The sequence below is a fragment of the Octopus sinensis genome, linkage group LG7 (assembly GCF_006345805.1).
Source record: "Octopus sinensis linkage group LG7, ASM634580v1, whole genome shotgun sequence".
NCBI classification, from domain to species: domain Eukaryota; kingdom Metazoa; phylum Mollusca; class Cephalopoda; order Octopoda; family Octopodidae; genus Octopus; species Octopus sinensis.
Window position 1 is genome coordinate 53,259,719 of NC_043003.1, and position 130,000 is coordinate 53,389,718.

At 36.5% G+C, this 130,000-nt stretch overlaps 2 protein-coding genes across 2 annotated transcripts; one reads left to right on the forward strand and one right to left on the reverse strand.

Moving 5' to 3' along the window:
- Positions 1–3,392: 3,392 nt before the first annotated feature.
- Positions 3,393–19,145, forward strand: LOC115214412 (pancreas/duodenum homeobox protein 1-like). The gene is made up of 3 exons (XM_036504403.1): positions 3,393–3,565; positions 5,171–5,223; positions 18,221–19,145. Exons 1-3 carry the CDS (start codon positions 3,393–3,395, stop codon positions 18,715–18,717), a joined length of 723 nt encoding a protein of 240 aa, XP_036360296.1. The 3' UTR covers positions 18,718–19,145.
- Positions 19,146–29,577: 10,432 nt separating this feature from the next.
- Positions 29,578–109,762, reverse strand: LOC115214240 (inverted formin-2-like). Its single transcript, XM_029783364.2, has 14 exons — positions 108,830–109,762; positions 63,907–64,022; positions 56,638–56,797; positions 53,054–53,235; positions 50,886–50,965; positions 49,509–50,389; positions 48,202–48,347; positions 45,651–45,815; positions 44,955–45,212; positions 42,873–43,054; positions 42,028–42,148; positions 39,092–39,256; positions 35,697–35,778; positions 29,578–33,841 (listed from the first exon to the last, which is right to left on the reverse strand). Exons 1-14 carry the CDS (start codon positions 109,323–109,325, stop codon positions 33,705–33,707), a joined length of 3,171 nt encoding a protein of 1,056 aa, XP_029639224.1. The 5' UTR covers positions 109,326–109,762; the 3' UTR covers positions 29,578–33,704.
- Positions 109,763–130,000: the final 20,238 nt, after the last annotated feature.

Below are 130,000 nucleotides of genomic sequence, written 5' to 3' on the forward strand. Positions count from 1 at the left end.
AAAACGGCACCGTATAAAAAAACATTGGCACCGAAAGCATATATATATATAAAGTGAGAAACCAAAGCAAGTAGCACTCGGCATATTTTGTTAGAGTTACATGTATGTATTTAATAGTTGTTTCAATTTAGTTCCTCATAAAGTTTTGTAGTTAAGATACAACCATTTTGTCAGAGGTTTTGAGGTTCAGACTCTGTCTCTCCCAAGATCAGATGAGGTTGTTGTCAGTAAATATTTCCTTTTAAATCTATTAGGCTTGTTAGTTCTTGTTCATTGAACTTCCTTTCTCTTATTGTGTTACTCTGATTGATCAATATCGTACGCTTTTCTAAAACATGTGGCCAGGCCTGAACATCACAAGACTTGCCTACTCTGCAATAAATCTGAAACTTTATGTCTACCTAATAAGTTAATAATTGAGGATGCGTTTGAAAAGGTGAATAAATTTATACGAGATCCAAAAGTATTTCTGATTTAGACACAAGGTTTGCTATTTTGAAGCAATGTAGATTATTTGGTTACAATGTTCCTAGTATTTGACTAGTATGCTATTTTTATCGGCGTCGGAAGGATGAAAGACAGTGTTGAGTACAGCGTGACTTAAATTCAGAACGTGAGGAGCCGGAACAATCTATCAGGTCACACAAACATATAGAGACTCTATCATTGACTAATAATCTCAGTAATTTTCTTCTATATCTAACCATTATCACAATAGTTATTGTACGAACTAACGTGTAAAGTAACAAGTAAAGTATCTTCTACAGTGTCACTTAACCAGCTACAAATACCAAGCAAATCTTTAGTTCAAGACAAAAGGAACAGCATTAGATGATGTAATCCTAGATATTCTAGAATATATAGACAGGATGGTGGCTATTAGAACAACTAAAACAATGAGAGTAATTGTATCAGCATATTACAATTTTTTCGAAATTGCAAGTGTGTTATCAAACCTCAGTTAAACACACAATGAATCTAATTTTATTGAAAAAAATTTTTTCTTTAAGAAATATACGAATTTCACGAAACAAAATAATCTGAACAAATTGGATAAAGGTCAAGGAAACTTGTCTCAGAAAATCTGACACAATCCTTTCCGTTTTCATCCAGGTGACAGGTGAAAACCGCTAGAATCCAAACTATTCTCAAACGAGGCAAAGGAACTTCTGATAAACTACTGTGCTGAGAAAAAGAACGGATTGGCCAACGTAGTCCAAGTTATACAATGCCTTAAAAGATGCAATGGTTACAGCTAGAATGTCTCCGGCTATATGTCTGTTCGGGGATGTTCCAGTAGCGTAGTTAGAGTGTACGCCACTCGAAGCAGCCTTTGAGCTTGTCGCAACCGCCCCCTATACAGTCCTACAAACGTGACGCCCCCATACAAGCGTCGCCCGGGGCGAACCGCACCCCTCGCCCTTTCCTCTTTTAGCTACACTACTGAGCACAGCTGACTCTGGGCTAAAGAACAAAAACAACTGATTCTCATTTCTTTTTTCAAGGATTCGTTCTTTAGAGGATATTATTAAATTATTTCTTTCTAATTTTGGCTCAAGGTCAGCAATTTTAGAGGAAAAGCAAAGTCAACCTCGGCGGCATTTGAGCTCAAAACGTAGAGAGCCAGGAAAAATTTTGTCCGGCGCTCTAAAGATTCCTGCCAGCTCGCTACCTTATGACTATTAATAAATCAATAAACCGAAGTAAATAGTATTCCTTCGATGAGATTTAGTTATGTCCCTTGGCGTTCTGAGTTGAAATTCCACGGAGATTTACTTTGCTAACATCAAAAAATATAAAATAGAAGTGAATTAATGTGGTTGATACGGCACTAACCTGAAAAATATGTGACACTGCCCCTATGTTAGAAATAATTGCTATATTGAGGTACTGACGTTTTTTCTTCTAATGAAAATTTTCGATTCGTGTATTAAATTTATGTAATATATTATTTCTGTAATATTTCGCTACACATAGAAAGTATTAAGTCAATTGTATTCTAATGTCATCAGAAAGAATTTATAGTAGTTAGCTTTTTCTATCTCAATAAGATTTTGCAAGTGAAAAAGATTGATTGTAACAACATCACACTACCTCCTCTGTCCACAAGAGCGAGAGAGAAATCGAACTGCTTGTAAGATGGTTCGATCACCACGCGCACCGCAGTACATTTGTACTGCACAGAGAAATAAGTGTCACATCTGTGAACGTTCCTACAGAACGAAAGCTGAACTGAAAGGTCACCTGCGTGCACATGATCGTGCAATATTCAATGAAGAGATAACACTCATCTCACAGGAAATAGCAATCAGCATACATGTGTGTGTGTGTGTGTGTGTGTGTGTGTGTGTGTGTGTGTGTGTGTGTGTGTGTGTGTGTTAGGAAGCAACGTTTTTCCCACAAAGACAAAATCCCGCAACGAATGCTTTTCACGTTCTACAGTATGGGAGCACATTAAAAATAAATGTATACGTCATTAATCCCCACTGCTTCGTGTTCGTATACGAAACATATTCCAGTTTGGCAAGCCTCAATACATGCCAACAAATGCAGCATTTGCTGTTTTCCGTATATAGGAACAAAGTATCTTGCATCGCATGAAATTACCGAAGTAGTGTCTGCACTGAAGAGGCTAAGCCACGCTGAACTATCGATTCTGATCGTTTGCTGCGGTCTAAATGCAAACCCATGTCTACTTTGCATTTCATCATTTTGGTGGCAGTAAATAGATTACTAGTCCATAATAGTGGGTTGGAGGAATTACTAGAACATTGCGCAGAATACCTTGCAGTGTCTCAGCTTTCGCGATGGTTCATGTTCCAAAGTGGATATCTTGTCCTCTCCCAGAACATGGATGATGTCAAAAGGTCTCCTTGCACACATGAAAAACTAATGATCTTCCATTTGTAGGCCTACATACATACAAACATACACATATACACACATACGCACATACACACATATATACATACATACACACACACACATAGATACACACATACACACACACACACACACACACACACACACATATATATATATATATATATATATATATATATATATATATACACGTACGTTTGTATTACATATAAACAAATACATTCATATATTGTGGCACTCCGTCGGTTACGACGACGTGGGTTACAGGTGATCCGATCAACGGAACAACATGCTCGTGAAATTAACGTGCAAGCGTAGTTCTCGGGGAGATTCAGCGTGACACAGGGTGTCACAAGGCTGGCTCTTTGAAATACAGGTACAACAGAAACAGGAAGAAAGAGTGACTTCTCTATACTTCTCTATACTTTTTTTAATATCTCAATTTACCGCTCAATGTTCACGGTACACCACGTTCAAGAAAAACAGGGGGTGGGGAAAGATCAAGAAGAATGACGCCCTTGTCAGCCTCCAAAACAATTATGATGAATTTCTGTTCTGATCACTGCCACATGTACTTCTTAGGCCTTGGGGAAGAGTCTGACACTATTCAATGGAATGAGCCTTCATTTTTGGATCATAAAGATACGTCCATTCTTCAAACGCTTCCAGCAAATCAGAGCAGGTTTCCCTCCTTTTCTCCTTCAAATCGATTGTCAGGTGCTTGGTTACCCACTTTGCACACACTTTCCAAAACTCAAAATCTTTCACCAATCTGCTGCATTGCATTTTGACCGCGGCGCAGTTGTGCAGCAAGCCCTTGGATTGTGATCTTCTGTCCGCCTGAATCAGTTTCTCCACTCGCTGACGATTCGTGTCAGAGGTCGTAGTCAATGTTCTTCCACTGAGTGATTTGTTTTCAATGCTAGTTCTCTCTTCTTTAAACTTCTTCATCATATCAATAGTTTTTATCTCCGTAAAGAGCCTGTAGCTTTCTGTCGATGTTGGAGAGCCTGCATGAATTCAATGGCTGAACGTTGCTGCTGCTCGGAACCCATTGCTTACCTGAAATGAAAAAGAACAAGAAGAAGATTTACTAAAGTGGAAGAGTTATTCTGATAAAATATGCAATTCGAAAGACCTATGTCAGTTAATAAAAAGTTATGCCCTCTTTTGCATTACTTTCGGTAAAATCATTACGTGTATGTATGTATGTATGTATGTATGTATGTATGTATGTATGTATGTATGTATGTATGTATGTATGTATGTATGTATGTATGTACGCATGTATGTATGTATGTACGTATCTGTATATTTATGTATGCATGTATGTACATATGTATGTGTATGTATGTGTGTATGTATATATATAAATATATATATATATATATATATATATATACTCACACACAACGCGCGCGTATTTATATACAGGCAGAGTTAGGTATAAGAGAGACAGACAGACGAACAGACAGACAGATCCGTGCATATCATATTATGTTTAAGTATATACATATGTGTGTGCGTGTGTGTGTATGTGTGTCTGTGTGTGTGTGTGTGTGTGTGTGTGTGTGTATCTGTGTACTCGCATGTTTACAGTTTTTGTACAAGCACAAACACACACGTGTGTTTTGTGCGTTTTTCTGGGTGTGCGAGTGTATATGCGTTGTGTATGTGTGTATGTGTATATGTGTGTGTGTGTGTGTGAGAGAGAGAGAGAGAGAAAGAGAGGGAGATTGAGAGTTTATGCACTTATACACATACTCGCAGAGATAGATAAAGCAAAATTTTTCAAAACGAAGAACAGAAAGTGCAGAGGGAAAAAAACAAAAGAAAACAAAATCAAAGAAAGTTTGAGCTAGAGACACATTAACAATACCATGGATTCGTAAACAGACACTCGTACACAGTCATGAATATATAATGCGTATTCATAAAAAGCGCTTTGTCACATAATCCAACGTTTAGTTTTATCTTTTGATCAGTTCGTTCAAATCTCACCCTGACTGGGATTAGTTGAGTAAACTGATCTAGATCGTGTTGCTACTGTTCATGTGAGTTGCCCAGCAACCGTAACTCTTCACTCCATCTTCAAAGACAGAAGTCTGAATTTAACCGATTAATTTGCTGCCAGGACATCTAATATGACAAGAGAAAGGTATACAGACATCTAACTCTGGACATTATTTGTTTCAAGTACATTGTCTCCGGCCGCTTCTATCAGTTCGATTTTTTTATTTTTCCTTTTTGTTTTATGAGTGTAACATCGGATTCAATCTACCTTAAGCAAATCTAAGTGCAGGTTGAACCGTACGAAAATAATTTGGTGTATTCATATCGGTAGGTTCAATATACAAACATAACAATTCACTATTAGGTAGCATTTATATACATGTGGAACCTTTATATAAGGCGTGGCTGTGTTGTGAGAAGCTTGCTTTCCAACCACCTGGTTCTGGGTTCAGTCCCACTGCGTGGTACCTTGGTCATTAAAGCCTTGTGAGATGGAAACTGAAAGAAACCCTTCGTATATTTTTCTCTCTGTGTGCTCGTGTGTGAGTGCCTTTGTGTCTCTGTTTGTTACCCACCGTGCTTGACAACATGTATTGGTGTTTAAGTCCCCGTAACTTAGCGATTCGATAACAGAAATCGATACAATAAATACCAGACTTTAAAAAAAATTATGAACTGGGGTCGATTCATTCGACTAAAGAATTCTCAAGGTGGTGCCCCAGCATGGCCGCAGTCTGTTGGCTGAAACAAGTAAAAGATCAGAGGTATTTATGCGTATGTTTGTGTGTGTGTGTGTGTGCATACGTGTGCTTGTGTGTGTATGTGTGTATGTGTGTGTGAAAGAGAGAGAGAGAGAGAGAATGTGTGTGTGTGTGTTTGGATTTCCTTATTTGTAACACTGGATTCAATCTATAGTAAACAAAATTAAGTGCAGATTGAGCTTTATTAAAATATTTTAATTAAAATCATTGATAGTCTCAAAACCCTCTGAGGCCTGGGCTCCTGTGTCTAACTTTATGCTCCACCTGAGCTCCCGAGTAAAAAAATAAATTGTAACATATACAGCTCAAGAGTAACGACTGAAGGCAAACTAATGGACAGACCTGGCTGCATCTTCGTTTTCTACGCATGTTGTTCTTTATCGCTTCACCGAGAATTCTGCAGAGATGACATTTAAGCTATTCCCGCCATAGCAGGAAAATGGTGTGACAAGGTTAGATGCAAATTCCCCTTCTTTTCCATAAATAACGAAACCGCAGACAATAAGTAGCATAAGTTTTAGGAGATATTATTCAGAAGTGAATATGGTGACATAGTAAAAACAATTGAGCACTGCATTATATCCACGTCTTTATTTTCTGGGTTCAAATCCTACTTCGGTAACTTGTCCACGAGTCAAATACATTCATAATTATCCATTTGTTTCCAGCAGTTCAACTGATGTTCTTAACTGAACATCAATCAATAATTGGACAAATGTTCACTGGAAGAGGCTTCTTGTAACTATTACGCATTTATTGTAAGGTGGTGAATGGCAGAGCAACAGATCATATGATTTGCGAGATTTCCATACTTAGATATTGCATTGAAACTATATTTACAAGGTTAACCAAAAGTCACCCAACAGTAAAACAAAATTCCATAAATACTATCTGTAATTCTGTATTGACTCGAATGAAAAAATGTGTCGCTCAAGGACTTCAGTTTGAACAATTTTCATGATTTTTCATACTTAGATGCTTTTATAAAATTCATTCAGTCATTAAACATAAATAAATCTTAGAATTAAATGGTTTTGATTTACTATCAGGTGACTTTTGGCCAGCCCTGTATTTTTGTAAACACAACCAATGTTAGTGGTTTGTCATAAGGCGGCGAGCTGGCAAAACCGTTAGTATATCACGCAAAATGCATAATAGCATTTCTTCCGTCCCTCTACGTTCTGAGTTCAAAATCCGCCGTGGTGGATTTTGCCTTTCATCGTTTCGGCATCGATAAAATAGGTACCAGTTGAGTACTGGTACGGGTCAATGTAATCGACTATCTTTCTACCTTGTGGCCTTGTGTCAAAATCTGAAAACATTACATGCACAAACATGTGTATTGTGCATATCTATTGCTCATAGACACAAACGTAGTTGTGTGGTAAAAAGTTTGCTTCCCAACGATACGGTTCCGGATTCAGTCTAATTGCGTTGAAACTTGGGCAAGTGTCTTCTGCTATAGACCTGAGCCGACCAAAACCTTGCGTGTGGGTTTCGTTGACGGAAACTGAAAGAAGCTCGTCGATCATATATATGTGTGCGTACGTTTGTGTCCCATCACCGCTTGGCAAACGGTATGGTTTGTTTACACACCTATAATTTAGCGGTTCGAAGAAGAGACCGATAGAATACGGACCAGGCGTTAAAAATGAGTACTGGGGTTGATTTGTTCAGCAAAAATTTCCAAAGGCGGTGCCACAGCATGAATGCAATCCAATAACTGAAACAAGTAAGTGATACATTTAACCTTACTTATCACTGATCTTGATAACACGGTGCTCTCAACTGTGTTACATTTTTCAAGAATTGATTTGTTATAACACGGGCCAGCGATCAGACAAAGATTCTGCTTTGACCGCAAAAGCGTGCCTCAGCAACAACCACAATGCTCAGGGCAACCCGAGGTTTCGGAACGAAACATATTTTCCCATTTGGTAGAACAAACCAGAAATTTTAATAAACAGTTCACCGTATATTCTCTCTTGTATTGATAAACGATAATTACTCGATGATATTTTTGATGGATTATGAGATTTTCAGTTTAATATACTCTTAGTATTGTTTCTTATCAAAAGAGATCAATATTTTCTTACCTGTTAGTAATAATATTTTCTTTAGTTGACATACATCACCACAAGTATGTTAATATTTGATATTATTCAATAGATGGTACTTATCATTCACTGCGTCATTAATATCCTTGATAAAATACTTGTTGACAGTAATGTGGTAGGTAGACTAAAACAGTTTATTGCCAGCCTAAAGGACTCTTGTTGATAAAAAGATGTAGATTATAAAATATTTCAGTTTCGTGTGTTCAAAATCACGTCGTTCTCTCTTTCTCTCTCCTTCTCCCTCCCCCCTCTCTCTCCCTCTCTCTCTATACATACATATATATATATATATATATATATATATATATCCTCGTGTTAAGGAAACGTTCTGCTCCGGAACAACCTTGCAGTAACGTGGATTTCTGTAACGCAGAACGCATTTCTTATTCACTTCCATGCAGTATAGAGGTCAATGAAGAATAGTTTTCTCATAACGGCACGATTTTCCTGAACGTAAGTCTTCTTTAGCACATAGGTACTTCTGTGTGTGTGTGTGTGTGTGTGTGTGTGTGTGTGGTGTGTGTGTGTGTGTGTGTGTGTGTGTGTGTGTTTTGTGTGCCTGTGTTTGTCTCCCCCCAGCATCGCTTGACAACCGATGCGGGTGTGTTTATGTCCCTGTAACTTAGCGATTCGGCAAAAGAGACCGATAGAATAAGTACTAGGCTTACAAAGAGCAAGTCCTGGGGTCGATTTGATTCTTCTAAAGACGGTGCTCCACCATGGTCACAGTCAAATGACAGTAACAAGTAAAAAGATTAAAAAAATAAGATGCTTACATTTTGTTGCAAACTAAATATATATAGCCACATTAAATCTTAATCAACATTCATATTTCTGACACTCTTCTTTCATCTGTCTATCATATACTGGGATCTCGAGTATTGTTTCGTATTTCACTCGACATTATGCTTAACCTTATCCTGAATCTAATTCATCTCTTATATCCTCTATATGTACACTGTGCCAAATTCCTCCAATAACAATTCCAGTGTCTCGAAATCTATTCTATTTAACACCTTTAAATAATACACATTTCAATCGTATCTCTTCTGACCAAATTTATTAACATCATTTATTGTATCGACTTGGAACCAAATGCAACAGGATCTTTTGTTATAGAAATATGTAGTTCAGTTCCTAAAATCATGACCTTCGCCTCTCTAAACCCACTTATTATATAACTGCACCATCACTTCTGACTTCATAGAAACGATTATAAATTACCCACTTGAATTTAAGCTACTTTTATTCCCCGAAGCTGCTTCAGAAAGCACTAAAACCACTTGTCGAATGAAATTTTAGTATGATACAAAGTTTTTCTCTCAAGACTAATTGCCAAGTTTCTCACCTATAAAACATGACTGCATTTATTCACCATTTGGAAATTAATTTTGTTTCCTAATATCATCAGAAATTGGGCTTAGATAAAATTCAGAAAGTGTTACTATGTATCATTAATAACTTCTTAGCAATAAATTCAACGTTCACGATATGTACTGAACCTATTGAAAGTTGGAATGCTAGTTTATATCTTTGTATGAATCGAACCGAACATTCTGAAGATAGTGACATTATTGCCAAATATACCAAATAACAGTTTCTGATTCTGGAAGAAGACCAGCAATTTTGATGGGGGAGAGGATTAGTTCATACCCGCTCGACTCCTGTACATGAATGATACTTTATTTTATCGGCTGCGGAGCGATGTAACACGAAGCTGACCTCGGTGGAATTTGAACTCAGAATATAAGGAGACGAAACAAATGCCGCTAAGCATTTTTTCCGATGCTCAAAGGACTCTACCAGCTCAGCACCCTAATTCTGCCAAATAATAGCCATTTTTATGACCTCTTCTTTGCTAAATATGATTTCCAAACCATCATTTATAACAAAAATTTCCTTTTAACATTCTAATATTAAATTTATGATTCCATACCCATTAAACTGGTGCACCATTAATTAACGGTACTCTACTATATTAATCAACCATACCAGTCATTGCTTTCCCAGTGTTTTGTAAGTTCCTTGTAATTCCACATAAATTTCCACTTTGGGTGTCCGACTTCCAATGTCGGTCAAATCTATCCAACTCAACCATTTATTTTTTTTCATTATCATACTCTGTTTCTCTTGCATTTTCTTCAAACCCATCTAGTTACTTTTTCATAAACACTTATTACTCATTCTCTGGACGTGGCCACACCAATTTCATTCAATGATTTTGTAAATATGATTGTCATTAATACATTTTTTTTCTTTTCTGGATACATACATTTCATTATTTTATGGCTCTTCCGTGTTATTCCAACCATAACACATTCATGAACAGACTGAGCTTGTTTTTTTCTTTTCTTTTCTTTTCTTTTTTCTTGTCTGGTGCCATGTTTCTGTACCATAAGAAATTTTAGGGTTGATATAATTTGCTAATTGGCGTATTTTCCTTTACTTAGTTATTCTGTTATAAGTAAACCAAGGTAATGTAATTGATTAATGAAGTTGTTTTTTTTTTTTGCAACTTGAATCTTAGGAACTTAATCTATCATTTCAAAGAGTATTTTTTCATGCTCATTCTTATTCCTACGCCTTTACTTTCTGCTTTCAGTTGTTCTTAAAAAGTTTGAAGTATTATGTCGTCTACGAATCGGTGAATGAAAAAGTTATCATTAATTTTAATTCCATTTTTGTTTTCATCCCAGTTCAGTTCCCAAAATACTTCTATGCCGGCTGTGAATAATTTGAAAGGAATAGGATCTCCTTGTCTTACACGCTTTTGGATTTAAAAATCAGTTTGAACTATTGTGTTGTATAATTAAAGTTGCAGCATAATGGTAGCTATATTTTTATATATGACATCACTGCTTGTATCTCTGCCGAGTCGGACGCTCTATAGCGTTCAGATAATTCTATAAAAAGTTCGATAATATTGAGAATGCGCTTACTAAAGAATTATTCGTTTCTTCCTGGAATATCTAGAATAATCAATTCTTTTATTGTGAAAAATATAAAGTGACTATGATATAACTTTAAAAGTTTGAAGAAATTACCCTCATATCTTTCTTTTAACCATTCTCATTTAAAATGTGTTTATCTTAACCGAAATTTTAAAAAGGAAAACATTTCTTTATGATTGTCATCAACATATAGCACAATATTACTAATGTAGCTCTAACTTCATCTAAGTTATAACCCACTTGCATCACACTGCAAAAATAGATCAAGCTACAGAGAATTTTCGTATTGGAGAAGCTTTGCAAAAGACACGCTTAAGAAATAAAATAGCAAACTAGTGAAGATGGAGAACTTCTTGCAATGCGAGAAGGAAAAAGTTCAATAACCTTTATATATTTCTTGCACTAAGGACTTTTCTAAGCTTTTCTTTGAATAATGGCATAATCCGTATATTTATTTCAGGAAAACGAAGTGGGAACTTGTAAGGTTTATCAGTTTACCAAGACATTATCTGGGATCATATATTTCTCATTCTTTACTGATGATGATCATGTAGGCCTGTAAAAATATTGATTAAATAAAATTATTTGCTTCCTATATTGGCTAAATTGCAGAAAAAAAACTTCGGGATATATTCAAATGTTTCAAATGTTACCAAACCCTTTTAAGCATAAAATATTTTGGCACATTCCTTAAAAACAGGCACTCACCCAATTCAGTCCGCGATTAGTAGACGAAGCATAAACAAATAGAAGTTTTTCTCACAATCTACTTGCAGTACGGTAGTTGTATAACTTGAAGTGATGGGAATTCCGCCAAGAACTCTTCCGAAAATTGTCCAGTCATTAAAACCCTGTCATTCAGTCGATCTCTGTCTACAGAGAATTGTTTCTTCAAATGCATTGTTGAAAAAGTAGGACATAAAACTAAGAAATATATTATTGGATATGCGAAGAAAATGCATCGTTTCTTAGATTGTATTTTTCAACGCCAAATCTAGAAGGGAAAGACAAGAAATTTATCATGATTAATTAACACGGTTCCGCTTTAAATGATAAAACAAACGCTTAGTTTAAAGTGTTCTACATTTAGAGGGAACGTCACTAACTGCCTACTTTGTAATAATCAACGACTTGAAACAATGTATTCAATTCGAAGTATTAAACAACTGCAGAATAATCACTAATGAAAGTGTCAGGCAATAAATAATGTCGGTTAGATCGATCACTCGTCAAGGAATTAAAAACTTCTACGGCCATGTCTGGCAGAAATGTTTAAAACACATAGTATTTCTTCTGAAGAATTTAGTTCACAAGTAGATTATTTCTAAATAACTGTTTCAAATCTCAAATGTTTCTTGTGTAGATTCATTTCATATTGAATAAAATAAAACATATCAATACAAATTTTGCTTTTAAGAAGTTTATCAAGAAAAATTTATTTGATAATGTAATAAAATCGGCTCAGGCGATTTCATTTTTATGATAATACTAATTTAACAAAAGGCGGCGAGCTGGCAGAAACGTTAGCACGCCGGGCGAAATGCGTAGCCGTATTTCGTCTGCCGTTACGTTCTGAGTTAAAATTCCGCCGAGGTCGACTTTGCCTCTCATCCGTGCTAATGTTTCTACCAGTTTGCCGCCTTGTACTAGAATGTAATATCCTTACTACTATAGGCACAAGGCCTGAAATTTAAGGGGAGGGGACTAGTTGGTTACATTGATCCCAGTGATTCACTGGTACTTAATTTATCGACCCCGAAAGGATGAAAGGCTAAGTCGACCTCGATGGAACTTTAACTCAGAATGTAGAGACGAGTGAAATACTGCTAAGCCTTTCGTCGAGTGTGTTAACGATTCTGCCAGCTCGCCACCTTGTACTAGAATGTAATATCAACAGCTTGCATAACCAATTACTTTTAAAATCTCAAATTTTCGGCATTTCAAACAATAAGAATCTAACATGTATTTTTCCCATGTTAAGTTTGTAGCATGTGATACATTCATAATTCTTTCATAAAAGAATAATTACAGTCAATGTTGTTCTTTTACATGACTTTTCTTATTAAGATTCTAAGAGTCTGTCGTAATACAAGCTTCCTTTGAACAGCCCCCAAGGAGCTTTTCTTGAGACGGTATTAGTTTTATTTAACCTGAAAGGACGATGAACAGAGTTAATCCTGGTAGAATTTAAACTTAAATACTGAGACATGGAAGTAGAATCCGGTAAAGTTTAAAGTATCATGCCGACTCTCTCAATATTTCTGTTGAAAACAAAAACGGTTTCATAAAGCCACCCCACATATTTTAATTGGAATAACGTTCTAGCAAGCTCTCGGTAAAATTAGTCCACTACCTGGTTTCAAATTCTTCGTTCTTATTCCATTTCCTTAGAACATTGATACACTTTAAAAAAATAAAATGATAAAACAATTAGTTTTACTAACCAAAATTTTTTTAGATACATAAAGTGAGACTGAAATATTACTGGACCCAATCGTATAGCATTTTGAGGATATTTATGATGTATCAAATATTATCTTGTCTACAAAAATTAACAAATTTACAAATCTTTCCACTATTGTATTAAACAAAATAACAAAGATTTTATTTAACTTGACAACAAGAATGGAAGTAAAAAGTTGCAGTTTATATTTTTCAAGTACATAAGCGCCACTCGTTAAACGAAATGGCTTCAACCGAGAGTTGAAACCATATCGCTACCTCGGCTTTTCAGAGCTTTATCTTTTATTATACGGCTCTCACTAATATATCTAACAATATTCTATCTATATTACGGTGGCTTCTAAACAGAATTGAACAGTTCCAGAGAAAAAATGTTAACGGTTTTAGTTTCTTCCGTCTGCGATTTGAATTCAACTCCTATTGTGATCGATAAAATATGCATCAGTTATACTTAGGAATTGACTCAAACTTTTCAACAAAATTTTAGCCAACAAAAGAGCTGCGTATGGTTACTGGATGTGATAGCAGTAGCAGTCATATCTTCTCAATTTACATCCTACAGTCTTAAAAAAAATTTACATTCGACAATGCAGTCCATGATGCGCAATGCCTGAAAAGAGATTATGGCCGGAATGCTTTTGGATATAGATCTGATCGAACAGAGTAGATCCTTGGGTTAAATAACAACAATTAACCTTGCAGTGTATCAAGCGATGTTGCTTCTATGCGATCGGTTGTCTAATAACAATGAAATCTCCTCCAGATAACACCCTACCATTTAAAATAATACTAATATAGCCCTAGATACATAATGCCTGAAAAAGACGGGATGGTCACGATTAAAACTTTGACCATAGTCTTCTTCGTCAGAGATGACGGGAACTAAATGACAAAAGCGAAAACAAATACCCGATATCGAAGCAAGAAATCAATATCGTGTAGTCAATTTTTAAATCAATATCGTGTAATCAGTTTTTAAACGTAGACTATTCACAAAGGGGAAAAACAAAAACATGAGCTAACAGTAAAAAATCTCAACTACAAATACATCGAGTCTTAGAACTTTATAGAAAGCTTCACCACTTTAATTGAGGCTGGTATTTTATCTAGAAAAGGTGTTTGCTAGTTGTCAGTACGGTCAACTACATGCACCGGCCTCTCTGTTGTAAATGCGAGTTCGCTGACCCGATCAGCTTCCTCATAATCACCTTCGTTCGCACAATGCTTTCTGTTTCCTCACCATTACATATTGCCGATCTGTAAAGATGACTGGTGTCTTTCTCTGGCAGCTATGATGCTGAGTTAAGCGCATCATTAAACGGAAGATTTCAATTTCTTGTAGAGGATGTCAGTGTCATAACATTTTCTGCCTTTCTCAAAGTGAAGCCTTAAGTTTTGGTGAATATTATTCTCTAGAATGATCTTGCTTTTCTTGGCCTAAATTAAACAGCTATTTGATTGCCGTAAGGTTATAGAAGTGATGATTGACAGCAAATGTCAAGGAAAGAGGTTGCTATATGAAGGATGAGAGAAGTTTGTAAGATAGAGAAAAAAGAAAGAAAAATAAGAAAGAAATCAAACAAGGAAGAAAAAGCGAAAGAAGCAAACAAATAAACAAAAAGAGATAAAGGGAGAAAAACAAATGGCGAAACAAACAGTGAAAAGAAAACTGAAGGGAAGAAAAGAGCGAAGAAAAATACATAAAAATAAAAAGAGAAAGAAAGGCATTTATAAATGGGTGAAGGTCAAATAAAGACATTGGAAGAATCGTGTGAGAAAAGAACGAATGAGCGATATAGTAATAATGCAAGTGTGAGCTAGATGTTAGGAGAGAACGATTGTTAATAAAGTGTAAAGAGTGTAAGGGAATGAAGAGAAAAGAGGAAGGGGGAAAACGAAAGAAAAGAATTCGTTTTTCAGGGGTGATCCATCATTTTTGCTTTATTTCGCTTGTTTTACGTTCGGATAAGTTTAATACCGTTTTGGTTGTCTCTATGGAAACACGCCTGTTTGATGTTTCCAGCAGGTTTAATGTTAGAACGATTCCTTTTTGATGACTGCGTTGTTTTATAGCTGAATGAAAGACACTAACTGTCTTCTGCACAGCGGCTCATTGGTTTTCATTTCTTCTTACTAGTATTGTGCAAAATTAAAGGAATTATTAAAACTTTGCAGAACACTTTGCAATAAAATGAGGGCAATTATTTTGATAAAACGAAAACATTATTTTAATCTAAATGCCACAATGTACATGTGCCTATTTGTATCTACCTCTGTAGATGAACAATGAAGGGTCAATTTTAATTGTATATTATTTCTCCCCACGCGTTATCTCGATTCTAGTTCTTCATTGAAATATATTTACTTCACTTACGCCACTAAACCATAAATGTTTTACAATTGTGATTCCTTCCTTTATAAATCTGTGGCCTCGTAAAGAAACCTATTACGTTGCTTTTCATTAAGACATGAAATTCTTACATTGGCACAACACCACAAATTTATGTAGTAAAAATATAAACGAATGAATCGGATCAATACTTAATTAATTAATATGTATTTTATTGCTACCAGTGAGATGCCAACTTCAATGGTATTTCATCTCGGGACAAAACTAAATGCTGAACTGAAGAGAGTTACCGTTTCTGCTGTTCCCCTAAATTTCTCTCTTTTAATAGATGGCATGTAAATTCTTTTATACGATACAAACAAGAAGGTGATATTTTTCTGAACGTGACATGGCCGTTAGAACAGCAGAAATAATGAGTAGATTACCCTTACAAGGCGGAAAAAATTTTTTATAATTATGTTACATAAATTGTTAGGTTCTAAACTGCATTTAAATTCACGACTTAGTTTCAATTCTCTGTTAGAAGCAACTTCGCTTTATTTTTTCCTATACTCTTTTACTCTTTTACTTGTTTCAGTCCTTTGACTGCTGCCATGCTGGAGCACCGCCTTTTGTCGAGCAAATCGACTCCAGGATTTATTCTTCGGAAGCCTAGCACTTATTCTATCGGTCTCTTTTACCGAACCACTAAGTCACTATCGGTTGTCAAGCGATGTTGGGAGGGGGACAAACAAAGACACAAACATATACACACACATACATTATATATATATATATATTGATATACATATATACGACGGGCTTCTTTCAGTTTCCGTCTACCAAATCCACTCACAAAGCTTTGGTCTCCTCGATGCTATAGTAGGAGACACTTGCCCAAGGTGCCACGCAGTGGGAATGAACCCAGAACCACGTGGTTGGTAAGCAAATTCCTTACCACACAGCCACTCCTGCGCCTATTATAGAATAAACACCAACATTTTCTTGCTGAGTTTGGAGGAGGAAGCAGTGCTCATAATTACTGCGGGTCCTTCGAGGTCGGTGAGCCTGATCCCAATGATGTTCCATGTTAATTGTTGCAACACGGGTAACAAAGGTTGCAGAGATGCGATAACCGAAGTGGAGGAGGTGCTATACCAGCCAGCTCCATGGAACAGAGGCCATCATAGAAGAAATAAAAAAAAATATGACAGAGGGAGAAGGTGGCACACTTGTGGTCCAGAGGGGAGTTGCCATTCTCTGGATGTGATCCTGGATGTCTGGATGCATAACAGCAGCACCGTCACAGATGTAGAAGTAATATTCCATCGATGATCTCAATCAAGCTTTGTAGAGTGTTAAAATTGTTGGAGGCTGAAATAGTTTTCTGGTCCTGGATAGAAGATCCACTGTTTGAGATGTAGTCCTGACTATGCTAAGGATTTATTTTTACAAAGAGAGTTCCTCGGTGACATTGAGACCCAGCATTAGGAACAACTGTAAGGGCTCAAGTTGATTGCCACTCATTTTAGGCAATGTGGAGATGATGTTTTCTTGATATGAGTTGTGCATGAGATTTTTGCTCTTAAACAAGATTGGCATGGTCCCCCTAAAGGACACTCTTAAGGTGGTCGATCATGGAAAAAGTGCAGGTTTGGCGTGTAGTGTCAAGAACTTCTCGTGCAGTGTCGTGTAGTGCCAAAAACTACAGAACTTGACTATTACTTTATTACATCAACTCACGCAAGAGTGAAAAGCAAAGATGGCCTCAGTGGTATTTGAACTCAGAGTGTAAAGAGCTAGAACAAATACCATTACGCATTTTTCCGATGTTTTCACGAATTTGCCATTCAGATTAATGTGAACAATACCGTACACAATAGTCCCTTTTTGTTGCGTTGCAATATATGGGAAAAGCTATTGAAAATTATTTCTATTTTCACGATCTCAGAGGAAAATTTAACTACTTCCGGTTGAGTCACTCATGCTATTTCCCCATTGAGTCTTCTGCAAACATGAAGCCTGTCCCTACAGATATAGCATAAGGTTCTATATAAAAGGTGCTTCCTCTCTCGTATGTTTAGACACATTCCTCTATATTACTATAGATTCACAGAAATGTTTGTTTTCATTTGAGAAGAGACCAACAAATTCTCCTTATCGCAAGGTATTTTTAAGTTTGTGCACGTAATGAATTTAAAGAAACTATAAAATCAAAATGAAACAAACAAGCAATCTCGTTGTTGCCATAACACTATTTTTATTCCTCCATTTTTTCCTCTTTCTGTATATTTCTTTTTTTATTTTCTCAAGAAATTTTACGCTAAGCGTTTCCGTTTTGTTTTGCTCATTTTTTTTATCACAAGGACATAAATGTGGATAGGAAATTAAAGGAACTGAAAATGTCTAAAACAAAACAGAGAAATACAATTGGATATACTTAAAAGGCTAATGCAATTCTAATGTAATTATTTTCTACTTCTAACATATTTTCTCTACCTGAAAGAAACCTTATTTTCAGTCAGTTCATTGTTGTAAACGATTAAACTGTTTATAATTAAACTCCTTATGAAAGCATTTTCAAGTTGCATGCTAGATATTTGTGTCTTACGTAACAAAATAGTGTGTGGGTGAATTTTGCCATTTATCAAATAATGTCTTGTACAATTAACTAACGTTTCTTCTATCAATTTGATTTTATAGGAGCCCAGTTTTCAGTTGAAGATGAAAATAAAAGAACGAGAACAGCATATACAAGAGGTCAGTTGCTTGAACTGGAAAAAGAATTCCACTTCAACAAATATATTTCCAGACCACGTCGGATCGAACTAGCAGCGATGTTGAACTTAACTGAAAGACACATCAAAATTTGGTTCCAGAATCGTCGTATGAAGTGGAAAAAAGACGAAGCAAAGCGCCGACCGCGACCTTTGGCAATGTCACCTAGCAGTAACGTGTCACAGACTAATAGTGCAAGTAATGGCTCACCTCCAACGGGTAACAATTCAAGTACATTAAACAGCTGCGGTAGAAACAGCACATCGATATCCAACCGCAGCAGTAATAACTGTGATGGTAGTCTCTCACCCACTTTAGACAGTCCTCGCAGAATCAAAGGCATGACTGGTTGCAGAGACTCCTCAGATGAGAATGGTATACCGTCACCGCAAAGACATTCTGATGGTTACGACAGTACTTAATCACCTGAACACCTTCACAGATCTAAAAGAAAACTTCACATTAATATAACCTAAATTTTTATACCCTGTGCTTTTGCTTATCTGTATACTTTATGTATGTTCTGAGTAAAGCCAGGAAGCAATTTTAAAACTGGCAGTTTGTGAATTATACATAGATGCAAATAAAGGTATGATGAATAAATATTAGACAATATTAAATTATAAAAGCTATTGCTGTTTTAAAACATTATCGATCAGTCATTTGCTTATGCCCTAATGTTTCGACATTTATTCGATCAAGTTTTCATAATATATTTGTTATGAGGGTGGCAAAATACTAAGAAATCAACACAGCTAGAAACACATATCAACAAAATAATTTTTGTCTTTATCCTCGTCAACACATGTGACAGGGCATGCGGGTGTATTTTATGAATTTACTTTATTATCAAACATTAAAAAAAGTTTCAAATTATGTAAAACAATAAAGAATCTAATAGATATAATGAATTCAATATGTCTAGTTTGGTAGCATTTCTACAAAACCTGATTCATGATGCTCGGAATAATCATATATGAGTCAGATTTAAAATGTGTGTGTGTGTGTGTGTGTGTGTGTGTGTGTAAAGGTTGTAAAGATGTAATTTACTGAATGCAAAAATTATTTTATATATTGGGTACTGGATAGACATATATATCACATCGGAAATTTACAGTCTACTCTAAATTTGGTTCTTACCTGGAATGACCCCGTAAGTCGTGTGCAGGCCGGCTTGAGGCAACATTTAGTGGACACACAGATGGCGATCATATACATACATATATATATATATATATATATATATACATGCATACATATATACATACATGCGTACGTACTTACATACATATACATACATGTATGCATATATGTGTGTGTTTCTATATTTCTGTACACTTATACACACACAGGCACACACACACACACACATATATACATATATGTATATACATTTATTATATATATGTATGTATATATGGTATGTGCGTACCTGTGTGTGCGTCGACTGATAAACATATGAGCCTACAGTTTGATTCATAAATTATTGATGCGTTACTGGTGAGGTGTTTTTCTTTTTTTACAATGATGTAGCATACTACAGGATACATCAATAAATTTTAGTCAATAGTGTTTACATTGTGAGATGAAAACACCTTATCGTTATATGCAATATCTTGATACAAACAAAAAGATGGGTCAGATGGACTTCTTTCAAACATCTGCAGAAATATATAAAGAAAAAAAAACAACTACAACACAAAGAAAATATACTTAGAATGTACATCTATGGAAATCTGTCAAAATAACTGATTTTGTACTTGGCTTGCAAGACTTATGATGTGAAATCGTATGGTGAAACAGATTTTGTTGTGTCTCGGAAGGGTCATAATGCTAATCATAAACACACGCACTGGCTCTAGATCACTTATTATTATTAATGTTATTATTGTTAGTTAGTTAGTTAGTTAGTTAGTTAGTTAGTTAGTTATTTAGTTAACTAGTTAAGCGTTTAGCTAATTAACTAATTGATCGTTTGAGGAAGTCTGAACTAGAGAGAGGAGGTCATTGACGAGATCGCATTTGGCGATGAAAGGACTTTTAAAACCTAACTGGCTGATTGATTGAGCGACTAAACAAACGATTAATTAAGCAATCAATTAATTAATTGGTAAGTTGTTAACTAAATGACTATTAATACGAAGACTAATGATAATAATAAAAACAATAAAATAGAGCCAGTGCGTGTATTTGCATAACGACCTTCGTGAGATAAAACAAAATGCCAATTTACCGCTTTTCATGTTAACGCAACTTTTCTAGCTAACACCTTTTTGAAAAGAAAATTGGCTCTGCATATCAAAAAAGAAAACATATCAGCGTTACCTCCTTCAAAATCTTGAATGTTGAAGAAGGGCTTTGTTGGTGTCGTGGAAAAAAATAGAAATTGTATGATTTAAAGGTGTGAAAGAAGGATCGTTCCAGAGTCGGCTAAAATTGAACATGTTAATCCGTAAGTGTGTACGGAAGCACAATCCCACAGAAAATACAAATATGTGACTCAACTTTTCTATAGTTACTTTCACATTTGCAACATCAAGTTGGATTAGTATTCACACGCAATTTTTATCCACGTTTTTGCAAAATCTACATTAATAATTCGACGAATTCCAAAAAAATTTAGCATCAGAGCTTTCTCCCAAGTAACTTCCCCTCTTTTGATTCGTATACTGAGCCGGTCACATAAATATACAACGAAGTTTCATCAATGAGTCCAATGTTTTTGCTAATATGACTTGTCTTTTGAAGCCAAAATTGAAAGATTGTGTTTGCAGATTTCCTCTCGTCGTCTTTCCATCATTTCAGATAACAGTAGTCTTGCTACAAAATCGTGAAGAGCACAGTTCCATAATTCCACAACCCTTTAGAATATACTCGTAGTTTCTTGGCTGCTGTTGTGAAGCAAATAATTTCCCTTCATGTTACATTTAGAGCTGATGACTTCAGCTATCTTCGATGGTAATTCAATACCAATTTCACCAGGTCCTCCAAACCTATCACCATCTACCACGGTTGTTCTACCATTTCTATATACACTGTAGCAAATATTTATTATTACCTTGGAAGGATAGCCACTCTTTGCTCTTTCTCAGAAAAACCTCATTACTTTTCGATATTCTATGCTGATAAATGACTTTTTTGAGACTCGGTAAAATATAAAACATAAAACCAAATGATTCAGTAAAAACATTTTAAGCATATATTTTTTAATTTTTAACAACTAATTTACGTATTTGTAAAGCTTTGGGGGGAAATGTTTATTTCTGTGTAAATATCAAGGCACATTAGTCGTGTTTTTAATACACGATGTCCATAAAGCGATCTCTCCCGAGACGACCACTGCAGCCTCTTACATTTCAACGATATACATACGTTGACTATGTTATGTAGATAAAATATATACGTGTGTGTATGTGTGTGTGTGCATATGTTAAAAGATATTCACAAATAACAAGAGTAGTGTTAAAACATATCAAAACACTATTAAAACAAAGACAAAAATAGAAATTTTATATACACACATAGACATGATAGAAGTAAATAGGCACACTTATAATCGTTAAAATTCATCTAAATCTGAAATTATACATTCAAATAATTTATTAGTTATTATAATGTGAATATCTAATATTTAGTAGGCATGCCGTTTGCATTTTCTAATGCAAGAACCCTCTTAGGTATGCTACTGATCAGATGACGAATATTTTCCTGAGGAGTTTCTTACCAAGTTTCATGCAGTAATCTCAAGATCTGGCTTTGGGGACGCTGTCTTGTTCTTTTTACGAAGTGTTCTGTCCATTATGGCCCAGAAGTATTCAATAGGGTTCATATCTGGTGACTGGCTTGGCCTAGAAGCTTTTTAGTGCCTTTCTCTTCCAATCAATCTTAGATCTTTTTAAGCATGTGACAAGAATCCCCATCTTCCATACATAAAAAGTTTTCTTTAATCATTTCACCACCGGAGAAGACTGAATGGAGTCCTTTCTGCAATATGAACACATTTATTTGAGTTTATGTTTCTTTCACACTTCACCAGCTCTGATAGAACATTTATCTAAATTGTCCCCCAGACCAACACAGTATAGCCGGCGTGTTTCATTGTTGGATTCAATCATTTCATGTCAAATTCTTGATCCCTGAGTCTCCAGACCCACACTCGATCACCGTAAGAAAATACAGCAAATCTGGACTCATCAGAGAAGATGTAAGTGCCCTAAAATGCTAGTGGCCTCACCACCATCTCACTGGCTCGATCTTTTCTCCGCTTGATACTGACTGGTCGAAGAAGTGGCTTCCTTCTTGCTGCTCTGCCATAGTAGCCAAGTTTGTGGAGATACCTGACAGATGTTCTGGGACTGACAACAACTTTTTCTGCTGTCAGAGGACTTGCAATGAAAATTATCCTCCACACTTCTTTTGACAAAGAGAAGAGTCATGTCAGAGGGCCCTTGTCGACCTGGACGAAGTGATGGGACTCCTTCCACTCTCATTTTATTAACCGTAGAAAGCAGGATTCCAAGGTTTTCTGCGAATTTACGCTAAGTCCAACTTCAGGTTGACCTACAATACAGCCTCTTTGAAATTCGGACAGTTCCAATACTTCTTTTGTACGTGGCATGATTAAACAATCACATATAGAACCTGAAACATAAAAATGTCAACTAATAAAAAATATAAACCTCTTCAAGTTAAGGTAAATACAAAACGATGTTTTAAAAGATGTCTGTTTATATTGTCATATCTGTGTATCAGGCCATCCCATAAGTTCTGTCCGAATTTTGAATAAAAGAAACAAGTGATCAAATGTTATATTTAATTGAAATTTAATCCTGAATTTACTTTCCCTGGTTATCTATGACTTCCTTCCATCTATTTACAAGCTTTTAAATCCCATCAATGTAAAACTCTTTTGGTTTCAAAGCGAAGAACTCTGAAATATCAGTTTCGACCTCCTCCTGGCTTGCGAACGTTATGTCCTCCAAATGATTCTGTAAACTACGAAACATATCGTAGTCTGAAGGAGCAAGGTCAGGAGAATAAGGTGAATGAGAATTTTTTTTCCCAACCAAGCTCTTCGATCTTCTGTGAAGTAATCTTTGCAGTGTGGGGTCGCGCATTGTCCTGATGAAACATCACTCCTTTTTCGATCCACTGAAGCGGGTCTTTTTTCTTCAAAGCTTGGTTCAAACACTCTAATTGCTGACAGTAGACTTGAGCATTGATTTTTGCATTAGGTGATAACAATTCAAAGTAAATTACTCCTTTGCAATCCCACAAGATAGAGAGAAAAACCTTTTTACCACGAAGTTCCTTTCTCGGTTGTGGTTGAGCTTTTTCCCTTTTACCAAGCCACTGTTTACGACGTTTAACATTTCGATAGAAGATACATTTTTCGTCACCAGTCACAAGTCTATTCAAAAAGGGTGAAATGAGTTCGCGAGAATGGAGAGAAGAGCAGATGTCAACTCGGGATTTGCGGTTGCTTTCGGACAATTCATGAGGCACCCATTTCCAAGTTGTTGGAGATGACGATGAACAGTTGTATGGTTTGAACTAAACATTATTGCCAATTCTTCAACTGATAATGCAGGATTTTCTTCAAATAATGCCTCAAGGAGCTTATAACCAAACTCAACTGGACGTCGTGTTCGATCTTCATCTTCAGGGCTGAAATCTCCACTTCTGAATTTTGCAAACCATCTTCTGCAAGTTCTTTCATTCAAGCATTCTTTCCCACAAATTGAGTGTATATTTCGAGTCGCTTCTGCTGCAGAGTTTCCTTTTTCGTACTCATAAAGCATTATGTGCCTCAAATGCTCTTTGTATACTTCCATATTAGAAAGGGTTTTAATCAAAGAAATTTTAATTCTATTATTCTGTAAAATAATATTTAATTATTTTGAATGTAGACTAATGCATAAAAATAATTTTTAATTCCATTAGACATTCTAAAATACTATTAAAATTCATTCAATTTTAAAAAAGGTAAAACCGGACAGAACTTATGGGATGACCTGATATATTTAAATTCCAAGGGATCTCCAGTATCTGTATTACTTTTTGACACAGTTTTATTTGCTGAAAATGGAGGAAGGTATAGTTCCCATGACCTCTTAAAGGCTCTCCGATATTCAATTTAACTGTTGCTATTCAATGTCTGCAATAAAAAAAATTAATAAGGAGAGAGACTTCCAGAGAAGCAGCCTTCTAGGTAGGAAAACCCGTGTACTCTGGTTACTGTGTGGCCTGAGGTAAGACAAAAAAATGGGTGATAAAGAAAGGAGAAATGAGCAAGTAGGAAGTGTCTGAATAAAGGCACTACGAGTTGAACAACCTGTGAGAAGCAGAAACTATTACACTCGCGGTAGAAAAACCGGAGAAAGCCAGAAACTAGAACGTGTCTGTGAATGAGGTATACCAATCCATCAAGTGTCCTTACACTGTATTAAAGATATACAGCTATATATATATATATATATATATATATATATATATAATATATATAGAGCTCATTACAACTGTTTCATACGTAACCTTTTAGTAGATGCGAACATTACATCGTTATAAAAGAACGTAATCATCAGATGAGATGTAATTTTTACAAAGCAAAGAAATATCCCAAGATTAGAGCCAGGATGTGGCTAGAATCTGTCGAGGCCATTTCACAGTTGACCTCGACAGACTCTAGCCACATCCTGGCTGTATTCTTGACATAATCCTTTGCTTTGTAAAATTACTTCTCATCTGATTATTGCGGTCTTTTATAATGATGCAATGTTCTTATTTTTCTATTAAAAGATTATGTAAGAAACAGTCGTAATGAGCTGGCAATTATCCATCGTTTGTTGATATTCATTTGATTATAATACACCAAGCTAACTTTCGACTTGTCGGATACTCTAAAGTATACCAACAACGTACTTTTCAAAGTACTTTTTTTTTTTTGCTAAAATTTCCGTTGCTTCTTGCAACCTCTTCACTAGTCGTTGACTCTGTTTTTGGATCTGCGTTCTTTTTGTTTGTTTGTTTGTTTGTTTGTGTTCATGTGTGTTCGTTAGTGTGTATGTGTATACACATATGTATGTATGTACTATGTATGTATCTATCATTCGTCACTCTACTCCAATCCTAAGTGTTTATTAAGCACACACTCACACACACACATATACACGTATATTTATTCATAATCTGTGCTATATTGGTGATCTCGTTCTTAATACCCAGTCGCCTTCATATCATTGTTTAAATTAAGTTCTGCTACTCACAATTTTGTTTAAATCTTCCGGAAGTAACACTGTAGTTTTTAACTTGAGCAGCTTGAAAAGCAAAAGCAAGCGATTCTTGATGAGAGTTTAAAACAAGCCGAAACTACTCCGTTCAATCCTCATTTCAAATTTCTGAATCTTAAGCCGTTTCCTTGGTTTCTAGATTTTATGGCAAGTCGAGAAATGATTTTTCACCTTGATTTTTACCTTGAGATTCTCTCTTTCATCCTTTCTCTTTCATTCTCTTCTTTAATTATAATCAGTGAGTTTTCAGAGGAGTCTGATTTCTTACGTCATACAAAAGTGATCTGTCGCCTTTAAAAACCTTCAACTGCTCCTAAAATGAGAATCCCCACCAGAAGTTTTTCTCTATGGGGTTCCTTCTGTCACCTAAATCTCCGACAAACATGTTTTCAAATTTTATGTCCCCTAAGGTTTGTTTAAGATTTCTTCCTTTTTTTTTTGTTTTGTATATTCATGAACACTTCGCTGTTACATCTAGCAATTCCCATAATACTATAAATAATATATTTCCTTTCTCTCTTCCTTCTGTATATAGTTGACATTCATACGTAACCTAGACATCTCTCACCAAACTCGAATTCGGTAACGGATTTAGACTTAGTGAAACCTCTACGCTATATATCTTTAGACATCCTTTTTTTATAAAATTACACCCAAATATCTCACAAAAATTGAAAGCATATAACCTTTTAATTGTTTTAATGCCCCCACATATTGTAGGTCATAAACTTTTAGCTTAAACAGAGACCTTGATAACATTCTTCACTGGAATCAACTTAATCTCCTTTAACAGCACGAAGATATAATCACTAACATATCCAAGAAACAAAATGGTATTATATATGAATATATTGAACAAATCCCTTAAAATCGCTTCAAACTGCATTCCCCCCACTCACAATCTCTTATGATCTTTTCTGGTGTTCTCCCATACATAACATTGGCAGAACTGTAATTCAAACACTAATATTTTTTATAGAACCTGAAAATATTTCAGCCTCGATTATCTGCTGGGTCACAAAATTCAATAAAATATAATTTTTGAGATTTTGGTGTACTATTTCAAAATTTTGGAATGTGATTGTAGACACGAGGAAACGTCGTTGTGCACATTCAAAAGATGGTCTTCTTCGAAGTCATAAACATCATACATGAAAAAGCATAAATTAAACTTCGAAATATTGTAAGGTATATATATATATATATATATATATATATATATATATATATATATGAGAAGTATTAGCATCCAGAAGACCCAAGGTGGCAGGAGCGTAGTTAAACTCTCGGTTCGATAATAATATGAGTGAGGAGTCTAATGCGAGTCTTTTATATTGAACTCTACTATTTCCCTCTATTTAACTCTCTCATATCGTCTCTGATGAAGGGATATCCCTAATATCCCAGAAACAGCTGTAAGTCTAACTTTCTCTTTATAAATGTCCTGAAAATTCCACATAGCCTTGGCTTTGTTGTTTTACTTTATTTAACATTATATATATATATATATATATATATATATATATATATATATAATACATACATACATACATACATGTGTGTGTATGTATATAAATATATATGTGTGTGTGTGTGTGTGCGTGTAGTCGAATTTAAAGTTAAGGAATTAAGGTTTAGAAAGGCATTAAACACAGTAGCCAAACCTTGTTTCGGGGTAAGTCCCAGGTAGTGTGTCTGTGGAGCACCTTCACCACTTATGACTACCAGACGTCATCAAAGATAGTGTGCATTCATCGTTGGATTTACATCCAGAACTCCAGAGTGCACGTAGGAAATATTTTAAAGATTATGATTTCACAGAGTTACATTTCGATTTCGCATCAAGGTAAATGGTGGTATTGAGAGATTCTAGCAGTTCGGATATACCCTAAGCGAAATCGAAATGTAAATCTGTAAACTCATAAGCATATTATATCACCTGAGGAGGCTCTTTTGCACTGTGTGTTGCATCTGGTGTTATTACATCGTTGCACGCCCACTAGGGAGCAGTGCAACTTGAACCCGAAACGATTGTTTTTTGTTACACTCCGTCTTCTTTAATATATATATATATATATATATATATATATATATATACACATAAGAGGGATGACCACTAAGTGGACACCCATATGCTAGAAGTCGAGCCCCCTATGGTCTTACCACTAAGAAAGGAATGTTCTCAAGAAAATTTAGCAAACTCCAGAACGTAAGATACAAAATATACAGATAAATCACAAGCCAATGTCGTTGTTACCACTTACGTAATCACTTAGGTAGAATGTCCGCAACTCGTCAGTGTGATCGTCATAGCAAAATATAATTTGAAGAACTATACACGGGACGTCCGCATGAGATTGAACATGTATATAGTTCTACCAATTACATTTGGGGTTATATTTCAAAAATCTTCGGTTTGGCGCGCCAAACTACCGGAAATAATTCTGCAGAAAATAATTCTCTGCAGTGAATTTTGCCGGTTAGAGAACATGGTTATTTAAATTTAAACTTAAAATAATAAGAGTGAACAATTAAATATTAATTTGATTAATATCAATTTAAAACCAGTGGTCTAGCATATAGACCACTTTTTCTGAGCCCTGCATTTGTGGAGATGTACACTTTTGTCGGGTATTTCAGGCAATATCTTCGTATTTTCAAGTACATTTCTAATTATCTTAGCATCAGGTCCTTTTTCAATATGTTACGTATTTTCTTCGTTGTAAGTACCTGAGATATTGTAAGTACTAGAAATGTCTTCTCGGTAAGTTAATCTACATTTAATCAAACATTTAAATTTATATATATATATATATATATATATGATTGATTGATTGATTGATTCTAGTTTCAGCTTATGAGCTGTGGCCATGCTGGGGCACCGCCATTATATATATATAACAATTTAATAAATAAAACATATGCATACATACATACACATACCTACATCTATATGTATATACACAACGAGAAACGAAAGCATAAAAATAAAACATGGAAACGACCTTTTTTTAACAACGAAGAAACAGAGTACAAGACATACAACACAAGAAACATTCTCCTTCTTCAGATGCCCCTGTTTCGACTTATTGCGTGTTTCGAAGGTAAGGGCAGGACACGACTTCATGGAAACAATCCTTCCCGCAAAGCAAATTTTTTTGCGGAGTGGTAAAAAAGTGACAAGAACAGGACAGTAAAAGCAATACAAATAAAGATAAAAACAGTAGAAGACAGGACAAGGAGAAACAAACGATAAGGGCCTTTTTAAGCCTAAGCGGTAGAAAAAAAAAATAAATATATATATATATATACAGCGGGGTGTATTATTGTTGCAAAATACTTGTTTCACGATAGTACATCTCATAATTTGTAGTTGAATCGAATTCACTCTACAGTTGATATTATTTTGGTCAATCCACACGCGTATTTGAGACAAACTTGATCTCGGTGGAGATTGAATTCAATAACGCAGACAGCCGAAATTAGATACGTTTCCTTCTGCTGAAAAAGTTCCTGGTTTTGCGTAAAAGAAAATACAGTTAATTATGATTTTATTCAACATATTCCCTTCTCAGACCCACGCTTTTATTGCAACAGTTCTTCAGTTTTTCTAAGCCCTGTAAAAGAATTCGAAATTTTGGGCCTCTAACCAAGTCTTTCGCGATACTCTAATAGTTAGGGTCTTTTCAGCGCCCCCACGTATATCGATGACCCAGTTTCTGCGAAATGAACCACAATAACATTATAATAAAAGCAATAAAAACAACAATTTTTTTCGGAAAAATTAACATTTCTTTATAAAGTTTAAAGCAGACAAAAATATAATAATCTGTGTATATGCCCATACTGAACAAACGCGTTTTTTATTTATGCATGTATGCGTGAACATTTTTATTACTATGTATATGTGTGTGCTTGTGTAGAGAAAGAAATTTCTCTTTAAATGTAAAGATTTCTAGGAAAAGTGTAAAACTTTAAAAGCAACCCATTCTGTCAAGATTTTTAGAAATGACTTTAATTCTCAGAAATGCGAAGTTCGAGTAGTTTGCATATAACGTATAGAGGAAGATTACTGTCTACTAACAAAGATACATTTACACACACACATGCTCATGTACAAAATTACACGCATGCATACACACACACACACACATCGTTATACAGAACCTAGAAAATATGAAATTGCATATTTTTCTATAAATATATCAATAAATAATTTTAAAAATAAATATGAACATTTATTTTCGTTCGCACATACAAGAATATAATCATATAACATGGAAATGTATGACCAAATTGTTCGCTAATAAATTAATTACAAAAGTTACAAAATTATTTAAGCTTATAATCTTGGACATAGTAAAAGGAATTTTCACCCGAAGACTCCAAGAAAATGCCAAGCCAAATATCAATTTGGTAGGCGCTTTATGTGTTATATTAGAAACACGTCATTATTACTTGATTTGAGGACAGGAATTTTGATAAAGTTTGTTTGGGTTAAAATATTTTTACCAACATTGAGGAAGAATACTTATATTGGTTAAATAATGTTAATTTATTTTTGTTGTTTTTTCTTTAGTGTAAGAATACTGTTTACTTTGCGTAGGTATTTGGACGATGTTTTTCTTATTAAAGAGTCAGTATCATTGTACATTTTTGTCGGGTATTTCAGGCAATATCTTCGTATTTTCAAGTACATTTCTAATTATCTTAGTATCACGTTCTTTTTCAATATGTTTACGCATTATTCTTCGTTGTAAGTACCTGAGATATTGTAAGCACTAGAAATATCTTCTCGGTAAGTTAATCTACATTTAAGCTAACATTTTATCATGTATTTCGTAATTTTTGTTTATTTAGTTCGTAAATTCTATGGGATCATTTAAATTTTCATATAACAGATACAATAACGACTTGTAACTGTCAAAGTTTATGTTTAGAGTCATTTTCTTCGTTTTTATTATTTTTCAATAAATGTTATATCTTTACACACATTTCTTTCTTTTAACGTAATTGTTTGATTATAAATTATAATACCTTTTCATCTGTTCTATCTATAATCTTGGTTTATTTTACCACAGTAATTTTTGTAATTTTCGGTCCTTAAATATATCGATTTTTGTTCGTATTCTCTTTAAAATTCTTTAATCAAATATGTTTGAAGGGGTTATGATTTTACGAGCCTTTTTAAGTTACACTTCCTTACAGTTTTTATCTACAACGATATTCTCTTTTCACATAATGTCAAATTTGCTGACGAGATGTGTGGAAAGTTTGTGATGTACGTGATATGTTGCATGCAGAAATTACGTTACAAGAGTGAATGTCGATGGACTTTGGAGTTTATGAGAAGGGATCTAGGGATAGTTTGTGATTTGGAGTTACTGTAAATATACAGGTGTCGAGTTGTCAGGCGTTTGAACGCCGGACAAAATATTTTGTAACTGTAGCACCTTAAAATTCCGATTTAACTCTCGCCGAGTTCAACTTTTCGTTCTTCCCGGATCGATAAAATAAAATTCCAGTTAAGTACAGGTTTAGTTTAGTGACTGACCTGTTGTTATCCAAGCTCATTTAAGCAAGAGGCTAAGAATTCAGAACGAATCTTCTTAACGCTGCTTCTGCTTTAAAGGTGGAAGAGGATGGAGACTCCAAAGACTACAGGATTCATGTGAGGAACAACGATGCCCAAAATATTTATCTTTGAAACACATAATGATAGGAAAATGTCTCTATAATTATCGAGATTATGTGACACGTCGATCACCGTGACCGACGCATGTCAGAAGAAGAAGAAAATATATATGCGAAAGTTCGTTATGTGTTCAAGTCAGGGCCTATAAAAGTAGGAAAGATTCAGTCGATGCATTGGCCCATGAAGCCAGAGAGGCAAGAGAGACCTGTCACTATCTGCCGGCTCATTTCCTAAAAGAAAGAAAAGGAACTTCAGAGACCTCTTGAACTTTGAGAAGACATCTCCACAAATGCAGGGCTCGGAAACAATCTTGTTCTATCTTGCCAAATTTGTCTCTGAGGCCCTAGTTCAGGTGTAAGAACAAAACAACAAAACAATAGACTATGTTTTGTATTTCCTTATAGATTATTCAGTATGGTAAGGTAAGGCCCATGGCTTTTCTTACAGAGACTCTAAAACGACTGGAAGGGAAAAGGTGGGGGGAAAACTACAACTAGAAGGTTGCTAAGTACTTGACGTTTTCAGTAACAGTTATCACTTTCTGACCCTAACCATTTTATTATACTTAAGTTCCTGCCGGGGGGGGGGTTCGTTCGTTGTGCAAGAACTTAACTTCTCGTGGAAGTAGTGAGTTTAAAGCTTTCATAAACTTCAGCAGTAGGAATCATTATACTTTGTTAAGATGGCGAGCTGACAGAACCGCTAGCACGGGGGACAAAATGCTTAGAAACATTTCTTTCAGTTTTACGTTCTGAGCTCAAATGCCGCCGAGATCGACTTTGCCTTTCATCTTATCGGGTTCGATAAAATAAGCACCAGTTGAGCACTAGGGTTGATATAATCGACTGCCTCCTCCCTTCAACATTGCTAACCTTGTGCTAAAAAAATTAGAAAGAAGTATAAATCTTAATAGATTCTAAAAACCTTTAGAAGGTGCGGATTCTATATGTTTAGGGGATACAGTGAAGGCATCCAACGTGTACTTATTAGATAAGAATACTTTTTAAATAACGGCATTTTTTCCTACCAGCTTCCTATAATCAATATTGTTTAAAACGCCAGACGATTACTTATTTACAGGGTTTTTCACGTTAAAATGATTTTACTTTGCGTGTCCTTCATCTTAATGTAACCTAGAAGTGATTCTCTTCCCTTTGACGGTAAATTCACCAGAAGTAACCACTTGTTCAATTTTACTTTACTCGGATATTGTATGACATTCTATTATGTTGGTGGTAATGCTTAGTCTTGACCAAAGCCGTGCTATGATCAAAGAGGCGTTCCAACTCGTCTCGTTTATTTATCTATTTTTTTATATAGTATGTCTAGGATATTATCGAATTATAAACAAGATGTAAGGAGATGTGATTTGTGAGAAATTTAGTAAGCAGGTTAGGCGACCGTATAGAGGTTGTTCATGGTATTTTATGTTAAAGCATTTAAATGATAACTTCCTTATTTGAAGATTATGAATAAAGATACGGCCGATTTCTTTTTAATATGCTTATAACGTTATTAACTTCTGCTGTACATATATATTGAAAATATACTTAATATTATTTTAAGAATGATTATCTATATTTGTCTAATGGCGATAAATTTAAACATCTTTTTAACATAGGCAAGAGAACCCGTGTTTAGCGGGAGTGGTGGGGGTGGGCATATAGTCGATAATATTGAAGTCAGTTATTCAACCGTGCATATTTAATCGACCTAGACGAGATTCGAAATCAGCACGTTAAAAGACACAGCCAACTAAATACCGTAATAAAAACAGCATCAAATATATACTGAACATCAGTTTTAAAATAAAATTGTCTATACAGGTACAACACCGAATTTCCGGACACTGGCGATCCGAAACTGCTAATAATCCGCACTAATTTACTTACAGGAACTTCAAACACCCGTGGTCGCCAGACGAGATTACTGGGGCCTTGGACAGTACAGTATTAATAAACGTGTATAATTTATACGAATGTACAGGTACCTGCATTTTATTTACTTATTTAAGTATATTTAATATTTAATTTAGAGTGTGACGACCAAAGTGATTCCCCCCTCCTTGGCTCGGAAAAATCTGTAAACCGGAAAGGCTTTGGAACCAAATGTTCCGGAGATCGATTTCGTACCTGTATCTGAAACGGAATCGTTTTATCAGATAGAAAAAAATATATATAACAATCAGTAAAACACTCAATAAAACATAAAACAAGTTTTACAAAATATAAAGAACAGTTAAGAATTTGATTGCAGAAAATAACTTCGTGAAAATGTCCATTCAATTTCTCAAGACGTTCTTTTTGTTCTTAACAATATCCAAGGCTTTTCTTTCGAATTAGGTCTTAGATATTGCTATACTGATTATTTTAAGCGTAGTCCAGCAGTAGCATTAAATAGTTTATTGTATATGTATACCGAAGTGTCAGACTGAAATTTCATTTTTCGAAGAGTAAAGCTGGCTCTTATTTCTCATTGATAGACGACGTAACACCTTGCCACGGCGGATTTCACAGACCAAATTATCCACAATTTTACGATCTTCTTGCTTGGGAAGGAAGACTAAAATAGAAAACAAAGAAATGAGAAATTAGTAAGTTCTCAATAACAGTAAAATGTTGGGGTTTTTTTTTAAGAGATACAGAGGTTTTACGGGAATGAAAGATGTAATAACCGTTCGTTTTTTGTCCGTTTTTCCGTGGTAGCAAGCGTTAGATGAAAGTATTACCTGCTTTTCATTTAAGGGATGTCTTGCTCCACACGTCTTCGAAAGGCAGATGACGAATCGTACACAAGCGAAATTATACCCACTTGACCCACTGTAGCAGAGTAATGTTCGGAGAAGATACACCCACACACACAAACACGCACTCACACACTACAGGTTCTTTCAGTATCCATCTACTAACTCCACTCCCAAGATATTGGTCACCTTGAGGTTGCAGAGGAAGACACTTACCCAAAGTGTAATGCCTGGAACTGAATCCGAAACCGCCTGGTTAGGAAGTGAACTTCTTAACCAGATAGCTATGTCACCGTTTATCTCCCCCCCGCCACCACCACCTATGTTGAGCGTGTTTTGAATGCTTGTGACATATTGATGATATCATAAATTTCCCTTTTTGCTGGTTTCTGCTGCCTGCAGATTTCTCCCAGAAAAAGAATAATTACTTATTTCTATAGAGACTGACGGTTTTTCTGGGCTTTCTGTGAAGTTGGATGTTCCTTTACCTGAATGAATGCTCTTTATATATTATCAGTAATTGGCATCAAAAGATCATTTGTTTTTTTTCGAAACTTTGTTATCAAGTCTACTCGTCGATTTCTTTTGTATTGTTCTTTTCGTCTTACCTGTCACTATTTATCGGGTTCTCTAACTTCCGTTGTTTTTGTTTGGTACCTTTCTAATTTCACTTCATCCATCGAGATGGCTGAACCACTGGGGAATCGGAGAAACGCTTTCATGGTCGATAAAGTGAAGTAGCAAGCAAATACAGAGGTCCATGGTATCAACTAACCTCATTCCTTCAAAATTGTGGCCTTGTACCAAGATCAGAAGCAAGTATCATCATCATCGTTGTTGTTGTTAAAGTAGGCGAGCTGGCAGAAACGTTAGCACGCCGGGCGAAATGCTTAGCGGTATTTCGTCTGCCACTACGTTCTGAGTTCAAATTCCGCCGAGGTCGACTTTGCCTTTCATCCTTTCGGGGTCGATTAAGTAAGTACTAGTTACGCACTAGGGTCGATGTAATCGACTTAATCCGTTTGTCTGTACTTGTTTGTCCCCGCTATATTTAGCCCCTTGTGGGTAATAAAGAAACAGGTGTTTCGTCTGCCGCTACGTTCTGAGTTCAAATTCCGCCAAGGTCGACTTTGCCTTTCATCCTTTCGAGGTCGATTAAATAAGTACCAGTTACGCACTAGGGTCGATGTAATCGACTTAATCCGTTTGTCTGTCCTTGTTTGTCCTCTCTGTGTTTAGCCCCTTGTGGGTAGTAAAGAAATGGGTATTTCGTCTGCTGTTACGTTCCGAGTTCAAATTCCGCTGATGTCGTGCTCCAATTCTTCCTGTTTCAAATTTTAAGTATTTGTTTTTTTTCTCCTTTTTTTTTACGATCCTGGAAACAAATGGGCATGAGGAATCGATAAGTAAGCAACTTCGCTTTTCCTTATCTACAATCGTTATGTCTGGTCTATTATTTTCTTAATTTCTTGTCTGTTTGAATAGGAAAGTCCCACAAAATCTTACATTTCTCTTATTAAGCTGGCAGAATCATTAGCTGTTGGCATTTTTTCTGACTTCCTACGAGCTGAAAAGAATTACGGTTATTTTAACACATCAGCCATGGCCAGTAACATATCTACACCATGTACACCTACGTCTGTCATACATTCTATATTATTGTAAATACACTACCTTTTCTCCTCTCAGCCAACTGTGGTTGATTTTGAAGTCTTTGCTCCATCTTTTTGGCTTGCTCCACTCTGTTGACATTCTCCTATAAAAAGAAAAAAAGCTTCATCATTAAGTATTTGATTTATTTCAGAAATATTTCTTATCAAGAAATACTCCAAAGGTTTGTCTAACATTAGAGAATATTTTGGTGACATTAAGGAAATTTATTTAATACTGTATCTGATTTTCTTAATTCTCTGGTCAAGTATATGAATAGAAAAATGTCAGCTAACCAAAGAGTTTATAATTACTTTAATATCATTGATACATGCTATGTTCAAGTAATGGTCAATATTTCATTAGCTTAGGGCTTTGCGTTCTAAGTTCAAATTCCGCCACGGTTGACTTTATCTTTCATCCTTTTGGGGTCGATAAAATAAGCACCAGCTGAGCACTGGGGTCGATATAATCGACTTACCCCATCCCCTGAAATCGCTGGTTTTGTACCAAAATTTGAATGCAATATTTTGTTAGCTTGCGAGAACGACTGATCTCAAATCCTCTTATACCTTCAAGACAACCCTATATACACTACAAAAATATAAAATGTTCACTTTACTCTCCTGGTTAATGATCAACCACATCCTGAATATATATTTTTAATTAGTTATTTTTATTACGTGTTTAAGTCATAACAAATATACAACTTATGTCTCTATTCACAAAATTACAATAGTAAGAAACTTCAAAGCAATAATCATTATTATTATTACAAGATAATAATATTGTTTATAGATACAATATTAATATTTTAACATCACTTATTAGAACAGTAACTCAGCACCTTTGTCTTGTAGCTAATTTTTACAAAGGACATATGATGAACTATACAAAACCATGGTGCTAAGAAATATACTAATATTTGTGTAATTAAAACTTCATTTTTGATCATTTTAAAAATATCACGATATTCATAATATCTATGAGTGTATAAAAAACTACTAACAAAAAATTGAAAGCAAAGTTTTCAGCATAATTTTCAATGATACTAAAATAACTAAACATGAGAAACTTTCTTTAAAAACAGTTTCCTTCGTTAGATACAAAGTAAACTTTACTTGAATCATCTTAATATATTTCTGGTATATTATTAATATGTTCAATCTTTCGGACTATTAATCTTGTACATATAGTATATAGTATATGTATATATATATATATATATATATTATATATATATATATATATATAAACTGAAAATACGAGATTAACACTCCAAAAGATTTATGTATGAATGTATGTATATATCCATAAGTCAAAGAATATGCACTCATATATTTATTAATAGAGTGGCTGTATTAATCTAAGTGTACAATATTATATATCTATTACAGTCGATCTTACAATTCGGTTTCACGCTAGGGGTTCAACGGAATATTAGGTAACCGCCTAATTATGTAACCCTGCACTAGTTAGAAATGGCAGTTATGGAATGAAATATGGCAATTATTCCATAACTGCCATCTCTGAAGAGCGCAGGTTTACATAGTTGGGTTGTAACCTAATACTCTGTTGAACCTCTAGCGCAAAACCGATTTGTAAGATCGGCTGCAATGGATATATAAAACTGTACACTCCGATTAATGTGTGTGTGTGTGGTGTGTGTGTGTGTGTATTCAACTGATGCTTATTTTATCGACTCTGATAGAATGAAAGTTGAAGTCAACCTCGGGTGAATTTGAACTCAAAACCTAAACTCGGACTAAATGCCCTTAGGCATTTCTCCAGGCATTATATATATATATGCAGACGACATCAAGCTGTACCTTGAAATCAAGAGGACAGATCCTGATGTCTACAACTCTTTCCTGCAATCGGACCTAGACACAATGCAGCAATGGATCACAGACTGGCAACTGAAACTGGCTGTGGACAAGTGTACCACCATGCATTTTGGGAGAAAAAACCCTGCGTCCACATACTCCCTCCACAACACTGATATCAAGAAATCCTCTTGCGAGCGTGACCTAGGCATCACTGTCAGCAGTGATTTGCGTTGGACAAAGCATATCTCTAAAATTGTCAAGAAGGCCGAGGGTGTGTTGGCATCATTCAGCAAGACTTTTGTTAGCCGCTCTCCAGCCATCTATTTAAAACTGGATACAGCTATGGTACGACCACACTTGGAATTCGCATCATCAGTTTGGAACCCCTATCTTGCTCAGAACATTGACCTCGTGGAATCTGTCCAGAGACGTGCAACCAAACGCATACCCTCCATCAGACACCTACCATATTCTGAGCACCTTGTTTCCCTGGGCATGGATTCACTGAAGCTCCGGCGTCTGGCGACGGACTTGGTAAACACCCACAAAGTTATCAACCACCTCACCAACAACAACACTGAACACCTTTTTGATCTCCATGTGTCTAACACACGTGGACATGCCTACAAAGTCAGAAAACAACACAGCTCCCATGACTTTCGGAAACATTTTTTCACGCTCAGAGTTGCTGAAGCATGGAATAAACTGCCTGCGTCAGTTGTTGACTGCCATGACACTGCATCCTTTAAGGCCCTCATGCTTTCCGAAATCCGCCGAAACTACACCTGATTATATATACACTTTAGATGAGTTGTAGTGCACCTGAGCACTGTACACAATTATTATTATTATTATTATTATTATTATATATATATATATATATATATATTCTTTTTATTAAAGCTGCAAAATTATCACAAGAATGTTACTCAGAGTTTCACGTTCTCATTCGTTGGACAGTTGTTGTAAATACTGAATTAAAATCGTGATTTTAATTTTTAATTCAGTATCTACTACAACTCTCCGACGAACGGAACGTGAAACTCTGAGTAACAATCCTGTGATAATTTTGCAGCTTTAATAAAAAATATATTACTCTACCTTTGGTATTCGAGTACTATTTTCTCCAGCTTGCTTTGCACTTATGTGCTCAGCTTTGCGTGTGAGAGTGTGTAATACTTGCATGTATGTGTACATACATACACACACAAACACAAGATAACACACACACACACATAATGTGTTTCTTTCAGTGTCCATCTACCAAAGTCAACTCACAAAGCTTTTGTCACACTGGGACACTGGTAAAAGACATTTACCCATAGTGCCACACACCTGATACTGAACCTGAAACCATGTGGTTGCGAAGAAAACTTCTTTCAACAGAGCCACAGCCACGCCCACAAGCGTATTACTGAAAATAAACAAAGCACTACACACCTACAGCAAAATAATAAAGTACATTCTAGAATTGATTTTCTGATAGGTGCAACGAAGTTGCAGTTTTTCCACGTATTTTTATGAGAAGTTATCAAAAACTCTCATATGCACAATCACCCGAGATGTAAAAAAAAATGTATTTATAGATACCTGTTGACAATTTTTGACTTTGACACAAAATTCTCGAAACACTTCAAGAAATTCTGCCAAATTAAATGTTCTCTCATTTTCACAGAAGTGTCTTGCAACATACCGCGAACATTTATCCAGACGTTCAATAGATTTTTCCACTTCTTCTAAGTCACATTCAGCATCCTGCCAAACAGAAACAAAAGACATAAATATAACATTATTACACCTAACTAATTAATATATTATGAGGGCATGTGTTAATGAAACATTTTTCATAAATTTCAGATTACCAGTATATATATATATATATATATATATATATAGGTTATGAGAGATAATGGTATCAGTGAGACCCAAAGGTGTCAGGTAATGCTGAATAAGTGCTATGGATAGTCCATAGCTAAGTTCCAGATTCGGTGATTATGCGAATAAGGGGTCCAACGTTGGTCATATATCAATGTGTGTATATAAAAATTTTTGTCCGTAATGAGATAAAAAAAACAAGGCTGTGTAGATTATAGAACATTTATAAATAGGTCTTACAGCTGTTTCTAGGATATTTATTATATCCCTTCATTGGAGATCTCTATTTCGTATCTTATCTAAATTAACTATTGCTTAACCATCTTCTCCCACCGTCTCTGATGAAAGGATATAATAAATATCCTAGAGACAGCTGTAATACCTATTTATAAATGTTCTAAAATCTACACAGCCTTTGTTTTTTTTATCTCATTACGGAAAAATTATGTATATATATATATATATATATATATATATATATATATATATATATATCGTTACTATTATGCAAAACGTTCCATCTCCAGAAAGCGAAAAAATAATTTCATCATTCCATTGCAAAACTGTTGTACTACACTTTGACAATTTTTGACAAATTGGCATCTGAATCAGCTGGAGATGCGATAGTTTGACCAAAATAACCGGCTATTGCAAGCAAACATAAATAGGGAAAAAAACGCATTTGGCCAAATTTAAACATACGACAGTTTAACATAATAGCAGCGATATATATATATATATATATATATATATATATATATATATAATTTACAAGATAAGAGATTTCTATCGGTTTGTTTCGAGACGCATAAATTATAATGGTTATCGACAATTTTTGGTTTCAGCATATTTGGCATTAGAATTTTTCTTCTGCCCTTATCTTGTAAATTATGTATAAATTTTACCTTTAAAGGCATTTTTTGATATGCTGGCCATTGATATTTTTTTTTCCCGAAAAAAATTTTACCCTATATTAATTATATATATATATATATATATATATATATATATATATATATATATATATATATATATATATATATATATATAAGCATACCTCAGTTCGCTAGCTTTAAGTGTAAATAATCATCAACACAGGTTAGTTAGTGGAATGTCATGCCCAATCAATGTTAAACTTCTGATGGCCAATAGTCAGTGTTCTTAATTCCACGGATTAGGATGCTCGACAAACATCGTAGGTGTGTACAATGCAATGAAGTTTGTATATATGTATTATGTATAAGGTCTAAGATGTGAAACATGTAAGGGAGATAACTCTGATCTCATAATATACTTTTGGTGAATCTTGATATTCATAATCAACGTCACTATATTTCCTTCCAGCTCTCTCTCTCTCTCACTGTATATATGTATGTGCGTGTGTGTGTGTGTGTGTGTCGTGCTGTTGCCACATAAAAAGCACCCAGTCTACACTGTAAAGTGGTTGGTGTTAGGAAGCACATCCAGCCCATAAAAACCATGCCAAAACAGACAGTGTAGCCTGGTGCACTCCTCTGACTTGTCACCTCTGTGAAACTGTTCAACACATGCCAGTATGGAAGACAGACGTTAAATAATGATGATGGTGATGTATATATACACACACACACACACACACTGATCATTTGTAAGTTTTGTCAGTTGATAGAATAAGATTCACTGAAAATGTCTAATAAGACTGAAACATGTCAGATACTTTCTGTAGTTGGCTTTAAAGACCAGATCCAATCTCATCTGTATCAACTTCCTTTTCCCAAAATTTCAATTATCTGATATTATAAGATTTCAGAATGGATTAAAGGATCTATACATAATGATATCTACACATAATGATATCTATCTGTAATGTTAGCCTTCAATTAACTGAACAGTATTGTCTAGCTTACTCATATCTTTGTATTATCTGGACTGGCTCCTGTGCAGGTGGCCTGTAAAAAACACCACTTGAGCATGGCCATTGCCATTGCCACTGGACTGACTCCTGTGCGATAGCACATAAAAAAACACCAGTTGAGTGTGACCTTGCCAGTAACGCCTGACTGACCCTCATGCCAGTGGCACGTAAAAGCACCTACTGCACTCTCGGAGTGGTTGGCATTAGGAAGGGCATCCAGCTGTAGAAACTCTGCCAGATCAGATTGGAGCCTGGTGCAGCCATTTGGTTCACCAGTCCTCAGTCAAATCGTCCAACCTATGCTAGTATGGAAAGCAGACATTAAACGATGATGATGATGAATACTCATGTGTTTATTTATATGGATAAGATGATTGAGAGAATGAATGAGAATATAAATATTACACTACAGAGCATTTGTCTAGTGACCTAAGCTGTTATAAAGATTTTGTGTAACCAATGATCATTCTGGCTACATTTTTCAGTTCTCTGGTTATTTTTTATGTTATATGTATTATGTTTGAGGAAGCAGCTTCAAGTGGAAAAATAACATGATTACTTTTATACTTTAAGCTGCTATCTTACAAATCTTCTGAATCATTTATCAATACATAACCTTGTTAACCATCAAGCAATACATGGTACCTTCTGAAAAATCATCTCCATATTAAGTAATGCAAGATGTTGCAAAGATTTCAACATACAGATTAATATCAGGAATTCCTTAATCTTAACTTGTTTGACCTTTTCCACTCACCTCCACAAAGTCTTCAAACTGCTGTGATATTTCAGCTTCAGCTTTATTGAGCTGATTTCGGACACGTATCACATTATTCTTTAACTGTTTAAATTCTGACTTGATATTTTCTAAATTGAATCTAAAACAAAATGAAATAGTTTACTGAATCAAATTTGTCTTCTTCATAGCAAGAATAAGAATGGCAGTTTCATTAAAATACTTTTTTTTTTAATATTATTTTGAATTTCATAACCATTAACATTTTCTGTTAAAGTTTTTATGGTTGAGTCACTGGTTCACTATATTTATGATGACGAGAGACAAGGGAGTCTATTTGCAATTTAGATGGAACAAATACTATACAAGGAGTTGTTAGACATTTGTGACTCTGACTGCCCATTAATTTAGTTCTTACTCTCCTACAGTACCTTGGAAATTGTGTGAAGTAGGGGTCAGTCATAGATTTGATTAGCTGCAACACTGAAGGCACTCTGGGAGCCTCTTCATTGTCACTCAACCTGATAGATATAGCAGCTGAATTTTTCCCCAAATCACACCCTGCCATCTTCAAAATATAGAATAGTACATTGAACATTTTGACATGAACAAAAATCACATTCGTCACACTGGGAAAACATATATTGATTAGTAATCACATTGGATACCACCAAATGGAACTTTTATGCTACAGAAGATTGAGATAGGCAGAAGATGAAAATCAAGCAAACTTGGAAAATAACTGACCTAGGTCAAACGGGTGCTGGTAATGAATGAACATAGACTAAGCATAGCAAAAATTAATTTGTCAATCATAATTTAGTATTATTTTGTGGGTTGATTAACATTAGTTTTTGTTTACTTACCTAGTAGACTTTTGTAGTGGTTCTAAGAGATCATCAACAAATCTCAAAGTAGTTTTGTCCTCCTTTTCACATTCTTCAACGATATAATGCAGCAGAGAAATGCGAGCCACATTAGACCGTGTCATAACCAATTTGTTCAATGAACTAATACGGAAACCAACTGCATTACCGGAAGTTGTCCCCTATGAAAACCAAAACCAAACAAACCCTTTAGTTGCAGTTATAAGATTAGTTTCTGATTAAGGCACAAGACCAGCAATTTTAAGAGGAGGGGCAAATTAATAGCATCAAGTATCCAGTACTTGACTGGTATTTATTTTTAGCAACTAAGAAAGGATGAAACACAAAGTCGACCTTGGCAGAAGTTGAGTTTAGATAATGTAAAGAGCCATAACAAATACTGCAAAACATGTTTTCCAATGCACAAACGATTCTGTCTGTTCACCATCTTTGTTGCAGTTATAAGATTAAAATGAGCAAACTCTATCTTTGCAAAATTTACTTTTGCATAAAGAAAGATTATTATATATAACATATAGTTGTTACATGAGAAATGTGTTGTTCAAAGAACAGTGCATTTATTATCATCGGTGTAGCAAATAACACTCGAGTTTGACATGCTGGTGCAGTTGTGGACTCAGTGGACAAGGTTGTTTGGTGCTGTTGATATCTGAGCAGGAGGACAGAGATTTGGGTCTCTGGTCCTCCCTGTCCTGCTCTGCATTTGCAAGACTTGGACCCTGACCAGGGCCCTTAGGAGCCACCTGAACTCCTTTGGTACCACAACACTTCGCAGGATTATAGGATTACTGGGGTTTTTCATATCCAACCAACAGTTATACTCAGAGACTGGGATGCATCATGTTATTACTTATGATTTGGGAGCATCAGCTCAGAATGTTTGGTCTTATTGCTCGATTTTCTGTGTTGCACCCTATGTATTATGTTCTCTTCATTGAAGATCTGGCTGGGGTGATGGTTTGTGTTAGTTGACCACATGCCATAAGGTCACTGCAGATGAGAAAGTACCTTGCAGAGATGGGGTCTGACTGGAACACTGCTTGGAAGGCTGCTTGGGATAAACTGAACAAATACTGATAAAGGGTGGAAGCAGTGATGCACACATCCCCATACCTGGCCTAACAAATATGACCATCATATTGATAGTTATCGATTCCAGCTTTGCATTGATTAAAAAGACCTTTGATCAAAACTATTTCAGCCATGGTTATTCAGTTTTGTTTCTTTGTTTTTAGTTTGTTTGTTTTTATATTCAGAGCTACTTTGTCCAGTGTGTCCTTCCTATTTATCTCTTTCGTGATTATTTGTGCTGGCACAGCTGTGTGATCAAGGAGCTTGCCTTGCAACCATATGGGTTTTGAATTCAGTCCCACTACATGGCACTTTGAGCAAGTGTCTTCTACTATAACCCTGAACTTCACCTGTAGAATTAAACATAAAAACAACATAGTTGTGATGTTAATTTAATCCATGTCCACAGGAGTGGCTGTGTGGTAAGTAGCTTGCTTCCCAACCACATGGTTCCAGGTTCAGTCCCACTGCCTGGCATCTTGGGCAAGTGTCTTCTACTATAGCCTCAGGCCAACCAAAGCCTTGTGAGTGGATTTGGTAGACAGAAACTGAAATAATCCTGTCGTATATACGTATATATATATATATATATATATATATATATATATGTATGTGTGTGTATATGTTTGTGTATCTGTGTTTGTCCCCCCAACATCGCTTGACAACTGATGCTGGTGTGTTTACATCTCCGTAACTTAGCGGTTCAGTAAAAGAGACCAACAGAATAAGTACTAGGCTTACAAAGAATAAGTCCTTGGGATCGATGTGCTTGACTAAAGGCAGTGCTCCAGCATGACAGCAGTCAAATGACTGAAACAAGTAAAAGAGTAAAAGAGAGATTTCTACTTTGTGTAGGTAGTCTAAAATAGGTTAGAGATTTCACTGTTATTTCTAGCATCTCAAGTGTCAACATAGTATGTCCCTAGTTACAAGCATAACAATACTTTGAATTAATGGAAAATTAAAATCAAACATCAACAACAACAATACCTTGTTAAGAAAATTCCCAGCCTGGAGGACATAACGAAGAAATTTCTTCAATGCGACATTATTTGTAAGTTTTGTACAAATCTGAAGAAGCAGCTGAATATTTGGACGTATCAAAGCTAATTGAGAACTGAAATCACCAACCAAAAGCATAGCTTCAAGGCGACACCGAAAATCAGGAAGCTGTATCAAAAGTTGGAAGAATTTCTCGGCATTTCCAAGTTTGTCGACATTACCATCAAAATTTGAAATTAAATCAATCTGGAAGAGACAAGAATCGATTAAATTAGAATAATCAAACCAAAATGTAATACAGAAAAAGTTTTAGTTGAATTATATTTGTAGTATCTGAAGATTAAATAAAGAATTTGATAAAGAAAGAATTTTTTTAATATAAAGTATAATAACAGTGGACTAATGATTCTAGAGAATGGTGCTTACTAATAGATCTCTTAGCTTTCTGTTGTGTTTTTTGGACAAGTCAGGAATATATATTTTGAATGCATGAGAAGAGTGCCACAGACTTGCCAAAGAAGGCAGTTTTCTTTACTGAAAATGTTGTGACATATTACAATGGACTCTGATCATAATTCCTTTTCAAATATAATGTTACACACTTATCCTGTCACCAACCCTTATCTGTTTTCCAAGCAAGGTAATATTTCCCCCATTGCCACTCTAGTTATAATAAATCCTCACCTCATCCGGTTGTGGGAGCAACTTAATTAAACCTTTCAACTTCTCCACACCAAAGGTCCTAGAGTCAGCTTTTCTAATTAGATCCACAATTTCTTTGTTACTGCGACGAAATTGCTTCAGGAAAATATTCAAGTTCATACTCTTTTTGGGATCAATTAGGGTTATCTGTAAAAACATTAAATCAAAACATTATAATGAATGACAAAAAAAAATGAATGTGGTAAAAGCTAGTCTGGCTTTGATATGTAGGAAGATGTAGGTTTTTTTTTTCTTTTAATGGTTTCCATTTACCATTTTCTGTATGCTCTAAGTGTTTTATTACTTTGATGTGACCATCTCTTACTGTTTAATGTTTCTTATATTTTTATTGCCCACAAGGGGTCAATCATAGAGGAGACAAACAAGGACAGACAAAAGGATTAAGTTGATTACATCGACCCTAGTACATAACTGGTACTTAATTTATCAACCCCGAAAGGATGAAAGGCAAAGTCGACCTCAGCGGAATTTGAACTCAGACGAAACAACAGACAAAATACCTTTTTCTTTACTACCCACAAGGGGCTAAACACAGAGAGGACAATCAAGGACAGACAAACGGATTAAGTTGATTATATCGACCTCAGTGTGTTAATGGTACTTAATTTATCGACCCCGAAAGGATGAAAGGCAAAGTTGACCTTGGCAGAATTTGAATTCAGAACGTAAAGGCAGACGAAATATGGCTACGCATTTCGCCATTTGTGCTAACGTTTCTGCCAGCTCACCACCTTACACTTTTGATGTTTCTGTCTACTTTTTCTGAAAAATTTCACTATAATTTTCAAATGTCTTTTCATTTTTTCAATTATTATGATGATATTTGAGATTTTTCTTTGTTTCTTTGAGTTGAGTCCAAGCCTCATCCAGAGATCTCAAGAGACAGCAAGTTATAAGTTCAAGTGAGCATTATGACCAAGATGGTTCAAAAGCCATTCATTCTGCCAACTTCAACTTATAACTTGTAATCTCTTGAGGTCTCTCTGGGTGAGACTTGGACTCAACTTGTATAAACACAGAGCAAAATCCAAGCATAATTATAAATATTCTTTTCTACTCTAGGAACAAGACCCGAAATTTGGGGGGAGGGGGCCAGTCAATTAGATCAACACCCCAGTATGCAACTGGTACTTAATTTATCAAACCCAAAAGGATGAAAGGCAAAGTCAACCTCAGCAGAATTTGAACTCAGAACATAAAGACAGACGAAATACTGCTAAGCATTTCGCCTGGCATGCTAACATTTCTGCTAGCTCACCACCTTCATAATTATAAATATTGAAAACAAGAAGAGAGATTTGGAAATCATAGTAAGATTTTTCAGTAATTGTTGATGGAAACATTAAAAGTGTAAGAAATGGTCACAGAAAACAAAAATATTTTTAAAAGCGTCTAAAATATACAGAAAATAGTAGATGGAGGACATTTAAAAAAATAAACTGATTGTTAATTGTAATGAGAATATTTAATGGCTTTCAAGAGTTTTTCAGTCCTCCTATTCCAAGAATTCATTGATCCTTCTGTGTTTTTTAGCGCTATGCATCTATACATGATGCCTTCTTAAGACAAATACCACTGTATTCTTTTAATCTTTTATTTGTTTCAGTCATTTGACTGAGGCCATACCAGAGCACTGCCTTTGGTTGAACAATCTGACTCCAAGACTTATTCTTTATAAGCTTAGTATTTATTCTATTGGTTTCTTTTGCTGAATCGCTAAGTTACGGGGATGTAAACACACCAACATCGGTTGTAAGCGATGGTGGGAGGACAGACACAGACACACAAACATATGCATACATACACACACACACACATATATATACTATGGGCTTCTTTCAGTTTCCATCTACCAAATTCACTCACAAAACTTTGGTCAGCCTGAGACTACAGTAGAAGACACTTGCCTAAGATGCCATGTGGTGGGACTGAACTCGAAACCATGTGGTTGAGAAGCAAGCTTCTTACCACACAGCCACACCTGTTAAGTAAGGTATACAGATTGCTTTTCAGTAAATACTGTTTTATACTCTTTTACTTGTTTCAGTCATGTGGTTGTGGCCATGCTGGAGCACCACCTTTAGTTGAGCAAGTCGACCCCAGGACTTATTCTTTGTAAGCCTAGTACTTATTCTATCGGTCTCTTTTGCTGAACCGCTAAGTTACGGGGACATAAACACACCAGTATCAGTTGTCAAGCAATGTTGGAGGTACAAACACAGACACACAAACATATACACACACATAGATATATATATACATATATACAACAGGCTTCTTTCAGTTTCTGTCTACCAAATCCACTCACAAGGCTTTGGTCGGCCTGAGGCTATAGTAGAAGACACTTGCCCAAGATGTCAGGCTGTGGGACTGAACCCGGAACCATGTGGTTCGTAAGCAAGCCACACAGCCACTCCTGTGCCTATAAATGTTTACATTTAGAAAAATTCCAACCCTGTTCTAGGATTTAAAAAAAACATACACAAATGTAAATCTATAATATAATATTTACCTCTGATGTGACACTGCTGCGAATAGGACTTTTCTCCTTTTGTTGAGCCTGGGATCCTTCCTTTTGAGCAAATAACTCTTGTAAATACTGATATTTCATGTTCACAGGGTCATTCAGTCTTAAAACATCATTCCATACACTGGTGTCTGTAAAGAATAAAGAAAATTTATCATAGCAGAAAGAAATGACAACACACCAGTTCTCATTGTCTTTCTCTCGCTCTCACACACATTTTCCTGTTATCTCCCTCCCTCCCTCCCTCTCTCTAAATATTTCTCAGTCTGAAAGGGTTATCATCTTTCCTATTAGCATTACCTTGCATAAATATGTTATATTTTTGCTACAGAGTCACAAGATATTCTTTATATATGAATATCTTACTGTTATTAATCATTTTCTAGATTATTCTCCATGCACATTTGTTTCTTTCATTATATCATTTTTCCTGTTCCCTTCACAACTCATTTTACCTACTGCTTGATCTAGGGTTCTCATATTTTCTTGTTATTGTATACTAATACAAGGCATAGAACCTTTTGCTCTAAAAGCAGTACTCAAGTATGGGCTTCAGCTGTGATATAATAATAATGAAATTATCATGCATAGTGCTCAGGTGCACTACAACTCATCAAAGGTGCACAGTACATAGAATTATGTACAAAAGTCAGGAAAGTGAACAGTGTATGAGTCATGATGTTACAACACACTAAAGAAATGAAAATCAAGATAGTGTTAATGATACAATAAAAGTGAACAAAACCTTAATAACACAATGATGATGATGACTAGTTCTTCTGACCAGAGCAATCTAGAACAGATCACAATGCCATTATCTGAACAGCTATTGACTCCATAAGGAAGACTCCTTGCAGTCACTTGACCTTGTAGAAATAGCAGCTATATCTCTCTCAAATGTATTAGAAGAGAATGTTGCATTAGTTTCAAATCTTGACGCAAGGCCAGAAATTTGGGATTGAGCAGTTAAGTTGGTTACATCGACCCCAGTACTCAACTGGTACATATTTTATCGACCCTGGAAGGGTGAAATGCAAAGTCGACTTCAGCAGGATTTGAACTCAGAGTGTAAAGTTGGACCAAATGCTGCTAAGCATTTTGCCTGGTGAGCTAATGATTCTGCCAGCTTGCTGCCTTTGAAAAGAAAGACATTTGAAAAGCGAAAAGATAGAAGAGAGAGAGAAAAAACACGTCCACTCTCTTAAACGTCCGTGCAGGAAAAGAATGATGATTATTTATTATCTATTAAATGTTTTACAGGATACATTTCAGTTATAAAATAAAGTGTTTACCTGAAATATTTGTTGGTATAACTTTATTCCAAGAAAATGGTCGCAGTTTACAATCTGGTTCAGGAATTGCTATTTCAGGGAAAATTTGCTGTGGAGAATGAAGGATAGCTTGTCCAGGGTTAAAGCCACCGGGTGCCGGTGGTGGTGGTGGTGGTGGGGGTGGTGACATTGGAGGAGCAGCTACTGAAATTTTGATATCTGGCCTGACAAGGGCGTTTTGCAAATTTGCAATTCCTATTTTCAGACCTGGTGGTGGAGGCGGTGGTGGTGGCGCTGTAGGTGGTGGTGGGGGTATTGCTGGTGAACCCATTCCTCTCATTGGTGGTGGTGGGGGTACTGATGATGATGGTGGTAGTGGTGGTGGTGGTGGTGGGGGTACAGATGATGATGGTGGTAGTGGTGGTGGTGGAGGTACTGATGATGATGGTGGTAGTGGTGGTGGTGGTGGAGGTACTGATGATGATGGTGGTAGTGGTGGTGGTGGGGGTATTACTGAAGTTGTCAGTCTCAGTGACGGTGGTAATGGCGGTGGTGGCGGCGGCGGTGGTGGCGGCATGACTGGTCTGTCTTTACTCCCTTTTGTCAGAGTCGACGGTAAAGGGGTTTGAGATGGAGATTTATTTGGATCTGTAATCAGTGGAGATTTCTGTTCGGTGTTTTCACTGATTTGGTTGTCTCCCGCCCGATTTGTGGAGTTGTCACTAAATTCAGTTTGTACACCTTTTTCCTCTGAATGTGTTGTCATTGCAGATATCAATGATGAAGCAGTTGTCACTACGGAAATTGAACTGGAACGACGACTCGAGCAGAAACTGCTGGAGCTAGAACCCTCAGATGATATAAACCGTACTTCTCTTTCCAACATATTCCAAATGTTTTCACTAGAAAAAATAGAAAGAAAATAAGAGATATGAAAAAATCTGCAGATATTTTTCTTTTAAAAATGTTTATCAGGCATGGCTGTGTGGTTAACAAGCTCTCTTTGCAACCATGTAGTTTGGGGTTCTGTCCCACTGTACTGCTCCTTGAGCAAGTATCTTCTTCTATAGCCCTGGACCAACCAGGGTTATAGAAGTGTGTGTTTTGGTAGACAAAAACTGTATGGAAGGCGAGCTGGCAGAAACGTTTGCACGCCGGGCGAAATGCTTAGCGGTATTTCGTCTGCCGTTACGTTCTGAGTTCAAATTCCGCTGAGGTCGACTTTGCCTTTCATCCTTTCGGGGTCCATAAATTAAGTACCAGTTACGCACTGGGGTCGATGTAATCGACTTAATCCTTTTGTCTGTCTTTGTTTGTCCCCTCTATGTTTAGCCCCTTGTAGGCAACAAAGAAATATAAAAACTGTATGGAAGGCTGCATGTGTGTGTGTATTCATACCTTTGTGACATACTTGCATTTATTTGAAATAAACTCTGGAGAATGGAAACAAAAGCAGCAGATAATGGTGTTTCTCGAACCTAAAAAGAATTAAAATATATGTAAGTGTTAGCTGTACTTGTCAAAATGTAAACCAGACATCATATAATTTTCAAATGTAGATATTGAAGAACATTTCTTGAAATTTATTTATTCTAGCTATAACAGTGACTTGCTTGAAAAACAATCAGTAAATCTGTCTTGGCAATTTTTCTGACAATAGTTACAGTATCTTCAAGCAAACAATATATTTAGCATCATGAAAAATATTAAATGCAATAAAGAAATCATTCCTTATTGTTAAAAAATAAACATTTAACTGTTTTGGTATCAGCAAGCCCCAGACTGAATAAGGACATATTTACAAAGTCAGAAAACAGCACAGCTCCCATGACTTTCGGAAACATTTTTTCACACTAAGAGTTTCTGAAGTATGGAAAAAACTGCCGGCATCAGTTGTTAGTTGTCGGAGCACTGCATCCTTCAAAACTTCCATGCTTTCTGAGATTCGCCAACACTACACCTGATTTTCTCCCCTCCATACACATGCAAGCATGTATCTGACTCATACACTGTTCACTTTCCAGACATTTGTACATTACTGCATATACTTTATACGCACTTTCTGACAAGTTGTGGTGCACCTGAGCACTGTATAAAGTGATCGAGTTAAGCTAAAACCTTCCATCAAAATTTCATGTTAATTTACGTATGAAACACCAGCTAAATAATGACAATATTAGTTACTAAATTCTTTATTAATTTCTAAAATAATTGAAAGAAGCAGTGCATTTCAACAGAAATTTGTTAACGAAAGATTAAGATAACTTTTTTTTCATTTTTCTTTTAGTTGCAGTATAAACATTTTGAAAAACAAAAATATTCCGAGGTTTTTTCGATTGCCAAAGTGATCTTCTAAGAGCCAAATACACAGTAAAATCGTAAGAATATACTTAATACAAATATATTATTCACAAAAACCGTTAGATTCACTTCAACATTTAAATTTAATTTGTCAAAATATTTTCCTCGTTTTGAAACTGTGACCTGCTCACTGACAAAATTCCGTGCTGCATCTGAGAAAGCAACAGTTAGTTCATGATATATATATATCTATGTATGTACGCATGTTTGTACGCAGATACATACGTATGTACGTACATACACACACACATCATGAACAAACTATTACTTTCTCAGATGCAGCACGGAATTTTACCAGTGAACAGATCGCAGTTTCAAAACGAGGAAAATATTTTGACAAATTAAATTTAAATGTTGAAGTGAATCTAACGGTTTTTGTAGTTTTAAATGGCTTATAAACACCTTCCACGCTGCAATTGTTTTTTGTTTCAGCACACGATCTCAGATCAGGTCACTTGTTATGCAAGTACATCTCTGTAAAATATATTACTCGTTTTATAACACTACACCTGATTTTCTCCCCCCCATACACACACAAGCATGTATCTGACTCATACGTTGTTCGCTTTCCAGACATTTTTACATTACTGCATGTACTTTATATGCACTTTCTGACAAGTTGTGGTGCACCTGAGCACTGTATTCAATAATTTCATTATTATTATTTTTATTATTATTATTATTATTATTATTATATAGTAATATGGATTACAGACGTGAGATCAGACTATGGTAGAGGCCCTTTAATATTTTAATTCGCATCTTCTAAAGGGTCGAACAGTTTCTTTTCAGGTCTTTTTTTTTTTTTTTTTTCTAGATCTCGGTTACTGTTCCAAAACATTTATTAAAGAGTTTCACAAACTGTTATAGGTTTAAATATTATTTGCAGCTAAACCATCTAAACTTTCGGTGTAGGGGACGTAAGAACTATGATAAGGCTTTGATTATCTCCCTTTAATTTTCATTTTTGCTCTATTGATGGACAAAATGTTTGTTTACAGCAACAGGTTAGATCAGGTGTGAGGGGCATGCACCGTTGCAGCACGTCGCTGCATTTACCAATGCATCCGACCAATGATAACCTATAATCCAAACTGCGACAGATTATTGCTACTAACATTTTAAAAACAACCCACTTGGCTATTAGCGTGCTAATTACCTAAACTCTCTAAATCTAACAAGAGAACTCGCAATATAGTAATTACCCGGTTAAAAATAGCTGTGAACAGTTCTTGTGGGTTATTGACGTTGACATTTCCATCTTTCGTTTCCTCCAGGGCTTCTTGGTCAGCAGACATCTCATCCTTGAAAACATCCCATTGTATTTGAAAGTCAGGGTTGTCGATATTCTCACACACCGCGGCTATCGTTTCTTCTATATTCAATGCTTAAATAGATATTCAGTAAACTGATTTACATCATCTTGAAAGAAGAATCTTAAGAAGCAAAATAAAACAATGAAAACCCTGCAGAAACCAATATTCTCGATTATAATATTATGAAACAAGGAGTCTAGATCATTGATTAAATTCTTTGCAGAGTGTGGTTGTATGCCACTAAGTTCTATGTTCAATGAAGCTTGACTTTCATTACTCCAAGAATTACTATATGTTATAATTCTTTTTATTTGCCTTGAGTTCTAGGAGTAATATAAGACCAATTATTCATTTTCCATGGTGTATAACTGACTGAGATCATAACATTCTCCTTGGATGGAATGCTGATCCATTGGGGAGATAAACTGATAAGATGAACTCTGGTACATGACTGGTACTTTATTTTATTGACGCTAGTGGGATGAAAGGCAAAGATGACCCCAGCAGGATTTGAAACCAAAATATAAAAACTTGCAAGAAATACTGCTAAGAATTTTGCCTGATGTGCTAATGATCCTGCCAGCTCACCACCTTATATATATATTGCTATAAATACCAGTAACTACTGACTTTGATTCTCTCGTCTAATATCACTCTCTTACAAAAGTTAGCAAGAAACATTTATTAAGAAGTTAAGCTTGATTTCCTAACTCTTTTCCTTGTATATTTGAATTTCAAAAAGGATACAAAAACAGCCACTAGTTCTGTGTAAATTAAACCTGCTCTCATGTATCAGTAGGAAATAGAAATACCTCTGGTTTTATGCATTATACAATGATGGCCAAAAATAAAAGAAGGCCCAAAAAGTTAGTTCTGAGAAACTGGTCCTTGAGAATTACTACAAAAACCAAACCTTGTAAATTTCCAAGAATATATCAATATACAATGATATAGGTCCCTCCCACATTACCAGGAACAAAAACATATACACACACATACACATTAATGTTAGATATCACTTAATAGTCTTTTATGTTTGATCATGGTTAATCTTCTGTGATGCAAATGTGCAAAAGTATCTAAATATTCTGTATGTAGTTGAATTTCAGTAACATTTGTTCTAATTTCTGGCTAGAATTTAACTTTATTACTTGAAGTAATTTATAATAAATTTGTTGCAAAAGATTGGTAGGCGTGGTGTTTACCACATAGTCATTAATTTAATGATAAAAAAAGATTCTCTTGATCTTAATAAAAGCCTTTAGTAAGGTTCATGACAATACTGGCCAATGAGAATATTATTTTTGGTGGTAGATACATAGTTCTCATGGCATTTGTAGTTTAATGATAGCAACCATTAATAAGTTGACATTATTTTCTGTTCTCTAAAAGTAGCAAACTGGCAGAATCATTAGCATGCTGGATGAACTAGCGGTATTTCGTCTGTCTTCAGGTTCTGAGTTCAAATGCCACCGGGGTCAATAAATTAAGTACCAGCTATGCACTGGGGTCGATGTAATCGACTCATCCCCTCCACAAAAATTTTGGACCTTGTGCCTAGAGTAGAGAAGATTATTTTCTGTACTCAAGGTGGCCTGTTGGCAGAATTGTTAGCATGCTGGGCGAAATGCTTAACAGTATTTTGTCTGTCTTCATGTTCTGAGTTCAAATGCTGCTGGGGTCAACATTGCCTTTCATCCTTTCAGGGTCGATAAATTAAGTACCAGTTACATACTGGGGTTGATGTAATCGACTCATCCCCTCCCTAAACATTTCAGGCTTTGTAGAAAGTATTATTCTTCGTACTCTAAAAGTAGCAAGCTGGCAGAATCATTAGCACACCAAACAAAATGCTTAGTGGTATATAGTCTGTCTTCACATTCTAAGTTCAAATTCTGCCAAGGTCAACTTTGCTTTTCATCTTTTCAGGGTCAATAAAATAGGTACCAGTTGTGTACTGGGGTTGATGTAATCAACTACCCCTTCCCTTAAATTTCAGGCCTTGTGCCTATAGTAAAAAAGGATTATTTTCTGTACTCTAAAAGTAGTAAACTAGCAGAATCCTTCAGATTAAATGTTTCATTGCATTTCTTCCAACTCATTATGTTCTGAGCTCAAATTCCACCAAGATCAGCTTTACCTTATATCCTTTTGTGGGTGTCGATAAAATAAATACCAGCTGAGAACTGGGGTGTCAATGTAATTGACTAGCTCCCTTCCCCAAACTTTCAAGCCTTCTACCTATAATAGAAAAAATCATTACCAATACTCTCAATTCAAAATTGTGAAGTTATCCTGCGAATAACTTCAGAAATCGGTATTAGCAATGTTGGAAAATTTTTGATTTTTAGTGATCTTAGAGACAACAGATTTACCAAAAATGAGAAAGCACCAGACATCAGTGTTTAGTTTTGTCTTATATTTATAAGTTAAAATCCTGCAAATCGGATTATAATTTTTCTTCTTTGGGAAACGAAAATGGGTGAAAAATATATCCCAAGCTGTATTAGAATAATTTCAACTAACTGATCACTCTGCTCTTAATGTGGCCTTGTGTATCATCATCATGTCCACTTTTCCATACTTTTTAAATAATGGGAGAAGCCAAATCCCTTCACCATAGTGGCACATCTTCTTATTACCCTCTGCTATAAACTTTTTGTCATGTACCAGAGAAAATCAATTTTAAGAAATTGAAAAATTTCCCAGCAGCATCTTCAGCTTAAAGAACTTACAGTTAAATGTGAGTCACAATACTTAATGTGAAGGGCTAAAATAAATGTTTAACCATCTAAAATTATACCCATAGTAAGAAGAAAAATCATTAGTGTCAATGAAAATTACTCTGAAAAACAGCAAAGGAGAGAACTTTGTAGCTTGTCCAATATTAATCAAATAAAAAGTCATTTTTCAAAAATAATTTTATCAAATAGCTTATAATAAATTTTATAAAATTTCTATAATATGCAGGGTTTCTTCATGTTATACAGATATTCTTACTGTTTCAAAAACTCAGGGTTTTTTTAGTATTGTTGTTTAGCTGCTGGGTCAGACATGATCAAACACACTTATGTATTCAAGCCAGCTATGATCATCCTGTTTTTTTCCTACGTAGAATGCATCCAGGGCCACATTATACAATAAATCATTCAAGTGGATATGATTTGATGGTTTTGACTGTTATTTCTAGGAAGTAAAGTGACCATGTAATGGATCCATACTAGCTCAAATAGAAATTGTTTATAATACAGGTGAGCTTCCAGTAACTTTGTTGAAGAATGTTGGAAAATATGAATAAAACCAAAAGCATATTCAGATGCTATTTATAACAAAAGAATTGTTGTAGAGGAGGAGAATAATGAAAAACAAATAGAAATAACCTAAAATGAAAAAAAATAAATAAATATACAGTTTGTATTTTCATTAAAACTGAAAAGCAAGCAAAACACACACACACACAATAAATTCCTTACCAATAAATTCATTCCGAATTCTCATTCTATCCAGGATGTTCTCGTTGGCAAAAATTATGGAATTAACAAGTGCCATAATGCTAACTTGATATGTTGCCAAATCTGCATGACGTAGTTCATTTAATATCAGACTAAATCGATATTGTAATTTCTGCCAGGTCTGTAAAAGTAAAGAAGTGTCAAATTAGAAAAAAGAAAAAGTGTTTTCCGTCTGGAATTTTCAAAGCTAATTATTATACAACCATAATCATTATTACAAAATAGTTTGATTGAGAGGGACATTGCATAATAGCAATATATGCTGACACAACTTTCTCATTCTTTATTTTATTTTCATTATATCTATATCATTAGAGAGAGAAAGAGGAGAGAAGGTATGTGTGTGTATATATATATATATATATAGGGAGAGTTTACGAAAAAGACAAAAGACGAAGACAGGTGGTGTACAAAACAAACAGATGTATTAGTATAACGCTCAGGAATAGAAAAAGTCTTTTACGTTTCGAGCCTATGCTCTTCTACAGAAAAAGACGCAGAAAAAAACAAGGAGAGAAAAAATATATATATACAAGGTGGGGCATAACGACCTCCCGCGTTTGGAAGAGACATCGTGTGTGGAATTAAGTAGAAGTAGAGAAGCAGGATAGGTTTCATTTGGAAGGCTAAGATCTGCCATTTTTATATTCATCATCCATTGGTTAAAAAATTTATTTCTTTTTAGAACCTATCATGAATTGGGCCAGTAAACATTGTGGCTTTGTTGTTCAAGTGTATTACAAAAATGGCCGATCTGTAATAGCGATGCAGTGAGTGTCCTGTAGACAATTTGCACTCGGTTGAAATGCCAGAGCAGGAAACGATTTTGCTTAGGATTTCTAACCTTCGTGCAACTGGATCCACATTGAAAAGAAAATTTCGTGGCAGACCTAGGATTGTTAGAACTCCAGAAAATGTGGCATCAGTGACAGCATCTGTTCAGGAATCCCTGAAGCATTCTGCTCATAAACATAGCATAGCATTAGAAATATCTAACTGAAGTTTGAGGAGGATTCTGCATGCTGCTTTGAAACTGCATCCGTATAAAATGATGTTAGTTCAAGAATTAATGGTGACAGATCATAACAATCGTAAAGCCCTATGTGCAGATACTCTTGCAGAAGTTCCCACGGCAGCTGCTCTGAGTACCGTTGAGGTTCACTTCCAAATCAATGGAAACATAAACAAGCAGAATTTTCGGTACTGAACTGAACATAATCCTCATGAACTCCACAAAAGACCGTTTCATTTTCCTCGTGTAACTGTTTGGTGTGAAGTCACTGATTTTAGAGTCATCAGCCCATACTTTTTTAAAGAAGGTGTTGAAACAGTAACGGTTACCTCTGGCCAGTACATTGAAATGTTGGAGAACTTTTTGAATCCTAAACTGGACGGGTTGGATACCGAACATCTATTGTTTCAACAGGATGTATCCATGGCTCACACAGTACGACGTTCGGCTGGAGTGTTGAGAGAAATGAGAGACGTGAGGTGGCATCCTCGAACTCTTGAGGATTTGAAAGAAAGGATTCATGAGAAAATCAAAGCAATACCACCTGGGATGAAACAGTGGGTCATGGAGAACTTCTGGGAACGACTGCATCAATATATTGTCAACAACGGTCGCCATTTGCCTAATATAGTTTTTAAAACCCAGTAAGATAAAAGTTTCAGAAACATAATAAATTTTTTCCTGGATACTTGTGTTCTCTCTTTATCTTCATTCACAATGTGGGAGATCTTTATGACCCGCCCTGTATATAGTTTGCTGGCCATCAGCTGGAGATCACAACATTTGCAGCATCTAGCAAAATCGTTCTGATCACTAGTTGACACTTTCTTTCCCTCCAGCAGTAACAAGTAATATTATGCTACAGGGAATGATTAGATTATTTTGATGAACACAGTAGCATACTTTTTCATTTTTTACCTGTGAAGCCTCCACACCAAATCTGCTGCAGTTGTCCTCTTTGCCTTATTGACTGTATCTCATCCAATGCTTCAGCTTGTATTTCTCTAAATTTCTGACTGTTTAATGAATCTTTAAGCTTCTATGTATTTCTTTTCCAAACTTGTTTGCATCTCTGAGTCCTCCTAGCTTTAAGTTTGAGTTGTACATTCCTAAACAGAGGACTTCATATACACAAGCCTCTGCCTATACCTGTTTCTGTATGACTTGTGTGTCCACCAGATTCATAGGTGATTAGGTAGCTGAAGGATAGTTTCCTATTAGCATGGCAGATCAGCAAGCCATTTGCATCACAGAAATCCAGCAGTCCTGTTTCTACAACTAAAACCATAAAATCAATGCACACTATAAAATCTACTGTCATCACCAACCATGACACCAAAGTCATTGTCTTTCATCAGCGGCATAATCTGCAATGAGGACTCATAGAAACGATCCTTTTGTCCATCTACCAATCCAGCGAGTGGAGCATATGCAGATGTCACTGTGACATCATCTAAGACTAGTCTTAGCTTAACAATCCAATCACATACCCTGACAACTTCAATCACCTAATCAATCTATTACTCTGTCAAAAGCATAGCTACACTGCTCACACCATACTATTCTCCGCCCAGAAGAATTTCTATCTACATTTCTTTCCCATGCGCAGTCTGAGGCTCCCCTCCATTGTACCTCTTGTATATAGCACACATGAATTGGACCAGTGAACATTGTAGCTTTGTTGTTCAAGTGTATTACAAAATACCTCCATTCTAACATTCCTCCATTCTAACAATTTCATCAGACCTACGTTTCATTGTGCCAATATTAAGCGTGGCGGTTCTAAGATTGTGGAGTTGGAAAGAGTGATAGGATACTTGGGAGATTGTTTCCAGCATCTGTAGGTACTTGCTTGAAGGTTATGCGTCCTTGCACTTGTCTGAAAACTGGTATATTTTTCTCAATGAATTACAATTTTCCTCAAGCAAACAAAGCCTTCAGAGACAAGCATCTGCAATCAGATCGAGAAGAGGAAGGGGGATTTTTAGCCACCAAGCGGCCTCTAGTAATAGTGAGAGCATTATGAACGCCTTAATTGCATGTGTATGTATGTGTGTGTGTGAGACCATAAAAGCACATTTTACTGGATTACATGTTGCTAGTAGCACGGGTTTGTGACCAGACACATATTCAATGCATATATATGAGTAGTAATATACACACGTACACAAGTTACGGTTAGCAAAGACGTCACCCTTTTCAAGACTAGCCAGGCTCATGGGCCCGGTTTTCCGATTTCTGTGGCGTATGTGTTCACCCCAGCTGGACCGGACGCCAGTCCATCGCAGCGTTACTCAACAAACAGGAAGAAAGAGTGAGAGAAAGTTGGGCGAAATAGTACAACAGGGGTCGCCACCACCTACTGCGAAGCCTCGTGGAGCTTTTAGGTGTTTTCGCCCAATAAACACACAACACCCAGTCTGGGAATCGAAACCGCGAGTCTGCTGCCCTAACCACTGGGCCATTGCGCCTCCACAAATGATGAAAGGTAAAGTCGACCTCGGCGGAATTTGAACTCAGAACGTAGCGGCAAACGAAATACCAATTTCTTTACTGCCCACATGGGGCTAAACACAGAGGGGACAAACAAGGACAGACAAACGGATTAAGTCGATAACATCGACCCCACTGCGTAACTGGTACTTAATTTATCGACCCCGAAAGGATGAAAGGCAAAGTCGACCTCGGCGGAATTTGAACTCAGAACGTAGCGACAGACGAAATATCGCTAAGCATTTCGCCCGGCCTGCTAACGTTTCTGCCAGCTCAGCGCCTTTCGGTTAGCAAAGAGATGTGAATTAATTTGGATGTCGGAAAAAGTTGGTTCACAAGACGAGCAAAGTCGCATGCCCACACGTGCTTTAAGAGAAACAACTATGAAACAATAACATTTTCAGTCATATAAAAAGAAAATCGACAGGTCAAATACGAAGAAGTAGGGAAGATAGATGGAAGGTAAAAAGAAAAAAAAACGAAAATATCTTGGCTTCGATTGAAATTTTTTTCTTCTTAATGTCTGGCTTGAGTGTAGAACGTAAACATGGTGACTTATACATCTTACTTCTAGAAAAATTCGATTGGAGAATAGTGAAAGTTAATACGAAAATTATTAAATTAACAATTCTGAAAGAAATAAAGGAAAAGGAGAAAAAATACGGAAGGAAAAGAAAACTTAAAACACACACACATATCTTCATATATGTAAATATATCTACATATATGTAAAGAAATATATAAAATACACACACATACTTATATATGAATATGTATATTCCTTGTTTTACATTCATTTTTTTTTTATGCTAGCGTAAGTTGAACTGTTAATCATTTGAGGTGTTATTTTACAGTCGGATGCACTTCCTGTCGCCAATCTTTCCTGTATTACATGCGCGCGCACACACACACATACATACACAGACCTTGTGTAATTTTGATTAAACTAACCAAGTTCAGTAAAGACAAGTATACTGTACATGCAGAATGTATATTTTTTAATTCGAAATGTTATTAGAAGTTCGGTATGTAAAAATCTTGCTTTGACCAGAAATATAGCTTTTAACTCGTCTTATACATTCTAATATATTTCAGTCGTGTGAGAAAACGGTGAGATGAAACTCAAAGTAAAACGTTTTGAGTAAAAGAATATACACTCTGCATATACAATGTATTTTGTCCTTTATTGAACTGGGTGGTTTCATTAAGAATTACATCATGTGTGTGCGTGCACGCATATATGCGTGCGCACACTTGGTATTTTACCGTTTCCTTTTCTTTTTTATTTTCAGCCGTCTCTTCTCAATTTCCTTTATTTTTCTTTGAATTATTAATTTATTGATTTACATGATGTCTAACTTTTCTTTTCTTCACTCGAATTTTTCTGATATTTTCTTTCTTATTTTCTCCCGCCAACCCCATTTTTCTCTCTCCATATTTCCTTATTTTATAACAAATTGTCGATTTTTTTCTTTTTAATTTGGCCGAAAATGTAACTGTTTCAATTTTATTTAGCGACTCCAAAAAGATGAAAGGTAAATTTCACCTAAGTGAAATTTGAACTTTGAGCACAATAAGTTGAGACGATTACCACAAAGCAATCTATCCAGCGCTCTAACGAGTATGCTAATTGGCCATCTAGACACACACCGATACACTAAAGTATATACAATTGAGGTTGTTCCTTCTCAAGTACAATTGAAGCCAACTAATGAATAATAACTCGAGTAAAGTAAAACTTCAACTTCAAATGACTAAAATAACTCGGATGAAATGGATCGTACTTTACTTTAACTTTCTACCATATAAACTGTACTTTATTCGAAAGGACTTTAACCCCACATCTCAGGGCCAAATATTCTACTTGTTCTATACTCAAGCAGGTCAGATCTGGCCTCTTGCACCTGCGTTACAATATCATTCTAAAAAAATAAACAATAACATCTTTGAAATCTCGAAGCTACACGATAATTCATAATTGATTCAGAACAATGTGAATAAAGAAGTATAACATTTGACAGAATAATCTGAATGCTAAATGGTTAAACCATTTATGGAATACGAAATATTTCTCAAGTAATTTAAAGCTTCTATGCTGTGAACTGCGATGTGATGTGATGTACCGTGACGTGGCGTGATGTGATGTGACATATGATATGATATGATATGATATATTATATTATACAGTAACAACTCGCCATATCGCGATTCACTTATCGCACTCTCAGTACATTGCAGATTTTTCTGGCTAGTATATGTAAATTTACATCGCAGACTCCTCGTATATCGCGTGTTTCTATGGCCGATAGGTATTTATATTTTAGATTTTAATTATTTCTACGGTAAGATTTTCACTACTAAAAATTCATTAAAAAAATACAGTAAAGTGCTGCACTGTATAACACATTAAATAAAATATATGAAAAGAAAATAAGTAGTGTACCGCAAATGAGTAAACAAAGAATCGCACATACTGTATGGAAAACGAAACTCGGGAGGCGAGCGTGTGATGTTGTTTTGCATTTGTGTGTAAAATTGTGAATTTACAAGCCCTACGATGTCGTCCAAACGTTCAGCACCTTCTAAGGTTTCTGGCAGTGAACCCACGCGCCAGAAGAAGATGCTTACAATAACAGAGAAGGTGAGACTCCTCGGCATAAGGAAGAGAGAAGGCATGCGGATGCCGTTACTGCATCAATGAATCTACAATGAAATGTTGCCTAAGTGAGAAGAATCATATCCTATGCAAGATATATCTCATTTACTTGCCACTGAAAATTAAGCACCATCGCAAAATAGTCTCTAGGACTTTAAAGTTATAGATTTAGAAAGTATAAGTGAAGTAATGAAAATACAACACTACATAGATGTTAACATCATCGTTGTCGTCTTAACGTTCACTATTCTATGGCTTGCATTTGTAGAATATTGGAAATGAATGACATTCGTTTACAACAATCACGCAAGGTTTTGATTGGCCCAAAACTATACTAGAAGACAGTTGACCTTGCCCAAGGTACCCTGTTGTGGAACCGAATCCAAAACCATGTGGTTGGGAATCAGATTTCTTAGCCATACAGCCACACCTGTGCCTTTAGCGACACGTGCGCCTATATTTTTTGAGAAATAGTATTTTGGATAGTACAGACTATATCTCTTATTAATCCACTATAATGTGCTATAGCACTCATTAAGATATTTGTAAAACAGTTTGTAGTTCATCAATTTACATTCTAAGCCCTTCGAGGAGTAATATGATTGTTGTTGTTAACTATTGCACGACATGACAAACGGAAAAATATTAATCATTCCAATTGTCAGATTGCAATGTAATTATAAAACTGTCTATACAGCAAATTAATTTTCATTAGACAACAATAAATCATAGGACATAAAAACTATATGTTGTCTATATAATCTTTTGTTTTGTTTTTCGTTGTGCTTTTTGTTTCATTTTGCGTTTTTTGTTGTTTTGGGTTGTTTTTTTCAATGATTCCATTAAAACAATGTAAGTGAACAAAGAAACCAATATCGAACTGAATGGCACCAAGCCAATATGTAGATTTGCCTCAAGACTTACCACGTCTCGCAACTCATTTATATACTAAGTCACAATAATTAAAATGAAAGTGCTCAATAGTCCATTTCGCCAAATAATCGAAACGTTAAAAAATTTGATAATGATTAATTATTCAAAGTGAAATAAATACAAGACTTTTTTTTACCTTATATTTTTCTAAAGCATCAAGAGTGAGGAAATAACCTTCACGTGAGTACAAGCACAATGCTGACATCAGCTCAAAGATTTGCATCTTCACAATAGGGTTTCTGTTTTCCAATACTGAAAAACAAATTTTAAAATATTCTTCATTTTAGTTATCCATTTATTAATTCGTTTATTTTTATATATTTATTTTTTCAAACTAAGGTAAGTAATAGATATAATACAACATGACACAAAATTATAGGATTAAATAAAACAAAAATAACAAATTGCTAACAAGAGCTTATACTCACACGTACACGCATGCATACATACATAGACAAAAAAAAGAAATAAACAAACAGATTCGATGTCTACCTAAAACCGAATTCTTGACACAGCATGCTAACAAGCCGAGACGGTGTGCTGTCGACTGCAGTATTGTGTATAGGTAAACTTGAACTTCAGTCTAATAATAACCATATTGCTCCACATCAGTTTGTCGGCGATCTATACATGATAGAGTGAATGTATGCTTAGTGCATTGGGTGATTTGTTACAAGGTAAACAATGAAGGATTTGAAAGAATAACGTGCTTGTTTGAAACTATTTCATATTGGAAAAACGTTTTATGGAGAATTTTCTGATATTGCGATTGGCCTATGTGGAGGATTATTTTTGCCTGATACAGTGTTGCAAGTAGTATCAGCATTTCAAATAGGGAAAAACATACTCCGAAGACAATCCTGGATTCGGATGACCCTTTAAGCAGAGGGCAACAATCCAAAGTGATTCGAAAAAAATTGGTGCTTGACTGTCCTTGAAATTTCCTAAAAGATACGCATTTGTAAAAGTTCGTACCATCTGATTTTTCAAAGAAAAATTGGCGAGGCTTCGTGTTGCTATAAAATCTTTGCTTTATCTGCAGATAAAGGAGCTAAAATGGCAAACAAGTCAGCTGTTTGGTCATTTGAATGCTACTGAAAAATTTCTAGAAGATAACATAGCAGGTGACGAAACATGGACATATGGTTACGATGACGACGAAACAAAAAAAATGCATTCATCACACTAGATTGGATCATCAGTACTACGAGTAAAAGCATTTTTTAAAAAGCACGCTAGAGTCAGTCAAATACCAAGATAATGTTGATTGTCTTTGATTGATTGTGGGGGGGGGATGTTGATCTCATGACATTGTTCCACGTGATCAGACGATCAATAAACATTATAATACTTGGATGTGCTGGATCTTCTGAAAGAAGGGGTCTAAGGCGTATGTGAACAAAACTTGATACTACACCACGACAACGCTTCTACTCACTCTCTATCTGTTGTTTTCTGGCAAACAATGAAATGATTCTCGTCTAGATTTTAACCTAAGAAGACTAATTTTTGTTCCCAAATTTGAAAAGCATTCTGGAATATCACGGAGTTCAGAAATAGAAGAAAATACAGAATAGGAAATTGTACATTAACTTTGAAGATGCTATCCAGAAAAAGATCCAAACTGATGGAGAGGATTAAGAACCTTCTATCAACAGTTATGACATCAGTATCTGTGTAGTTAATGCATGCGTATGCGTGTGTGTGGGGGGGGGTGCTTAGTTTGTGTGTGAATGCAAGTTTGTTTGTTAAGTAATGCTAGGATTTAGTACTGTGATTTTGAACTGTTGTCTATTTTGCCTCTAGTGCAGACATATTGATGATGGTGGGATTGTTGTTAGTCCGTCCTTGTTTACTATTAAGCTCATTCTCAGCCTCTAATATTATATTACTTTTTTCTATTTGTCACAAGACGGGGTTATATTGGTGCGTTGGTAAAAAGTTTTATTTCAGTGTTGTTTACCAAGCTATCATTCCTCAATTGCATATTGGTACAATAACGATATTGTTTTGTTTTCCTTGTAACTGCACCAGTTTCTCTCTATTTCTCTGCTCTGGTACGAGCCGTTCCTCTATAGCAATTGTGTTAATGTTTTTTTCTTCGACTTTCAAGCATCTCATGTGATGTATTACAATTCTAGTTTTACAACAGATACGTTTCCACCAACAACATCGCCACTGCAACTGCCGTCCACCACCAATCACGGTGCACCTACCACACAGCCATAGCTAGTGTACCCACTGCATTGATGTTGCCAGGGTGTCCGTGATACTTTTAGGCAATACATTAAAAGCAGTGGTAATAGTGGGAGTGATATTAGAAGCATTTGTGGTGGTGGGGTATATTGACTGGTGAGGGTAGGATGCGAACGAGAGAGCAGTGGTGCAGGGAAGGTGCATGTTTGGACGTTTTTCTCGTTTCATGGCGTAATAGTGATGCCGGCAACAGTGGTCGCAATGGTGATTGTGGTAATCGAAAGAGAAAAACGAATATTGTGTAACTTGAATAGAATTTTCTTGAATTTTTTTATAACAATGCCTATATAATGAGCGACTTGTTATAACAATTACCGTTTGATAAATAATTTGTTATTGCAATAAATGGCTTCCTCTGTGTGTATGTTTATACATACATACATGCATTCATACACACACGAGGTGTATGTAACCTTTGGATGGGAGACGACATCACCCTTCCTGCGCATACGTAAAAAGTTTTGCGCCGGTTGGCCGCGTCAATTCTTGATTGTTACGCCTAGAGTTCACGTGAAGCGCGAGCTCTTCAGATTTTCGTTTTCACGCAAGATAACAGAACCCATCAATAAGAGACCATAAACCAATGTCTTATCACCATTGATGATGGTCTTCATGAAATCTGGGGCAGTAACTGACACAGTCCAGCATGCTCTGAACGATTTCTTTGCGCAATTGCTACTGCTGCTGTTTGTTAGTTGAGCGAAGCGGTCTTCGTCCCAATGGGAGAAGTCCGAAACGTGGTCCTTTGCTATTCGTAAGACCCGCAGAGAGAAAGTAGGTCAACCCCCGACACCGAGAGCATCGACGGATGGATGAATGCGCATCAAGGCTCAGCGGTTGTGTAGGAAGTCGGGGACAAGAAACAGGAAGAAAGAGTGAGAGAAAGTTGGAGCGAAAGAGTACAACAGGGGTCGCCACCACCCCCTGCCGGAGCCTCGTGGAGCTTTAGGAGTTTTCGCTCAATAAACACACATCGCCCGGTCTGGGAATCGAAACCGCGATCCTCCGACCGCGACGCTGCCCTAACCACTGGGCCATTGCGCCTCCACTTGCTGCTGCTGTTCCACCAGTACCTTGGGAACGAATTTCGCCGACACTCTCCACCTGTACAAACCCTCCATTAAAATGGAATGCACTTATCCTGTGCTTATTCCCACTTTGTGAACAACTTCCTGGATTGTGCACGACAGTCTTTCATGACAATTTGCCGAACCTTCTCAATCGTCTCCTAGTTTCGGCTCGCAGATGACCTGCCTGAGAGTGCCTTGCTCTCTACTGAGGTGCAACCATATTTGAAGCGGTTGGTGTGAGTTTTGCCCATTACACGATCGTCAAAGGCCTGCTGAATCTTCTGGATGCCTTCAACTTGAGTACCACCAAGCTTTTGGCAAAATAAATCTGGTGCAATATCTCTGCTCTTTGCATTCGGTGAAAACGAAAATCCGACAAGAGGGCATTGCACGTCTATACTCTAAGCGCAACAGCCGGGTACTCACGCGGCCCACTGGCGAGAATATTTTTACGCATGTGCAGAAAGGGTGGCGTCACCTCACACCCAAATGATTTTGCCCACGTGGCATTAGCTTTGGCGGGAAAAAATAAAGTCGGATATTGCTTGAACGCGCTTTGTATACACACACGCACGAGCGCAAAAACGATCGATACACACACACACACATATATATATTTTTTTTTTTCTTTCCTTCTTTCTGTGTTTTTTCTCTGTGTATATTTATGTTGAAGAGCGTAGGCTCGAAACGTTAAAGACTTGTTTTATTTATATTTCCTGAGCGCCATACTAATACAATTGTTTGTTTGTATTCCACCTGCCTTCGTCTTTGTTTATTTCCGTAAACCTGCCTTCGTCTTTTGTCTATTTTCATAAAGCTTCCCGTTATATATATATATGTATATATATATATATATATATATATATATATATATATATATATATATATACACATTAATATTTCGCTTAGGCATAGCAAAACCACTAACCTGCTGTCAGAACTCAATGTACATAAGCTTCAGAAAGAATTAAATAAATGACAAGGGAACTAGAAATTATATAACGAAGTTCTTTAGCTTACATCTGTTTCTACGATAAGATGCAATGCACTCATACTCTGGGCGCTTGCGGATCACCTTGTAGCTTTCTTTTTGAAGCTCCGACGCTCAGATAAGAGTGCATCTATGGCAGAAACAGCTTTAAGCTAATGAAGGTCGTTACACAATTTCTCGCTCACTTGTCATTTATTTAATATTTGAATATATGTTACATATCTTAATAGACACATAGGAGGCGCAATGGCCCAGTGGTTAGGGCAGCAGACTCGCGGTCGGAGGATCGCGGTTTCGATTCCCAGACCGGGCGTTGTGTGTGTTTGTTGAGCGAAAACATCTAAAGCTCCACGCGGCTCCGGCAGGGGATGGTGACGACCCCTGTTGTAATCTTTCGCCCCAACTTTCTCTCACTCTCTCTTCCTGTTTTTTGAGTCCCGTCGAGCTGGGGGGAACACATACGCCACAGAAACCGGGAAACCGGGCCCATGAGCCTGACTAGGCTTGAAAAGGGCGCATATATAAATTTTAAAAAATACACACATACAATATATATTTATATACACGCATTCATTGATACGTATATGCAATTATTGTATTTGCTGGCGTATAAGACGCACTCTCGCATGAAACACATTTCTGTTTGTTGGTTCATATTTTATGGGGAAAAAGAAATTTCAGTTCTATTATTTTAATTATTAACTGTATAGTTGTTTATATTTCAGTCAACAAAATTGTCATACAAGATTTAAAATTTGTATTTTTTCCCACAGTGATGTTTTTTGCAGCGATAAACCAAGACTGTTCTGTACCACCGCAATGGTTTTTATGCTATCCACTCACTGAAAGTAGCTGACAGGCAGATGAAAGTTTAACATTCCTTCCATCCTTCGACGATAATTTTCGTTTAGATAATAAATTTTTTTTCTTAAAGGTAACACAGTTATTAAATAATATATGGTACATAACAGGTGTTGGTTATGTATGTTGAAGAAAGAGGTTTTAGTTATGTGACCGCCTCACATAACTACCTACGTTACTGTAAGCAATTTTTCGTAAGTTTGTGCTAACAGACGGTAATATTTTGGCGTGTTTTCAATATTTTATTATTAATAAGGGCGGTGAGTTGTCAGAATCGTTAGCATGCCGGGCAAAAATGCTTAGCGGCATTTCGTCCGTGTGTACGTTCTGAGTTCAAATTCCGCCGAGGTCGACTTTGCCTTTCATGCTTTCACGGTCGATAAAATAAGTACCAGTTAAGCACTGGAGTCGATGTAATTAAGTTACCCCTTCCCCCGAACTTACTGGCTTTGTGCCAAAATTTGAAACCAGCATTTTTTTTTTTTTAGTAACAATTAATGTGCTTAGTGGACTTATGCTCATCTGGTATTTGTTCCGAGTCATTACATTCCGAGTTCAAATCCAACCAAGGTCAACATTGCCTTTCGTCCTTCCTGGATTTTTAAAAATAAGGTCCCACTCAAGTACTGATGTTGATTTAATCAACGAATCCTTCCAACAAATATTAGGCTTTGTCCCTATATCAGAAACATTTATGCACTTCGTTACTCGAAGCGTATATACATCTCTATGTACGTAATACGTATATTTTCTAAGATGTATATCATTTAATATACTAGATATTATTTAACATATTAGGTAACGTAATTCTATATTAATCTATACATTACTATTAGCTTTAAATCTACTGCTTTTTCTTTTATTTTCTTTATTTTCTTTTGTACTATTTCCAGAAAATATTCATGTTTCAGCGCTGATTCGCTATCCGAATACATTCATGCACTTTATTTTGGGTAATCTATATCCCAAGAGAAAATTTGGAATTTCATGGAGCTTACAACTTGGAGATTAAACCTGATGCTCTTACATCTTTAACTATATATATATACATAGTTAGTTGAATTTCAATTTGTACCCAACTACTGATATGTATGCAAGTAATTATACACCTAGTTAAGAGAAACACATACTTGTCCCAGTAGATATAATATATTTTAACTTTAAGATACATACCACAATTTTTAGTTCAGTCATTCTTCTTGTGTGTGTGTGTGTGTGTGTGTGTGTACATAATTTCATATTTGAAACCCAAACCTAACCGTTTGCTTAATTAACATAGATAAAAACATCATGAAACCGACCACATAATGTCATTGTGAACTAACAGTGATTTAATGCTGCACTTGTATGAATTAAAATTGCACTTTCATATGCGTCGCTCTAGTTGATATATATATATATATATATATATCGTCTCCCTCACACCGCCTCCAATCTCATTGTCCGCACCCCCCCACACCCCGACCATTTACTTCCTCTCCAAAATCCACAAACCTAACAACCCTGGCCACCCCATCGTCTCCGCCTGTAACTGCCCCACCGAGCTTATCTCCAAATATCTTGACCGTGTCCTTGCCCCCCCCCCACTAGTGGCTTCTCTCCCTTTCTTACATCCATGACACCAACCACATACTTCGTCTGTTCAACACTTTATCCTTCTCTCCTGGCCCCTCTAAACTTCTCTTCACTCTCGACATCCAGAGCCTTTACACGGTGATCCCTCACCACGAGGGGCTGCGTGCACTCAAACATTTCCTTGACCTCCGACCCAACCCCCAACCCGACATCTCCACACTCGTTCGTCTGGCCGAACTTGTCCTCTCACTCAACTGCTTCTCGTTCGCGGGCGATTTCTACAAGCAAATCTCGGGAGTGGCCATGGGAACGAGAATGGGCCCCAACTATGCGAACCTGTTCGTTGGCTATATTGAGGCCCAAATATTCTCAAGTTTCGCTGGTCCCACTCCCGAACTATATGGCTGTAATATTGACGACTGTATCGGTGCAACCTCACTCTCCCGCGAACATCTAGACTCCTTCCTCTCTTTTGTCAATCTTTCCATCCTGCCCTCCACTTCTCCTGACATTTCTGTCCCCTTTCTTGACATTTCGGTCAGCATTCATCACTCCACTCTTACTACCTCCATCCACTACAAATACACAGACTCACACTCATACCTCAACTTCTCCTCCTCCCACCCTAAACACACCAAGCTTTCCATCCCCTATTCCCAATTCCTCCGTCTACGCAGGCTCTGTAGTGACAACCATAAATTTGAGACTCAGTCTCAACTCATAGCTCGCCACTTCATCCTACGTGGATATCCCTCCACCACTATCCACACCGCCCTTGCCAGAGCACGTTCCCCTGCTCCCGCCCATGCTGACGCACTTGCCCCTACCTCTCCAACACCACCCTCCTCGCCAGCATCCATCATCGACCCTATCACATCACCGACTCCTTCACCTGCACTTCTACCAATCTATTGCATCTACCATCTATTGCATCTCCTGCTCTCTCTGCCATTCTCTGTACATCGGACAAACGGGACGCCACTTGGCTGACCTGTTCGCGGAACACCTCCGAGACATCTGCCTCGGTAATGACACCCCGGTCTCACGCCGTTTCCGCTCTACAGGTCACTCTTTGCAACACCTGTCCATGTTCGGATTGTTCTTGCACAGAGACCATCCGGACTCCCGTTTGCGCCGTGAACAGGGATTAATCTTTTCTCTTCGTTTCTTTATGCCACATGGGCTCAACTCTCCTCCCCTCTTCATTTAACTTCCTCTCCTTGCCTCTCTCCCCCTCCCTTCTACTTCCTCCCACCAACCTGTCCTCTCTTGCTCCGACTCCTACTTCTCTTCATCCCTACTCTCTTTCTCTCTTCTCTCTTACTCTCTTCTCCCATACCCACCTTCCCCTTTCCCCTTCATCGTCAACCCTCCCCATAAGCCCACCCCACCCCTTCATACTCCTACCCCACCTTCTCTATCCTTCCCATTCCACCCCATTCCATCCGTTACACCCTCTCCCACATACCCCACCTCTACCCCCACCCTCTGCCTACCCACATACCCCAACCCTCAGCTTAACCCACACCCCACCCGTACTTTCCCCACTCTCGCCTCCCCCGCCTCCAAACACCATCACACCACACTACACTACACCATACCACACAACACATCACATCACATCAAAACACACCACCATGCACACACCAGCACTGACCAATTCCCATCCCCACATTTTCACACCTACACATACACACACGCACACGTCAAGATCACCAGCCCTCTTTCACATGTACATACGTACTCACTTACACACACGCACACCTTTGTTTTGGGATCACTACTATTTTGTTATCTCCTCTACTTCTCAGCTTTCCTGTGTTTTAGTTCTATAATTATGATGATAATCTGAACATGATATGACATTTTAAATTAAATATTGCATTTTTATTAATGCAAGTCTACACTTGGTACAACTAATGTAAGTAAATTAAAACTACTTTCCATTGAAAAAACTCAACAAATATGAAATGACACTACAATCAACATAATTTGGATGATGCTGGATTAAACTTATAATTTAGAGAAATGCTTTTACTCATAAGCGTGTAGAAAGTCATGTCATAAAGTGTGAGGGAAATAGAAAAGACAAAGAGAGAATGCTTTCTCACAGTAAATTAAAATTAGTTTTCTTTATTGAAATCTTTAGCTGAGGTCTTTGTCATACGCATACACTTAACAAATCCTTGATCAGTTTCTGTAGACTATTGTGTTTTGGCTGACTTTGATGCATGGTGTTTATTTTAAGGGATAAACAAATAAAACCTTTATTGCAAATAATTTTCTACTTCTTGCAGCTGTCTGGACTGGAATTTTTCTAAGTTTTCCACTTTGTCTTACTCAGGCACTTAACAAATCCTTGCCTCGTAGATTACTTGTAGATCTGAGTGCTGTAGCTGACGTGAATAAGATTTGTTTACCCATAGGGATATATGCCAATGCCAATGCCAATGCCAATGAATGATTGAAATCTGATAAAAAACAGTTTTTTACAGACCTTTGTATTGTGCCGAACAGATATAAATCATTCTGAATATTCATGATAGCATCAAAACTATTGACCAACTCTGCATCCTTTATTGCACAAGATAGACAAATGGGGGCAATGCCTGGTGAGTGAGTTTCATTTTGACAGAACAAGAAGTGGTTATCAATTTAATGATGTTTTTCTCCTCGTAAAGTGTGTAATTTTAATTAAAATTTTTTGTCTACATTGAATATGAGAGAGAGAGTGAGAGAGACAGACAGACAGAGCAACTGCGCTTACATAAGACATAGGTGCAGACAAGTTTGCAAGGTGAAGGACAATGTGGTCTTGGGTTCAGACCCACTCATGGACCTTGTGAATGGAATTGGCATGCGTAAATCTTTACATATGTATGTATGTAAATATATTTGTGTGTGTGTGTGTGTGTGTGTGTGTGAAGCCTGTCATACATGTGTGTGTGTATATATACAGAGAGAGAGAGGTGGGGTGAGGAATAAATATAATAAAATGATAATGGGATGTGGCAGCTGTTTTTAATGCCTGCTTTATAAAATTAACTTGTGATGATCTTGATTGGAATTAAGTGAGTATAAATGTATCACTGTGGAATAAATTAGTCACAAGGTAGAATACAAGATTAAAGTCTCGGGCATAACCCTCTGTTATAGTGATGTTTCCTGATAGTAATAAATAAAGTGAGAGTAACGAAAGAGAGATAAAAGAAAGAAAAAATAATGAGAGGTGAGAGAAAAATAATGAAGAACAAAGGAGAAAGGGAAGGCAAGATACCACATGTTGGACAATAGTCAAAGAGAGGAGATAATTAATGTCAGTGCTGGCAATTTTTCCTTTTCTTCAAGGCATGACCCTGTTTATTTCTGATTTAAATAATAGAATAAAACAATTCAGCACCAGGGTGGTAAGTGTTCTGTATAGATAGGTTATGATAATGATGATGATATGGAGAAAATAAGGAAAAGAAAGCATGTTAAGTCTACTTTTCCAGAGTAAGCTCGATAAATCCCAAAATCCCAAAATACACACGATTAAAGAAGAACACAATCTTTTCTACTCTAGACACAAGGCTCAAAATTTTGGGGGAGGGGGCCATTCGATTAGACTAACCCCAGTAAACAACTGTTAATTTATCGACCGACCCCAAAAGGATGAAAGGCAAAGTCGACCACAGCAGAATTTGAACTCAGAATGTAAAGACAGACGAAATACTGCTAAGCATTTCACCTGGCATGCTAACATTTCTGCCAGCTTGCTGCCTTAAGAAGAACCCAGTAATAACAGATTTCTTGTGCATGTTTGAACCAAGGAGGTAAACAAACTAAATTATGCAAGTGCCAAATGCATCAAACATAAGTTAGTATTTAATTATAATGAATGTTTATTAGCTTTTCTTTACTTTTACGATGCCTGATAAATACAGATATGGTTTAATGTCTTTTAGTCTACGATGAATAAATTGAATACAATTTGAATTCTTATTTTCCTTCTGTAAACTATTACAAAATTGTTTTTACAACTGCAAATTATAACATACGAGTTAACAACAAAAATATACATGCTGTCTATGTAGAGAAAACTTAGAGAAATGTTGAAATTCTAAATTAGCCAAATCAGCATCTCTAACTATATTCATTGAGATTATTGGACCACTGCCAAAACTGAGTCTTTTTTTTTTCCTTTTTTATTTTCTTTGGCTTAATAATGTTCTTTCAAGATTTACAAGGTAAAGTATTTTCTGTCTCTGACAAACAAAGCAGGGAGATGTTGATACCTTCTTTGAAAAGCCTCTTGAGAATACCAGAGCAGAGTGTACCATTATCAAATTGTTCAACAGTACTTTTTAACCATCAAGAGTTAGACATTTCTGTTTCTGTGCCAGCAGTTGTAGGAAATGTGTAGATGAGTGAACTGATAACCATGCACAGTGAACAGACAATATGCAAATGGTGTGACATTCTACTTTACATCAAAGTTGTTTTAGATTTTTAAAAATGCTTCGCTCTTTTGAGACACCCAAAATTGCAGAGTTTCAGCGTAAAACCTTGTCACACATTTTCCAACATCACTGACATCTAGCTTGTAAAACATAAGTCTCATGGATGTCAGATATATTTGGAGTGTTATTAATAATCAGAAAATGTTGGTACTTTTGCAGCAAGAAAAATCTGTTTGAGTGCTGCACATGAAATACAATCATTCTTAATTAGTATGTGTGTATTGAGGTTGTGTGTGTGTACTCACATAAACACACACCATTGCCAAAGCTGTTGGTGTGATCTGATGAAGGGAGTGTCCCACAGAGCAAGCTGTATATAAATATGTACATATTAAATATATATGTGTGCACATATATATGTAGATATATATATATATATATATATATGTATATACATATATATATGTATATACATATATATATATATATATGTGTATATACATATATGCCATACTAATACAATTGTTTGTTTGTATTCCACCTGCCTTCGTCTTTTGTTTATTTCCGTAAACCTGCCTTCATCTTTTGTCTATTTTCATAAAGCTTCCCGTTATATACATATATATATGTATATACATATATATATATACATATATATATATGTGTATACATATATGTGTATACATATATGCATATACATATATATATATACACACATATTTGTATACATGGATATACAAACACATACGCATGCACATTATGTGAATATATATTTAAAACAAAAGACGAAGACGAGTGTGTAAACAACAAACAGATGTATTAGTTTAATGATTGGGAAACGAGAAAGTCTTTTACGTTTCAAGCCTACGCTCTTCAACAGAAAGGAACACAGAAATAAACGGGGAGAGAAAATAGAAAAGGTTGAGTGGCTAGCGATCTATCATGGTGAATGCCGGACAGAGGGGTCACACAGGAGAGCTAGGAAAAATGGGGAGATGTCAATTTAGGTTAAACTTCATCAGTTGTAGTACTGTTCATCATGATATATCATAATAAATATACTAAGGAGTTTCTTTAGAGAGCTTTGGCTGCAATATTGAGCATATCAAATGACTGTGTAACAGATGTTTGAATCGCTTATATGATATTGATAGCTTCCATATAAGAAACAAGATTATTCCTAATAAACCAATTGAATACAAATGTTAGTTAAGCAAGAAAGTTTGACACTTAACAAATCTTTGTCAACACTTTTAGCTCTATAAAAACACTAAACACTAAATATTATATTCATTTATGTTATATTTCTAGTGATACCATCTATTATGTTCCTCAAGGTCTTTGGTTATTTTTCAAAAGCCTTCCAGATCACTGCATGTTTATAGACCTCTGGTAATAGTGTAGTTGCCATGGAGTATCACTGGCACACAGTGATAGAGACAGCTGCTGGATCTCTGCTGCCTTAAAGAAGACATTTATGGCAATGACTATACAAGATTCATATCCACATGTATTTAGTCATATTCATATGTACTTACTTTTTTGTATGAAATTATATCCCATGAGGGTCTTCTGGGGAGCTTTGGATCAATTCTCACTTCAAGCTGCCAAAATGAGTCTCGTGTGACCTAATTTCACAGCAAGTTTAAATACACATGGATATGACTCCATATGTTTATTTTTTCATAACCCACACTGTGTTAATATTGTAGTATTTATCATAGCAGTGTTAACAGGGGCTTCACAGGATGTACACAAACACACACACACACTCACACACACACTAGACTAAGTTTCCACAATATCTTGAGCCACACCTTCTTTAATAGCATTCTGCTATTGAAATAATATAGCTTTTTTATTTCATCTCTTAGCATTTCTTAGATATCTATATTATCAATCAAAGTAAACAAAATATGATGAACAATCAAAGCAAAAATGATCAATAAATAATGGCTGCTCATTCATAAGTGAACAAGTTGATCATCATTCTAGATAGCAAGATTTTTATCTATAGTGCAGTGATTATAAGTAAGTAGAACACGACCAAATTATATCTGAACAGCACAAGCAGTCCAAAGGTTGAGCGATATGTAAAATGATACAATTAAATCAATGACGCAAATTTTGAGAATATTCATTCAACTGACTGCAACTTTAGAGTTGGCAGCATTGAAATAAAGGTCATATTTAAAAGCAGTTCAATTTCTGACAACTGGCTGATGTAATACACTAAGTCAAACCAAACTGTTTGATGAAATATTTTATAATATGTAGTTAAGGAATTTAGTAACTTACAGAATTAAAGAAAATGAATGATGGTTCCACTTAAAATAATTGTTTTGATTCATTGAAAAGAAATGATTTAGTTGTTATAACATTTTGATTAAACAGAGTTATTCTATGATATGGATCAGTTTACAAGTGTTGTAGTATGAACTTAGGCAGTGGTGTGGCAGAATTGTTAGAATATCTGACAAAGTAATTTGCAATATTTTATTTGAGCCTTTTACATTCTGAGTTCAAATCTCACTAAGGTCAACTTTGTTTTTCATTCTTTTATGGTTAATACAATAAATTACCAATCAAGTAGTGGTATTGAATTATATTTTTACAAATGATTGAAACTAGAAAAGATTAAAAAAAACAACTAGGAAAGCTAATTTCATTTAGCTGATCAGGCTTATCATTGTTTTGTTTAACCCTTTCAACGAGGAATTTTTTCTCAAGAATTTTTTCTCAAGTTGGTAATGGTGAGAGGGGATTGTACACATGCGAGCCTTTTGAGCTGTCATTATAGTGTAGTACACTCCAATCATACATCTGGCACTACATACTTACCAGAAAAACTGGAACGGTACTATACTGCATCACATAGAATGGGAATTTTAAAGATTTGGGTTATAAAATTTTTGCCAGGTTGAAAGGGCTCATATTTCATAATATCCATAATCTTTTACCAAAAAAGTAAAACTTGAAAAATTCAGGTTATGCCATTATACTATATTAAAAAAAAAAAATTTTAAGAGAATTTAAGCCTAACTTGAACTTCAAATCTTCAATTTTGAGAGGAGCAATGCTCACCTTGTTGTAGGCTCTGAAAGCAACCTAGTCCCCCTTTGTTTCTCATAGGCCCTGTCTGAATTTAATCTGTGCTAACATGGTGCTAAATAACAGCTATTACTTTCGACTCTAAATGTGGAACATGTCTGTCTACTGCATAGGTTGTATCATTGACTCCATTATTGAGAATATAATATGTATAATGCCAGAGAATGTCATGTACTTGTTGCACAAAGATATATATTTCACCTGTGCTAAAGTGTACCATAGACATCCCATCCATCACTCATCATATTCCCATAAATTTGTCTACTGTATTATGAAGTACCAAAAACATACCAATGTCCATTTAGGGAGGTAATAGCTAAAAGTAATGCTGTGTCGATGACATTGAATATATTTTATAACCATTGAAAGAAAGAGGACAGTGTGAGGTGGAGCAAGAGTAAAAGTAAGAGAGAAAAGAACAGTATGAGGCAGTGAAAAGTAGAGGTAGGAGGTCAGTAGAAAGAAAAACTGTAGGTGAAGTAGAATTAACCGTCTTTAAGATGAGGTGGGGGAAAGTGTATAAATCAACACGAAGAAAGGAGTGTTCGGTGATATAATGAAAGTGAATGCTAAGAAGGGTGAGAGTTGTAATATAAGGGTAATGAGAGAAGGAATTGTCTGAAGTAACAGTAAGGGAATTTATGCTGTGACAGACAAGATTGCATAGTAAAAACAGAAGAAATGTGCCGCAACAGGCAGCTACAGGATGGCTATTTTGAGATAATGAATGAAAGGTGAGGATGTGCAGCAATGACTGAGATGGAGAAGGGAAGGGTAAAGTAAAAGATCTAAAGAGAGGTGATGAAAAAATATCAGAGAAATACATAATAGAAATAATAAAAAAAATATTCACTAGAAACTATTAAGATCTTGTGAAATTTGATCTTACAGAAACTGAAGGTAGGTCTGGCATGAAACTATTGTTTAGAGACACCCAACATTCCCTTCAACAGAAAACTTTTGATAGGTTAGCTATAACATTGGTAACACGCCAACAGTGCCTGTATGTGGGTGTACTACTTGCTAGAACTAGTAATCAAATTTCCCTCAACACACACATGACCATCATCTTAAAAAGAAGTTAGAAGGATGCATTACAAAATAAAGTTCTTGATACTTTCACTTAACAGTTTGGCAAAAGAAACTGATAAAATAAATCCCAGGCTTGAAAATGATAAGTACTGGAATCAATTTGACTAAAATTCTTCAATGACTCAAACAACTAAAGGATTAAAGGGTACCTCTAAAAGGACCAAATGGTCACAAACAATGATTCTCCTCATAAGTCTGCTAGATCATAGCCAGGGGTTAAACAACACCAGCAACTGTACAGGTGTTAGAATATAATACATAGATCATGAAAAGGCTAACACACACACACACTTCACTGGTAACAGCCTGTGGGAGGTTTACTTTTTTTAATTTGTTTCTTTTTTTGTTATTGCCTTTTGTTTTTAATTGTCAGAGCATATATTGCCATCTCTAGCAATTTCTTGGAGAGTAATTTTTGTTATTGGACTACATACATACACACACATACACACAGATAAACACTAGTATATACAAATAGATTATATATGTGTGTGTGTGTGTGCGTGCGTGCGTATGTATGTAAATATATATATATATATATATATATATATATAATATATATATATATTCATTTCTTTTACTTGTTCAGTTATTTGACTGCGGCCATGCTGGAGCACTGCCTATAGTCGAATCAAATCAACCCCGTCTCTTTTGCCGAACCACTAAATTACAGGGACCAAAACACACCAGCATCAGTTGTCAAGCGATGTTGGGGGGACAAACACAGATACACAACATATACACACATGCATATATACGATGGGCTTCTTTCAGTTTCCATCTACCAAATCCAATCACAAGGCTTTGGTCAGCCCGAGGCTATAGTAGAAGAATGAACCTGGAACCATGTGGTTGGTAAACAAGCTACTTACCACACAGCCACTCCTGTGCCTATATATATATATATATATATATATATATGTATATATATCATCATCATCATCATCATCATATAACGTCTGTTGTCCATGCTGGCATGGGTTGGACGGTTTGACCAGCGCTGGTAAGCTGAGGGGTTGCACCAAACTTTAGTCTGATTTGGCATAGTTTCTACAGCTGGATGCCCTTCCTAACATTAACCACTCTAAGAGCATAATAGGTGCTTTTATGTGCCACTAGCAAGGATGCCAGTTTGCATGATACCCGTATCTGCCACAACTATGATTTCATTTGGCTTGATGGGCCTTCTTGTCAAGCATAGCATATTGCCAAAGATCTTGGTCATTTGTCATTGCCTCTGTGAGGACCAATGCTCAAAAGGTGGTTTATATATATATATATATATATATATATATATATATAATACAAAATGGGACAAGAATGCAAAACATCCAAACAGTTAGGTGATACAAAAATGGGACAACAAAACATTCAGATAGATGATACAAAGAAAACAAGGACGAGTCATTCGAAGTTTTCTTTCTTCAGTCAAGTATCAGACTACCTTCGCAATTTCAGTTGATTATACTTGAGATTGCTCCAATCTGTCCAGCCCCAAGGAAAAACTAAGCTAAGAGCATTAGATTCCTTGGAAGAAAGCAGTGAATGTATACAAAAACAAGGATGGAAAAAATTTAATAAGAAGATATGTTAACTTCATGAAGGAATGGTTTTATCCAAGGAAATACTAGTTCAATACCTAGTACTTTGGAGCAATTAATTTTCTTAAAATAACAGGTATATATAAAGCATGTAGTTTATATCCATTTAAGAGAAGAAAAGAAAATGGAGATTAGGAAGTCAATAATTGTTTATTATTAACAATAAATTGGTCGTCCTCACTTCTTACAAGCATTTCATTTAATACTCAGTAATTTAATTTTATTAAAATTTGTACATTAAATTTACATTTATGTGACATGAGTATAACTTCATCAGTGGAAAAAAGATATAACTTTGGATGGTGAAATTATACTTGTGTCACATAAATGTAAATTTAATGTACAAATTTGTAATTAAATTAATTGAATTATTGAGAATTAATTGAAACAGCTGTAACAAGTGAAGATGATGAATTTATTGTTAATTATAAACAATTATTAACTTCCTTATCCCCATTTTCTTTTCTCCTTTTAAATATACATATATATCATTCAATACTAATAATCAACTTCTAATTGTTACATGTTGCTTAATGACTGGCATTCGTGCTAGTGGAGTGCTAGGAGTGCCATCTGAGCATGATTGTTGCCAGAGCAGCTAACTAGCTTCCATGCTGGTGGCACGTAAAAGGCACCATTCGAGCGTGATTGTTACCAGTGTTGCTTTACTGGCACTTGTGCCGGTGGTATGTGAAAAATCATTCGAGCGAAGTCATTGCCAGTGCCACTGGACTGGCTTCTGTGCAGGTGGCACGTAAAAAGCACCACTAGAGAGTGGCTGTTGCCAGTGCCGCCTGACTGGCCCTCGTGCTGGTGGCATGTAAAAGCACCCACTACACTCTCAGAAAGGTTGGCATTAGGAAGGGCATCCAACTGTAGAAACTTTGCCAGATCAAGATTGGAACCTGGTGCAGCTATCTGGTTCGCCAGTCCTCAGTCAGATTGTCCAACCCATACTTGCATGGAAAGCCGACGTCAAACGATGATGATGATGATGATGTTGCTCTATTTCTTCTCTTATCTCATCTGAATATATTAAACCACAGTTTGCCCTTAAATTACCAACTACTGTTAAGCTTACAGCAAGGCCTATACATAGTTAGGTAATGCACCAGCAGTACCTATGGATAAATTTATCCCTTAGACGGTTGCATAACCTCTAACTCATAATTTATATATATATATATACATAACAATTTAGCTAGGTGTAAAATACACCTAAAAGATATCAAATATCCGAAGAATTTACTGGTTTATATTACATATATCAATAATAATGTTATTCCAACTGGTAAATAAAAAATAAACATACAGTTTATTAATATATAGATTTAAATCAGAAATGGAAAACGAAACAATAAATTGAACAATTATAAATTCAATTCAATTTAAATATTTTATACAAACAAATGATACATCTCATCTATATCATTAATAAAATGAAGTTTTTCAAGAATAATCAGATCTGTTTAAATATGTAATCATGCTTCATCAGATAGACAAATCTGCTTAAATATTTGACAAAAAATATCAAACTAAAATATTTGTAATTCCTAAATCTTTATGAAAACGCTATATAAGAGTGAGTTTACATTATTTACATTTGACAGATATTTGTCCTCATTTTGTTTGTTGTTAACACAATGTTTCGGCTGATATACCCTCCAGCCTTCTTCAGGTGTCTTGGGGAAATTTCGAACCTGGGTTCTCATTCCTAAGGTATTTTTTGATATTATTATAATTATTGTTATTCTTCAGGTCCCTGCTTGGAAACGAACTCTGAATCTTGGGATTAGTAGCCTGCACTCTTAACCACTACACCATATGCCTGTGGGCATATGGCATAGTGGTTAATAATGTAAACAATGTACATAATTCCTCAAATCTTAAATATGAAGCAGAGTAAGCTTAATCATAAATAAGTAAATTATCTAACTGAAATTTTGTAAATTCATAAATTTAAATCTATAACTATTCCGTTCTATAACCGATTTATTTGCACAATACACATACTCATGCATACACATATTTATATATACTTATATATAACACATACACCTATTGTTTGTTTGTATAGAATATTTGAATTGAATTTATAATTGTTCAATTTATTGTTTTGTTTTCCATTTCTGATTTATATATAGATATATCTTTTATCTTTTACTGGTTTCAGCCCAGGGCTGAGGTCATGCTGGTACAAATTACTTATAAGGATTCCTTAAGAATCAATGCACTGCAACATACAAGATGCCAGAAAATGGCTAGGTACAAAAGACACAGAGCTCCTTGTACAATAAAACAATATTGTAGGCTTCAAGTGGTTGCAGAATTCCATATATGTGCAAGTACCAAATCCAATTTGTAACCATCAATCCGACTCACTGGTGGATTCTCAGTGTGGCATAGATATAAAATAGTAAATTTAAAATTTATGCCAGCTGTTTGGGTAGAATTTTATTTAATGTAGTCATAAAAGATTACATCATAATATACAATCCACCATCATCAGATAAAATCTTACCTGTTTAAAAGTTTACCTGATGATGGTGGTTTGTATATTAGGATGTAATCTTTTACAGCTAAATTAAATAAAATTCTACCCAAACAGCTGTCATAAATTTCAAAAACTATTCTTGTTTACTACTTGACATGCATGTATACACACATACAAGTTAATTAGCATGTCATTGAATTGGCTCCAGAAGAAGATCCATCGCAGGAATTTCAGTTAACTCAGGGCACATAAGACCCTTCAGCTCTATAGTTGCTCATCTAAGAGAAAGCAATTCCATACAAATTCTGCATCCTGATGACTACTGAATGCATGGCACTTTTTGCACCAGACCAATACTAGTTTGAAGAATGAGAGAGTGGGACTGGTCCTGCACAAACTGTACCCACTATAATATTTATTGTGCAGGTTGTTCAGCAAACCAAGATGCCAGCATCTCACTTCCTTCACTTATCTAGTGACAACAGGGAAGAGGTAACAGGAACAGGTAGAGGATTCTAGTGGATGTCTTCAGTTATCATCCTGTACACAGACAAGCACAAGGTGATGGTCATTTTCCACAGTCCTACACTGTCCAATTGTGTCTTGCTGAACCCTCAATTGTCAAAGCAACAAGAGAGTATTTCATGTTTTGCGGCAATACAATTTACCAGAAGTTTTCAACTCAGTATCCAGTTTCACAGTCCACTCCTATATTCTTGCTGTATTATAACCATATTCTCCAGAAAAGAACAGACTAGATAATGAAAATAATTTAGCATGTACATTTGAAGTAGTTATGTAAAATGACCATTATGTAACACTCTTATCAGTCAACATTTCAAAATATAAAGTTGTATAAAAATTTGCCATATAAATAGCAGCCCTCTGGACAGTGTAACAAAATCTGCTAAAAAGCAAAGAAGAGGGGATAAAAGAGAGAAAAAAGATAAGGAAAGAAAGAGGAAGGGAGAGAAAAAGGTTTTCCATTAAGGTATAACTTTAAACATACTAAGATGAGTAGAATAACAAGGCATGTTAACAGAGAATTAAAAATAATTTAAAGTAAATATAGATAAGAACTACAAAATATAAGATTAAATAAAATAAAATAATGTAATATAAGATCAGATGAGGCAAAGGATAGAGATAAAAAGTATACTGTGGAATGATGTGAAATGAGATTTTGAAAGATATAATTTAGAAAATATTTATTTAGGATATAATATAGTGAAATCCACATTAATGTGTAAGCAACAAAGTTAAGAAGTAACTATTCAATGTATAAGTCTGAGAGAGTCTGATGAGGGAAAAAAAAGTATTTTATACTAGGAATATTTAGTGTGAAAGATGTCTATGTGAGCAGTTGTACTTGGTAGAGGTAACCTAAATATGTTGAATTCACTGGCTCAAGAATGAAACTTGCTTAGGAAGTTCAAACTCAGGTTCAAAATATTTTACAAAAAAGGTTTTGTTACTAAAAAAATTTTTTTTTGTTCTTTGTTTTTTGAGAAAAACCTAACTTCAAGCTACCTTTTACAGATCAATCTTTACACAATGTTTTCTAAATCTGAGAAAGAAGGGGTGCAAATTTTGATTTTGCAACCTAAGAAGTTTTAGACTGTGTACATGCACCTCCTGTTCTTGGGCCAATAGTTGTCAGAAACAAAGTAATTTGATCTTTAATCATGTTAATGTTTTGGGTTAGATGTCCAATGGATTAAATGTTGTGTAGGAGATGCTGTGAGTCTGAGAAAAACAATAGCCAGAAAAGCTTCTCAAAACATCAAATATACATTAAAGGACATAAATTTTAAAGTATTAAATATAAAATATACAGGCATTAATAAGAGCATCTAGCCATAGAAACCATGCCAAAGCTGACACAGAGCACAATGCAGCCCAAGGCTTGCCACACCCTGCCATACCACCCAACCCATGTCTGCATGGAAAATAAATGTTAAATGGTGATGATGATGTCACCCTGACAATTCCATGCATGACAGTTCAGTGCTGACAATTAAGTGCACATGCCAATTAAATGCAAGGACAATTCAGCACATCTATTCCATTTCAAAGTTTTCTATCTAAATGATAGCAAAATCTATTTAATAAAATGTGCTCGTGCTCTTTCTCTGATAAAATCCACTCCATAGGGCTTGTTTTTTTTATTTTTAAATTAGTAAGATGTTTGAAACCAACTGGAATCCTAAAAAGGAAAAAAAATACCATCCTAGGTTTCCAAGATAACAGTAATGAAATGGTATATTTGTATAAATAGAAAAAGGGTTATGGAGGCTATCTAAAACATTACCACTTATTCATGAAGTTAAAAAGTTTTGAAAATTTCAAAATGAAATAAATCAAATTTCATATACACATAAATGCAATGCACTGAAGTGTCACATGTGGAATTGTCAGTGTTAAATTATCAGGCACAGAATTGTTAGTTCACTTTGATATATATGTTGTTGAGGTCATAAGAATTTCTTAACTTTCAACAGAACATGAAATAATTCTATTTTTGGAATAGTGAGTCTCAAAGCAGATGATAAGTCTGATAAAGATGATAGTGTGTGTGTGTATGTATGTATGTGTGTATATATATATATATATATATAAATGGTTAAAAATCCCTTTGGACAGAAAAGTTTGAAAGCTTTGACTTTTTCTATCCACTTTCACACTACACACTATTATTTATAGTTTTATCTTCTGCTTCAAGATCCAAAAGATATATATATATATAAGTAGTTTTAGAGACAGAACCATCTTCAACTCAATCAAGACTGAAAGATTTTATACCCGACCACTCCATAAAATGTTAAATATCAAATCTTATACTAACTATATCTATTATGAATCCCATATTCAGAATAGATATAGTTATAAGATTTAATATTTAACATTTTATTGAGTGGTCGGGTATAAAATCTTTCAGTGTTGATTGAGTTGAAGATGGTTCTGTCTCTAAAACTACTTTTATATATATACAAGTTAAACATTAAGAGATGTTCATTTTGGTACATCTAATTTGAATGTCTTTTTCCTGTATATTCGGAAGTAATATTCCCTAGTAATTATAATAATAGTAATAATATCTATATATATGTATATATATATCTCTATATATATATATATATATATATATATATATATATATATATATATATACATATATATATATATATATACATATATATATATATATACATATATATATATATACATATATATATATATATATACATATATATATATATACATATATATATATATACATATATATATATATATACATATACATATATATATATATACATATATATATATATATACATATATATATATATATACATATATATATATATATATATATATATACATATATATATATAATGAATTGGCTGCAATATTTCATAAAAATATATGTAACTATTGATGTGTTCATTTTCAAAGGAATCGGGAGAAATGGTATTTTTCCGGGAAATAGGTGGAAGCTGGTGAAGAAAGAGCAACAAGTGATGGAAAGTTTGCCTTAAATTTTGGCTGACCCATTTAACCATGAAAAAGCACATATTGGGAAGATGATGGTGGTGGTGGTGGTTTACACTATTTAAGCTACCCACATAACAAATCAATGTACACAATATGAATATCATATGTAATGAACAGAGTCTGCAACATGACAACAGTATTTTTATCCAGTTGGACACTTTCATCATGTTTTGATAATTGCTTTTTTGTCAAAGTTCTTATATTTATAAATAACCATTATGCTCTCTCTCACTATCTCTCTCTCTCTCTATATATATATATATCTGTTCTATATATATACATATATATATATAGAGAGAGAGAAAGATGCATATATAGATATATCACTGATATCATAAGAATTTTTAAATTACAAAGGAACATAAAATAATGTTGCCTTCAACATTTTGTATCAAAAGGTTTTTACTCAATATTTACTTGCTATTATTTATAGCTTTATCTGCTTCATATATCATCATTCCCCCAAAAAATATATATACATATATATATAGTGTTAATCCAAACATGAAAGCACAAAAATAATACAACACGAGGATGTGGAACAAATATAGTATTATTGGACGCTCAGGAAAGAAGGAAAGAAGGAGGGTTTAACGTTTCGAGCAGAGCTCTTCGTCAGAAACATAGGAGAAGGAAAAATCCAGAGAAGGGAAGACAGAGGAAAAAAATCGCCAACAGTACACACATGGTCACAAGTGTGTGTGTGTGTGTGTGTGTGTTTGCATGTATCTTCTTTTCGCTGTATATATATATATATATATACATATGTCTTAGGTCCTCCTGTGCTGTGGTGTATTGGGCAACAAGTCTTCTCCAATGTGGTCAGTTGGCCTCAGTGATTTCAATGGTTTTGAGGTCATCGATGAAGGTGCGGTACCAAGTCACTTTCGATCGCTCGTTTTCTCTTGCCATGTGGTCGCTTCTCTAGAATGGCGATTTTCACATGCCATGATGATAGTAATCAGAGGACATGGCCTGCAAATCACAAGCAGCGCTCAGTGACATCATGGAGTGGATGGGTATCAGTTTGGTGAGATATCTCATCGTTCATGATGTGGTCCTGGTATGATATTCACAGTATTTGCCGGAGGCATCTTGGTTGAAATACATTGAGCCTTCATGTGATCTTTGCCAATGTCTTCCTTGTTTCCGCCACATATATTGCTGATGGTATGACGATGCTCTTGGAGAGATGCACTTTGGTCTTGCTGGAGATCGCCCTGCATGTCCAGATGGGTCTGAGTCCTTAAAAGACAGCTGAGGCCTTTCCAATCCAGCAGGCAAGGACGCATTTGGGGTCACCATCATTGGCAACAATGCTGCCCAAATAGGTCAACTCATCAACTTCCTTGATTTGATGTTGTCCAATCTTCAAGGGGATGTCATTGTTGTTCCCACCGACATATCCAATCTTCAGGCTCTTCGTCTTGTTTGCACTTATGTGGAGTCCAATCTTTGCCACCTCTTGTTCCAATCTCTCTGTCATTGTGCAAATGACATTCTTCATCGCTTTGAGAAGTGCGATGTCATTGGTCAAGTCGAGGTCAGTCAGACAACGGAATCCCAAATCCACGTTGGCACATCACCCCACACATGATGAGGTCGATCACCATAAGAAATAGGAGAAGGGATATAATGGACCCTCGCTGTACACTGGTCTCAATCACAAAGTAGTTGGTGTAGCCCATCTCCATTCAAACATAGCATCTGGACTCACGGTAAAGGCTGCAAAAGGCATCAATGAAACATTCAGGAATGCCAAAGTCATGAGCAATGTACCACAAATTCTGGTGTACGCTGTCAAATGCCTTCACAAAATCAATGAAAACGATTGATTGCCGTGCTGATATTCCAGGCTTTGTTCAATAATGTTGCACAATGTGAAGATTTGTTCATTGCATGACCATCCACATCAAAAACAAGCTTGTTCTTCTCAGAGCCTCTCATCCACCACCCATTGCAGCCATCTTAAGAGGACGATGCTGAAGACCTTTCTGGGGACAGATAGAAGTATAATCCCTCTCCAATTATTGCAATCGGTGAGGTTTCCTTTCTTTGCTGAGCTTGACGATTACCCCCCACCCGTTTCCAATTCTCTGGGACCCTGACTATCATCCAGCATGCATTTAGGAGGGCCATAGATGCTCAACAACAGAATGACCATGTTTCAGCAATTCTGCCATTACCATATCCAGTCCCGGCACCTTATTGTTCTTCAGGAGCCGTATCACCACTACTGTCTCGGCCATCATGATCTCACCTGTGTTTAGGTCATTGCCAGATGATTGTCAGGGATCAGTGGGTTAAAGGCAAAGAGGTCCACAGGCGCTGGCTGATTGAGCATCTCCTTAAAGTGTTCAACCCATCTTCTCACTTGATCTTCGACCGTCAGAAACACCTTCCTATTCTTGTCCTTGATGGGCACCCCTTGTCCACTTCTCATGTGGTTCGTAAGCAAGCTACTTACCATGTGCCTCAGAGGGTAACTTTCTAGGTGCAATCGCATGGTCATTCATGACCGAAGGTGGTCTCCTCCTCCTCATATGTATATATGTATATATATATATAAAATATATATAAAACAATCTGTAAAAGCATTTATTAATTCGTTTTGCAAGTTTCCTCATGTAAAATCGTTTGTTGAAGCAGATATTGTTGTATCCTGGAATTGTCATTTTTTTTTTTTTTTGCCAAATAAACACACACACTATATATTTTTTTCTCCACTCGTTTATTACTATTCTTATCTTATTATTATAACTTATGTCCATTGTCCAGAAATCTTTTGTCACACAGCTGTGACCTCTTCAGTGGCACGTTTCATTTTCATGTGTGGTCTTGCTCCACTTACTCCTTCCTGTTCATCTAAGATATGTATCCTTATGTGCACATGTGTGTGTGTGTGCTTGTGTGTATCATAGTTTTTAGCTTAACAGTAAAAATATGCATGTTCTAAAATTTCAGAGGTTTTGTAAAGTTCAACATGTCAAACTCAGAATTTTTGTAGTCCAATTACCAGCAATGTTGCTTTTGTTTCTTTCACAGAAATTAATTCCTTCCTTGTAGGAAAAATTCAGATATTTCAAGTTATGCATAGTCATACAAAATATATTTTTTTCTTTTATTCTTTTAACTGTTTCAGTCATTTGACTGTGGCCATGCTGGAGCACCGCCTTGAAGGGTTTTAGTCAAAGAAATCAACTCCCAGGACTTATTCTTTGTAAGTCTAGTACTTGTTCTATCATTCTCTCTTGCCAAACCACTAAGTTATGGAAGCATAAACACACCAGCATCAGTTGTCAAGTGATGGCAGGGGGATAAACACAGACACACACACACAGATATATATATATATATATATATATATATATATACACACACACGCACGACAGGCTTCTTTTTCAGTTTCTGTCTACCACATCCACTCACTTTGTCATCCTTAGGCTATAGTAGGAGACACTTGCCCAAGGTGCCATGCAATGGGACTGAGCCTGGAACCATGTGGTTGGGAAGCAAGCTTCTTATCACACAACCATGCCTGTACCTATATATATATATATATATCAAAAATTCCTTGTGTTATTTGTCCTGTACTCTATTTTTTTTGTTGTTTAAGAAAAATGTCCAGTTCCTCGGGTTTGTGTCTATATTTTCGCTTCTCATTGTGTTCGACATCTTTTTGGTGTCCTGTACTCATATATGCGTGTATATATACATGTAGAGGTAGGTACGTACATATATGTATATATATATATATGCATATGTTTTATTTATATATATATACATACAGACAGAGATAGAGAGGCACAATGGCCCAGTGGTTAGGGCAGTGGACTCACAGTCATAGGGTCATGGCTTTGATTCTCAGACTAGGCATTGTGAGTAGTTATAGGTGCCAGGTGCCATGCAGTGGAACTGAACCCGAAACCATGTACTTGAGAAGCAAGCTTCTGACTACACAGCCACTCCTGTGCCTATGTGTGTGTGTGTGTATGTATATATATATATATATATATATATATATATACATGAACACATTAATATATCTGCACACAAGCACACCCACATACATTTATAATTAACATCATCATTGGCACCACCACTATCATCACAATTTATTCTAATGTTTGTTTGTTTGTTTTTTCCCATTTCATGACGGATTGGCTGAGTTTTCAATACAGTGTATCTTTTGTTATTTCTATGTTATCTAATCTATGAGACCAAACATTCTCAGATTCCACTCTATTTAAAACTTCCAAAATCTTCCTCGTTCCACACCTGCCTTGGATGAGAAATCTCTGATCTACATCTGCTCTTTCTTTTATATTACTTGACAATGCCTTTTCAAGTGAAAATTTGTTATCCATTCACATTACAGGGTCATATAAACATTGGAAACAATTGTCTCTCAACTACATACATCTCTTGACTACATATATTCTATATCATCTATTTGCACCCCAGTTTCAGGGGCCTTTTATCGTTTTATGTATTTCTTTGCTTCTAATAAATATTATTCTCTTTTACTTGTTTCAGTCATTTGACTGCAGCCAGGCTGGAGAACTGCCTTTAGTCAAACAAATCAACCCCAGGACTTATTCTTTGTAAGCCTAGTACTTATTCCATCGATCTGTTTTGTCGAACTGCTAAGTTACAGTGACGTAAACACACCAGCATCAGTTGTCAAGGGATAGTGGGGGGTACAAACACAGACACAAATACACACACACACACACACATATATATATATATATACACATATGCGACAGGCTTCTTTCAGTTTCCATCTACCAAATCCACTCATAAGGCTTCGGTCGACCTAAGGCTATAGTAGAGGACACATGCCCAAGGTGCCATGTGGCTGGGAAGCAAGCTTCTTACCACACAGCCATACTGTGAATAATCTCTTGGTACTTTCATAATTGCAGGCAAGTTCAAGCATCCAATCATTAGCATTTTCTTGTTATCATAGTTATTAGGCATAGGAGTGGCTGCGTGGTAAGTAGCTTGCTTACCAACCACATGGTTCTGGTTTTGTGTCCCACTGTGTAGCACCTTGGGCAAGTTTCTTCTACTATAGCTTTGGGCTGACCAAAACCTTGTGAGTGGATTTGGTAGATGGAAACTGAAAGAAGCCTGTCGTATATATGTATGTATATATATGTATGTGTGTGTATATGTTTGTGTGTCTGTGTTTGTCCCCCCAACATCGCTTGACAACCGATGCTGGTGTGTTTACATACCCCAAAACTTAGCGGTTCGGCAAAAGAGACAGATAGAATAAGTACTAGGCTTACAAAGAATAAGTCCTGGGGTCAATTTGCTCGACTAAAAGGCAGTGCTCCAGCATGGCCACAGTCAAATGATTGAAACAAGTAAAAGAGTAAAAGAGAGTATAGTCATTATTATTATTATTATTATTATTATTATTAAGGCAGTAAGCTAGTAGAATCGTTAGCATGTTCAGCAATATGCTTAGTAGCATTTCATCCATTTTTACATTCTGAGTTCAAATTCTGCCAAGGTCAGCTTTGCCTTTCATCCTTTTGGGGTCATTAAAATAAGTACCAGTTGAGTACTGGGGGTGGGGAGAGGGTCAATGTGGTTGACTTACCCCACTCACTCAAAATTGCTGGCCTTGTACCAAAATTTTATATTTTTATTATTATAATTATTATCATTATTATTATCAAGGCAGCAAGCTAGCTGATCCATTAGCACACTGGATGAAATGTTTAGTGGCATTTCGTCCATCGCTCCTTTCTGATTCATATTCCAGTGAGGTCAACTTTGCCTTTCATCCTTTCAGGGTCGATAAAATAAGTACCTGCGAAACACTGGGGTTGATGTAATCGACTCATCCCCTCCCCCAAAATTGCTGCCCTTGTGGCAAAATTTGAAACCATTATTATTACTATTAAGGTGGTGAGCTGGCAGAATTGTTACCACGCCGGACAAAATACTTAACTGCATTTCATCCATCTTTACATTCTGGGTTCAAATACTGCCAAGTTCGACTTTACCTTTCATCCTTTCAAGATCAGTGAAACACTGGGGTTGATGAAATAAACTAGTCCCCTCCCCCAAAATTTCAGGCCTTGTGTCTTTATTAGAAAATATTATTATTGAGTGAGAGAGCAGTGCATTCCATCAAAGTGACACTGGGGTAAAATATACGGAGCCCAGTATACCCATCATGACTACCTGTCTGATAAGGGTACACTAGTCACATGCATCACAACCATATGTGGGCGACTATTATTATTATTATTAACTCATGAGTTAGATTGTTTAGATCATGAGCCTGTTGGAAATTTTTGCTGGCAAACAACAATCTTAAATAATCAAAACCTTTGTTTTGATAATTTGAGGAAAACTGAATAACTTGCTTACGGTTAAAATTTTATTTACTATTTAACATTTAACATAATTAAACAAATCGTTCTCAGTTTCAGCCAATTTTCTGCACTTACAGCTAATTAGACTCCTACACTTACAGCTAATTAGACTTCTACTTTTCATGCATATAGGTGCAGGCATGATTGTATAGTTAAGAAGCTTAATTTGCAACCATGTAGTTTCAGGTTCAGTCCCACTTTGCTGCACCTGAGCTGACCTTTTGAATGAATTTGGTTAATGTAAACAGTGAGAAAGCCCATTGTTTGTGTGTGTATGTGTGTTTTTACCCCACCATTTGAGAACTGGAGTTGATTTGTTTGACTAAACTCTTCAAGCAGTGCCCCAGAATGGCCACACTCCAGTGAATGAAACAAGTAAACGTTAAAAGTTAAGGACTTGCAAGAAGTGGCAAACAAGTCATATCCTACTGTAATGCAAAAGGGAAGGGCACATATGGACGTGTATTCCCAGATATTCTTGAAAAGGCAGGATAGTCTTGGCTGGAATGTCTTTGATCCTCTCAATAAAAGCTGATCTGGGACTTAACAGTCACAACATCTGATTAGTTCAACAACTGACTTAAATAACAACTTATATTGGTACTTTCAACCTCTTAGCAAATATCTCTGGGGATCATACATATTCCTTTGTCTTATTCTTAATTACTTTACTCCCTGTTTTCTATTTGATCTTCATAGCTGATCCTTCCTTTAGTTTCACTTAAGGTAACTCTTACAATTCTTCTATTATAGCCAAAGGTAAATGAAGTATATTATGACTGGCACATCTCCCAAATGACATACTGATTCATATTGAATTCAATCTCAACATTTGAAGCAGTTCATTCCCTCAATCTGGAAATATCTTCTGCATTCTTCACTTATCACAGTTTATTTAGTTTGGCTGGAACTTTGCTTGGTTAAGAAGTTTTCTTCCTGACTACACAGTTTCAAGTTCAGTCCTGCTGCATAGCACTTTAGGTGTCTTCTTTTATAGCCCTGGGCTGACCAAAGTCTTTTGAATGGATTTGGTAAATGGAAACTGAAAGAAACCCAACCACTTTACAAGGTGTTGTGGGTGCTTTTTATGTAGGACCAGCTGCAATGGGAAACACCAAATAGTAATGAGGGGAAATTGTGAGTAATATAAGGGCAACATTTATTGACATGTGTGAAACATGTAGATAACTGTTTCAAAGCCATTTCTTCTTTAAGACTTAAAATTCAAACTTAAATTACAAGATGTTTAAAATTCATATCTGGATGACAACAAAAATGATGACAACAGCAATGATGATGACAACAACAACAATGACGACGACAATGATGACGAGGACAATAACGACAATGATGACAACAACGACGATGACGACAATAACAACAATGATGACAACAACAATGACGACGACAATGATGACGACGACAACGATGACAACAACAACAGTAATTCATAATCTCATATCCTGTACAGCACCTGTTGATGAAATCTTTTAGGTTAAAAAACCAACAATAAATAAAGGTTAAAGTCCCATGGTGGGGACAAAATTTTGAGAACCAAATTGAACATTTCCATAGAGACATTGGAAGAATGAATGCAACCATGGAAAAGATGGTGAGGGAACAAATTGCAAAGGCACTACATTTGACACAAAAGGATTACACATAATTAAAGAAGACTTAAGGCAAAAATCAAAACAATGTCAAGTAAAACACACACACATATACCAATAGAGAACGAACTAGTACCAACAGAACTGGCTCTTCAAGAACAAGAGAAAATTCGACCAACAGCTGGAAAATGAAAACAAACATCATAGAAATGATAATCCAGATGCTGAATTTTGGTAAGAAATTTGGAGCAAAATCCACCATAATATAAAAGCAGACTGGATATGGAAATTTGGAAAAGAAATGGAAAATGGAGCAAAATAAGAAAATATAACTATCATTGATGTGAAAGAGATGATATTTATATACTTTGCAATGGACAAAGGCTGAGCTACAGAAATTTGAGTAGAACAAAAAAGCTGCTCACAAAGCATGGAACACACCAACCTAAAAGTAATATCAACAAACTCAACCTACCAAAAAAAAAAAAAAAGGAAGGAGGCAGCAGACTGCTTCATTAGTACTGTGATATTGAGTTTGAAAGATTAATTATGTCGTATATAGTAGTGAAGGAATACTATCAACAGCCACAGACATCCAGAAACTTACTGAAAAGAGTAGAATTCAAGTATAGAAAGAAGAACAACAGAGCAAGCAGACATGGAATTATATAGCCAATTCAAGCAACAAACCAAGGATGTTGAAAATAAAGAATGCTTGTTATGGCTGATGGACAGAAACCTGGAACAAGAGACTGAAATGCTAATTATAGCCACTGAGATACAAGTCATTAAGACAGATTTAACAAAGACTAAGATCAACAAAACTCAGTTGGAGAGCAAATGCAGAATCTATGGGAAAGGAGATGAAAGTATCAATCATTTCTTGAGTGAATGCAGTAAGCTGCAACAATAAAGAATACAAGTGCAAACATAACTGAGAAGGTAAAAGAGTGCAGTTAGCTTAGAAATGACAGAAATGTGGTATGAACACTAACCAAAGGCTGTGATAGAAAAAATGACTTACAGGATTCTATGGGACTTCTCCATAAAGACCAACCATACTATTGAATCAAGAAGACCAGATATGATTATAGAGAATAAAAATAAACAAACAGTGTAAGGTCATAGACTTGGTAATTCCTTATGATAACAAAGTTGATACAAAAGAAACTTTTAAAAAATCGAAATTCATCAGAATCTAACCAAAGAGCTGAAGTAACTGAGGTTCCTATGGTAATAAGTGCACTTTGCACAACACCCAAAATGCTACTTTAGAGACTGAATGGGGTTGAAATTGGAACTTACATTGTTCACCTGCAGAGAAGTACCATCTTATATTCTGCAAAAATCCTAAGGTTTCTTGGGATTTGGGGAGACTGGTCATCACACCTCAAGATAAAATTCCTGCTAATTAAATTAGCATGTAATAGCTTAATGAGAAGAAGAATAATTACTACTACTATTATTAATATTATTATTATTGCAATTCTAATACATCAAAATTAAAAATACAAGGAAGAGGTATAATGTACTATAATGAGAGCAAGAAATACTCAAACAAAAGAGAGTGAAGAGAAATATCTTTTGCTTCTGTAATTGTTATGATGAGATGAGAGTAGATATTTGCTAAGGCAAGGTAACAGATGAAGAACAACCCACCTGTTGTAACCAAAGATCTGTGATATTTAATCACTAATGTATCAATCAATCTAACATTGTTCCCATTATGCAAACATTGGGAACAAAAATTATGTTTGTCTATTCAATAAAGAAAAATAATAACGTATGTGAATGATACAACACCCAACAACACTATAGCAGGATCAATTCAGCTTAATAGCCTATTCTCTTCTGATGGCAGCGTAATTGGCAGCTTACTACTTATCCTGTTCAGTGAGCTAAACGATACTATAACTACAGCTAAAAGCCAACATGCTTTCAAATAAAAACCCATTACTTTTAAATCCTGAATCTTTGAAAAACACAGCAACGATAAAAGAGTTTTTGACCTTTAATAGTAACACTAAAAGTGAGTTAATTGGGGCTCCTCTACAACTAGTAGTTATTTATATTTGAAGTTAGTATTCTGGAAATAAAGGTTTAAATTAAGGCATTTATATCTGTTGAACTATTACAACAGTTTTAGACATTGTAGTTTTCCACAACCCCAACAATTCTTAAATACTTTTAACAATTCTATTTTTGTCCTAAAATTTTCAATGATTTCTAGTTCTAATCATTTTTTTTATGGTTGTTTCAGTCAATGGTTTGTGGCCATGCTGAAGCACTGAACTGAAGGGTCCTAGTCAAAGAAACCACCACCGGTACTTGTTCTTTTTTTAAGTCTAGTACTTACTCTATCATTCTCTTTTGCTGAACTGCTAAGTTTTGTGAAGTTAAGCAAACCAACAGTAGATGGAGGTGATGGGTGACACATGCAGACAAACAAACACAAACATACATATACATAATCCAAATAAAAAGACAAAGAATTTGCCATGTAAAACCACCCATGCTAGTACCACATAAAAGTACCTGTGTTGGTGCCACATAAAAAGCACCCAGTACACTTTGTAAAGTGGTCAGCATTAGGAAGGGCATCCAGCTGCAGAAATCATGCCAAAACAGACAAAATTGAACCCTGCTGGCCAGTTCCTGTCAAACTGTCCAGCTCATGCCAGCATGGATGTTAAATGAAGATATCAATGATGATAATGTTTAATTACCAGTTACAAATGCTCCAGTACCATTTCAATTTTAATGCCATTACACACAAAATTTCACACATAATGTTGTGTAATATTTGTAACTTTGTACATTGGAGTTGCACTTCATTAGATGGGCATCGAAAGATGCACTTCTTACACTGTGTCAGTGAAAGAGCATGCAATGGAATTAAAAACAAAATGGTACAGAAACAATTGTAAATGGTAATTAAAGGTGTGTTAAACTGTTTCTTTGTCTTCTTATTTGGAATATATAATACTGTCTGACTGCAAAGACCCAACAAATGAAGTGAGTTCATGGCTCACAGGATGGCCTGCTGTGCTTGAGGAGACCTATTGAGTCAAACATCAACATCAAAATAAAAATCAAATCGAAATTGTAGTTGTGATACCTGTGTCAGTGGCACATAAAAAGCACCATCCGAACGTGGCCGATACCAGCGCGGCCTTGACTGGCATCCATGCCGGTGGCACATAAAAAGCACCAACTGATTGTGGCCATTGCCAGCCTTATCTGGCCCCTGTGCCAGTGACACATAAAAAGCACCCACTATACTCACGGAGTGGTTGGCATTAGGAAGAGCATCCAGCTGTAGAAACACTGCCAGATCAGACTGGAGCCCGGTGCAGCCTCCAGGCTTCCCAGACCCCAGTCAAACAAGTAGTAAGATAGAAGTCTGAATTTTTTCACATGCACACATTAAAATTTCTGTCCTTGCTCTTTCCAAATTCAAATGTAAATACTATAAAGTCCATTTTCCCCCATTTGATAAACCTTCTTTAAAATAAGCCTCAAGAAAAAACTCTGTACATCAAACCACAAGGTGAAATATTATCACCTCCTCAAATCCAGAATGAAAAATAGACATTGTTATCATTAACTCCTGCCATTACAAATCCTCAGGCTAGCCAAAGCCTTGTGAGTGGATCTGGTGGACAGAAACTGAAAGAAGTCCTGTGTATGTATATGTATGTGTGTGTGTTCACTCTTGTCTATAAATCAAATGCTGGATGTAATCAAGAATCACCATCACACATGTAAGATTGTTTATTTCCAGTCTTCTGTGAAAAACTTGTCTGGGTATGGAACTAGATGAGGGTTAGCAACAGGGATGGCATCCAGCCCTAAAAAATCTGCCTTAACAAATCCAGTTTGGCACATACAAGCATGGAAAAGTAGATGTTGAATTATGATGTTAATGAATGAAATCACCAAGAACTGATTCAATAATCACCTGATTTCCTTTGGGAAATGTTCCAAGCATGTTGCAGTGAAACACCAATGAGATTTTTTTTGTTTTTAAAACTTTTTACCTTTTTGTGGTGCAAAAAATACAAAAGTAGTGTTGTTCTTATTGTCAACGAGTTAATTTGTCTCAAATTGTTAGTGTGTGCAAGTCTTTCCCGTTGACTAATGACATAGCTATGTGCAAGTCAACAAAAAAATAATTAAAACCATCAGATAAACAAATAACTGGAAATTACTTTTAATGTATCTTTGTTTATTATTTAGATTGGGCCAATTAGCTAATTGAATTTCTGAGATAAATAAAAACAAAGTTAATTTAATCTGAGGCCTTTCCTAGAAAATTTCAGACACTTATTCAAGGAATCTAATCTGTTATTTGCTAGTCAATCCCAGGATATATTTTTAGATTTTAAAAAATGCTTAATTGAAATAACAAGGGTATAACTATGAAAGCAAATGTCAACATAAGAGCTGATTATCACCATCATCATCATCATCATCTTAATTTCCACTTTTCCATGTTTATATGGATTAGATAGAATTTGTTGCGGGTAGGCTTTCAAGAACTGGAAGCCTTTTCTGCTGCCAGCCATCACCTGCTCCAAAACCAGTTATTGTTCACCTAATGGCCAGATATGTTTTCACAAAAGACTGGAAATAGATGACACTGCTTGTATGACAGTGGCACTCGTTTACAACTCGAGTGCAATAACAAGACAAGAGAATACAAATACATATTCTGTTATTCTTATTCTTTCACTTGTTTCAGTCATTTGACTGTGTCCATGCTGTAGTACCACCTTCAGTCGAACAAATTGACCCTAGGATTTATTCTTTGTAAGCCTAGTACTTATTCTATCGATCTCTTTTGCCAAACTGCTAAGTTACAGGGACATAAACACACCTGCATCAGTTGTCAGGCAGTGATGGGGGAACAAACATAGACACACAAACATATACATATGACAGGCTTTTTTGAGTTTCTGTCTACCAAATCCACTCACAAGGCTTTGGTCAGCCTGAGGCTACAGTAGAAGACACTTGTCCAAAGTTGCATACAGTGGGACTGAACCCAGAAACATGTGGTTGGGAAGCAAGCTTTTTATCACACAGTCATACCTGCCTGCGCACTTTATATATATATATATAATAGGTGCAGACATGGCTGTGTAGTAAGAAGCTTCCTTCCCAACCACATGGTTCTGAGTTCAGTCCTGCTGCGTGGTACCTTGAGCAAATGTCTTCTACTATAGCCTTGGGCCAACCAAAGAATTGTGAGTGATTTGGTACATCGAAACTGAAAGAAGCCTGTTATGCGTGTGTGTGTGTGTGTGTGTGTGTGTGTGTGTGTGTGTGTATCTGTTTGTCCCTACCACTATCGCTTCACAACCGATTTTGATGTGTTTATGTCTTTGTAACTTAGCAGTTCAGCAAAAGAGACCATTAGAATAAGCAACATGCTTGCAAAGAATAAGGTCAGTGGTCAATTTCTTTGAGTAAAAGTTGGTGCTCCAGCATGGCCTTAGTCAAATGACTGAAACAAGTAAAAGAATATAAGAATACACACAAACACACACACACATACATACACATAAATAGTCATTGCTTCATCTTCACAAATGATTGGTGTCTCCTGCTTTCCTTGTTGCCAATGACATTTCTGACTCATTCACCATGATGTTTCAGATGACTAAGTTCTACTGTATATCTGCATGGTTTGAAGCATAGGTGACTGAGGATATTTGTAATTTACTGTATGCTTCCACCTTGGTAGGTCTGCATATATTGCCACTTTTCCACTACTATAAGACATTCAGAAGATGGAATGAAAAATGAAGTCACCATAAAGAGACATCATTTATTCTTTTATTTGTTTCAGTCATTTGACTGCAGCCATGCTGGAGCACCACCTTTAGTCAAGCAAATCGACCCCAGGACTTATCCTTTGTCAGCCTAGTACTTATTCTATCAGTCTCTTTTAACGAACTGCTAAGTTACAAGGAGGTAAACACACCAACATCAGTTGTCAAGCGATGTTGGGGGGACAAACAGAGACACACAAACACACACACACACACATACATATATATATATATATATATATATATACATGACAGGCTTCTTTCAGTTTTCGTCTACCAAATCCACTCACATGGCTTTGGTTGGCCCAAGGCTGTAGTAGAAGATGCTTGCACAAGGTGCCACACAGTGGGACTGAACCCAGAACCATATGGTTGGTAAGCAAGCTACTTACCACACAGCCACTACATAATTGGATTGCAGTGATAAATTATTGTACAACATGAGCACCACTCTCTGAATTTCTGTGATTAGTACCTAGTGTTTGGCTGAAGTGACATAACCGGTAATCATTTGAAACTGCAGGTTTTACATCAGAGTCTCACCCTTCTAGAAAGATGCAATGATAACTGCTAGGGTTTCCTCACTTCTAGTAATTTTATTGGAAGCCCTGACAACAACCAAAGGTAGTTCTGCACTCCCATGTTTAGATGGTTTGTTATAACATGTGCTAGTTATTCCATAGCTGGGAGCCTGAAAGGTACAACCACTATGGGTCAGAGAAGACCTCAGAACAATAGTGGCTGAGGTAATTCCATACTCCTCAGAACCCAGGAACTCTATCCTGGGTATGACTTTAGATTGCATCCCATAGCAGAACATACATAAATACACAGGCATGGCTATAGTCAAGAAGCATGCTTCTTGATCATGTAGTCTGAGGTCCACTGAGACTACATGATCTCAAGCTCCCACAGCACAGCACCTTGGGCAAGTATCTTCTACTACAGCCTTGGATTAATGAAAGCATTGTGAATGAATTCAACAGGTGGAAACTGAAAGAAGCTCATTATGTGTATTTGTGCATACCCTTGTCTTGACATCATGTGATGATTGTAAACAAACATCACCATCATACCAGCTGCATTAATTCATTTCCAAGTCTTCCATTCTTGGAGACAGGTGAGGGCTGACAATAGAAGCAGCATCTGGTCATAGAAAATCTTTCTCAAATAATTCTGACCCATGATGATGAATGAAATCATCAGGAAATAATTCAATAATCAACTGAGTGAAACACCAAAGGAAAAGTGGATGTTAAACGGTGATGAGAATATACACAATATACAACAGGGTGCTAACAGGTTCCTGGTTTTAAGGGTATTGCAAAAAGCCTAGTTGGAGACCCAACCTTCCAAGTTTTTACAAGGCTTAGAGAAACTGAAGGACTGCTACCATAAGTGTGTGAATCTGAGAGATGTTCAATAAAATCATAGGGAACTGATCCTCCTGTATTTTCTTTTTATCCAAAGCCAGGAACTTTTCAATGCCCCCTCGTATATATTTCAGTTTTTGTTTACCAAATCCACTCAGGGCTAGAGTAGAAGACATTTGTCCAAGGTGGAATGCAGTGGGACTGAACCTAAAGCCAACATAGTCGAGAAACAGATTTCTCAGCCACACAGCCATTAAATGATTATCTGTGCCATTCTTCTGTTAATTACAATCACTCTTTTATTTGTTTCAGTCATTTGACTGTGGCCATGCTGGAGCACTGGCTTTAGTCAAGAAAATCGACCTCAGGACTTATTCTTCGTAAGTCTAGTACTTATTCTATCGGTCTCTTATGCCGAAAAGCTAAGTTACGGGGACGTTAACACACCACCATCAGTTGTCAAGCAACAAACAGAGACACGCAAACACACACACACATATATACGACAGGCTTCTTTCAGTTTCCATCAACCAAATCCACTCACAAGGCTTTAGTCAGCCCAAGGCTATAGCAGAAGACACTTACCCAAGGTACCACACATGGGGACTGAACTTGGAACCATGTGGTTTGTAAGCAAGCTACTTACCACACAGCCACTCCTACACCTATACTTACCACACACCCACTCACTACTCATTATATGAACAAATTAAATTTTGCAATTTGTTTTTTGCAAAGTTGTTAATCCTCATTGTTTCCAGTAAATTCTATCAGTCAATCACAACATCAGTTCTCTTTGCAAAAGCCTACCAAAAAGACCGTGAATAGGTGCATAGCAGAATCATTATGATAAACATTTGAGATTTTACACCTCATCTTGTTCATGATACATTGGTTATTAGTAATACTTACCTTCTTGTGTGTTGCATATTGATTTTGCTCTATGAAAAATCTATAAATAAGTCACTATTTCAAAGTACTTAGTTATAACATGTCAATGGTCTCATTTTAAATAAAGACCTTCATTATGACTAATAAACTATACTTTTAGTGCATAATAGGCGTATGAGTGGCTGTGTGGTAAGTAACTTGCTTACCAACCACATGGTTCCATGTTCAGTCCCACTGCTTGACATCTTGGGCAAGTGTCTTCTACTATAGCCTCAGGCCAACCAAAGCCTTGTGAGTAGATTTGGTAGATGGAAACTGAAAGAAGCCTGTGGTTTATATGTATGTGTGTATGTATACATTTGTGTTTCTATGTTTGTCCCCCCAACTTCGCTTGACAACCGATGTTGGTGTGTTTACGTCCCCGTAACTTAGCAGTTCAGCAAAAGAGACCGATAGAATAAGTACAAGGTTTACAAAGAGTAAGTCATGGGGTTGATTTGCTCGACTAAAGGCGGTGCTTCAGCATGACCACAGTCAAATGACTAAAACAAGCAAAAGAAAGTAAAGATTAATAATAAACATGAAATTCTGTCTGTCTGTCTGTCCAGACCCCTGTATCTTAGTCTACATTTGTTCTACATAGATATATAACCTTTTGGAATCAGGATGATCCCTAGATTGGAAATCTTCCGTTCATTTGGTTCTTGAACATGCAGCATTGGGATCAGGTCTGGATGTATTTAGACATACAGACAGACAGATATATGTCTATGTGTGTGAGTGAGTGTATTTTGTGTCTGTGTTTATCGTCCCCCCACCCCACCTTACACCACTTGACTGCAGATGCTGGTTTTTTTACATCCCTGTAACTAAGTATTTTGGCAAATGAAATTAACAGAATATGTACCAGATTTTTAAAAAATAAGTACAGGGGTCAATCTGTTCAAGACTGTGCCCCAGCATGGCCACAGTCCAATGACTAAAGCAAGTACAAGATAAAGGAAATCAAGTTAGGTCTGCCGTGATTCATTGTTTAGCACCATGTCAGCCCTATGACTAAGAGCATTCCAATCATGACCATTATGGACTGCAACATCCAACGAGATTTAAGGAAGATTTTGCTGCTAGTGGCACGTAAAAAGCACCCACTACACTCACGGAGTGGTTGGCGTTAGGAAGGGCATCAAGCTGTAGAAACATTGCCAGATAAGACCGGAGCCTGGTGCAGCCTTCTGGCTTCCCAGATCCCCAGTCGAACCGTCCAACCCATGCTAGCATGGAGAACGGACGTTAAATGATGATGATGATGATGATAGAGGCTGTCTTTTTGGTTCGTCCTATTAAGCTAGGATCATATCTCATTTAACTTTGATTAGGTGACATACAAATAACTGTGTAAATGTAAGGGGATTCACACACAGACAGGGTTTATCTAGTTTGTAGATACTTCACTTATGATTCTAAATTCAAGCAGCATTTTAATTAAAACTGATACATCACCTAATTTAATATGGTATGTTATCACAGGATGGTAGTGACAAAATTCTGTGAACCTATTTCAGCAGCTGGACACTGCTAGTGAAATGGAGCTTCCAAGCAATGTTCTACTTTGGACACCTCTACATAGCCATAATCACACTCACCACCTGGTAAAAGCATTTGTCAATCTGTTGACTGATGGCATTAGATGTCTTCAAGAAGAACATGTTACATGCCATAAAAGATAGTGATGGATGACAGACCAGTGTCATGCAATTTTGACCTAATAATGATGATGATGATGATGATTTCTGCAGATTTGGTAATATGTTACTAAATATCTGGCAGAAATGTTAGCATGCCAGGCGAAATGCTTAGCGGTATTTCGTCTGCCGCTACGTTCTGAGTTCAAATTCCGCCGAGGTCAACTTTGCCTTTCATCCTTTCGGGGTCGATAAATAAAGTACCAGATATACACTCAGTTCGATGTAATCGACTTAATCCCTTTGTCTGTCCTTGTTTGTCTCCTCTATGTTTAGCCCCTTGTGAACAAAAAAAAAAATGAAATGTTCTTGAAAGAAGCCCATCATCATAACTGTAACTTAACATCCATGTTCTATGCTGGTATGGGTTGGACTATTTGACAGGATCCAATGGGTTCAGAGACTCCACCATACTCCAGTATCTACTTGACATGGTTTTTACAGTTGGATGCTCTTCTTATTGCCAACCACTTTACTGTGATTACTGGGCACTTTATTCATGCCATCAGCATTAATGCGGTTACCAAGCACCTTACAAGACTACAAACTCCAAAAGAGAAGCTATATGCTAGATGATGATAAAAGTATGAGAGACAGAGTCAGAGCAGAACAGGTTTCTTGCTGTAGAGAAGCTACATGACTACTCATATTTAGAGGTGAGGGTGGGAGTGATCAAGTGGAGCTGGAAAGTGATAAAAGTAGTGATAAAAATAGTGATGATGAGGTGTCAGGATGGACCTTCAAGGTATGAGATGGGTATATAATGAGTGTAGCAGAGGGACCAGGAATATAGGCTAGTAGAGGCTGCAAGAGAGTATGGGGGTGAGAGATGGAGAATGGGTGAGGGGTGTGGTTTATTGCTAAACCATAATCAGTAAGATGGTAGTAAATGCTGAGTTAAAAATTGAACTTTTTAAATATGTTTGCTTTTGTACCGTTTAGGTTCCTCAGTAGGAGAAGATGATAACTGAAGTGTAAAAACAAACAGTATTCCATTTGTTATATTAAATAGAGTGGGAGATACTAAATGAATTGCTAAGCAAATTTCTTATATGGAATTAATGAATCACATATGGTTTCTAACCCAGCATGAAGGCTTAGATTTTAAAAGTTAAAATAGGAGATAAACAAGGTGGAGTTATGGTGGTAGTTGTTTGCAAGGTGGATGTGCTGCCAAGCCAAACTTACAACTGTGAGAGAGAAGTATTAGTCAAAAATAAACAGATACAAACTTTAGGCTATTTCTATGCACACTATGATTTCAGCCAGACTTAATGCTTATACCCAAGCTTGTATTAGTAGATTTGAAAACAAATTACATCCAGATGATATCATAGAAATTCAGCAAGAACAGTATTATTATAAAGAAAATTTATCATCTTTGGTGGGTGTGCAGTACTCATCTAACACACCCAGAAATGTACACCTGCTTAAATATCATTACTATCCTCATCATTAACAATAATGAGTATCTCATGTGTCTGTCTAACATATATCTATCCTTGTAATTCAAGGTGGAGTTTTCCTGTGACATATATTTCTTGTAGTAATCAATTCATTCCAAATATCAGTAGGTGTCCTGCCAATAGGATAATAGCTACTACAGATGATATGTACTACCTTCGTTCTACAGTTTAACAGCTGGTCAACAAGCATGTGAATGGGAGGGAGGAAAAAATTCCCAGGGAGACCTTCTGCATGAAGAACATGTATTTAAATGGTAGAGTAACATAATGTATTCGGCGGAGTATTCTTTTTAATTAATTAGAATTTCTAGTAAAAAGAAAAATCATTAGCTTTAATAATAGATTGGTGTCAGGACAAGGGAAACAACTTCACAACCCAAATTAAAAATATAGGAAGTGAGTTCATCAATGGCAATTACATTGAAAACATGTTTTGGTCTTATTATACCTCCTCAGTAAAGTATATTTTAACCAATACTTGCAAGACCTAAGGGATTGAGAGTATGAATGTTTTGAAAAACACTCACTGTATAATAAGTAGCAAGTTTCTTTTATATTTTGACAAATCTTAGCCTTGATTAATTTAGCAAAAGTAATGTTGTAATCCTCACATCATCAAAACTTTCAACCATATCTAGCATGCAAACCACTTGTCAAGACTACCCATCTATAGGCTCCATACATTTCTCATCTCTTAGATTTGCAGCTTCCTATCAAATCCTATCACCACATGTGCCAGCAGAGAATTTTCTGTTCTTCATTTAATCAATTCCGGCATACCTTATAGTTCAGCTGGCCCCTTTCTTCAAGATCAGAAGATATTTCAGTTCCCAACAATTACTGTCACTCTACAAAGCTCAGGTGAGTGCAACAATAGAATATTGCTCTAACATCTGGGATGGTGCTGCTGCACTCAAAGACATTCTTGACTACATTCAGAAAAGGGCCATCAGATTGATTGGCTTGAAGCCATTTGCAAGCACACTCCAGCCTCTGGTTCATTGATATGCTGTCTCTGTTATCTGCCTTTTCTTTTTTATTGTTACTACCATAATGCATAATGGCCTCTGCTTTTGGTTCTAGCTGGGCTCAGGCCACTCCCACCCAGGCATTCCTAACCCACTTATCTTTTCTCTCATCACCACAACACCCCAGAAACTGCACTAGTTATAACTTGGGTTCTTCCTTCTCAGAATGTCAACTTTCAGTTCATTCCTGCTCACATCTTTCCTTAAGTGTTGATTTGTAAAAGCCATGACCACTGCTCTTCATCTGGATCCAGCAAGTTTATATATATATATATATATATATATATATATATAAACACATACATATGAAAGGTGTGATACCTTAGGCAAGTGTCTTCAACTGTAGCCTCGGGCCGACCAAAGCCTTGTGAGTGGATTTGGTAGACGGAAACTGAAAGAAGCCCATCGTATATCTGTATATCTGTGTGTATATATATATATATATATATATATGTATGTATTATGTATGAATGCATGTGTTTGTGTGTCTGTTTGTTCCCCCAACATCGCTTGACAACCGATGCTGATGTGTTTACGTCCCCATAACTTAGCGGTTCAGAAAATGAGACCGATAGAACAAGTACCAGGCTTACAAAGAATAAGTCCTGGGGTCGATTTGCTTGACTAAAGGTGGTGCTCCAGCATGGCCACTGTCAAATGACTGAAACCAGTAAAAGAGTAAAAGAGTTGTAGAATGTAATGCTTATGTTTTGTTTGTTATTTCTTTCTTTGACAACTACTATATTCCATACACATTTTAGGACTTCTTATAAACTTATTTGTAGAGATGTAAAGCTAATCATACAGCATGGTAGCTAATTACCTAATTGCCTAATTGTATGTTAAACTCCAGAAAGGAAGCCAGTCGTTAATCCCAATAATGAAAATCCACGATACCCAGTCTGAGAATCTGCAACAGATTAATTAATAGTGTGACAAATGAAGATGCAACAGAGGATAGGTTGTAGAATCAGCATGAAACTTTAGGTTTGGGTAATATTCATCAGACTGAAGGTGACCCACGTCTCCTCCTTTTGTGTGCAGACAGCCCTTAGCGAAATGTTTATCATCAACGGACATATTAAGTAACTGTTCTTCCACATACAGTAAGTGAATCATACTGCGGGGGTGACTATAGTATGAATTTTTTCAAGATAACAGGTACATATATATATATATATATAATGTATAGGTATGTATAAAACTTAAAGATGTGCAGCACATTAGCTTATAAACAAGTACAAAAATGTGTGTATATGTGTTTATGTGTTTGTGCGCGTGTGGGTACGTTCAGATAGATGAAGAGAAAGACAAATAGTGGGAGGATAGAGAGACTGCTTATTTTACTCTCAAGTATCATAACAGAGGCATTAAAGGTTTTTTTTTTGGGTTTTTTTCTTGTTTTGTTTATAAAGGCTTCTTAAAAATGGGAATGAAAACTGGAGCAAATTACTGATTGGCTGTATACCGTAGTTATTTATGGTAAACTTTCTGAAAGGTGGTTCTGTGGGGGAAAAAATGTTCAAATTGGAAATGACAAGTTTAGCATTTATCAAGGATGATGATGATGATAATAATAATAATAATAATAATAATAATAATAATAAATAATAATAATAATAATAATAATAATATAATAATAATAATGATAATAATAAAAGCATACCTGCGGCGAAACGGCGCCCAAAGATATTATCCCTGCGATGTTTACAACTCAGTAAACAGTTAAGTCCAATCTGAGAGTTGGCTACTTCTCGGATACACATAATGCATTCCATCCTTAATACCATGTCGCTTAGATGGGGACTGTGCACTTCGGTGAGATTACGTAAACACTGGAATAAAAGACCTAATCCATCAAATTCTAGAAATTCTTTCATCCAGTCCAAATCACTGCATTTAATTGCTCGGCACAACTTGCCCAGGTTTTGAACTGTCGGATTACGGATCCACCACAAAAATTCTGTCGCATCACTCTCTTCGCGTTTTTTGTAATGTTCATCACCAGTTCCATCCCCGGCAACATCTTCGTCGTCGGAGCCTGGACAAATCGCTTGGCCCAGAACAAATCCATCAGATCGAGCACGTTTCGATCGATCCTTTTTACGTTTGGCGAAGCGACTGGCCTTTCCGGGCCTCATAACGACAGCCTCTTCACTCATGATGAATAGTTTGTAGGTTTTTTCTTTCAATCTGTAATTCTATCAATACAAGTAAAAATTTATGTGTGCGCTCGCGTGAAATTATTAGACTTATACTGCGAAAAACTTTTACATTTCTTCGTGTTTATAGAAACCCGAATGGTTGATATTTAAAATAAAAAAAAATTCTTCTTCTAACCACAGGAGGCTTTCCGAACCAAAATAGTTACAAGCTTTGGATGTTTTACTTATTATTCACATCATAAACAGTAACATTGATAAGATAGAGCGTCCCGACAACTCTGATAGCTAAAAATTTGGTACCATGCGTCAAGTAACAAGTTTACTGACTTCTCTGCTAAAAGTCAGGTTAGAAACAGCAGCAGCTTGACGTGGTGTGGTGAAGGAAGAAGGGAGAGTGGTGGCATTCGAAGTAGGAGAGAAGACATTCTTCAGCAACAAGCGCAGCAAGTGTAATATCTATCACAAGCCATATATCCATAGTAATGCGTCAGTCAGATACTGCTATTTAGCTACAGCGAATACCCACAACAAACGTTGGTGTGTGTAGTAAATATTAATGTTTTTCTTTATTTTAAGCAAGAGAACACATCTTTTTTTTAATACAAGTGCCGAGAATCAAAGTTATATACCTGCCTAAAGAAATGGTAAATTGAATCATAATCTTAATAAAATACTAAATACACTTGTAATCATAGTTATATGCTAAATATTTCTTTCTTTATTGCCCACAGGGGGCGAAACATAGAAGGGACAAACAAGGACAGAGAAAGAGATTAATTCGATTACATCGACCTCAGTGCGTCACTGGTACTTATTTGATCGACCCCGAAAGGATGAAAGGCAAAGTCGACTTCGGCGGAATTTGAACTCAGAACGTAGCGGCAGACGAAATGCCTATTTCTTTACTACTCACAAGGGGCTAAACACAGAGACGACAAACAAGGGCAGACAAACGGATTAAGTCGATTACATCGACCCCTGTGCGTAACTGGTACTTATTTAATCGACCCCGAAAGGATGAAAGGCAAAGTCGACCTCGGCGGAATTTGAACTCAGAACGTAGCGGCAGACGAAATACGGCTACGAATTTCGCCCGGCGTGCTAACGATTCTGCCCCTTTTACATGCTAAATATTGAATAAGAAAAATGTTAGCAACAACAAACAGACTAAAAATAACTGAAGAATGGGAAATCCCCTGAGAAAGTTTTTATGTGTATTACATGAAAGTATTTATTAATGAAAGTAAAGGGTAAACGTAACATTGGGTTAATATAGAATAATTAATAATTAAAGTTGTATAAATCATTTTGATAGTAAGTGCTATATAGTCAAAAAAATTCAACCGGAGATAAATGAGTTTTTGTTTTGTTTTGTTTTGTTTTTGCCTGAGACAAATGTCAGTTTGACAATAGGAGCGAGCAAATGCATGCACGCGCTTGTTTATATATTTTCATTGACATAAGCAAACACTTGTACTCGTATATAAACAAACTCCTACACACATAAACCAAAGGAGTTTTAGTAGATTGAACCATCCAATAGATGAATGAATGAATAAGATAGATGGATAAGCTTGCGGAGGTGGGGAGTCAACAGGTGAATGGAGATAAGTAGATGCATAAATTATGTTAATGATTCGCACCACGTCAGCTCTGACCGCGCAGACTGATGATCAATGGAAAGCATTTTACCCACGACCAACTAGCCAGTCTTTTTTTCTTTTAATTTTTTTTTTCTTCAGACTCCTATTTCTTTCTTTAAAACAGTAAGGTGTGATTAAAAGAAGATTTAGTTGCTATTTTCATTCGGTTATTGGCTTGTAATTCTTATCAATTTTAATTAAATGTGACTCTAAGAAACATAAAAATTACAGTTATACAATATGTGTCAATCAACGAGGTTAGAGGTCAGACCAACAGTATAATCTGCAAGTGCAAGTTCATTGTTGCTGTAAGATCCAGAAATAGATTCAGATACGCTCATCATCCTTGTCATCATTGTTTAGCCCCGGGTGAACCCTGAAGGAATAAGCCTTTGATCAAGTACATTCCATTTAAAAATAAAGGCGCAAGAGTGGATGTGTGGTAAGTAGCTTGCTTACCAACCACATGGTTCCTGGTTCAGTCCCACTGCGTGGCACCTTGGGCAAGTGTCTTCTACTATAGCCTAAGGCCGACCAAAGCCTTGTGAGTGGATTTGGTAGACGGAAACTGAAAGAAGCCCGTCGTATATATGTGTGTATGTATGTATGTATGTATGTATGTATGTATGTATGTATGTATGTATGTATGTATGTATGTATGTATGTATGTGTGTGTATGTATGTGTGTGTGTGTGTGTATGTATGTGTGTGTGTGGTGTGTTCCCACAACATCGCTTGACAACCGATGCTGGTATGTTTACGTCCCCGTAACTTAGCAGTTCAGCAAAAATAAACCGATAGAATAAGTACTAGGCTTACGAAGAATAAGTCCTGGGATCGATTTGCTCGACTAAAGGCGGTGCTCAAGCATGGCCACAGTCAAATGACTGAAACAAGTAAAAGAGTAAAATGAGTCAAAGTAGGGTACGACGGAGTACAACGTTCCTCTACTTATCAACCCACGAAAGGGGTGGCTTATAGTGTCTGGTCTTGTAGCGTAGTTGGGGTAAGGACGGTCAGTCCCGGGCGACACTTATATGGGCTGCACCTTTGGGTCTGATGTATATGCTTGAAGGCCCCGGGGTGGGGCAGCAAACTGAAAGGCTACCCCGGGCGATACTGGTATTCTCCCGCCTTCTCAATCTCAATCTTTTGGACCATAGCATACACTTGGTTTTTAATACCTGTTTCTATCACTGTGAAATCGTTACCCTCCCATTAGAGGCCGTGAATATCTAGTACTTCATTAACTAATGTATCCTTTTCTTCTTTTTTTTTAAAGACTATAGGGAGAAATAGTGGAGATGCAATGGCCCAGTGGTTAGGGCAGCGGACTCGCGGTCGTAGGATCGCGGTTTCGATTCCCAGACCGGGCGTTATGAGTGTTTATTGAGCGAAAACACCTAGAGTTCCACGAGGCTCCGGCAGGAGGTGGCGCCGAATCTTGCTGTACTCTTTCACCACAACTTTCTCTCACTCTTTCTTCCTGTTTCTGTTGAGCCTGTATATCAAAGGGCCAGCCTTGTCACACTCTGTGTCACTGAAATCTTCCCGAGAACTACGTTAAGGGTACACGTATCTGTGGAGTGCTCAACCACTTGCACGTTAATTTCATGAGCAGGTTGTTCCGCTGATCGGATCAACTGGAACGCTCGTCTTCGTAACGGACGGAGTGCCACGATAGGGAGAAATAGCACTCAAACATCTGAAGATTTAACTGCTATTTCAAGCAGTTCGAGTGATCAGGTAGAAGACCTTTCTTTAACACGACAACCAATCCGTTCAGCATCAGTCAGAAGGATGCATTGAGAAATCAAAGACACTGGTCACAGAATAAGAAAAATCTCTTCATGGAAATTAGCCAGAGACGCATTCTACATGAAAACCAAATTGTTAAATAATGGCTAACATGATTAATTTCATTTTAAGAGGAGGATGAAAATTGAAAATCATTTCAGACAAGGTGATTAGAAGAGAATGTTCAATAATAAAAATAAAAAAAAGACGTATTTCATTATAGAGGTGGGGAAACCTTACCTCAGTAACATAGTTAGGTTGGGGGGGTCGATAAGAGTAGTTCGCCTCGGGCAATGCTTGTATGGAGCCGACACTTTTAGATCTGTTGTATAAACATGTAAAGAGGGTGGCAAACACCCAGGTTTCACCACTGCATTACCTAAAGTTAAATAAAACTAATTAGTGGACAAGATCACCATTTAAAAGTGGATTTATTCAGAAGTGAGTTTAGAGTTTACTGATTAGGATTTTCACCAAAATATTCTAAGTTACATGCAATCATTGTTGCAGCCAAATTGATTCTTTCTGCTATAGGAACAAGGGCTGAAATTTTGGGAGGAAAGGGATGGTGAGTTATATCAATCCCAGCACTGAACTTATTTCATCGATCCCCCGAAAGGTCGACCTCAGCGGAATTCGAACTCAGAACGTAAAGCTCGAAGAAATGCTGCTAAGTATTTTGTACGGCATGCTAACGATTCTGTTCTACTCTAGGCACAAGGCCCGAAATTTGTGGGGAGGGGGTCCAGTCGATTAGATCGACCTCAGTACGCAACTGGTACTTAATTTATCGATCCCAGTGGAATTTAAACTCAGAACGTAAAGACGAAAAACCGCTAAGCATTTTGTACGGCGTGCTAACAATTCTGTCAGCTTGCCGCCTTTCTGCTAGTGCAGAATTAACAACTAATAAGGAATCATCTCTTTATATAAGTTTCTGTTTTATTTATTTATTCATTTATTGACAACAGATATCTCAAGGACTTGTATCCAACCGAATGGTTCTGAAGGAATGTTAATATTCAATATATATAAAAAATAAAACGAGTGCGAAAATATGTTCATACGTATATTCAATACATTCCTACACCTTTCACTAACAAATAGATTAGTTATGCAAGAAAGGTGTTGATGGATAACTACGACGGGGTATTTCGGAAAATAATTTCATTTTTCTAAATGAACTCAATCCTCTGAAATATAAAGGAACACATGGACTTCTAAATATTTATTTCTTTATTGCCCACAATGGGCTAAACATAGAGGGGACAGACAAGGACAAAGGGATTAAGTCGATTATATCGACCCCAGTGCGTAACTGGTACTTATTTAATCGACCCTGAAAGGATGAAAGGCAAAGTCGACCTCGGCGGAATTTGAACTCAGAATGTAGCGGCAGACAAAATACCGCTAAGCATTTCGCCCGGCGTGCTAACGTTTCTGCCAGCTCGCCGCTGAGCTCTATATACTGCACTACACAAGTATATATAAAATGTGTGTGAGATATGCATGTATGTGCCCTGGGTATGAATTTAAACTGAATCCAGTTGTGGAACGATGGTACGGGACTTGCAAGGTTTTGAGGAGTGTGGGACTACCCTTAGCCACTATTGTTCTCAAGTCTGCTTTGACTCGGATGAGTAGCACCTATTAGAATACTCGCTATGGGATAATTAGCATGTGAACTAGTCGTTAGAACTTCCATCTCGTAGCAGGTAAACTGGTATAAAAAAAAAAACCTGAAGTGCAGCTGGTGTTTAGTCGTCTCAACCTATGTTGTGCCACTTGCTTTAGGGCTAATTGCGCTGGAAAGTGGGTTCACTGTTGTGCAATATTCTATTCACGCAAAACAAATTCAGGCACAGGAACTTCTTGGTCTCTCGGGACGTTTACACAGATTTACTAAGTTTAGGAAGTGTCTCACTCAGCCACGAGTTGACTGCCACCATGTGTGTGTGTCTGTTTAAATGCAATATATTCGCTTGAATTTCTGTAGTGAACCTCTGTGATTCACTAGACTAAATTACCTGATATGTCTTCAAATCAATGAGATAAAAATTATCTGCAAGTATAAGATGCCAATTTATTTTTACTCAACTTTGCAAGCTTAAGAAACTCTCGTCAGTTTTACAATACCGATGACGTATTCAACGGCGAACAGCTTGCTCGTATCCTACCTGACCTATTAACATTTTAAAGGAGTATTTGGGGTCAGAAGCTCTTAAACTGACAAACCGCGAATTGGCAGGAGCGTTAGAGCGTCGAATAAAATACTTTGCATATTCGTTCCAACTCACTGTATTTTAAGTTCGAATTCCGTTGGGGCCAACTTTGCATTTTAACCCTACGAGATTTATTCAACTTCTTTCGCGTTTTCTTTGGAATAATATTTGGCAGGGCTCAAGGTACCGGCAACTCAGACAGTCACCTGGAGCGCCATGTGCTAGGGGACGCCAAGGAGGGTGTGACAAAGACAAGTAAGTTTCCATGACCGTCAGTTTGCACACGCCGAAGTTCAGCTTGCCCAGGCTGCTAACAAACCTAGGGCCGGCCCTGGTGTTCAGATCGAGAGAGAGAGAGAGAGAGAGAGATGGTATCCAATAGGTTTCGATATTTATGGCACGTCATATGTTATAATGTTAAAGAGATGAGGGGATAAGACAAACTGTCAAATACCTCTTCAAATCTCAAAAATATTGGTGAAGTTTTTTGCACTCTCTCTTCTTTAATCCTATACTTCACAGCAACATTATCCCATCCATTTGTGAAGATGTCGACCAATTGAAGACTGGGAGATACTAGCAAAGATTTCTGGGCGATAAAAACATTAAAAAAATTAAACGAATAAAACACTAAATATTTTTTTAATCAACTAAGAAGTGTGAGCAGGAACTCATCTCACTTAAGGAGACCACCCCCTATGAGAAGGAGTCCATCTCCTGTGAAGAGGAATTTACTTCCCGTGAAAAAGAATTCATCTTCTCTCGAATGGTATTAAGTTCACAACTTTCGACGTAACCAACAGATGTAATAAGCATATGAAATTCACGAAATCTTACTATACAAAACATTAATTGGAGAGGAGAGAAGCTGGAGTTACACTAAAATAATTGAGTGAGGGGGAAAGAGAGGGGGGAGGATTCTGAACTCCTCAGTCTTGAAAATTTCATGAGAATAATGTGGAGGATGTGTATTGAGAACTGTAGGGTGATATAATCAACCAAATTGGCATTTCTCACAATATTCTTTTCCACTCTAGGTACAAGGCCCGAAATTTTTTTGTGGTGGGTGGGGGTGGGTGAGCAGTCGATTAGATAGACTCCAGTACGACCCCGAAAGAAAGAAAGAGAGAAAGGCAAAGTCGATCTCAGCGGAATTTGAACTCAGAAGTAAAGACAGACGAAATACCTATTTCTTTACTACCCATAAGGGGCTAAACACAGAGAGGACAAACAAGGACAGACAAACGGATTAAGTCGATTATATCGACCCCAATGTGGAACTGGTACTTATTTAATCGACCCCGAAAGGATGAAAAGCAAAGTTGACCTCGGCGGAATTTGAACTCAGAACGTAGCGGCAGACGAAACACTGCTAAGCATTTCGCCCGGCGTGCTAACGATTCTGCCAGCTCGCCGCACTCTTTTCTACTCTAAGTACAAGGCTCGAAATTTTTTAGCAGGGGCGGGGTCCAGTCGATTAGATCGACCCAGTACGCAACTGGTACTTATTTTATCGACCCCGAAAGTAAGTTAGTACGCCGAAAAAAATGCTTAGCGGCATTTCGTCCGCCATTACGTTCTGTGTTCAAATTACACCGAGGTCAACTTACCTATAATCCTTTCGGGCCCGATAAAATAAGTACCAGTCAAGTTCTGGGGTTGAAGTAATCGACTATCTCCTTCCCCAAAAATTTCAGGCCTCGTGCCTAATGTAGAAAAGGTTATTACAGGTAATTATTGCTGTTTTTTCATAAATCTTTAAACTTGTCTCTACATTTATACACTAGCATAGCTAGAGCGTGTGCTGTTCGGGGGCGGCCCTTCCGTTTGCCGTCCCCGGACCCCACAAAAAACACATTGCCTACAGCAAACCCAAAAGTACTACCCCTTTAAAAGTGCGGCCCCGGGTGGATCGCCCCTACTGCTACCTCCTAGCTACATCAGTGCATTTATAGTTTAACTTTCACTATCCAATTGTTTTTATATAATTTGTTTCTAACGTTATTTGTTCTTAAGTATAAGATCGTACGTATTAACCCTCAATGGGTTATTATTTTCATCATTATATTCGGACAAGTTGATGAATTTGCAGCTTGGCATCCAGATTGGCTTTTCTATGCCATCGAACAGCATTGAGGGTCGCTAGATAGACGATCTACAACATTCGGATCTGAGTGGGTTTGAACCTCCAAGTGGACAGGAATTGGAGCAAGATTATGAGCAGGGTGGCCAGCAACACTCAGAATACGGCCGAGAGAAAGTTATCTTTGAAAGGTCGAGCAGCGGCGGTGAATGCCATCTTTGCTTCCCATAATAACTACCGCCTAACTGTCGCACCTTGCCCTAGTCCTCGTTTGGCCAGATTGGAGCACCTACTTTTCCACTTTCTTTAGAAGGTACGCGTTTCACTGGTCAAGATGTCCAACAGCTGCCAACGCCCTCTGGAAAGCGGGTCCAACATAGTGTCTGTTGAATCGTAACCTATTCGTAAATAATATGATCACGTGATCGATCAGACTATCAGATGTTATATATCGCTGGTCACAATGCACTTTGCTTCGTTCTAGCTTTCGAATGAGGCCCCCACCCCCGTTGGCTAGGCGAGCAAGCCAACATTCGCCCTGAACGGAAGGCCAATCTGTCACAGGGTTACCCATTTACAGCTGGGTGGGCTGGACCAATGTGAAATGAAATTAAATGATTTTTTTGCTCAAGAACACAATGCCCTGCTCGGTCGATAAATCGAACCCTCGTTCTAGCGATCGTGCCCACAACACTGATCACATGACTTCGCAAGCAATAATGCATTTAGTACTAACTAACAGTATCGCCCGGCGTTGCTCAGGTTTGTAAGGGAAATAACTATAAAGCATTTTTAGAGAGTTATAGCCAAAAAATAGCAAAAAAATGGAAAAAAAATGATGGTAAATTTTTTTTGAGTTAAAAAAGGTGGAGTTGCGTCCCCTAGACGGTCTGAGGTTTGGGTTTCTGATTCTCGACCCCATGTCGAATTTATCGATTTTTTTCAGAACTGGGGGAACTTTTCAAAATTTTCGCTGCGTTAGTATTGAATTATGACATTGGGCTATGTGTGTGTCAAGTTTCATCAGAATCGGTTGAAAGCCGTGGTCAGAGTGAGGGTACGAGAAAACAGACACACAGAAAACGCACAGACAAACTGCCGTTTATATAGAGAGAGATTACTAAAATATTTAAGAAATTTAAAACGGGACCCACATTTCACATCTGGCTTGGACTTTGCCTGAAGTATTTATTATTATTTTTTTTTTACGACACAGATCACTACTAAATTCATGGAAGACTAGATTTAATTTACTATAAATAGCTGTAGATGTATTTGACATCTTTCGAGGTTTGAAAGAAGTACACACCAGTTTATAACAATGCAAACACCATTTGCACCTGCTTATTGTGTTTCATCTGTTGTTATAGAAGTGGTCTTTATCGCATTAAACAGATTTAATTGAATCCAAATGTAACCGATACCAGACAGTTAATTACATAGTTATGTTTAGACTTGCTAATTGAAAGTTTGTTTAATTCACTTCTCCTGGTCTTGGAATCATTAACACTGGCCAGTATTATCCAGACATGAAGAATTTCATATGCTCCATCTCAAAGAACTTTGTGAACGCGCCAAAATAGTTTGGATATTGTCTTAAGAACTAATTCCAATGTAAACGAAGTCTGAGTGGAAGTACACTTGTATACAAAAGATGCAACTTCTCGCCTTTCTGAATAGTGCTTTGTTTGTCGAAATTAAACTACAGTGTGACATTTGAAACATTTCATGGAACATTGCGGAATAACAGATGCTTATTCTCAGATCTCTATTTATTTTTTTTTTGTTTTGTTTTTTGAATGACTTTTTGGTTGAGAGATTGGTATATTACCACTTTCTGCTACCTCTGCTAACTGGTCTTGCTGCCATGTAGTTATATACACACAAAAGAAACCTTTATTTTTGTATATAACTACATTACCCAATGCGTTTTGGCTTAAGACGATTAATGTAATTTGAGGTCGAAAGAACATGTTGAAATTGTTTTGTTGACTCAAAAATCTGGAGTTTACATAACAAAGGGAAATCTGGATAGAGAGTAAGAATAGATTAATGTCAACTGACGCCCTAAACACACACCCACAATAATAGCTCTATGCTCCTTCCATTGTCTGTCTGACAAGTTCGTAACACGTAATTACTGAATCTGAAGCATACTCAGTTTTATTCTCGGGCAGGCCTCACATCTATATTGAATGTTAATGTTATTCATTTAACTTTAAATGGTAATAAGTAATATAAGCAAATTATTTACTCGTAGCTATGACGATAAGGAAAAATGTAGGTATTCAATATTGTTACAATTTACCATCTACACGATATCAAATCCAGCACTAGAAAAATTATGCGGTGCCTCACTCAGTACCACCTGGAATATGTGCTGCCTAGGGCAGTGCTTTGAGTTTGTACACTTCTGGGTCCCTAAGAGTATACAGCAGATCCAAACATGCCGCCTTTATAAAAGCGTCGTCTGGGGCGGACCTCCCCCTCGTTCCCACCCATAGCTACCCCACCGGCTGCATTTCCCTTGGTGGCCTAAGCAGGTACTTATTTTATCTAATGGTTAAATCCGTTCCTGGTTGAAAATGGATTCAAACTTGAAGTTTTCGAGAGAAAGAATTTTGTATGAAAGGTTAGTATGTAATGGGATATCACAGTTATTTACTGCAGACTCAACAATCCACAAACAACTCTAGAGTCTCTCTCTTATTTCATTTCCATCACGTGTTCACAATTCTCGATCAAGTTACTCCTTTATGAAACCCAACAATGAGAACAGACGCAGTGGTTTTAACCTTTTAGACTGGAAGGAAGGTAATACAATTATACATTTAAGAGATGAGGAATTATGTACATTATTTACAATTGACGGATATTTTTCCTCATCTTGTTTGTTGTTAACCCAGCGTTTCGGCTGATATACCTTCCAGCCTTCATCAGGTGTCTTGGGGAAATTTCGAACCTGGGTTCTCATTCCTGATGTATTTTTCGATGTTATTATTATTCGGGTCACTGCCTGGAATCGAACTCGGAATCTTGGGGTAAAGAGCGCGGGTTACTAACCCCAAGATTCCGAGTTCGATTCTTGGCAATGACCTGAATAATAATACTAATAATAACAACAACATCGAAAGATACCTTAGAAATGAGAACCCAAGTTCAAAATTTCCTCAAGACACCTGATGAAGACTGGAGGGTATATCAACCGAATTGTTGTGTTAACAACAAACAAGATGAGGACAAATATCCGTCAATTGTAAATAATGGAAAGAAGGTGACGTCTACAACCCTTTTTACAGCCTCCGAGACTGGAGGTTATCAACATTTCAAAAAAAAAAATTGTTTCCATGCCTGTTGATAATCCCTTTGCATCATTTTTCACTTCTTTATCAGAACTTTGATGTTCCTGAATATTTTCAAGAAGACTTCCTTTTATGTATATTCTACGTTAACAATTACAATCACTCGCGATGAATATTTCCATCGCTTTGGGAAGTATTTTCCTTCAATTCATCGAGCAAAGAAGTTCCTATCATAGAGCTACTAAAAATGATAAAATATTTAATCTTGAGATTGAAAGAATGTATTTAATTCAGGAATGTGAGAACATCTAGATTCTTTGGAACTGAATCCAAAAGAAGGGCTTCTTTCTGCTTTAACATCAGTAAATCCAAGAAATCTTTCGTAAATTTGTCCATTTCCATCATTGTAACGATCAACAGATGGAAAAGAGTACAAGCAATTTACGTCAGCATAAAGGCATTTTGGAATCTCCTTTTTAGTTTGGTCCTCAAGAAGACTGGTGGCTGAATGATTAGATAATTCTGAAATGTTGAAGAAAATCAAAAAGCAGTAGCAGTGTTTAAATGGTTTTGCATATTTTCATCAAAATCAACAACGCAAAAAGCTAACTCTATATTAATTACCATATTTACAGATAATTCACTATAATCGCGGTCACGAAAAATTAATACTTACCTTTTCAAAAAACGTGCTTTTCTAATTAGGCTTTTTAATATATATCTCTATTTTGCAAAACTTTTTTATTGTGTCTGCTCGTTGTAGATGATTTCTTCTTATCAAATATTAAATCGATTCAACCTACTTTCGCAAATTGCTTAAAATAAACATAGGCTTGTAATTGGATCACCGGCTTTTCGTAGCGAGCGATTGCAGAATGCAAGTTATTTAAATAGTCATGTTTTTTTATTTACAGAACCCAAAACTAAAATATCCAACAATACAAAACATTATCCTAAATATTTTTTACATAATCATTTGTAAGTTGCATAACGTTCAGTGTTACGTGTTCTCATATATCATTTGTTTGCTTTTGTCGAGTTTAATGTCAGAAGAGACCTTCCACTGTCGACTGTGTTTCTCTCATCAGAAGTTAACAAAATGATGTTTTATTCGACTCAGTGAAAACCCCACGGCCATCGCAGCGAAGAGGAATCCATGAAAAAAAAAGGGAGCAGGAAAAGTGTTGAATTTGCCTTGGCGTGATTTGAACTCTGAGAGCTGGAACAAATGCCACAAATCAGTTTTCTGTCTGTTATGCTTGGTTATAATGAATGTGTACTAAGTATCTGCCCCTCCCCTTCTTTAATGTATGTTCAATGAAACAACAAGCCTGCAGTGTTGATGACTGGTACAAGGCAGCTATCGAGAGAAGACGTGAGTCGAAAAGAGAGTGGTCGCTCGACTTGCACGAAATAGTGGCTAAAACTTCTTCAAATCCCAACATACAGTCTTAAATAAAGACAGACACGATGAATTATGTAATCCTTGGTTGACAAAAGACATGCACTTTTGAGACGCCTTTGCTCATAGGTCTGCTGGATCAGGGTTGACCAAGGGCTAAAAAACAAATCAACAAACAAACAAGCAGAGGACTCTATTTATAGTATTCAACAGTGTGTGGCAGCCCTTCGGAAGAACCATTTTTATTTTGAGAAAACAGACTTAATCCGATACCTTGTTTGACATTACCATTTTTTCCTCAGGTACCATCAGGGAAGTACTTTTGACTGTTAGAAACTTTCAGGCCAGATCTGCGGGTAACTTGATCCCTTCCTTGCACCAATCTTGGAGGCCTTAAAACGGTTCATAGCCGATGCACTTCCCCCTCTTCTTTTATCTTCTTTTACTTGTTTCAGTCATTAGACTGCGGCCACGCTGGGGCACTATATTGAAGAATTTTTATTCGAATGAATCAACCCCAGTATATATTATTTAAGCCAGGTACTTATTCCATTGGGCTCTTTTGCTGAACTGCAAAATTACGATGGTGGGACACACACACCCACACGTTTATACAGGGTTGCCCAAATTTCATCCGAGAGTAAATTAAAATTCCATATCTACTATCTGTAATTCTGTATTGACTCGGATGGGGAAATATGTCTCTCAAGGACTTCAGTTGGAACAATTTTCATGATGTTTTTAAGGATGTTTTTATTAAATTCATTCAGAAGATAAAAGATATATAAATCTTGGAATTAAATGGTTTTGTTTTACTGTCAGGTGACTTTTGGTCAACCCTGTATATATATATATATATATATATATATATATATATATATATATATAAAAGACGAGCTTCTTTCAGTTTCCGTCCACCAAATCCACTCTCAAAGCTTTGGCTGGCCCGAGGCTACAGTAGAAAACACTTGCCCAAGGTGTCACGCAATCGAACTAAACCTAGAAGCATGTGGTTGGAAAGCAAGCTCCTCACCACACAATGCTCTTTGAGGCGAAGTCTATATTATTCTCAATATAAATTTCGTCAGTATTATTCAGTCATGGGAGATATAGTTGCCTTAGTTATAGTTAGCCATGACGTGACCTGCTGTCAGCTGGAATCCGTTCAGTTAACAGTATTCTATCAAATGGTGAAAGGTTAAATATAAACAATTGCGAACCTTTTCAATCAAAACTGTATGTCGTCATCGTATTTCACTCGGTCTCAGAACATGCTGCTCATTGGGAAACTATTTATTGCTTAATATTTTTAGAGCAGTTGATACCTTATGAGTGAATTTGGTTGACTGAAACAGTGAAGAAGCCTGTCGCATACACACACACACACACACACACACACACACACACACACCACACACACACACACACACATATATATATATATATATATATAAAGGGAAAGTTTACGAAAATAAACAAAAGACGAAGGCAGGTAGAGTACAAACAAATGTTTAATATAGCGCTCAGGAATAGAAAAAGTCTTTTACGTTTCGAGCCTACGCTCTTCGACAGAAAGATACACAGAAAAAAACAAGGAGAGAAACAAGGAGAGAAAAAAATGCGTGTAGGAGCTAACGATCTATCATGGCGTCATATATATATATATATATATATATATATATATATATATAAAATACAAAGTGGGACAAGAACGCAAAACATCCGGACAGCTAGGTGATACAAAAGGGCACAACAAAACATCCAGATAGATGATACAAAGAAAACAAGGACGGGTCATTCGAAGCCCTCTATCCTCAGTCAAGCACCAGATTATCCTCGCAATTTCGGCTGATTATTCTTGAGATTTCTTCAATCTGGCCAGCCCCAAGGAAAAACTAAGCTAAGAGCATTAGATCCCTTGGAAGAAAGCAGCGAATGTATGCAAAAACAAGGACGGAAAAAACGAATATAAATATAAATATATATATATATATATCTGTTCGAAGGTTATATGGACACAGGTTCGTATGTAACATAGCTAGCTAGGGGCGATGGCCTCTTGGAGCTAATCAACGGCAGCATTCGTCTTATTTTTCTGGACTGCCATGTTAGCTTGGCGATAATTATTAATATCCAGCATCACTTGGAAATATTAATATTTCTATTTTTGAAAACCAGTGGATGTATTCCACAGGATTTAGGTAAATAATCCTTCGAACAGACGGTCAGCAACGACACCTTCCTGGTTCGGCTGCTCTACGTTGATAAGGGGCAAATACCCTGAAACTAGTCTGTAGATGCCAGACCATCAAGGGGAAGCGGCTAACCTTCCCAATTCGAAGGTTATAATGGAGCTAATCAATGGCAGCATTCGTCCTATTTTTCTGGACTGCCATTTTAGCTTGGCGTAAACTATTAATATATATGTTCAGTTATAATAAAAACATATATACATATGTGTATACAAATGCACACTGACGCACATACATGCGCTCAAACAAACAAAAAGAACGCAGTTCTGTTAACAGACAGTGTCAACGGCTATTGAAAAGGTTGCAAGACGCAGCGAAAATTTTAGAAAAAATAAATAGCTAAATGAGTGGAAATCGAACCAGTGCGTGTGTTTAAATAACTAGGCACTAGAAGAGAATGAATCTCCCCAGACACAGTAAAATATGCTTTAACACACGAATTCGCATAAAGAATGTTGCAAACCAAATACAAAAACGAAATATAATAAAAACAATTTTACATTAATTTTATGGGTTTCTCTATACTTTTGTAGAATACAAACTTATTTTCCTTGAAATTGTGACTTCGAAATTTCGGCAGTCCAACGATAGCTTAGCTAGCTGAAACTTCGAAGTCACTGTCAACAACATTCTTGTTTAAGAATAACACACATACATGTTAAAACTGGTCCCTCTTGTTTTTGGTCATCGCCTTTACATCGTGTAGGGAGGGGGGTCGCATGGCTTAGTGGTTAGGGAGATGCACTCACAATCTAGCGATCGCGATTTCAATTCCTAGACCGAGTGGTACATTGTGTTCTTGAGCAAAACACTTCATCTCGCGTTGCCCTAAGATCACTTCGATACCTGACGCGTGGCACAAACGTTGATTTAATGGAAGAAGTGATCTAATGTGCGGCACGAACATTTGATCACTATAAACCAGTGCTACTCAAAGTGGTGGGTCGCGGACCGGTGCCGCTCCGTGAGCCATCAGCTGTCGGTACGCGGCGAATTTCCAGAAAAGAAAGAAATATAAAATACTTATGTAATATTGCATTATTTATTTACGATCTGAGTTTAAATTCCGTCGAGTTCGACTTTGCCTTTCATCATTTTGGAAACGATAAATTAAGTATCCGTTGCGGGATCTTTTCGGTTTGAACGGCAGTTTTTTCTTGCGGTGTCATATGAAATTGTCACCCATAATTATGACCCTAGAATCGATCTATTGCATTTCAATCTCTTTTAGGGTGGGGGTTAGAGATGGGGGAAGGGTATCTTTTTTTTCTTCACAAATGTAAATAAACCCAATCTGTTTCTTAAATGAGGGACATATTCATACGGCACAGAATGCTTTTTAACTCAATAGACGTCACTGATTGGTTGAAATTGCAGAAATTGAAGAAAGAAAAAAACGACAAATATACGAAGTTTAAAATATTTTAGTTACGTAGAAATTATGTTAAAAACTGCTGTTCAAACCGAAAAGATCCCAGTTGCGTACTGGAGTCGATTTAATTGACTGGCCCCCTCCCCCAAAATTTCGGGACTTGTGCCTAGAGTAGAAAAGAATATTGTTTACAAAATAAATATAAGATAAAAAAAAGTTGTCATCTTGGATCTTTTAGAAAAGATCCATGATCTTTTAGAAAAGATCCGTCATCTTTTATTATAATCATTATATATATTATAAGGGACTAAAGCCATCTGAATATGGCTAGGGACAGGGCAGGGTGGTGTTACTGTTGCATTTAGCCCCAGGCGAACATCGACGTCGCCAGATAGGCTTGACACCATCACGGTGTCCTTTAACCTGCAAAGGGAGATAATTCCCCGATGAAGCGGAAACCACACACAGACCATGGTTTCAAGGTGTATTGCCTATCGTCAACGTGTGGTAGGCCTCCGCTTCCTCGACGAAATCTCACTCTGCAGGATATTCATATATAGATTTTCAAGCAAAATACATTTGCTGATTTCGAAAATCTGTTCGACAGCAATAATAATTCTCTAAAAGAGATATAGACAGTAACTGCTCGATAACATAAGGGACTAAAGCCATCTGAATATGGCTAGGGACAGGGCAGGGTGGTGGGGGTGTTACTGTTGCATTTAGCCCCAGGCGAACATCGACGTCGCCAGATAGGCTTGACACCATCACGGTGTCCTTTAACCTGCAAAGGGAGATAATTCCCCGATGAAGCGGAAACCACACACGGACCATGGTTTCAAGGTGTATTGCCTATCGTCAACGTGTGGTAGGCCTCCGCTTCCTCGACGAAATCTCACTCTGCAGGATATTCATATATAGATTTTCAAGCAAAATACATTTGCTGATTTCGTTGACGATAGGCAATACACCTTGAAACCATGGTCCGTGTGTGGTTTCCGCTTCATCGGGGAATTATCTCCCTTTGCAGGTTAAAGGACACCGTGATGGTGTCAAGCCTATCTGGCGACGTCGATGTTCGCCTGGGGCTAGATGCAACAGTAACACCCCCACCACCCTGCCCTATCCCTAGCCATATTCAGATGGCTTTAGTCCCTTATGTTATCGAGCAGTTACTGTCTATATCTCTTTTAGAGAATTATTATTGCATTATATATATTGTTTCCGGTATAAATCAATATTAATAAGAACTATTACCGGTGTTGGATCCATTGGGAAAAACTGCCCGTACGTCACATCAGATAGTTTGAGAAGTACCGCTATAAACAAATCATTTGTGCAGGTCGTTCCGCAATAGTTGAATGTTCATAGATCTTCTTCGACAGGAGAGTCCATTTGTGTGTGTGTGTGTGTGTGTGCGCGTGTGCGTGCGTGTGCGTGCGTGTGCGTGCGTGTGCGTGCGCGCGCCTACTCAACGCTTGACAACCAGTTTTGGTTTGTTTACGTCTTTGTTATTCACCGATTCGACAAAAGACACCCATAGTATAATATAAAGTAAAAGAGAATGAGAAACAGTACGTTCGTTACTAAAATTTGGGAGTTAGAATCCTCATGAGAAGTGGAAACTTTGAGAATACTTCTTGATGTGTGTCAGTTACCCATAGTTGAATCTTCATCAAAATCTTACGGCTGAGCTTGTCACCTGTATGGTGAGGAATCCTACATTGGGGAGTAGTAACGACTGGGGTATGGTAGCTGACTGCTTATTGTGATCATTCGTCTTTTGGTTTCCTGTAGCTTTGTTCTCTTTTACAAACCCAGTGAACATACATATATTTCCTATTTCAAAGAAATTCGAACAATACATATAAGACTGGAATTTTGGAATCTGCGCATAAAAATCAGTAGTATGGGATACATGTGTTGTCATGATTAGAACTTTTTTAGGGTGTGTAAAGAGGGAAAGAACTCTCATCTGCAATTTTAATGAAATTCGAATCATAGGTATTCCAGTTCATTTGAGAAAATATAACAGAAAAGTTTAATTCTTCAATTGCATGTAACATGGGCAACGCCGGGTATCTCTGCTAGTTCTTATATGTTATGAATACAGTAACACCTCACTTTACGAGGACCCGCTTTACGAGACCCCGGTTGTACGAGTTTTGTTCTTCAAGCACAAGATCCAAATTTTGAACGAAGTGCAAAAGTTTCTACCACCATAGCAAATGCTTCTGCATGTTACCGAGAAATCTGTTGAGAGCGAAAAACGAAATCTACAAGTCCGTCTACGAGTGCTTGTGAATCGGCAATCGCGTCTACAATTAATGGTGTGCCCGAGTCTAGTGTAAGTGAAAGTGATTCAGAAAACGATTATAATAATATTTTCTATTATAAACGATTTTGACATTCTTTTTACTTTACATAAAATATTCCTCACATACTACTGTTGTTTTATTGCCATTTATTTTTGAGTATTATAGGTAAAATATTTTTCTGGGAATGAATTACGATTTATAACAATGCTACTATAGGAAATTATTGCTCTGCTTTACGAGTGTTCGCTTACGAGGGGTCTCCGGGAACAAGTTAACTCGTATATCGAGGCATTACTGTATTTCTGTATTTTATGGAAAGACCATGACTTGTAAAATGTGAAAGATATATGAACACTTTTGTTAGAAGCTGCGTTGCATTTATTGGGTTTTTTGGAAGTAGAGAAATTAGGATGAGAGTAGGTTTGTACACGCAAACTGTGTTCTACCGAAATATTACAAGTTTCACCAAATTTGAATTCCATGAGAGAATGAACTAAAGATGAAAGTAGTGAACTTTCGGAATTTGTTCAGATATTTCAGCCTTGTTTTGTTTTTGGCTTTCATTATTTAGTTAGAATAAGGTCTTGTGCCTAGAGTAGAAATAATTATTTACTTAGAATAAGGCGGCGAGTTGGTAGAATCGTTAGCGCGCCGGGCGAAATGCTTAGCCGTATTTCGTCTGTCTTTACGTTCTGAGTTCAAATTCCACCGAGGTCGACTTTGCCTTTCATCCTTTCGGGGTCGATAAATTAAGTACCAGTTACGCACTGGGGTCGATGTAATCGACTTAATCTCTTTCTCTGTCCTTGTTTGTCCCCTCTATGTTTAGCCCCTTGTGGGCAATAAAGAAATAATAATCGTTAGCTCTCTGGACGAAATACTTAGCGGTATTTCTGAGTTCAAATTCCGCCGAGGTCGATTTTGTCTTTCATCCTTTTTCGGGGTTGATAAATTAAGTGCCAGTGAAACACTAGGGTTAAGTCCCCGCCCTCAAATTTTCATGTCTTGAAGGATTAAGTTAGAATTAGGGTGGTGAGTTGATAGAATCGTTCTGCTAAGCAGAATTTCTTCCGGCTCCATTACATGTTAAGTTCAAATCCCACCAAGGTCAACTTTGCTTTTCATCCTTTCAGGTTCGATAAATTAAAGTACCAATCGAATACTAGGGTCGGTGTAATCGACCAGCACACCTTCCCGCAAAAATTCCAGGCCTTGTGCCAATAGTAGAAAGCATTGTTACTTATTATTAAGCAGGCAGAATTGTTAGCACGCTGATCGAAATGCTTAGCGGTGTTTCGTCCGTCGCTACGTTCTAAGTTCAAATTCCGCCAAGGTTGACTTTACCTTTCATACTTTCGGGGACGATAAATTAAGTACTAGTTAAGTACTGGGATCGCTGTAATCGGCTATCCCGCTTGCCCAAATTTCAAGCTTATACCTATAACAGAAAGGATTATTAAGCTGGCAAAATCGTTAGCACACCGGGCAAAATGCTTAGCGGTATTTCGTCTGTCTTTACGTTCAGAGTTCAAATTCCGCCGACGTCGACCTTACCTTTCATCTTTTCTGAGTTAATAAAATAAGTATAAGTTGAGTACTGGAGTTGATGTAATCATCTAACCCCTTCTCAAAAACTTTTTGGCTTTGTGTCTACAGCAAGAAGAAATAATAAGGTAGCAAGCTGGCTGAACCGATAGCGCGTTGGACAAAATGCTAAAGACATTTTTTCCGGCTCTTTACTTGCTGAGCTCAAATCCCACCAAGATCAACTTTACTTTTCGTCCTTTCGAGGTCGATAAACTAAAGTACCAGCTATTGTTATTGTTTCTAAAAGATTAAAACTCAAAATTAAAGAATACAAGTTCAATAGAATCGTATTACTTTTTCTTATAAACCTTTCAAGGGGTTCGCTCCCACTGCTAGCGATGTATTGTACATAAAGGGTGCAGAGCTTGCACTGAAAACCAGCTGGTGGAGAATCCGCCTGGGGTTAAACTAGTAGTAACGTTCATCTGCCCCTTTGACGTGGCTACTCGCTTTACCAATTAAGAAAATGTTTTATAGAAATTTAAATAACATTGTAACGTATATTTTATGATTTTTCACACCTTTGCATAACGAGAATGAAAGCTCATTTGATCATTGATTATTTGCAGTAACGTGGGGGGAAAAGAAGGGCCGGTCAACTCCGGGCAACGCTTTTATGGTGGTTGTGGTGGTGGTGGTGGTATTTTGGGGTCTGCTGTATGAGGGTGTATAGAGCTCGAGATGGATGGAAAGA

Excerpts from the sequence above, each read along its gene's own strand:
- LOC115214412 (XM_036504403.1), top strand. The coding sequence starts at position 3,393 with ATGACGCCCTTGTCAGCCTCCAAAACAATTATGATGAATTTCTGTTCT. Across the intron at positions 3,566-5,170 it reads CTTCCAGCAAATCAGAGCAG|CAAATCTAAGTGCAGGTTGA; the intron begins GTTTCCCTCCTT and ends ATCTACCTTAAG. Across the intron at positions 5,224-18,220 it reads AATTTGGTGTATTCATATCG|GAGCCCAGTTTTCAGTTGAA; the intron begins GTAGGTTCAATA and ends TTGATTTTATAG.
- LOC115214240 (XM_029783364.2), bottom strand. The coding sequence starts at position 109,325 with ATGAGTGAAGAGGCTGTCGTTATGAGGCCCGGAAAGGCCAGTCGCTTC. Across the intron at positions 45,213-45,650 it reads TGCTCCCACAACCGGATGAG|ATTGATTTAATTTCAAATTT; the intron begins GTGAGGATTTAT and ends TGTCTCTTCCAG. Across the intron at positions 42,149-42,872 it reads CCACTACAAAAGTCTACTAG|ATTCAATTTAGAAAATATCA; the intron begins GTAAGTAAACAA and ends ATTTTGTTTTAG.